This window comes from Paralichthys olivaceus, chromosome 5, assembly GCF_024713975.1.
Source record: "Paralichthys olivaceus isolate ysfri-2021 chromosome 5, ASM2471397v2, whole genome shotgun sequence".
Taxonomy (NCBI): Eukaryota; Metazoa; Chordata; class Actinopteri; order Pleuronectiformes; family Paralichthyidae; genus Paralichthys; species Paralichthys olivaceus.
Genome location: NC_091097.1, coordinates 16,920,878 through 17,034,405, shown reverse-complemented (window position 1 = coordinate 17,034,405; position 113,528 = coordinate 16,920,878). Strand labels below are relative to the sequence as shown.

At 41.1% G+C, this 113,528-nt stretch overlaps 5 protein-coding genes and 1 long non-coding RNA gene across 8 annotated transcripts; 3 read left to right on the top strand and 3 right to left on the bottom strand.

Annotated features, from left to right (window-relative positions):
* Window positions 1-1,275: 1,275 nt before the first annotated feature.
* rasd4 (rasd family member 4) lies at window positions 1,276-2,741 on the bottom strand. Its single transcript, XM_020102998.2, has one exon. It carries the CDS (start codon window positions 2,688-2,690, stop codon window positions 1,938-1,940), a length of 753 nt encoding a protein of 250 aa, XP_019958557.2. The 5' UTR covers window positions 2,691-2,741; the 3' UTR covers window positions 1,276-1,937.
* An 8,266-nt stretch (window positions 2,742-11,007) lies between these two features.
* LOC138407809 (uncharacterized) lies at window positions 11,008-13,012 on the bottom strand. Its single transcript, XR_011241131.1, has 3 exons — window positions 12,875-13,012; window positions 12,401-12,543; window positions 11,008-11,967 (listed from the first exon to the last, which is right to left on the bottom strand). It is a non-coding gene; the product is annotated as an uncharacterized lncRNA (long non-coding RNA).
* A 218-nt stretch (window positions 13,013-13,230) lies between these two features.
* Window positions 13,231-16,228, top strand: LOC138407808 (homeodomain-interacting protein kinase 3-like). Of its 3 annotated transcripts, none has more exons than XM_069525390.1 (10): window positions 13,231-13,373; window positions 13,784-13,974; window positions 14,097-14,288; window positions 14,426-14,607; window positions 14,709-14,832; window positions 14,929-15,048; window positions 15,147-15,230; window positions 15,339-15,508; window positions 15,625-15,841; window positions 15,914-16,228. In XM_069525390.1, exons 1-10 carry the CDS (start codon window positions 13,331-13,333, stop codon window positions 16,187-16,189), a joined length of 1,599 nt encoding a protein of 532 aa, XP_069381491.1. In that variant the 5' UTR covers window positions 13,231-13,330; the 3' UTR covers window positions 16,190-16,228. The 3 variants fall into 3 exon arrangements, with proteins under 3 accessions (XP_069381491.1, XP_069381490.1, XP_069381489.1); XM_069525389.1 differs by having other exon boundaries at window positions 15,896-16,228; XM_069525388.1 differs by having other exon boundaries at window positions 15,625-16,228.
* Window positions 16,229-20,395: 4,167 nt separating this feature from the next.
* LOC138407796 (uncharacterized) lies at window positions 20,396-22,980 on the bottom strand. Its single transcript, XM_069525345.1, has 4 exons — window positions 22,795-22,980; window positions 22,625-22,700; window positions 21,696-22,013; window positions 20,396-21,623 (listed from the first exon to the last, which is right to left on the bottom strand). Exons 2-4 carry the CDS (start codon window positions 22,689-22,691, stop codon window positions 21,265-21,267), a joined length of 744 nt encoding a protein of 247 aa, XP_069381446.1. The 5' UTR covers window positions 22,692-22,700; window positions 22,795-22,980; the 3' UTR covers window positions 20,396-21,264.
* Window positions 22,981-24,091: 1,111 nt separating this feature from the next.
* On the top strand, window positions 24,092-74,670 carry LOC109639533 (alpha-1,6-mannosylglycoprotein 6-beta-N-acetylglucosaminyltransferase B-like). Its single transcript, XM_020103044.2, has 18 exons — window positions 24,092-24,177; window positions 27,040-27,313; window positions 28,855-28,967; window positions 38,853-38,997; window positions 44,003-44,112; window positions 46,240-46,313; window positions 47,332-47,499; window positions 48,947-49,111; window positions 52,176-52,345; window positions 61,439-61,570; window positions 63,052-63,185; window positions 64,548-64,678; window positions 66,840-66,995; window positions 67,179-67,325; window positions 67,792-67,908; window positions 69,949-70,023; window positions 72,305-72,576; window positions 73,357-74,670. Exons 1-18 carry the CDS (start codon window positions 24,168-24,170, stop codon window positions 73,553-73,555), a joined length of 2,592 nt encoding a protein of 863 aa, XP_019958603.2. The 5' UTR covers window positions 24,092-24,167; the 3' UTR covers window positions 73,556-74,670.
* Window positions 74,671-86,072: 11,402 nt separating this feature from the next.
* Window positions 86,073-97,327, top strand: LOC109639532 (SEC14-like protein 1). Its single transcript, XM_069525114.1, has 16 exons — window positions 86,073-86,256; window positions 87,448-87,542; window positions 89,982-90,131; window positions 90,232-90,363; window positions 91,016-91,144; window positions 91,248-91,467; window positions 92,046-92,155; window positions 92,381-92,570; window positions 92,937-93,025; window positions 93,357-93,427; window positions 93,545-93,716; window positions 95,125-95,259; window positions 95,526-95,660; window positions 95,926-96,177; window positions 96,288-96,466; window positions 96,698-97,327. Exons 2-16 carry the CDS (start codon window positions 87,480-87,482, stop codon window positions 96,798-96,800), a joined length of 2,130 nt encoding a protein of 709 aa, XP_069381215.1. The 5' UTR covers window positions 86,073-86,256; window positions 87,448-87,479; the 3' UTR covers window positions 96,801-97,327.
* Window positions 97,328-113,528: the final 16,201 nt, after the last annotated feature.

The window sequence follows — 113,528 nt, the reverse complement described above, 5'->3', positions numbered from 1 at the left end:
CATGGAGCATTTAGAGAACATGAAAAATGTCAGAAACTGATTGAAGTGATGAGTAAAAGTTTACACAGAAGTTTACGTCTCGACTTTATTGTACTCCTTCAATATCAGAATGAAGGAGCGCGCCAACCTTCCTCCTGCTGATGTGTCTGTACTGAACAGACACTGTTAACTCCTGAGTGATGAAGAACCTATTAACCACTGTTTATTTTTTTCACTTTCTTAAACATTGCAAGCTTCTTTTTTCTTTTTTTCTTTTTTGAAATTTTTGTGAATTTCTCAAGAAATAACGAAAAGATCTTTATGCCGAAAAATCTGGCACACGTCGAGCCCCATCTTATATAGAGCATGACCTGTTTTGTGTTTGTTCACTTGAACGCTCATTGGAGCCAGAAGTTTTGTTTTTTCCTATTTTGGGTCTTTTTTCATTTTATTTTGTTGATACTTTGGATATTGTGTTTGACCTATAGAGCCTACATTGCTGCATAATCACCACCAGAGGGCAATACAATACAGAATGGAGAGCATGTGGAATTCAATCTATGTGCAACAAGTCCATGGGGTGCTTTATTTCTCCTTGATAATTCATTCAGTATCAATACTGCTCTCCAGGGAGGTTCTGCTTCATGCCAAAGATTCATTACTTCTACTACTACTACCACTTATAATTATATAATAAAAATGAGTAAGGAGTGAGAGCAACACTGTTGAGAGATGGAAGGACTCAACTCAATAAAATGACATTAATTGAACTTAATATTAAAGACTCAGACGCAGAATAACAGGGGAAAGAGTCAAGCTTCAAGAAAAAGTGAAATCTGTCCAGATGTTTATTCAGAGGAGATTTACACACGGTGTCTTTAGATCTGACATAAAGAGAATTTTGTCTGACAGGTGATTTTGTCATTTCTGTCTGTTCACGTTTTTTCTCTCTGTTTTCTCTTTAATAACTTCTTATACCAAATATTTGTATACATCACAGAAATATATATATATATATATACAGTATATATATACGTGTATATATATATATATACACGTATATATAATATTTATGCCCTCGCCTACCTCCTTTTAGTTCTGTCAAATAAAGGAACAAAGAATATGAATATGTATATATTAAAATTAATGAGGAAATAACTAGTTGGTATATTTAGAGCGTGGTTTTATTAATCCTAAAATGTAATGAAACAAATGTCCCTATGGTTTATTGGTGAATTAGAGAACCATAAACATTTTTGTTTTCAAGAAAGGTCAGTCATTAATGAAGGAAAACTCAATTGTTCAAAAAAAGAATTTATAATTCAAACATACACAGTGTGAAACATCAGTAAATAAACAGTATACACGTGCGTAGTGAGGCTACGCTAAGCAGCATTTCAATACAGCTGAACAATCTACACATTTCACAGCATAATGTTTGATATATTAAAAACTATAAACAGCTTCTGTTGTTCACTTGTTTCATAAAACGTCATCGTACGAGGACACAAACTCACTTCTGCTTATATACCCAAGACTTCACAGTTATTGTGCTTTTTAAAAAACAAGAACAGAACACCAGCAACACAAAACCCGCAGACGAAACATCATATTTACAAAGATTTGTGTGGAGAAAAAAAAGTATGATACATAACGCTGCTTCTACACCGTCACCATTTATCACTGCCTCATTCACACTCAGTCATGTCTGTGCACTTTCATTTTTTGTCACTGCTCCAGCAGTTCAGCCACGTTCCGGCAGGTCTTTGCGTTGAAATCTGTTTTCATCATCTCGTGTTCGTCCTCTTCAGAAGATCTGTGGGCCCAATGCTGATGAGGGAGCATAGTTCTTTAACTCAGAGTCTTTAAAACATTTAACTAACACTGTGTCTGTGCAGTCAGCTCCCCGTCGACAAAGCTCTTTCCTCCCAGTCTCTTTCTGTGCGGTTGCTCCATCACTACGAAATGATGCAGCTGTTGGTCTTGTTTATAGGAGGTCGCTTGTTGCTCTCCTTGGGGAAGGTTTCCCGTCTCCGGCACAGCGCCGGGCTGAGCCAGCTGGGCAGGTTGGCCTGCAGCAGCAGCTCCTTGAACGCCTCCAGCACGTTGATGTTGTCTTTGGCTGAGGACTCCAGAAAGCTGTGGTTCCAGTCCAGCTCCACGGTGGACAGCACGTCCTTGCTGGACACCTGTCGGTCACCTTGGCGGTCGATCTTGTTGCCTATTACCACAATAGGCGTGTACTTGTCCTCTTTGACCTCCAAGATCTCCTCTCGCAGACTCTTCACGGCCACCAGGGACTCTGGGTCGTCCACGGCGTAGACCAGGGCGAAGGCGTCGCTGTTCTGGATGGACAGCTTCCTCATGGCCGGGAAGGAGTAGCTGCCACTGGTGTCCATGATGTTGATGGTGACCTTCATGCCCTGAACCTCATACTCCTTCCTGTGGAGCTCCTCCACCGTGCGCCGGTGCTTGGGTTCAAAGGTGTCTTTGAGGAAGCGCTGGATGATGGATGTCTTCCCCACACCAGCTGCTCCCAGAAACACCAGACGCACCTCTGTCTTCTCCTTCACTTCCAGCGACATGGTGGTTGTCTGCTGCGTTTTTCCTCCAGATGTGAGAGAATCTGTTCTTGTGTTTATGTTGTTTTCTCCTCCAGTGGATCCTCGTCTGTGAAGGAGCTGGATGTTGGGTGATGACAGCAGATGCATGTGCCTGTCAGGCTGCACTCTGTATTTATGTTCACTGACAGCTCCTCCCCCCCTTCTGCTCTCAGCCAATCAGGAGAGGGATTTATCTCTCTCTGTAAACATAAAGCAGCGAATCAGAGACACGGATGCAAATCAAGTAGAGTAAGAGGGTAAAAAGTAGGTGAGGAAGGCGGAGAGCATTTCCAGCAGTGGCAGGTTCACTGGATTACAGCTGTGACAGCAAACACAGAACAGAAGAAAATGACTCGCAGGAGATTGAAGCCACAAATCTTTGAATTATAATAATGGAAATAAAAATGAAATGATAATAACGATGATTATTATTTAGTAACAATCTAACCACTATAATCATGCTGGTAATATTATTATTAAATCAATAATTTAATCATAAACAATAAACTTACACACTAATAATCATGATAATATGTTTCTTGTAGTAACATTAAATTATCATAACATCATCATGGAAGGATGTCAACACTTAATTCTGTTGAAAATATTCTTTATAAAATAAGAAATTTGCTTTTTTTTGCCATAATCCCATGAAAGATGGACAATATGACTTGACATGACAAAAACTAATTTAATATTAAATGAACCTTGTGGTGAGATTGTTTTTGGATAAGGGAAATCTTCTCAGCAGATTTTGAAGTCACTGATTCTTAAGTTTGCCGACTCAATGGAGAATCAAAAGTTGTATTCAATTAAAGTATTTGATTAAACAAAGAGCAAAACATTTCTGCTGAGAGCGTTCACAGGCGAGGTCAGTCGGTTTAGCGTCATGAATGCTCTGGCTGTCATTTTGGTTGCCGTCATTAAAAGGTCATAGATGTAGAGCAGCCCTCTGTGGACCACCAAGACATGAACAGTATGACCACTAATTGTCATATTGAATATAGAACATTTCACTGTCCATCAGGGGGAAACCTCAATCCATCATTGTTCATATAACATTTCCAAAATGCATACAATCCTATTCATATTAAAACAAATTTTATTTTTCGACACATCCTCTGTTTTATTTCATGCTAGATTTAGTCTTCAGAGACACTTCTCCTGCACTTGCTGGTTTAATTTGCACTCATGACGCGATGACAAGGGGGAATTTGTCTCTGTGGTCGTCTGAAGCTCGGCACACGTGTCGGATGCTGAAGTGCAGTCTCAGCAAGTGTGCCCCTTGTTTTGCATGGATTTAATGTGATGATTTTAAGCACAGTGTGTCATCTGCTGCACTGAAGTGCACGTATTGACCTACATTTCATTGACTGTATGTACGTGTACGTTCATATCTCTGTAAGTGCGGCTGAGATTTACATGCAAACCGTGACTGAAGCTGAATGGTCAGACAAAGTAGAAAAATGATGTTACAGATATAATTATACTTGAAACTCGCACTTGCTCCCACAGCCTTGGCTTTGTCACTTGTTGCTATGATACCACAGAATCATTTGCTTAGAGCTGAAATGGGTTTCCAAGTAGAAACATGCTCATAATAAGTGAACCTCAGTCACGTTATTAGAAAATTAAATTGTCAAATGTGTAGAATCCTGCACCTGCGTTCCTCTTGGTTTGTTTCAGATTAGATTCGACCACATCTGTGCTAAGACCGCACGTTTTAATTGATTCCTTGTGTGTTATATTTTCTTGCATAGAAAGCCTCACAAAAGTGCAGCTCCTGATATTACTGTTGTGTGCTGAAGGGGCTGGGAGAGCACCTTCACCTGCACCACAGCTGTCTTTTTTTAAGCTGTCTCCTCCAGGCCTGCGTCCTCCCTTATAGGAACCAAACTGTCCTGAATCTAAAGCCCAAGGCCCCCGAGCAATTTAAGTCCCTCTCTCGGGTTCTACACTTCATTAAACACAGGAGTTAGACAGCAGCAGCAAGAGAGCTGATATATTTCATGTTCTTCAACCATCCATTCTGATGACGGATGCTTCCTCACAGGTCAGCGCACTCTTTGAGGTTAAAGTGAAAAACGACCTTAAAGGGCAAAGAATCTAAACTTCGAGGGATGAAAATACAAGAAGGGTTTGGCTTGATACAATGATGGGATCAATTTTAGAAGAGACTGTATTTACACTGTCGTCTTTTCTCCTTATTAAATAGTTGTGCAAACAGATTAGAGAAGGATTGTCAACAGTCAGCAGACATGGAGCAATATTAGCATTCATTTCAAGCTGTGTTTCTGTCTGCATGATGAAGTTTATTTTTATTTAATTTAGGAGAGTATCTGACTATTTAGCTGACAAATGCTAAAGTATGTTTACTGTGACTAATCACTAACTATGTATGTTGCTTAGTGCACAGTGGGTTAGTCAGAACAAAACAAAAGAGATAATGCATAGTAATAATGCATAGTTGTGCCTGATTTACTATATATACTTTATTTTATATATAATATATATGTCTCTATAGCTTTATTATTTGTGGTTGTTCAGAACATTGATTTGTTTATCCTGACCTTGAACTTTAATCTATCGGCTCTAAAATTCAGTCGTCTGGACCCTCTCGTGTAGTATTACCACCAAGTTTGGTGAGAACGCACCTGTGCAAGTTATGTTGTGCATACACACACACACACAGGCGGAAACCATGCCAGGTTCAGGCCACGCTGGAACACAGTGTATTTGCACAAAGACAGTAAATCTCTGAGGGAACCTGCAGAGTAGGAGACAATCTCTCCATTCTTCTGTATGGGCGACCACTGTCATTTTACAGATAACAAAACTGTTAATATAGAAATATTGATGAGTGCAGTTTTAAATTCAATGCTACAAACTCACCACTTTTGCTGTAAATGTTTTAAAGCCACTGATTTTAATTCATTTTCATCTGAGAGACATAAGCCCATTGATTAAGCATTCATCTGTGGTTCACATTTGTATGCATGCTCGCAGTGTGACTCCAGAGATTGTTGGTCAGAATAAATTACAAATTAAATTGAACCTGTCGGGAGCTTTTCCAGCTGCTGGGCTGTTCCTGGGCTTTGGTGCAGCACTGAGCTGCTCCCACGGGCTCAGAGGTGTTAGTCTGTATTTGATTCTGGTAAGAACGGCCTGTGCTCTGTCTTTTGTCCGCTCACAGAGAAAGGACACCCTCTCAGGACTCTGTGTGCTCTATCGATAAATTATGATTTCTGTGCACGGCTCAGCAGCGTCTCATCAAAGTCCTGAAAGAAGAGAGGGGTGTGTGTGTTCTGTTTACACATCACTTCAGTGTCCTGAGAAAACTCCACATCTAGATCTGGTTTCAGGAGGTGGCACCTGATGACATTTACACAACAGTGTTTGATAAGCTGGTACAGGTACAGCAGCATTAGTCGGTGTAGTTTGCAGATATAGGCACACAGTACCTGGCTGAGAGAGTCACGTTTCTTTAAGGCTGGAAGTGTGGTTTGGTTTTTGTGTGTTCATCTAGGTGTGTGTTGATTTGAGTGGCAGCCTGGCCTGTGTGTCAGTCATGGTTTGTTTCATTGTCACATGAGGCAGATTAGCCAAGTCACACTGTTGTTTTAATAGCACCAGTAACACCAATATTTCTAAAACTAATAGTTCAAGTTTGCACTGTGCAAAACAAACAGTACCTTATAATTATCACTGAGTCGCACATGAGTCACACATCGTCTTGTCCGGCATAAATTTGGTGAACTGTACCCTTGTGGAGCTTGACCCAGAATGACATTGATGTACCACCGAGGGTCTGATGCCGCTCCATCATCCGTCTCGCATGAGAAACAGCATGACGTGTGCATTACGGCCCGGAACAGGGAGCGATGGATTCTTTCCCGTGGAGACTGAAGCTGTGCGAATATTTTTAACAAGAACAGCCAGAAGTTCCACAAGCAGCTGCTGCTTCACAGCTGGATCCTCGTGGTTTCAACTGAGATATGTCCCCTATAGCACACATTATGAAAATGGTGATGATAACAACTTTTTATTTATTTCTCACGTTGTTTTAAATATATTGTAATCAAACCCATCTTATCCTGTAGATGCCAACAACAAGTACAGAGCAGAGAAGTCACAGAAACCCTCAAACACCAGCTCACTAATTTCTCATTGTTTGTCTTAATCCGTCCTTTTCAGTTGTCGGCTTTGGGACTTTGGGCCTCCTCCCTTGTTGATGGATACAGGTCAACACTGCCATTGTCCCTCGCCTCTGGAACATCATGTCCTGGATTACGAGAGGTGTGGTGGTGGAAGCTGCGGTTAGCCGGCGATGGCTGGTGTTGTTATGCCACGCTGCACTGTGCAGAGCTCTCTGTGTTTGAAGAAGCATTATTATGAGTTTAAACCCGACCTGTGTGTTTCCACGACTTATTCTAAATGAACATAAGAAATGCTTGTTTTCTATAATTTCAGTGACAGAACTCTGGGTCTGCAGGGCTGACTGGGTCGTGATGAAGCCCTGTGAGGTGGGAGACGGTCGTACAATCACACATGCGGCTGCTTATACGTGTTTGTGTTCAACACATTCAGGACATCCTGTGATGAAACTCAGATTTTGTACTATGTGTCCAACGGCTTCGTTATGCAACCTGTGGTACTGAAGCAGGGAGGGGGAGGCAGCTGGGTGGAGGAAACCAGAAGCAGCAGGTTTTTATTCTAGGTATGAGGTATTCTCCTCCAGTGTAACACACTGTTGAATCATGGAGACCCTCCAGTGGATCATTCATCCACTTATTTAACACAGTTGCAAAGCATCTGGACAAAAATCTATTTATTAACAACTAGCAGACATTTTCAGTTAAGTGGATCAATATTGTGGCTCATTGATATTTAGAATTACAGATGAGTTTTGCTTAAGGATTGACACTAGATGTTTTTTCACATGTGATGTGTGTTTTGTTAAAGAATGAGAGTTCTCTCAGTCCATACAGGAACACGTACTGGATCATTTTATTTAAAAACTAAAAGTTCAGATTTGAGAGGTATGTGGTTCTCACTGTATTGCTGCTGTTGGTTTTATAGTTAAATGTACTGTGCTAAAATCCATTAATACACATAATCAGTGTGTGCACCAAACCATAACCTCACAATGACTCATGCAGGTCGTCTAAAAGCCCCTTATGAATATATCTAACTGTCTATATATATATATATATATATATATATATATATATATATATATATTTACACAGTATATGTGGTAGAGATGATAGTTTCATCTGATCACTGTAAAACTGAACTGTCCTCAAAGAGCGCTGCAGACACCATGTTCTTCTTAGTGCTCATTACTGTGAGTCTGCTCTCGATCGTTCAAAGCATCAGGAAGCCGACTGCAGCAAGAACCTTTTAATTTGAGCTGTGCTTTACCAATTACTATCCGCTGAATCAACAACTTTTGATTTTCTTGTATTATCCTTTGTGAGAGTTGCTGTGAATGGAGGAGTCTTCATATTAAACTTAACAAGACAAGGGTCTGTGCACCTCACTGCCATCTCCACTGTCATTATTTTTCAAAATAGATGTTACTATTGTTTGGCAGAGCGCTGCTGTCTCTGCCTGACCGAACATGATTATGCTCTTATTGATTGTTGGAGACGGAGACTCAGCGGGCAGAGGATTCGACTGGATTTCTCCAAATTGCGGTGACTCTAGGATGAAAATGTGCAATTAAATTCATTGACTGCATAGATTTTCTTTTTCCCTGAGAGTACGAATTCAAAACTGTTGCTGCTCCATGCTCACTTTTTGTTTGTTTACTTTTTTAAATCAATTTTACATTTTAAACCTTTCCACATTTTCCACACTGAAGCAGATGCAGAAACATTTTGCCCTCTGATGAACCGACCTCCTGCCTCCTCTAATTCACTGTTTATTACAGAGAAAATGAAAGGTTAAAATGTAGGACGGGGCTTAGCAAATTAAATTGATTGATTCCTTATTCAAATCTGGAATAACTACTAATAACAAACATAGTTTTTTATTTTGATTTATTCTTAAATGTAATTGTATGATGAGGAACGGCATAACAAGTAGTTCATTTCCTTATCACCACCTGTTGAACAAATTGTATAATTATTATGATAACATTTAATTGAAAATACATTTTCAGTTTGCACCAGACATTAAATAAAATCATGTCCACAGCTCCAGAAGCTTGTTAAAGGAAATTTACCTTTGGCCTTGCAAATATGCCATAATGAATATAAACCTGTGGAATTCACACACGTCCTGAACCTTTCTTATCGGTTCCATCTGGAGCATGAAACAGTGTGAACGGTGCATGCACGATGAAATCAGCAGAGAATTAACATAAAATAAGTTGCTGCTGCAGGGGGAGATCGAACGTGACACATGACCTTCCCCAGCGGTTCAGCGGTGTGTGGAGCTTATCCGGCTCTTCTAAATGTTTCTCGTTCACCCGAGAGTGAGAGACAGGGAGTGTGACAAGTTTGTATTTATTGAATGAAGGATTTTCAAGTTAAAAAACTGCAGTTTTATACAGATTTTTCAACCCAAATGTTAAATTATACTTGAAGAAACCTGCAGAGCACAGTTAACAGAGAGAAACCTTATATTCAGAGCAAAATAATAAACCTTACAACCAATGTACAAAAACACAAATCTGAACGTACAGGTATATATCACATTTTCAAATGTGTAAAACCCAACATTACGGATCCAGAACTCTGCTCAAACTAATCGCTCACACTCATAGATATCAGTTGATGTGCCTGATTAGTTTTTTACATCAAGATCTTTTATTTCTGAATCATTTCCAATAATGTTGAAAAAGGTTGAAAAATGTTAAGTGCCCACTGAGTCAAATCGGTTAAATAGAATCAAATCAGTATGTTTTGCATAATCCTGCTAAAAGACAGATGAAACCTCCCTGGTGGAGGTAATTATCGGCTGTGTCACAGATATACAGGCTAACGGAAGGTGAGCTCTTCCCCACACATGATGATGATGTTTAGAGTTAATCATACTAATGCATTTGGTCTGAACCAAGTGTCATATGTAATCTCATGGGTTTGCTTTGTGCTCCGTCATTAGGAAAAGACCCTTCTGAGCTCGTCTAACACGTCTGTTGTTCGTGTCAGTCTGTTCCTAACAGAAGCTTTGAGATTCAACCATGTGAATATCTGAGGATGTTTCAAACACCCACCTGACCTTCACATCTGGAAAAATACGTGAAGGGAAATTAATTTCCTGGGTCAGTAGATCCCAGTGACACCGTGTGACATGAATGCATGAGCGACGCGTTGTGCTTTCAAAGTGATGCAATGTTATTCTCATCGTACGTGTCATTTTCTCGTATATTGAACAAACAACCACATGAGAGTTCAACAGTTAGCCGTCAGCGATTCTTATTAACAACAAAATCAAACTAACACTGAATGAATGAATACGATAGAGTTGCATGACCTGGATGTTTGTTTTTGTTCTAAACCATTGACCAGTGGTTCTCGTTACTGCAGCTCCAACATCCCGACAGGTTTGTGTGGTTTATTTGCTGTTTCACCGCACACTGTTCTCACAGATTTGAAGTGACATCATTGACCCTCTCAGCACAGTCATCCAATAACAACTTACACAACAAGCTACCCTGGGGTAATGTTAAATAATGACCTCTCACGGGAAAGGTTTACTGCGATTCGTTTCCATCTCTCAGCATCGTCTACCCAGTGCAAGATAAATTCATCCTCCCATGTATTGTTCTGAAGGCCCCGGGTTTAAATTGTGCCTCTCAAGACCTTCATCAAGGTGAATGCATTCTTCAAGCACCGTAGATAACTACAGGCAATCAGCGACCTCCGTGAAATTTGCATCAGTCTGACTGAAACGGAGGAAGCGTCGGCCAATACTCACATTTTTACACATCACGTAAGATTTCTTTAAATAAAATATCTACAAAAATAATTTTTGTTTATTCTTTTCAAGTAGAGCAGCTGGTAAACATCTTCTGCACTTTCCTTTAATATTCCTGTTTTCACATTTGATGTATTGTTCTGTGTCAAAGTCTCTTGGATTATCTTAATGTTTCAACTGTATTTATTCTTGTGTTTGTTGTATTGTTCTGTGTCTTTGGTTTAATGAAATAAAAATGTATATGATTCCTGCGTCTTAATGAATTAAGCTAAAAAAAATTGCTTGTAGATTTAATCAGAAAAGATCACCTTAAAATCTTCTTTTTTTTTAAGTCCATGGCAAAATTAAGAATGAATTATAATAAATTCAATTCAGTTCAATTTTAAGGGTCAAATCATCACATAATAAGATCAGTTCCCACTTTTGGGATCAATTCATTGTTTATTTTATTACAGTGCAGGTTCTCCTATTAGTGGGCTGCCATCTTTAGACTACACACACACACACACATACACACACACACACACACACACACACACACACACACACACACACACACACACACACACACACACACACACACACACACACACACACACACACACACACAGTAGAAACACAGAAGCATTAAATTAACCTAAACTCCCTTTTAGAAACTACAATCTATACCAGGCTAACTAACTTACAAAGAACTGCAACTAACAATTCGTTTCACTATTACCTCTGCCAGGGTGGAGATGTTTCCCCTCCTGTCAATTGTGTGTTTTATTCTTTCTTTGTTTCTTTGTCTGTCATCAGGGTTACACAAAAACTCTTTGTTTTATTTGGACATATTTCATGATATCACATCATGTACACTGTAGAAGCAACTGAGGAAAGGTAACAGTAAAGGTGACAGGTAATAAACAATTGAGAAACCAAGGATTGACTTCTGTAGTTGTAACAAAAAAACTAATTAATATTAATAGAAAATCTAAACTTTCATCAGTGTTATTTCATTTTTCTTTTACAAACGGAGGGAAAAATATACCTATAGGGGTTAAAATCCTGAGTTCCACACAGTAATATAAGCACATTTTACTTCTCATCTTTTCATATTCCCTACCATGCAGTACATGTGTGCGCGTGCACCATGATGCTGGGAGTAGGCTAGCACTATGGGGACACGCAGCCAATCACCTACAGCAGCTGACAGGGGGGATGTGTGTGTTCGGTACAGTAGATTCCATTGGTTTTGCCCTTTAGTCCCCCTCTATAATTATTTAAAGGAATATGTCTTCAAAAGATGGAAGCACATATCTTGACATATAAAGGAAAACATAAAACGTGGAACATTGTGTGGGCATGTGAGTGTAGGAGACGCTGAGTTCAGTGAGTGGAGTCAAGCTTGAATATACTGCGTTCAGTTGGGTTTGGGTTAATCTGATTTACAGTCACAATCTTCTTAATGGTGATGAGCCTGAAAAGCAGAGATGTGGACAAGGGCGATTTCAGAAATTCCAGAGATTGGGATCAACATCACCATTTACTCTCAGCCGTGAACTATTCCCCACTGAACTACACATGCTCTGTGTCGTTCTGATACACTGTGTCCAGTAACATTTATCACGTGAAGTGTCCCATGCCCACATAAACTCGAGATGAGATTTATTACACCACATATACACAATCACATATAATCTGATCAACCCATACAAGTAAACTGAACCTCAGCCCCACTAACCCAGAGGGTGGTGTAATGTACCTTTTCTAATCGTCTTTAAAATGTCAGGCCCTACTTCTGCCCTGACAGACTGTGAGGTTCCTCACAGATGGATTTGTTAAGCTCATATATAGCAATGGGAACAATGGGAGCAAACATCAAACTGCACTTATCTCACACTTAAACAAACCTGTCTTTCATTCTGCTTTAGTCAGGTCGAGTCTTATGTGAGTATGTGTGTGTGTGTTCTGACTGTGCTGTCCTAGTTTCTGCCTGGCAGTCTTCGAGGTCAGATAAGGAGCAAACTTTCCATATTGTGTAAGAGAGAATCCACTGGCACACACACACACACACACACACACACACACACACACACACACACACACACACACACACACACACACACACACACACACACACACACACAGTCACGATGTAACTGTTTGATATAATTTGATAAATTTTAATACAATTCAAACACGTTGCTGTTTTACGTTTTTAAAGGTCCAGTGTGTAAGATTCAAAGGAAAGGGAACTATTGGCAGAAGTCGAGTGTAGAATAATCCTCATGATGTTTTCACTAGTTTGTTTCATCTAAATTGTATGAATTGTAGTTTTCTTTACCCCAGAAAAGGCCCTTTATATTTAAATACTTTATATTTACATGAAGGGGGGTCCTCTCTGTGGAGGCGGCCATGTTTTTTACTGTCATCCCAACTGGACAAACTTAACCTTTTAAGTTTTTACGACAACTGAAGGCTTCCACAGGTTCTTCTTCATGTTTGGGAGGGGAGGGTGAAGTGAGGGGTGTTCAGCTGCAACATACAATTTCAACACTAGAGATATCAAAAAATCATACACACTGTACCTTTAGTTGAGGAAGTATATTTTTTAGAACACTTCAATCTAGACTAAAAAGTAACAAAGTAACAAAGTAACAAAGCATCAAAGCATCAAAGTATCAAAGTACAACTCATTTGATGGCTTTGATGGAAAGGGTTCAGTCCACTGCAGTTGGAGAGAGAAGTTCAAGTGTGATCGGATCAGAAGACTCTAGATTTCAGTTAATTTCTCAGGTTCTCTGTCCCAGTATTGAGCTTGAAATAGTTGAACTGACATCATGTCATCGTGGGAGAGCACAGGAGATTCTTCTGCTACCTCAGGTTAGACTCTGAAAACTAAAGCTGCTATGCTAGCACGAGTAGCAATGCTAGTAAAAGTAGAAGAAATGATTTTAACGTGCAACCTGTGTCCTTGGGTAAGAGCTTATTTGTGCGCGAAGAAGAAGATTTCAGAGGCTAGCTACTTCTGCTAGCATGACTACTTTTGCTGTTTTATCACAGCATCAACATTATCTTGTCTGCTCCGTTCACTGAAAACATAAATAACTTCACAACACAATGTTGGTCATTATTTTAGTCTTCACATGGTTTTAAAATGACAACTGCAGAAACACAAAGACATGTGACTCCTGGTTCAGTTGTTCGTTTGTTCATATTGGGTTGACTGAATGAATCTCTCACACTGAAGACACCCACGTCTCATATTTTGTCTCCACCATCTCTCTCCACAGTCGCACTGACAGCACATGAAGTTCAGGCCGGCGACGTGCTTCACAGCAGCTTTTCCTCCTATTCAGTCCTGGAGTTCATAGGGGAAGGCGCCTTTGGAAAAACCGCTGCAGCGATGAATCTCAGGACTAAAGAGAATGTAGCTATTAAAATCCTGAAGAGCAAAGAGTCCACCCAGGACACTGAGCATGAGGTATGAGACTGAATTCTTTGTTTATATTCCTGTGCTCCGGTGTTGTCTGCTCCATCAGAACATGTAGCTGATCACAAGCTGTTGACAGTCTTGTCTCATTAAGCCTCCTCTTTTCTCTCCAGGTTTCCATGTTGAGGCTCATCGGTGACCTGGATTGTGATCGCAACAACATGGTCAAGTTCCACGAGCAATTTGTGCACATGGAACAGAACTGTTTGGTCTTTGAGAGGCTGCACATGAGTCTCTATGACTTGTTAAAGCAGGGAGACTGGAAGTACCTTCCTCTACACCAGATCCGCCCAGTTGCCAAGCAGGTTTGTAGCTGCGATCAATGCATCATGAAACCAACACTCTTTTGTTATAGAGAGATCCCCAAAACCTAAACCTAACACCCAACAACAGCTCATGGGGAAAATATTCTAAATGTTTTGTATTCTTTCTGTCCCTGCAGCTCTTGGTGACCCTGGACGCCCTGAAGGGTATTGGTGTCCTGCATGCGGACATCAAACCAGACAACATTATGTTTGTCAACTTGCAGGATCAGCCACTCAGGGTTAAACTGATTGATTTTGGCTGCGCCATGATGACGTCCCAAATCGAGCTGGGGATGTACATCCAGCCGCATGGGTACAGGTGAGTTCATCCTGCACAGCATCTGTTCAGCCTCATTATTTTCTCTGCTCTGAAATGTTTCAACAGATTTTTCATCTTTGGCTCATGTCTTTCCTTCTCAGGGCTCCAGAAATCTCACTCGGCCTTCCGTTCACCGAGGCCGTCGATGTGTGGGGGGTCGGGTGCGTACTGGCCTTCCTCTACATGACTGAAAACCTGTTCTCTGTTGGCTGTGAATATCAAATGGTATGTATCATCTCACCAAATGGCTTTTTATTTATTTTTCATATTCATAGAGAATGTAAGTGGATGTGATTCTCATGATGTGTATTGTGTCTGCAGATGAAGGGCATGGTTACAGTGCTGAGCCAGCCGGAGGACCGCCTGCTCCGTGACGGCAAGTACAGCCGGTTTTTCTTCATTGAAGAGCAGGGTGCAGACAGTTCATCATGGAGACTGATGGTACAGTAACCATGTTCTTCTTTGTTTGATAAATTTTATTGGAGCACTTTTAAATCAAACTGCCCTGTTCTCATCTTGTTTCCTATTTGTTCCTTTAGACCGCAGAAGAATTCACAGCCTTTAACAACAGGGAAACATTGGAGCGCCCGAGCTCTCTGAGCTCTCTGAACGACCTGATTCATGTGAGTACTCTCTCATGTGTTGTACAAGTAAAGACTGGATCTGTACCACTTATTTATCTATCAATTGGGAGCTGGATCATCTGACCTGAAACCTGTTTTCAAATCCAGTTCCATCCAAAGTTGGAGGCTGCTGAGATGAAAGACCGCATGGCCTTTGTCTCTCTGTTAGAGGGGATGCTGCATGTTGACGGGGATCAGAGGATCTCTTCTAGTCAAGCTCTGCAGCATCCCTTTATCACCATGAGCCACCTGAGAGAGGATGTCGACAGTAGAGACTAGTAAGTGACCACATGTCGTTTCACACTGGAATTAAAAAACACATCAGGTTGGATGGACTGATGGTTTTAATTAATTGACTGAGTGATTTACTAATTGATTGTCTTCCATCATCCAGTCTGACCACCTCCCAAGAGTCTATGAAGGTTTGCTCAAATGAGGACACCGTCCACTGTGCAACTTCAGACAGCAGCCACTCTGACACCATGGACAAAGACTCCTGGAATTCTTTGAAGACTCTAGACTCCACAAGTGTGTCCAAGTCGTCCACTGGAGACAAATACACCAGTGCAGAAGTCTCCTGGGATTCTGTGGAGGCTCTGGATTCTGTGGAGGCTCTGGATTCTGACGAGGCTCTGGATTCTGTGGAGGCTCTGGATTCTGTGGAGGCTCTGGATTCTGTGGAGGCTCTAGACTCCACAAGTGTCTCTAAGTCGTCCACTGGAGACAAAGACACCAGTGCAGAAGTCTCCTGGGATTCTGACCAGTCAATCTCCACAGACACCTCAGTATCGTCAGTTGAAGACAATGACAACAGTGAACTGTCCTGGTGCTCTGACGCGGCTGTAGGCGTCACCGCTGCAGCCACAGCCTCCTCGGGCGGCAAAAGGAAGCTGCTGAGAAGAATTCGAAAATTCTTCTCAAGCCTCATCAGCTGCTGCCGTCCGAAAGTGGAAGACTGATTTCTTTCTTTCTTTATTAATAAAAAAAAAGAAAATTAATTCTTTATTTATTGGTGTTTTTCTATTATAATATAACCTTTTCTAATTGTCAATACCTTAAAGGTCTTATTAATACTTTATTGCTACATTTTACTACCTTTTGAATAATTGTTGCGTGTTACAGTGTGTAATTAAATATATTGATGTATTTCAGTCAAGTGCCTCATCATTATATAAAGTCAACTACAAATTCAGGCCTGAGTGAGCGGCCATGTGAAGAGCATTTTCATTCAGATCTGTATCGCAGCATCGACCACTTGTGATTGGATCACTCGTGCAGGATGGATGTTGATACCTGGTCGGAGCGGTGACTAAGTGATGCTCAAACTTTTACCCTTCATCCCACCCACAGTTTTCATCTGGTGTCCTCTCATTCTTAGTCTCCAACAACTCACACACACACACACACACACACACACACACACTTTGCACTCCATCTCCAGCAGAAGTGTGAAAAGTCTCGAGTATCGTGAGGGCGTAGTGATCAGGTTCCGTGTTTGGGTACCGAGGCAAATGACCCTGAGGCTTTGTTTGACTGTGTAATGTAGCGAGATAATGGAGAGTAATGCAGTCCACCGATACGACGACTGTAGATCCCAGTGGACCAAGTCTACATCTGCTCTTTAATTGTTGGTGTCACTCGGGGTGAAGACTCACTTCTGCATTAAAATTGTAAATAGAAGGTGAAATTTAGATTTTTACTCATTGTTTTACAGCCGTCTTCTTTCCTTGATTTGACATTGCCTTTTTGTCACTCTCTTATTTTTCCACACTGTCACCACTCTGCTGTTTCTTCTGTGGAGGAGGTAAACGTATTAGATTGTTTGAGATTAAGTCATAACATGCTCATGAAGCTGTTTAATCAAGCTTGAAAAACATGATAATACATGTCTGAAAATGTTTGATTCGAATATGAAGTGTCCCTCAGTCGGCCCTGAGATTAAACAAAGGTGGAGATGTTGTTACTGTGCAGTTTTGAAAAGGAATGTGATCATAACAGAAAAGTTACAGTTGAACAGAATGTTTTTTTTTAAAAACACCTTGTTGGACATTGTTAGACCTGCAAAGCAATAACACATGAAGCCAAATAAATTCACAGATCCCTCTTCCATTGTTCTCTATCATCACTGTAAGAGTCGCAGACATTTCATATTTTCATGAATTAAAAAAAGGCTTTTTAGAGATTGCCTTATTCACACTGTTGCCATCGCCACCACATCTTCCACATGGCTGCGGGCATGCTAAGTGTGCATACATTAAGTGTAGACATGTACTGTATGTAATGACAGCGCTCAGTATCCACACATGGAAGAATGCTGGAAGCATCGGAGCGAAGAGGAGGATGAAGAGGAGGAGCCGGAGCGATCGCTGTTACATAAAATAATTGGAAGCTTACATAACTGTTCAATGTTTGATGTCTGACTTCTTTGATGGAGCTCGTGCAGCAGAGGTCAACTTTTTCTGTGAATTAAAAACATTTAGTGATTACAGGTTACCCGCCCACTCCAGTGCCGAAACCATCACTGTGACTCACAATTGTTAATTCTATTTTAGAAAGGCAGCTGGAGTGCGATGGTGACGTTTTTAGTTGAATAAGAGCGCATCAATGCAACAGGTGCATTAAGATCCATTAAAATGATTCAACCAGTTCATTGACATTTACATTATTGAAACTCAGGAGCCTTTTAGCTGAAATTTTAGTAAATAATGTTAAAATGTTCCTGTTCTGATAAACTGTCTCAGTAAAATGTGGAAGTGTGACCTGTATCATAACAAGACCCTGGAAATGAAACAGCTAAATGGACTTTGGCTGAAGTTAATCTGCAATTTTAAGGCTCTTAAGGCTCAATCCCAACTCTAATTTCCAAGCAAGAACTTAAGTTACTGTGTGTTTAGAGGGTAGACGTACATTCTTCTCCTGTGTCATCTTAGCTGATGTATGTTCAAGTGTATGCTCAGTGACTCTGACACTGCACAGTGTGAGGAAGTGGAGACGGGTAGTCAGTCTTTATATCATCTGAGGTTCAGACAGAATTTTAGTCAGACATAGGAGTTGAAAATGTTGCAACTTAAGTTAAAGATTTTCCTGTATCCTAAAGCTTTATGAATGTGTTTGGATGAATCTGAGGGAAATATGATCCGATGATCAAAGTTGATGTTTTGGCTTCAATTTTGAGGAGCTGTCATGTCGTCCATCTTTATATGCCGTCAGTGGTTAAAGCAAATCTACTGCAGCATAGGATAAGTGTTATGTATGAAACTAACCCCGCCTTCTTATGTTTCCAGGAACTCGATGCACCCCGACCACGATACACACGACTGCAGATAAACTGCACATTCCAACGTTTAGATTTTGATAATTGCTGGTCTTTCAGTCGGACTCATTCGGTCGTCAGCTCTAAAAGAAGAAGTGCAACGCATGAGAGAAAAGCAAATATATTGTCTTTGGAAAATGCTTCAACAGCTGCACTTCTCCATGGCAACAGTGCTTTATCTGATAAGAGAAATCAATCGTGTAGTTTCTGCAGGTTGTGCTATAGTGCATTTTCTGAAGCAAGATGAGGATCAAACGTATACGTTGGCTGCAAAACATTCAAAGACACCTCATTAAATGCATGGACCCCACTTATTTAACATTGTCCCAAATAGGTTGCTGTAGACGACCGTAATCAGTGGTTCTCTGGAGACCCCTCTCCAGAGGTAATTGCCTGCTTTACCTTCCCTGCAGCAACGCCCCTGCTCTTATGTTCATAAGGGTAAAAACATAAATTCTCATTAAAAAGGACTCGGTGTCTGTGGTGAGCAGATCTAACCGACTGCTGGCACCAGGGTCACATGTGCTGTCATTTGCGGCCAGTCATTAAAGTGGGATATCATGGATCCTCTCACCTCGTCAAGGAACTGAATCGGCGTATTTCCCAAAATGTCCAGTGTTGGATCCCACAGACATCTTTAACGACCTGTGCACCAGAATACGAGGTCACCATTAACTTGCCTGTTCTCTAACTGTCGGGCTCAAACACAGCAAATACAAACGTAGCCCGACACACAAACACACTGCCCAGGGTCTCCTCAGGTCATCTTATCCTCTTACCAGCCTCCCTCTGCTCCACGAGCTTGGTTGGTCGACTCGGAGGTGTTGAGAAAGGATGTGTCTTTAGTTTCTCTGACTCTGGGGAGCAGCTGCAGTTTACAGAGGCACATTTATGAATTCTCCTAAAATTATACAGCAGTAATATAAGCAATGGAATAAATGATTCATTATCATATTTGATGTTATATTTACACAAAATCTGTGGCCTCTATTTTTCTGAAAATCTTTACTGCCAACCCCCCAGTAAAATAAATGTACTACGAAAAATTCTAACATTGTCAATGCATAATAAATATTACGGCTGAATAAAAACACTTTGCTCTGTGCAACAGAGTTTGAATGTCATGTCCCGCCTCCTGCATGCTTTACCGCCCGACTGAGCGTTCTCGAAATTTTCCATTCTTTTACATTTTCGTATAAAAAAAGACAAACTCTGAAAGTTCATGTCTGAAACCAGCGTGAGTCTTGTTCCATATGTGAAACGCTTCCTTCTGAGAGGGTGTTTGCCCTTTTTGCTGTTGTACTCCACTGGAGAGGATAAACATAGATTCCTCCAAAGATCTTCATGGTCTGGATCTTTTCATTAAAACACAACACAAACAACACTGGACTTCTACTGAACTATGTTAATCTGAGGTTCCTCTAAATAGCTTTGAAAACATGAGAATACAACAGTGCAGCAACACAACACAGTTTGAGAATGCAAAGACTTGTGTTACTTTCCCAGGTGAATGTGCACTAATGGAGAGAAAACATACAACAAGAAGAAATGCACGACAGTTAACTTGCTGGTTTGTACAGAGAACATGAACTGTCACCATCTTCCTGAGCGGCCATTTAAAAACTTGCATCACCACCTGTCACATTTTCAGGACACCCTGTCTCATGTTGTGTGTTTTACAAGCCTGACAACACACTGAGGCAACACTTACACTGCAGTTTGGCTGAGGGGCTGCATACCTCAACATCTGTGAAGCAAAGAGGAATCTCAGTACAATCAAAACAACCTCTGCACAGACACATCACCACAGAGGAGCTGAGGAGGTGTTCACACAGCGATGAGGAACAACATGGACCAAAAATCACATTTATTATATTTCAAATCTCAATAAGATTCTTTGATTAATTCATTAATTACAAAGCACATAAAGGAATAAAATCGTCAAAGCATAATATCCTCTGCATTTTGATTAAAGTAGATCTGCATCATCAGCTCCAACATTCAGACACCAACAATTATAAACAAGAATTTAGTCTCCAGTGAACCTATGCCCCAATCTGCATGTTTGTGGACTAAGGGAGGAAGCCAGAGTTCCAGGAGAACAAAAAGCCCAGGCTGACAGGAGAACGAGCAAAGGAAAGGAAAGGCTGGGATTCAAACTGGTAACCTTCTTGCTGTGAATCAACATAGTGCACTAGCTCTTTCTGGGCAGCAGGAAGAAAAGTACATTTAAAAAGATGCTTTTTGGGTAAAAAAAAAAAAAAGCACATCTGCAAAACAGTGGTTTTCTAGAGTTTCCTTCACTTGGCCAGTTTCAGGCTTCAGTCCTCAGCAGCTGATGCTCTGCTGCCATCAAGTGGGTAGATTTGGTTTCAGTCTTTACGTTCAGTTGTGCAGATTTGATTATAACAACACAACAAATCAACTCATGTATTTTTTATATAACTCTTTTGATTTCTTTAAAAATACTTTTTTGGGAGAAAATCTACTAACTCTTGTCTCGTGTCAGGGATTTTGTGACTTAACACATCTTTTAAAACCTTTAATATTGTAAAGTGTGACGCACATCACGTCAAGTATTTTGGTTCAGCTCAGATCTGTGTAATAATAAGACTTCATCATCTTGTTGGAGAGGACAGTCGGTGCTCAAATTTAAAAAAAATGTCAAAAACAAAACTGCATTTATCGTGCATTAGGTTGAATAATCACCTCATGGTTATTTTATACTTTTCCAAATGCAGTAAGTAACCAAACCATAACACAGATCCACTGCAGTGTGACCGAGCTGCCTGACGACTTGGCCTCTCTCACACTAGGTAGCTGTTGACTTTTGAGATACTTCCCATCAGAGGGAATCCACAGTGAGCAGTTGTACGGCAGGCTCATGCTTCCTTTATCCACGTTTAAGTCACTCATGACCTTGAACAGGCCTTGTTGGTCAACCTCTGCCCACGTCCTCGCAAAGTCTGTTAAGTTGATGTCTCCCTGGAACCAGTGGACGACTCCACTGGGATAAACTCCAGTGAACCAGCACTCAGCATGAGTCTGGTTGATGAAGAAACCAATTCTGTTAATGCAACCTGTGAAAACGAAAGCGTGTTAGAAAGACAAAGGAAATAGAAATTTAAAAAACAAATTAAAATCCATCTCACCTCGTACTGTGACAGAAGTTGAGGCGTCATCTACTCCCAAGTTGGATCGCAGTTTGCAGAGGTATTTGCCCTCGTTGGCCGGCATCACGTTGAGGAGAGTCAGGTTAAGTCTGTGGTGACCAGTCTCTGTCGAGCTCTCACACAGAACCCCAGGCTCAGGCTGGTCATTTCCATATTGACACTTATTTTGTGTTCTCACCCAGGAAAATAATTTAATATCCAACTTCCGTGATGAGCTGGCTTCACATGTCAGCGTCAAGTTTGTTCCACACGTTGCCTCCACTTGGTGTTTGACCTGCAGCTTCACATCTTGACTGACTGAAATGGAGAAAAAGCTGTTAGAGTATGTTTCACCTCCATGTAGTTACTGTCATCTGAAAAATCCAAAGAAAATATTCTTTGTTTGTTTCCTTATTCTGTGATAGATGAGACTGTGGTTGGATAAAATAGATTTAGGATCATAATGAAGGAATTGTTGGACCGATCTGATCGATACCTCTCACAGTAAAAAATAATTTAAAAAAATCAAAGAACAAGTTGAATGCATTTTTCTTGAAGATGATTTCTGTCATTTTCAGGAGTTTTGTTTATGTGTATGTTCAAGTGGTCATTTTACCGATAAGTTTTAATTCGATATTTCACAAAAGAAACAAGGTGAAACATCGGTATCATACGGCTGAGACTGACTCGTGATTGGTCAGTTGTGTGTATCGTCAGTACCTTCATACACTACCACAGTTCACACTCCCATTGGCCCATGACGGCAGCTTTTGTTAGAGAGAGACAATTTCTGTTGTTCCTTAAATCATTAAAATGTGTCCTGTCGTTACGTAAAGTTTAGCCTCATATTTACAAAACATCCCAAATAAGCTGCAACCTTTTAGATCAGTTTACAAACCATGTTGTTGATGCATGAAACAGAGTCTCACCAGAGATGCTGACCACTGAAGTGAACCAGATGATTGAAATCCAGCCCAGAGCGTTCTGCGTCCTCATCGCTTTGACCTGCATCACAATCAATATGTATCATGAACCAGATAAAAGCCAAACACAGAGGGAGCTACTGTACAGGAGGTTAAACAAGTCAATCTGTACTCACCGTGATATTCTCCACAACTCTCAGTGAACAACAAAGTATTTCTGTGTTTCTAAAGTTACTTCATTTGAGGAGCTGGAGCTCAACAAGACCTATTGAATGGAAAACTTTCAGTGAGTCTGTAGTCTGTAGTCTGAGTCCTGTGGTGTCAGGTTTACACGTGAACTTGAGCAGACTTGTCCCTGGAATGAATCACTGCCGAGGTGCACAAGTATCAACACACATGGATTATTGTTGTTAAATGACCTCTGCTTACTTTGTTCATGAACAAAACTGAGTTTTTCTCAGTGTCACACTTCATTTCTGACTCAACACATTGTTTTTAGTCCTAAATAGAATAAAATAGAATAAAACAATTTTAGGAAATGTATATGTATATTGTTCTCAATCATTTAAAACCTGGATTTTAGTGAACTGGGCTCCCTTTACTCTTTTAGAACAATCTTAAACGTCTAACTTAAAATGAGCTGTTGTCTTTTCTGCTGCTACATATAAAGTCCAATTGAGTTCATGGCATTATTTAGCAGTTTCATTATGAAAGAACTGAAAGTAAGAGTTCAGTTTGGCAGTTTACCAGAGTTGTGGTATTGTGCAATCATTGTTTTTTCTGTCTTCAGATAAATGATGAAGCGTTCGAGAAGTCACATGAGCAGGTTCAGAATAATCATTCAAATCAGTCGACCCACAAGTTGATCTATAGTAGTATGTGAGTTTATCTGCTCAGAAAGTAAAATAAACACAACTGTGCAAGAAGGTTATTATCACAGCATCATACAAATGGAAATGCAAATAATATGAATAACAATAATGATCCCACAGCATTTTCATTAGTAACAGATAAAGTAAGAAATGTGGTTTCACGTGGTTTCATGTACTGTACCATCAGGCATTTTATTGTATAGATATATAGATATAACATAAAGATATGACTCCAAACAAGGATGCTATATTTTTTATACTCTTTAATGTAAGTTGCCATAGAGATGAGTCAACATCCCTGGAACATTCAATGAAACTTGGACAAAAAACTGATGTGTGTATTTTCCCACAAACACAAATCCTCTCTCCTAACTTTATGGGGGAAAGTTTATTTTCATGCCCAGGCAGAGCAAAGAGAAAGTTGGAACAGGCTCATAAACTGGCAGCAGGTTGTGACAGGCCGCGCTGCAGGTGAATCATGAAACCTTAAAACAAACTGAGGAACAACTTCTCTAAAAGATTTGCCCAGACGAGGCAGGCCCACACACCGAGGACACCTGGTGGACCGACGAGGACAATGCCAGGAAAGGAAGCACAGACAGGAAGGGCAGTAACAGGAAGAGAAAGACAGGAAGAGGAAGTGGACAGAGGAGCTGCAATGATAAAGACAAACACGTATGGAGGAAGGTATGATGAAGAACAAGAGAGTTTGTTTTACAGCTGGAAACAGATTTGTTTGTGTTCGGCTGTGGGGCTCCTGCCTCAAGCCTCTTCCTCACAAAGCAGCAGCAGAACACGACGTCTGAGTGAGAAAACTGATCAGCTCTGAAACTCCACGGAAAGTTCCCTCTGATCAAATCCGAGTGAAAGACGTGAGCTCGGTTTTAGTTCTCCCAGCAGTGGTCGACACAATGATGGACAAAAAGAAAAAGTCAGAAACTGATGTGTGTGTCTGCTGCACGGCCCAAAGACCCAAAGCTCTGGAAGTTTAACTGAGCTAAAGCAGAGGAAAGCACCTCCTCATCCTCATGTCTTTTGTCTTGTCATGAAAACCCTTCAGTTGTTTGTATTTCAGCTGCTTTGAGTGGAAGTTGATGAGAGAAAGTGAGTTGTGTGTGCTGAAGTACTGTGAAGTGTGTTGCTCAGGCTTCAGTCGCACGTTTTCTCACACATCCCTTTCAGAGTAAAAACTTCTAATGCTCCATATGATTGGATTGGATTCATTCCCTTCTCAGATCTTACAAGTGCATTTGAATTTTTACCCTTTTTGCAACACACAAGCCCGAATTTTCCACCTGTTCTTCTCCCAAGAGTGTTTTTTCTTGTGTGCAAGTTCAGTGTTTAGTATAAAAGCGTTACTTTAAGGAGTTCTTTGTCCTTGGGCCTCTGCCTGTGAGAGTTTAAACCAAACAGTAGGAGGGAGAGAGAGAAACTGCAGTGGAAGTCGATACTCAAAAGATAAATCTACAGATGGAGAGAACAACAGAGAGAGTAAGGCAGGGAAACATCAAATATCGAGGATGGTGCAGTGGTGGAGAGGTCAAGATGAAGCCTGGAGAAGCAGCAGAAGATAAAAACAAGGAGAAAAACAGAGAGAAGATATAGACGAGCAGAATCACTTAGGACCGGAGATGGGTAAGAAGAATAGAAGAGAGGAAGTAAATGGAAGAAACGTAAAGTACAAAAGAAGCTGAGAGGATGTCGTTGGTGAAGCTGGCATCCTCTAATCAAAAGCATTCTGAACGCTCATCTCACATTCTCTGAACACTCACTTATAGCTCAGAGGGTTTTTTTGCTCATTTCTGCAGCCGAAGCTTGAAATGAATTTCATATTCTGTCATTTTCTTCACATGACCAGACACACACACTCTGCTTTCTGTCACTTTTAACCCTTGGCTGTCTCTCATCCAGCTCAGTAGAGACTAACCATGTCGAGGTGTAATTTTAAAGTAAACAGACGTGATCGGACCAGTGGTGTATTTTAAATCCGAGCCCAGGCTTTGTAATGTCAGCAGAGCCAGTCTCGCTAGGCTGTGGGCCAAGAAAAATATATCCGTAACACAGACTGAACACAGTCACCATGGCAACAGAGGATGCTGCCACTTGCAGTCCGAGGCTGATACTGAACGTTTGTTTGAATTTCTTTTTTTCTAAGTCTACGTGTTTTGTTTTTTTTATGTCTTCAATATGTTCTGGGTATTCTAATGTCAAAGCACTTTCTCGTCTTATTTTAAAGACATTAAAATAATAGAATACAGAGAGACTAATGGCTGTTCCATTGAAGCTACCATTTCAAACTCATTCAGAGACTGAAACACTTATTTTCTCTCCTGTAACTGAATCATTTCTACTGTATTCTGGTTTTGTTGCTTTATTGTTTCTTAGGATAACTTGATATATTTTATTTTGCTTTTATATAACAAATACAGAGGTACCGTTGGATTTTCTCAATAATGACATACAAACAAATGCCGGAATTGAATGAGCTACTCATTAAAATGGAGATGAAACCAATCATCACCTGTTTATACATAGTGTAAAGTAATATTTCAGATTGTAATGTGAGTATAGATCAAAACAAATGAGCTCGTGTCACCTTCGACCTGTTTTTCACCTGTTTTGTGAGTCTGTTCCTCCTTCAGTCCGCTGGGTGTCGCTGTTGCGCTGCTGTGTCTGGCAGGGGGAGCTGTCCGTGGTGCTGAAATGAGTCCTGACACCTCAACAGGCTTCAACCTGAGCTCTAATAATCGAGCTGAGTGTTAAAGATAAAGACTTTTCCATCTCAGTGTTCGGATCACAGTGTAAATGAATCCGTCTCCAGGTCAGTTAATGTGGCTCCAGATAATCCAGGACGAGTAATTCGCTGCCATTAATCCGGAGGATTGTTAACATTCGTTTTATCGTCTTACCCTATTAACGATATTTTATTTATAAAGCATGTTTCATACACAGAGGTAGATTCAAGGTGTCTCACCGGTACATTTAAAACAACACAGATTCCAAATTAAGAGAGAAAAACATTTCAAGCTAAATATAAGAGTAGATAAAAGATGTAAAGTGGTAAAAGAAATAGAAAGGTTTTTAAATAATCTGAAAGAGAGAAAGAATACAAGTAGAATAGATGGAACTGTGTGAAATAATAAAATAAAAACAGAATAAAAGACCATATTGGTGTTTATAGGCATTTGTGAGTACAATTGTTGAACCTGGTTTAAAAATCTGGTTTTATCAATTTCCAATAACTCACTTACACCATATGTACGTTTTATACGTTTATCTTTTTTTTTTAATGTATGTTGTATTTTCTTGTTTCCTCATATGTGATGCTCAAAACACCTCAACTTTAACAGTAGATGGCGCTGTTACTAAACGTGCCACAGCCACAGATCTGCTCATAAAGGCACCAGTCGCTGCTCCGTCCACTCAGATGAAATCCAACAACCGAGCAGTCCTGTGCGTGGCTGCGTCTCCGGGACATTTAACCGGACTGCAGACACGATCAGAGTAAAGGACAATCACCGGATCAATATTTGTTATTTTCCTCCGCAGGATCCCACTCATCGAGCCGCAGGCTGCAGGACGCACCGGCGAGCTTCCACCTCAAGTTGCTCCCGGTGCCTCAGCAGACCGGTGTGGGAAGTTACTCGCTCCACCGCAGCCTCCTCCTCCGGTTGAAAAGTTATGTTTCTGACGCCGGATGTAACGCACACTTTCACAATGACTCGAGGAACCTGCGCTTTGTACGTGTGCGCAAAATGATCCCGAGCAGCGTCGACCTTTCCATTATGGTGAGGAGATGTCTCCTCACTTTCAAACCGTTCAGGTAAGAGCCTGCTCCATCTGAGACACACATTTCCTAGTGTTCAATTCAGAATGATGACAGTGGATGTGTTGAGTTTCTTGCCTCGTGCAACAAGATGTTTTTCTTTATTATTGCTGCAAAATCATGAGAAATGAAAATTGAATAAAAAAAGAACACAGTAAAACTGCAAAGCTCTGTTTGAAGTCACCATGTGAATATTTCATAACATGGCTGTATGTGAATATGATTATTTTCAATATTAGAGCAGCTCTCCCACAGTCACAGTATTGACGTTAATTGGAACAACTGGAAACACAATTAATGTTTCACCGTGCAGCCAGAAGTTTCACCAGCTGGAGGAGCAGCTTCAACCTCATTAAGACTTTGACCAGACAGGTTGCACATCACAATTAGTCATCACAAGGGCAGCCATGGTGTCCTGTGCCAGTGCAGGCAGGGAGGGAGGCAGGCAGGGGGGCAGACAGGGAGGCAGGCAGGCAGGCAGGCAGGCAGGCAGGGAGGGAGGCTGGTAGGGAGGCAGGGAGGCAGGCAGGCAGGCAGGCAGGGGGGCAGAGAGGCAGGTAGAGAGGCAGGAAGGCTGGTAGGGAGGCAAGTAGGGAGGAAGGCAGGGAGGCAGGCAGGGAGGCAAGCAGGGAGGCAAGCAGAGAGGCAGGCAGGGAGGCAGGCAGGGAGGCAGGCAGGGAGGCAAGCAGGGAGGCAGGCAGGGAGGGAGGCAGGCAGGGGGGCAGAGAGGCAGGTAGAGAGGCAGGGAGGCAGGCAGGGAGGCAGGCAGGGAGGAAGACAATCTTTCAGGCGTGAGGTTCCCAGATGTTTTGCAGCTTTCTGGGTGAATAAAGGCTCCAGACCTGATTCAAAATGTCACTGAGGAAACCTGCACAGAGAGGCCTCACCTTTGACCTCAGTTTTCCATCATTCCTGCACATGTTGTTTTATATATATATAGTAATTTTCCTCTCTGCTGTCAATTCTGTGCCTTTGTGAAAACTCAAGAAAGCGAGATGTGGTCTGTGACAACCTGTCCTCCAGTTCCACACGGTCCTCTCCAAACATTTCCTCAGTGAGTCCTGGAGCAGCCAGACAAGCTTGATTTAAACTATTTGGCCCAAAGACTTTCTGTGAGGGCTCTCACCACTGGAGTGATGCTGTGCCGGGTGTTTACCGCTCTCCCCAATGTGCAGCCATTCGCCTGTAATTCAATGCTTTTGTTTTGGATATTTGCTCACTGAGCACAGTGTGATGTAGACACACCATCCATGTAATGGTTCATTTGAGATGACAGTCTCGAAGCTACACAATGCTTCATGGGTTGATTGGAGCAATATAAAGTTAATATGTCAACATATTTCCTCGCTCCCTGGAGCTTCACAAAGGCCTCAGAGTGATGTTATCTCAAATAGCTTGACGTGACGCCAGTTCTCATGTGCTCCTCTGTGAAATGTCCTCTACTTTCTAGTCCTTGTCTGTCTTTTTTTATTTTCCATCTCACAAGCTTTAACCTCTCTCTTGTTCTTTTGTTCCTCTTCTTGTTTGTGCTCCCGCAGGATCTTCGTGGTGGGGATTGGCTTCTTCAGCCTGTGCTTTCTAATGACCTCTCTCGGGGGCCAGTTCTCGGCCAAGCGACTCGGAGATTCCCCATTCACAGTACGAGCCGAAGGTAGGCCCGCTGCCTGCAACTACACCAGCTGAGCCCTGCGCTGCTAATGAAACAGGCTGGGAACATGCTGGGAGCTTCGTGGGGCTCCCTTGATTGCCACCAGCTTCTCTCCTCTCTCACCCGCCCCTCTAGTTTTTTTTTTCTTTACGCCTCCTCTCATCTCGGCTCAGTGTCCACATGACCTCATTGTGACCCACACAAACTCATTTTTAGTGTAGAGGCTGGAAATGGTGGAGGCTGAGTTGAATTTTATACGTTGATCATGTTGAGCCTGTAGGTGAATGTGCACATACATGAAATCATACTGGTAAACATGTTTACAACCAAATTTCCATAGTGTTTAAGAAATCATGGAGTCTTCTCGTCTACTCTTCCTCACTACCAATTCAACAGCCAAACACAATTAAAACAAAATGAATCAAATATTGGTTGTTCCAGCCTTTGCAGAAGAAAATTTAATTTGTTATTCTTTCGCTTTGCTTTCACCTTCTACCCAATTAATCCCAAACCAGCTCTGTGGGGTTGGAGTTCGGAGCCTGTGCTGCTCCTCCATCCCGTGAAGCCTCCGTCTGGTTCTTTTCTCCTCATATTCTGGCTCATTATGTAGCTGTTGGATGAACCTCTGAACACCCAGGCTGTCTGTCCTCTGTTACTCTGCAGGACACACACATCAGACAGAGAAGTGAAACTGTTTGTATCGACGCTGACAGATGGTTTGTAAGTCATGAACAAAAGCCGGGACACTTTTGACTTTTAAATTTAAATCACTTCAATTAAATTGACATACTTTGTAAGTTTTCTTCTTTTAAAAAAAATAATACTATTGTAATCTTGGGCATTATACCCATTTACCTTTGTACCATTTTGTTATTTATATTTCAGTGATTTATTTTAATAATAAACTGCTGGAGATGTTGTTGTTGAGGGAAGCTACTGCATTAGCTTCTCAGTGAAAGCTGTATGTGTTAAGGTGACAGTTAACACAAAGCACAAGTGGTCATGGTTTGTTTTCCCTTAAAAACCAGCTGACTGACAAATTTAGACAAATCTTATTTTGAAATTAAATTCCAATGGTAATTCACTTATAGCAGCATTTACGCTGCTCTCCCTCGTAGAGCTCAACAAATCAAAAATCTAATGTTCCTCTCCCGGAGAGAAACTTATCTTTCTCAACATGTTGTCTGTGTTTGCACTTTGGGTCTGTGCATCTGAACCACGAGCCATGTGGGCGTCAGTGTCGGCCTCGTGTCGCTCACCTTTTTATCGTTGCCTGACACAATGTTGACACTGAGTTTTCATCCTTTCTGACCAACACCAGCCGACACCGGGAGCAGCGGCGCGTCTTTCAGTCACGAGGACGCCAGTTGTTTGTATAAGTAAAATATTTCACTGGTCTGAATTTATCTCCATTCAAATGAGGCAACATCATTTCCTCCCTGTTGAGTCATGCAGTCTGGCTCAATCAGCAAACAGTATGTCGCCCTGTGGTTGTTTGTTTGTGTGAGGATGTAAAGATAACATTGTGATTGTGCTTCGGAGATTTAATATTGACTCATCCTTGGAGCAGCTCCTGAGTGCAGCTCTGAAAGAGCAGTAATGCAGGGAGTGTGTGTAGCATCAGGTGGCATCATGGGAGAAGATTTCAAGGATCTCACCCATTTTTGGAATAGCGCATGCAAAGCTGGTTCGGGAGGGAGGAGGAGGGGAGGAGGAGGGAGGAGGTATAAGACCAGAGAGCTGTCTGATTAATTAACCACTCACAGGCTGCAGTCGAGGGAAGGCATCCAGCCTCCAGCTCATTAAACTCTGCCTTACCGCCAACCAGGGGGGAGTCAGGCTATGTAAATTCTCATCCACAGTGTGTTTCCGTAAGTGCGCATGTTTGGGAATCAGGATTAGTGGCGCGGGGAGTTGGCGTAATGAATGAGCTGGGATGAGTTGTTCAGTGGAGCAGCACCTTCACAGTGCTCAGCGTGCACATCCGTCCATCCAGCCGCCGCCGCTGCAGCTGCTGCTGCTGGACACTGTGGAGTCACTGCAGATAACTTGTGCACCTGTACCATTATTGTCACTCACGCTGATGTGTGTGTGTGTGCGACGTGCGTTCAAGCAGAAAATGTGAAAATCGCATAAAAGCAGTGGCAGCACCTGAAAACTCCATGTTTTTCAAAGGGTAAAAGGCCGAGTTGAGAGGAACCACTACCTTCTGTTACTCACCTGGTGAAGGGCAACAACTGCCTGTAGAGCAAAAAGTGTGACGGAAAAAATGAAATTAGCGACTCACCTTCTGTTTGTCTCTCCTCTTTCTGCCTTCCTGTCTCCGTTTACCTCTCCTCATTCGTTTTCTCTTCATCTCTCTCTTTCTGTCCGTCTCGCTCACTGGTTTTATTTTTGTCATCTCACGTGCAAAGATGCTCTGAAACATGCTTTTCATTGCATTTTCTGCACACTTATAGATTTGTGTACTGTGTAGTGTCGCACTCCAGAAGCCACCACACTGAGCTGTATCCAGATTTTTCAAATCTACGCCGTTCCTTCATAACTTCCTTTTGAAGGTACAGGAAACTAATGATGTGGAAAAGAAGTGAGGAGGGACAGAGGGAGACTGTTTCTACCGGAGAGGGGAGCATGAAAGGCAGGGGTGTTTGATCCCATATATCTTAAAGGCTCCAGGGGTGCACTGTATCTTTCTAATAAGCTGTTTGAAGACCACCTTCACTGTGTGTGTCCCTTTTTTACCACACTGATCTTAATGCAGCTTTGCCACGAAGAGAGAAATGTGCTGAGGAAGCTCTCAGGCTTTATTTCCTGGTCAGAGCAAGACTGAATTGTCCCGATGTTAATGTGCCTCCATTCAATCTTTTTGAACTATCGACCTCTGAGTGATGGGAAATGTGTTTTATAGGCAGACGTTAGCTGCATCCAATTTCAGGGGGCCTTCACCTTCAGAGGATGATTTTCGAGGTTTGCGTCCCCAGCTCGTCCAGCTCTTACCGCTGCCACTGAGTAACAGAGCTGTAGACGCTACAGAACCTTTTTAAGGCCCCTTGGTTTTTTAACATCTTTACCGTAAGTATTTTGGTTGAGTTGTAGCCTGTTGCTTACATTTAAAATTGGCATAAACATCGGATGTTTTGGTCTCGTCGCTCACTGTCGCTATTATCTCTTTGAAAAGCAGTTTATCACTGAAGCACAATGGATCCTGGGATAGTTTTGACCCGGGGAGGATCGGAAGAAAGAACGCATTTGTCAGCTGCATTTGAAGGAGCCTTTGAAATGGGACGGCCTCGTCGCACCGCTGTGAAGCAATCAGTCTTCAAACCCCGCGTCCTGATATGGTCTTAAACCTTTCGCACCACCTACAGTTACAATTATACTCGCTGCTCTGAGCGCATCTTGACAAAACACATGCTCGAGAAAGAATATCGACAGTTTTTCGAGGTTTGATCTAAAAGAAAAACTGCCTCACAGTTTTAATCCATCACAGGGTCCGAGCATCAGGTTTGCAAAGAGCATCATGTTTAGCATCCTGTCCACCGCGTCTCCCTGCCATCCAGTCACTCACAGAACGTTTTTGTATTTCATGGCTCAGCAGTCTTCACTCTGTGATGCATGAAAATGAGTCTTCCCTGACATCACTGTCAGAGAGGGCGTGGCATTTGCAGGTTTCTTAAAGCTGTGAACCGGAGAGCTTTGTTTGAATGAAGAATGGGATCAGTAATCTGCTGGGAGTAGAAGTGCTCTCTCTCCGGTGTGTGCAGAGTCAACGTCACCGGCAGTTAAGAATGTGTGGTAACTGTCTCTGCCTCTGGACAGCTCTGCGCCTGATAAAGGAGAGATGGAACCATGTGGTTCACACCCCAAACATGAATATGATGATTGGCTGCTCGGTCTTTGGGAGGATATGTTGTGTTGTTTTGTCTGAGTGCAAACTGAGACACTAATCAAATCTCCGACTTGTTTGTTATCGGCCAAAACTTTCTGTGTGAAAACAGGGAATGCTTTTTTATCGTCTTATGGTTTGGCTCAATCTGAGTGGTGAGAACATAAAAGAGAATCAAACTACTAAAGACTCATCCTGCAGAAAGTTGCAGGCTGTGACACTCTGCAGAATCACACTCAGGTGTTTCTGGGTAAAGTATGTGATGATGGTTTTTAATAAGCCTACACTGGTACACTTTGTGCTCTGTGTCTCACTGAGAAGAGAACATGTTAATGAAAATATGTTTTACCTATTGGTCAGCATCTGCATAGCGTGAAGAAGAGGTGAGATAGATTCAGGTTTTAATGAAGCTACAGGAAGCCAAGTCCTTTTTCATTAGTGCAGGTAGTTTCTTCTTTTCCAAGCTGCCAGACACGTTGAGAGGCCGGAGCTTCAGAATAAGCCACAGAGGTTTTCTGCTCTAATAGCTTCAGGATCTGGCAGCAAACCCAAAGGTGCCAGAACGAAAAGAGAAACTCGATCTCAATCAACCTTTCCTGTAATGAATATTTGAAATTAGGGTGGTAGAAGAAAGGCAGAGGGCGAGCTGTGCATATGTGAGTGTGAGAATTCAGAGCAGTAAGGAAAGTAGGAATTTATCCTGGTGACAGGTGAGATGGAAAGGTGTGACCCCGAGCTCCCTCAGAAAGAAAACTCACCAGCCGGCGTGCATATCATGGACGACAGGATTAATTGATTTTGCTCTCAGTGGGGAGGAGCCGGGATTGTTGCATATAAATCAAACATGGCAAACTGCTACAATCAATAGTTTTGTTGACGTCTAAAGATGCATGGAAATGTTGTATTTCCATTTTAGAAAGCTTAAATGCAACATTACATTTTATAGAAGAGGTTGTAGGGCTGTATTTCAACTCATAAAATGTACGTCCACTGAAAAGAAACTGAATGGGGGCTGGATCAACAAAATATCAGAAATCTGCAAGCCTAAAAGACTCATCATTTTAAATTGACGAAATCCATGTAAACCGACACGTATGAATTATTAAAACAGTCATCAGAAAAAAAAATACAACTCTTAAAGTGAATATTTTTATATTCTGGGGAAGATCTTGAAAAACGTCATCACAGACTTGGATGGTTACAATGCGTCAAGATATGATGTCAACGTTCATTCTTTAATTGAATCATCAGTAAATCATCAACAAAATGACTCCAATAGTATTTAATCTAATATAGCCCGAACACAATGAGACCATACTCCCCAACATCTGTATTAAACCCAACAACAGCAGCAGATTTTTTTGTTGGGTTCCTCCACCAGCTACATCTCCTCAGAATATGTAAATGCACTGTGCTGGCACCCTGCGATATATTGTGAAGGTTTTGTATTTTAATAATGAAACCTTGACACTGTCACATGAGATTTTGCCGTGGGATCTTTTTGTTCCGGCTGAGTCGGTCCTTTGCTTTATTCAAGGTGATATTGTGTTGTTGTGTGGTTTTGGCAGTTTTGCACAGTGAAGTACAAAAACTAAAGCGCTGCTACTTCATACTTTAAAATCATTACCTTCACCCAGGAACAGACATTTATTCTTTAGAGTTAAAAGAAATAATGATGTGACATTTACAATGATAATTATCAATATTGACCGGTATAATCATCACCTGCAGTGCTTTTCTTGTTTACCTCCTTTTCTATCTCAAATCCTCTTAAATTCATTGTTGAACTTTTTATCTTGATATAATTTTTGGCCGCATTAATGCTTTAGATTAAATGATGTGTGCAAAGAAGTCAGAATTATTTTCTCTACCATGCAACAATAGTGTTATTTACATGTTACTGCAGTAGTGAGTATTTTTACTGTGAACATTACAGTAGTTTCAGTAATAATACTGATCTCCAATGCAACTTTTACTTGCTAGTAAATAATTTGAATACTTCCACTGGTAGTGTATACATGTATACATGGACAAGCTGTCCATGTTTGGAAACTGCTTCCATTTAAAGAAAAAAAGCCTGTTTAAGCAACATAGTTGATTGTGTTCAGGAGGTTTTTCATTTCAAATGGACATGAATTCTGTTATGCACCTTCTAACTAAGTGATGAGCTCACACTTTGTTTATGTATCATCCAGTGTTGAAGTAGCTGCTGGTAGAATTAGCCCAGTGTAGTGAGATGTCATGCTCAGAGCCTCCCTCTGAGATAATATGGTGCTTCAGTCCACACACTGCACTGAGATGCACTGCCATGTTTTTGAAAGCCTCTCCGAGGGTTGCATGTTTAACGAAAACAAGAATAAGGCATCACGCAAAGTGTGGATTGCATGATTTGTCAGTCCCAATTTTTGGGAAGCATGAAGATGCTTAAATTCGATCATTGTCCAGATTTGAGGGACAGTTTTTGTTCACACATCATACTTGCTACAGAATTATAAAAGACTCGTCCATGAAGCTTTATTGTCGCTATGTTCACTGTCATTTATCCATCTATTTTGCAAAAGGCTGTCCTTGTAAAAGTTACATATTTTAATTTGTCTCAACTCTGGCTCTCTATAAATCAAGTCCCACTATTGAAATGTCAAAATAAAAGCCTCCGACTGAAGGACTCTCTTCTTTTTGACTTTTTCAGGGGATTTAATCTGCGATCTGTGAATTCAGCGGTGAGCGACCATATTCAAGTGATCCATAAACAGACGGATCAATAAAAGCAGCAACACCTCTCACTGTTAGACACTTATAGCCACTACATTCTGGACGTACATACAGATAATTGACTCAGATGAAGAGTCTCAGGAAACGACTGAAGGATGAGCTTTATATACCAGCTGGGCTCCACTAGCGAACTTTTGAAGCTTAGCAAAATACTAATCTATCAGACATGAAGGAGGCTTTGGCTGCAGTGGCTCAGTGAGGCAGGGTGAGGATATAAAAGCGGGACAGAATAGAACAGGTTACGTAAAAGGTAAAGGTCACTAATAAGAGCAGCTGCTCGCCAGCGAAAGGACGAAGGCCCGGAAGCTGAAGATGGAATTGGATAATAGACAATCTGGTTCAGGTCTAAACAGTATTATGGAGCAGATGAGAGAGGCCGGCAGAAGTGTGGGGATCTGTTGAAAGAGGAAAGGTTGGGAATATGAAAGGTGGTGTCTGAAATACTTTCAATATTACTGGGTTTCAGTTAAAGAACAGAGATAAGAAGCTCTGGCTGTGACCATTGACTGTAGACATTTCTCCACTTCCTCCCAAGTATAAAAATCTGTGAAGATTCTCTGTCATCGAGGTCATATAGCTTCAGAGGTTGCACAAATCCAACTGGACTTGGACGTCTTCACAAAACACAAGAGCAACGTCTAAACAGATATGAGTGTTGCCATCTTGCACATCTGGAGCCAGAGTCTGCACAGTTGCAATTTCAGGATTCATCTGTGGTAGCCAGGCCCCCCCAACACGCAGGCTCAACCAATCACAAGCCGCTCCTAGCTGTCAATCACGACGTTTCACCCTGTTCTTATAGGATCAAATTACTAATTAAAACCAAACTGAATGAAAAATCAACACCTGGCCATACAGCAGTGAGAACTACCTAAAATGATAAATATCGTTTTTATAGTTTGTTCCATGTCCCATTCACTAACATGGAGGAGGTGGCGTAGTAGTGTCATGGAAGTCTGAAAAAAAACGAATGTTTAGAGCCTGAGCAGCAGTAAAAAAAAAAAGAAGTGTGAGGACCATTATTTGTGTTCAAGATTATTTCAGTCTTCATTCCAACCATCCGTCTCGAGGACTGAAATTGCAGCTGCCTCTGTTTTCTGCATGGCAGTGCATGAAGCCAATGACTCTCTGTGGGCAGCTGTTTGCAGCTGGCTGGTCAGTGTTGCACCGTGGACTCAGCGGGCTACAATACAAATGGTGATTTAATTGGAATTTGTTCATAATATCGATTGCGCTGTGACATGTCCGAAAGTGAGTCATTTAATGAGATTAGCTGCAGCTAAATTGGTCCTTTATTAACAAGCAGATGAGGAACGACACAGACAAGCACATGGATGCTGTCAACATGCTGCTGCACCGCTGTCGACATGCCTGACCGTCCATTAGCCGAGGTTTCCCATGAGAGGCAGGAGCGAGGCGAGAGCCGGCCTGAGGAACAGTCGATTGTAAACAAATAAGGTTGTAAAAATGTGGTGTGTGTAGGAAGGGTGCTCGGTGGCAGTAATAGTGATTTAGCAGCACAATGTGTACGAGGAGCGTTACTGTGGAGATGCTCTCCCCACACCAGAGCCCAGAGGCTTTTTATTCGATTTACTACAGAGAATACACTGCGGCTGATTGACGATCCTCTGGACGAAGTAAATATCCTATGATTAAAGTATTATTTTTTTCACAAAAATCCTAAAAACTAATTAAATGTTGGGTGGAATAGGTTAGTCCTAAGTGCAACAGGTTTTAGACAGTTTGGACAGCACAGTAATGTGTTGCCCTGCAGTGCTGCACTTGTTTACCTCCTTTTCTATCTCAAATCTTTTCAAATTTACTGTTAACTTGGGCTATAAAACTGCAAATGTGAACTGAAATCCAGTTAGTCTCGTTTTTTTTCTGTCTAGAGGAAAAATGTCGTCTCAGTGCTGAATTATTCATTTTCTGGACAGTTTGACTGAAGATATTCTGGAAAAGACGGAACTGTTCAAAGAGGGAGAAGAAAATATGTGCAGGCAATAAAAGGGAAAAGATCTGGGGGAATATCTGGGCTTTCCCTAATATAATTCACTTTTTAGCTGATATATAACACAGAATTTCTTACTTTGTTTGTAATTCTTCTTCCGGAGTGCTTCTCTTCCATTTTTAAACCTCAACAAATATACACACATGGACCCAGAGAAATGGGAGGTTTTCTCCCTCTCCTTATTTTATTTGCTGGTGATGTAATACAATTTTCTTCAGTGAATGGTGGCTTTAGCCTGGGCAGTGACAAATGAACCCTGACAGGGGAAGTGAGCCTGCACACATTGCAGTTTCTAAAGCGAAATGCAATTGATGAGGGACCACTGAGAGGTGAGGCTTTATTTTCACCTGCACAACGTGAGGCCGCTGTGGTTTCCTCACACTTTTCTCAGGGGTGCGGACCCCAAATCCACTCCCAGGTCCTGAGAGTGGCGTTGTTTATCTCGATTCTTCTTCATCAAAAATGCACGAGCACATTCTGTCTGAGGCAACAAGCTTACTGTGTTTGCTCCGCAGCAAAGACGCATGGGAGGCTTTTGGTGATTTATAATTCTGGTGCAGTTACGTGTTGTTACGCTCTGCATTTAGTGTAGCTCAAATAAGACGGTGCTGGATCAGGACCTCAACATGGTGGTTGTGCCGTCTATAACCTGCGTTGACCTTATTGTCTGTAGCTGCAGGCTCGTTAATTGACTGGGTGTTCTCCAACAGCATCATTCCGGTTTACCGCCAGTCAGGTCGTTAATAATTTGAGCGAAGCAGGAAGACAAAACCAATACTGTCGGACTAATTTGCCTGTTCCTGTGTTTTGCGAGAGCACGGTTTGTCGGCGAGCTGCTGGGTTACTAATGAAGGAGAAAATAAAATAGAAACCCGGCTGAAATGATGTTTTAAAGTGAACCAGCAGTAAATGGGGACATAAAATAAATGTGATTTAAAATGTGGCCTTGGTTTTCTACATCAGTGCTTTTAAACTGTGAGCACAGTAAATCATTTCAGAGAAAATGATTTATTGCTGTGTTTGTTGTGTGCCTGTGGCTCTGTGGTCTACATTATATAAAGCCAATGTCATTATATATAAAAATTGACCATTTCATAAAAATGTCAAATTCATTAACTCACTCCTCATTCTTTCTTCTCTTCGTCATCCTCATGCTCTGTTTACCATCTGCATTAATAATAGTGGTTGTGTATAGAAGTAACTGTCGGTGTCTTTTTAGTGCTTGGTGGCCAAGAGTCTCGTGGGGTGCTGAGGAAAATCAGCGACATGCTGGAGATCATTATGAAGAGGATGGACACGCTGTCTAAACTGGGAAACACCACCGACACCCACAGACTGGATGAGCTCAGCTCGGCACTGGACAGGTACAGTTTGTCATTTCAATATCTCCTTTGTTGCTTAGGCCCATTAACAGCATTAGTTTATCGGTTGGACACAATGTGACAGACAACCTGCCGTCACTTCCGATTTGTCCCTGAGAGTTTGCGGGGGAGGCGACTCATCACCTGCACAATCGTCAGAAAATTGCATTGCGGCGGGTTTGTGGAGAAATGACCGGGCTCTTGGAAAGTAATGGCTCCCGCTGTTTCATCTCGTCTCTGCCTCGTATACAGTTTTGAAAAACACAGATAGAGAGGTAGAGTAAAGTGGGTAATTTGAATTTAGATACACTTTCCATGCAGGTAATGTAGCTCAAGCTCAGGAGCCACAAGCTGTAATTCTATGTTCTGTTTCATCCTCAGTCTATGTTGTAAAATCAGGAAAATGTGACTGAAATGCATCCAACCAAATATCATCTGCACTGTTTATCCTTTGAGGCTCGAAGGGAGTCTGGAAGATTCACTCTCACGTACCCATGTATATAGAGTTGCCAGTTAACATAACCCCAGTCTGCATGTCTTTGGACTGTGGGAGGAAGCTGGAGTCCTCGGAGAAAACCCTCAGAGACCAAGAGAGACCAAATTGCTAAACTGCAATTAATTTAATAGAAGGAGCAAATAGCTGCGAGCGGATTTGGATAATTTATTTTTAATCTTAAAAATAATTAGGGAATTCCAAACTATACATATTGTTATAGCTTATTGAGTAATTAACTTTTCTTATCAGTGGGTTAATATTTTTTTATGTGGCTGTGCATTGTGCAAAGAATCTGAATAATCTGTTAGCTATAGCCAGATTGTAGTATTACTTAGAAGATTTTCATAATGCAGTTACACTGATTGGTATGTACTGTTTGTTGGAGGTAAATTACCAGGTGCTTGTACAGATGTGATCCAGCTGTCATGGCAGACCTCCCTCTGGTGATGCCTGTCAGCAGCAACGCTGTTCGTTAACAGACCTATGCTCCAGGATAAAGTCGCACAGTTTAGTTTTGCTTGTGTTAGAAAGTAAAATGTGCAGCATTTTATTTGAGGGATAGAAAGGCGCTGAAACAGGTGGGGAAGGAACCGTAGCTCAAGGCTGTCAGGGATGAACACGAGGCGCAGGTCTGCAGGATACTCCAAAAATATGGAGGCTGAGGTAGACCTGAGAGATTCAGTGGGAGGAAAGAAAGAAGGCCAAGTACAGAGCCTGGGGGCATCCCAGTAGAGGAGACACTGTGAAGAGAGCTGTGAGCCAGGGAGGCCTGGTGTTGGAGGAGATATGTGTTAGAACAAACTCCGTCCCTGCATCTGAAACTCCCTGGGCAGATGGAGAAATGAAAGCGACTGTCACATAAAAAAAAAAAGAAGAAGTGCAGGGGTCTTGCTGGACAAGTTGATGGTGCCAGAGTTGTGTTGTGTGCTCCACGGTTTCCATGGCAACATACCTTTCCTCATACACACACCTTCCCCGGGTTTGAGGAGAGGAAGCCCCCCCCCCACCAGTTTCTGCCTTTGCTGCCTGTTTCCCTCCCTCGTCCTCACAGCCAGGAAACCTCTGAGTTCCACTGCAAACAATAACATAATCACCTCTCATGATGCATCGAGAGGTTTTGCAATAAAAAATAATTTTACAGTGTGGCTGCATGTGTCTGTGTCTGTGACAGAGGCGATGCAGCGTCGCACTTGGCCTGACTACTGCTCCTCGCAGGAGGGAAAATATCTATTGTAGTGTGGCCAAAGCTCCTCATATAATTATTTCTATCTGCTATTTGATATTACACTCCCAGAATTTAATTTTCTCTGGAAAAAGCCCTGTGGATATGCTTTCAGTCATATAGTTCTAACAATCATTTAATTGGCCTCTCAGGGACTGAACTGGAAATGTTAACAGAGAGAAAAGGCCAAATAGTTTTTAAACCAACACGGTGGTGAAAGTTTATCTTCTCGGCTTCGTTTAAGGTGATTAAAAAGCGCTGCATGGCTCAGGGTCAGGGGTCGACCCCAAGGATTAGTGTGTGATCTTCAGACAGGAGAGAAACTTTGTCCATGTGCTGTAATGTTAAAGAAGTAATTAACTTGTCCTCTCGCTGTTTAGCATGTAGCATTTAGCATATGGGATGAATGTGTGCGTGACCACGGCCATCTGTCTGCACGAGCGAAAGCGTTTGTGTCACTGTCTAATAATCTGTGTTTGTACTTGTATTCCAGTGTAATTGGCAATTAATTTACCCTGACCTGCTGGTCTACGGGGGAGAATAAAATGTTTTGGCTACTTCCTACCTCACCTTCTGAGTACTGCACTGAAACAAAATGAAATTGCAGTTTAGGAATATGTTTAGTTACGCAACATATAACAGTGAGATTGCTTTTCCCCTGAGAAACACACAGAAATACATTCAGACTTTTACTGCTCGATCTGCATCTGGCCTTGAACCACCGTTCCATTAGTTTTCGTGAGTTTCCGCCGGTTTACATATTCAGAGCAGTTTAACGAGCAATATAAATTCCTATAACGCTGCTACATGAAAAGAGAGCTCATTAAAATAAGTCATTACACTGTTTGTTTTCATGTAAAACAGGCCAAGGCAGAACTTCCATTGATTCTTAATGGCTGATTATAACATAATAGGCAGCACACGACTTTAAAGTCAAATAGTGATGTGGAAAAACTTTAGGGTTAAATTTGACATTTTTAACTTTTGTTGTTGAATGTCAGCTGTGACTCAAAAACTGATTTCAGAACAATTTTTACTGTGGCAGAAAAACATCCGATTTTTTTTTTTTGCCTCAGTCCGTCCTTGATAATTGAATTTCTTTTTCATAAAAGGCAACAAAAGACATTTTCAATGATATTAAAAATAATTGAACTTAAAATAAATGACTCTGCCAAGCTCCAGTTTCTTAATGTGCTTCCACAAAAAACATTAGATGTTTATGCATGTAGTTTTTACAGTGTGCATGTTGTAAACCATCATAGGAACGTGTGTAGAACATGAAATTCGAGTGTGTCCACAATGAAAATCATCTATAAATCTGGACAGCACTTTTAATTTGACGCAACACAAAATGCTTCATAGAATAAAAGCGATAAAAAGTCTACACTTACGTAAAACCCAGCCCTCCCCCTCATCCACACACGGAGCAAAACAATAACCGCGGAAGCGCTATCGTACATCTCATACATTCACAACGAGGAAACACCAAGAGCAGGTAAACAAAGATGAAATAATAAAATACTAACAGAGATTAGATCAGTGTTGCACAACCTCACAGGTTATCATGAAAACACCAATTCACTCTCCTGTAGCTCAACTTACTGTATATGGTTAAATATGTTTTTATACACTGCACATCATTTACTCATGAGGTTGTTTCATTGATTGTTTTTAAAGATGTGGACTAGGAAATTCAACTGCTCATTAAAGTAATATTTTCTTCTGTAATGAGGCCTTGATAGTGAAGAATATCATTTTCATTAATGACCCAAGCCAAAAGGAATAGAAAACATGTATTCCTTTATCTCCATCAATATTTCAGAGGTTGCAACACGCTTGCTGTAGAGATGAGGGAAGACCCTGCTTCTTCATTAGGGCAAACTTTAATTTTGTGTATTCATCTATCAAGGACAAGGTCAAATGCGCATTTCTATGCTCCTATTTACACCACACAGCAATTTAGTCCATCATGTCCTGTTTTATTCATGATATTTTCATGTCCAATGGTGGTCGAGGTATCAAAGAACGGCTCTAAATGGATAAAAGATTGCATTTCAATTCTTGATCACAATTTGTACTTAATAAGCGGTGATATAAATAGTAACATATCAATGGACAATCACCACAAATGTTTAATGTTAAGTTTAGTTTAGCTTTATCTCTGAGTCATAGTTTCATATCAATAAAAAATTAAATGACAAAATAGGAACAACAAGAATTACAGCGACTGATATTTGATCAGTAAAGAAAATAGTCACTATAGTTCAGTTTTTGTGTCACTTAAAAGTTTCACAAAGAGTTGCACTAACTTTACTCCACTGTGGATATTTGTCAATTCAGGTCAATCTGACTTTCTCTACAGAGTTTTTATCTTTGGGATGCCAGCAGGGAGACGGTTTTTTTTACGGCAGTATTGTATAATTTATTGCATAAATCCATTTAGCATTAATGTAGGCAGTCACGGTACATTCCTAAGGTGCTGCAGCTAGAAAAACGTCTCTGTCTTTACTTTGACGGATCACTGTTACCCAGAAAGATCACAGTTGTTGAGATGGCTTTTTTCTGCTTTAGCGTTTTCACCTTGCAGAGCGATTTCTGTGTCACGGGTTTGTTTCTGGTGACACTGCACAGCTGCACATCTTGGAAAGTGTTTTGATAAACAGGCTCCCGAGTGAAATGAAACTTTTACCAGCACTGGGATCCTGGAATGAACAAAGCTTCTGATAATTTGCTGTTTTTCTGTTTGTCGTGCCGGAGCGTTCCACAATCTCTCGGAACTGTCACACTGCATTATCACGTATGCTGCAAACCTCCTCTTTCCTTTGTACCTCTCTGAGTTTCATCCCTCCTTCTCTCCAGTGTAAATATTGTTTCTTTTCTTCCATTGTTTTGCCAAAAGCTTACAGAGGTCAAGTGCAGCGAAACCATTTGCTAACATTTTAATTGACTTCAGTTTTTATTTTCCCCCAAGGACCAGCTTTTAATATGCTGACTCACTTTTCTATCTCCACAAATAAATTATCTGTCACTGTTTAAAAGCTTTTTCCATTTCACGCTTCAAGTTCTGGACAATTAGCATTTCTCCCACCACTTTGTAAATGGAGGGAAAACAAAGCAAAAGGCTGTTGGTTGATGGAAGAAAGAAGAAAGAAATATACTGTCTCTTTCTTTTGAAGACGCCTGATTGCAGTTTATAGAGAATTCAGGTCAACTACAAGATGGTTGCTGCAGGAATATTTTTAGATTTTCACTTCCTGTGTGTGTGTGTGTGTGTGTGTGTGTGAGATCAGGATTCAGCCTATAGGGCTTGTGGAGCGCATCCAAGCCATAGCCCAGAACATGTCTGACATGGCAGTGAGGGTGGAGCAGATCCTGCAACGCAGTATGGCCAGCAACAGAGGTACGACACACACACACACATACCGTCTTCCCACAGCCCCGTCACACACCTGGAGAATACTAGAGTACTAACTACAACTGCAGCCCCTCAGACAAATCCTATATGTCCATTTCAAATCCCTCCAATCTGAAAACATTTTGCCACCATTCCCATGTAAGCATCACTGTCGAGCCTGGATCCAGTCTAATGCTTGAATGCACAATCTGTGTGTAACATGCAACCTGCTGGTTGATCATATAGAACATGACAGACATTATTCACGGCACATTACCCGTCCAAATACCAAGTCACTGTTGTGTCTCAGCTTTTGTGCACCGCACACACTCCATCGTCACCACACATCATAACCATGTGACAGCAGGATGTTTAAATCACTGTGATGAATTACTGCCTAGTTAATGGGATCCAAAGTCTATCGGCTTTCTTTATTAGCCTTCATTCTCAATTTCTTTATCGGGCGCAGAACAGAATTCGGACAGCACAATTTAATTTACAATTCAATTCCTCTCTTGTATCCACTACACTGCACTTTATGAGTGAAAACCGTTCAGCTCACGGGCTCATTAAAGTGTGTGAGATAATTTGTCTGTTGTCATAATGTCTGATATCGTTTAAACGAGGCCGCTCCGAACCTCTGCTAAGTTTTAACAGTGGCAGGCGGTGGCACTTCTCCCTGCAAGAGGTCCGCCGTTATCATGCTAATCAGACAGAATGGATGGCAATTATTTGTCTGCGAGTGTGCGCCTCGATGCCTGGCAGGACGCAGGCGGAGACGCTGCAACTGCTCCTTTAATTAGGCCCGGCCATGCTGAGCTTCAAGGGGGATAAATGAAGGGAGAGAGGAGAGGAAGGAGAGAGGGAGGGGAGAGTCAGCTGTGCTGCAGAGAGACATGGGAAGAGGGGAGAAGATTATGATTTTTATGAATCACACTTATGCAATCTATCTATAGTAAATCCAGCCTGTGGGTTGTATCAGATACTTGGCCATTCAGCAGGGGAGCCCAAGATTTTATAAGAGCCTCTTACTCTTACTCTCCATATCGTCCCTGTTCACCCCAAAGGTAGGTAGGAACATATATTAATATAGGCGTATAGAGATTTATAGATTTTCACCAGGGGGACGTCAAACCATCTGAATATAAACACAACAGATTTCCACCAAACGTGATGTGAATGTTACGCGGGACGGTGATGATGATTAACTTAAAGTCGACCCCCCCTTCAGCAGAGAGCTGGATGCTTGTTTAGGTGAATATTGCACAGCGAAAGCAATATTTAGTGTGTTTATGCTGAATCCTGCTTACCTGCCAAATACGGTAAAATCTTTATGGATGTTTTAACGGCCACTTACGGTCAGTCTGACTGTGATAGACGGTCAGTGCGTTTGAGTGGAAGAGGGAGGGAGAGCGCCGTCCTCCTGTTCTTTTCAATGGACGTCGTGTCTCCACTTCCTCCAACTATCCAGAAATGAAGCCAAAATATCCCAGATATGAACGCTGCCATCTTGGGCATTTGGAGCCATAGACTGCACAGTTTGGCAATCTGGGGGAACCAATCGTTACTTAGTCTAAACTGTTAATCATGGCGATTTACGGTAAGATCTTTATGGATGTTTTAACGGCCACTTACGGTCAGTCTGACTGTGACGGACGGTGTGTTTGAGTGGAAGAGGGAGGGAGAGCGCCGTCCTCATGATCTTTTCGATGCCATTAGGTTTCAACTATGGATTCAGCAGCGTTAACGACAGGAGGTTCACCCGCACACATAAATGATCTTTGAGCACGTTCAGCTCTTGCTCGTGGGGGATGGCAGATTCGACTGATTCCTTTTTAGTCATTTTGGTTAAAAGGGCATCAGTCAATTTTCACCATTTAGTCTTATGATTAATCACGATGCCGATACAGTTTATCTATAATTTGTATCTATCAATTTCATGGGGTTGGCTTTGTGTTGAATTAGATCTCACATAAAATCTATAGAGTAAATACGGCACAGGATGTTTTTTCCCCTTCCTCCTTGTGTTTGACTTTTGTGTCTCTGTTGTGCATTTTGCTGATTTGTGCCAGAGGCTGATATATGTGTGTTTTTATGATTTTGATAAGTACTCTGCATTCTTATTTTCTCCAGTTAGGGACGGGACATTAGGACAATGTGAGATTCCTAAAGATCCCCATCATCCAGACTGTGTCAGCAAGATGGATGTAAGTCTTCATATCTCACTTCGGTCTCAACACTCTCACACACAACAAACATCCCCATGTCCTCTGTTGGTGACTCACCTTGGTGCGACATACAGTTTGTATAATAAGATAAGCGGATGTTTAAAAGCTCCTTTGCAGAACGGGTTTAGTGGAGTAAAGATTTATGTATATGATGGGTGACAGCAAAGAAAAACAGGACATAAAAACTGAGAATGAGGAATGAACTAAGATGAAATAAAGATTTTAAATCAGAAAATATAGAAATAGCATCAGTAGCAAGAAAATGAGTGGGTGTGCAATATAAGTATAAGGTGACGTGTGTTTCTTTCGATAATTGTCTGGAAATGAGGGAACTCAAGATATCAGGACGAAAGGCGAGAAAAACATCCACCTTCTGTAATATTCAATAGCTGTAACTAAGAGGTCTGTATGTATAGAATCAATGTCTTTTGAAAATACACACATGCAGCATAGTCTATTATTATCACAGCCATGTTTATGGATGACGCAGGCCTCCGTAAATATTCCCATCGGTCCCATTAACACTACAGATGTATTATGTTCCACCTTATGTGTTGTTGATGGAGAATTTCTCTCTGCTAATTCACATTTTTCACAACTCACATACGTATGTGAAAAATGGGCACATTTAAAAATCTCAAAAACAAAATAATGCAAATAATAAATATGTTGTTCATGTTTTTGCTTTTATCTTATCTTTTCATCCATACATGTTATGCAGGTGTTTTAAATTTATAACACAAATTTCCGTACTTTTATCATTTATTATGGTTTATTGACTTAGAAAGCCTTTCAGCGTAGGTTGTGCAAATTTGAGAGATCTGACGCATCGGAGGAAGTTTCATTACAGTGAGCGTTAATACCGATAAAAAGCACTTTGTAAGACTTCACATGATTAACAGTGGTTTATTCTGATATCAACACAGGGGAGCGATATGAGAACCACCATAAAAATATACTTCAAATCTTTTAGAGGTAACAGTTTGGGTCTTTCCAGTGGATGCGCGCTCGTTGGACCTCGGATCCCTGTTACGCCTTTTACGGTGTGGACGGCTCCGACTGCTCCTTCCTCATCTATCTGAGTGAAGTCGAGTGGTTCTGCCCCCCGCTGGCCTGGAGGAACCAGACCGCTACGCCGACCCTGAAGCCTCCGCCCAAGACAAAGGTAACGCAACCCTTCAATTTAGATTCCACAGCAACGAAGTTCAGTAAGACCCTGCAGAGGCATTACCCAGCTGCACTGCCGACTTGATAAGATTAGATAAGATTAGATTATACTATGATATGTTTAAGTCAAAATCTTCGCAGGCAGATTAAGCAAATCATCTGATGACTCATGTCCAGCTCTGAGCATTGACAGCGTTACAATGAAAATACGGTGTGACCACATTTTGGATGGAAATGTGTTTTGCCTCACACTGCTGCTTCAGAGTGTTTTGAGTCTATTATCTAAGCACACAGGATTCTTTGTCGTGTTTTCTTCATCGCTTGCTTCTGGCAGGATCTGAACACCCCACTCAACCCTATCTCTCATTGGGTGTTTGCCGTCACTGCTCAAGGCCCAACCTGCCATTTGCCTCCTCCTCCCCTGCTCTTCTCCTCAGTGTAATGTACAGCCGGCACAACAGGCCCTGATGGGAATTTGTTCTTCAGCTCTCCCCTCAGCTCTAATTGCCAGCTTGTATTCAATGATACTAATCTGGAGGCTTCCCCTCTGCACGCTGCATTTTGTGCTGTGCCATACAAGTTGCTTTGGAGAGCAATAATTCACCCACATTGTGCGACTACAGTTCAGCGCTGCATATTGATTGGCTTTGAGAGAATCTTTTTATCGCAGATGTGTGTCCGGGAGGAACAGTTGTGTTTTCCTATATCTCTTCTGTATATGTTTAAGTCTTCTGTTCTTTCCCGGGCACTCGCTCCATTAAATGACACTCACGTGCTGGTATTGGAGTGTGAAGCTGTGATCATAGTGGGCAGAGGAGGAAATGTAAAGTGAGCAGAGTATTTATGAGGATGATCCAGGAATCCCTCAGGCAGCCTGTTAGAGAGCCCTCGCCCAAGGCACCAGCAGATAACGAGACAGGACAGCAGACGCTTTACCGTCTCAAATGAAAATAGCAGAAACTGGCAGAAAACAGCCGAACAACGTATATATTTTGTTGTGGTTTTCTTCGTGTCCTGCCCCTTCTGCTTTAGGTCAAGGTAATATAGTTTTATAGTTTCTGGTGCAAAAGTTCTGCAGAACACTAAATAGAGCACAAGCCCAAACAGTCCCCTCATGAAACATTTAAATCCACTAGATCTGGATTTTTATTTGGATCTGGACCAAATTGCTCACACTCATAATTATCAGTCTCATAAACGGGATTCTTTTCATCAATATCCATGAATTATTCTCTGAGAAATCAACAGATCCAACCAAAAGTTTATCGGTTCATCCTTTGGTTGTGTCCCACCCCTCCAAAACATTTCATGAAAATAAGTTGAGTAGTTTTTACGTCATCCAGCTAACTACCAGAAAAAACAGACAGAAATATAATGTCCTCGGCTGCAGATCTTTTCTGCACTTTTGATACTTTCCAGTAATTTGTCTTGCTCCTGTCATCCAGGCTGTTTTCCAGTCCGACACTGGGCCTCTGCTGGAGCAGCTGGGCACCGGGAAGGAATCGCTGAACTTCATGAAGAGACGCATCCGCATGCTGGCAGCGCAGTGGGCTTCAGCTGCACGCCGCTTGGACGACAAGCTTCGCAATCACTGGAGAGAGAAAAAAAGGGTGAATATGAGGCATCTTCACACCCAGAGTTTTATCTGCTCGCAGCGGAGGATGAAAGTGTAGGATGACAATCTGTTTGGTTTCATCTTTTCAAAGTGTGGTGGTTAACAGACAAGCAGAGGCACTAACCAGTAAAAAGCCTCCTCTCTGTTTCAAGAGATTTTGTTTTGTTGTTTTTTTCCACATAAATCTGGAAACATATTCTTCAGCTTTTCATTTGATGAAAATCCATCTGTGTAGTCTGTAAAATCTTGGCGCAGGATGTTGTGGATCAAACGGTTCCACCACAGACACTGAATCCCAACATTTAAGACTGAAACAACTGATCCAGGCCGGACCCACATTTTCTTATTGATTCTTAGCCTCCTGTTTGTCAGTCACTGCAGTATCACAGTTTTTCCAGTTACTGAAATAAGTAGATAATGGTGGAGAGTAATTGCAGTCCTTGGTTGGCTTCGGTGCACTCGCTCTCCTGACATTTACAGGGATATCTAAGAACTCCCTGAAATGGCAACAACACTGGATTTCTCCTCATGAAAGATACTTAGACTTTAAATTACACGTGTTGTAAAAATTTTCCAACAAAATCATGTTTCTATCCTTGAGATTGGGACTGTGTACTCAGAAAATGCTCACCAAAACACCATTTTTCTTTCATGCTGTAAAACTAAACTGTGCAGAACACCCACATCACTGCGCCAGCTCAGTGTTCCAAGCCGCTTCTCTTTCATCCTTGGATTGCTGAGAGTTATTTTTGTGGCTGTTTTCATGTGTTAATGAAACAGTGAATTGTATGGCGTTGGAATCGGCTTCTGTCGATGCCTGTGAGATGCCAGCAGGCCTCTTTGCTTTAAGCTTGGGTCCACAACACAGAGGCAATAACTCAGTCAGTGTCAGTCAGTTATTAAATTCACTTTCAAATCCACAGACATTTGAAACTGGTTGAAAATAGGTGACTGCAAAACCACTTTTATCACCTGGATCATATTTCACGGAGCATGACTGAAAATAACCAGGTCAAGTGTATGTGTAGCTGTCATGTTATTCAAAGGGACTCATACAGTAGAATGCATGTGTAGTTTTAAGTGAATGTAGGATTTAGTATTTGAGATCCATGCATGTATGAGGAGACATAGTAATTTCATTATGCTGTTTGCCATACACAGACAATGGCCGAGCACTGCACTGAATTCCTTTGGATTATCATTGGTCCTGAACACATGTTTATAAAAATGGATGGTGTCTGAAATGAAGCCAAAATATTCCAGATACGAACGCTGCCATCTTGTTAATTCGGAGCCAGAGTCTGCACAGTAGCGATCGGGGGGATGGTGACATGGTATCGAAGTCCCGTCAACACACAAGCTCAACCAATCAGTCTGAACTGTTAATCATGACGTTTTAATTCATTAGTCCAAATGTAACCATATGTCTGATTGTCTTCACAAGTGCTTCAGATTTAAATTGTTTTACAGAAATCCTGTAGCACAAACTTTATGAGATGCTGCTATCGTGACGCTTAATAAGAAACAGAAGGAACATAGTGTAGTGTGTGTTTGACACGTGTTGAAGACCAGGACTGCACAGAAGGAGATATGGATAATTATAAAAACAAGAAATATGCCAATCTGGCACATTTCACAGGTTTGTGTTGATGATTTTTTTACACATTTACATGCTGTACGCAGATGTATGTGCATGTATGGAGCATTGTATGAATATAGCACAGTGTCATTATGCATATGTTCTTCTTCTCACAGTTGAAGGGTGTCAGAATGAATAGCTGTGTACTGTATGGCTCGATGCTCTGAAAGCAAAACTGAAACATGAGAAATTAAAGAAATCAATTTATTGTGTTTTGCTTTTTGCAAATAAGGCGACAGTACCCTGCTTTTCCACCTCATGTGATATATTTTATTTATCATTTTCTTTCATCGGCCGGTTTTCACTTGGATAAATTTGTTAATAACATTACACTCTTCCCAAATGCCTGCTCCCTCCCCACGGTGGAGCAGGCAGTGTTTATTGTTATTGTGTGTTTGACAGTAATGTTTTTTGTCCATTAACCAGACCCTGCAGCCTTGGCCTCCATCACTGACACTCAGAGTCCTGTTGAGAGACAGAGGGAGACTGATTTGTAGAGAAGACAGATGTCTTATGGAACATCTCTGGCCAACCTTTTCTTTCTGCTCCTGTCTTTCTCCTCTCAGAGCTCTGCACTTGTAGCAAATCCATTTTCAGCTTCAGAAAATTTCCCTCAAGCATTAGCCTCAGCGATCTGTCGCTGACAAGAGCCACAGATGTTTCCTGCTAAATTCTCTTTCCTCTCTAACTTCCTGCCTAGATAAAATTACTTTATAGTGACTATCATTATGTTAACTGACCCTGTCACTGAGTGATGTCTAAATACAAAACACTGAATTAAGCCACCACCTTCTATCATTTTCCCTAATAAAAGTGATTTTGAATAGTTTTTTTGACTTACAAACATTTGGTATCATTTTTAAAAGAAAAGAAGCATCCATTTGAAAATGACCTGACATCTTTTAAATCTCCATTAACATTTTTAAACCAGGCTGTAGCTTTGTTGGTCTCCTCAAGGACTTTCAGAAATTGATTTTGGAAGGCAGTGTAGAAGAAATTGGAAAACAAGGTTTGTTGTTTATGTGGTTAATAGCTGAGAACTTCTATCTCCCCCCATCAGCAATTAAAGTGCCTGCATATTGTTCTGCATATCAATTAGACCTCAACAGGTCACTTTTAATTTCAACTCCACACACAGCTGATTGTGTTTCTGCATTGGTACGATCACTTGATTCCTCACATATATTAGAAAGTCAATTATTTTCAAATATCTGACATCAGTGATCCGTCACAAATATCAGAATCTATGCATATTGAGAAAATTGCTCTCATGAAATCTACATTTTTCACCACGCAAGCTGGAGATAAACTTCAGATTGATGAAGACCTGTTCTCTTCCAAACTTCTCACACAACATGGTGCTGCGTCGTGCTCCAATCTTCTCTTGCCTTGACTTTTGTTTTATTCTCCTTGAATTCAGATTCTCGTCCATGTGGGCTTCCTGACAGAGGAGTCAGGGGACGTCTTCAGTCCCAAGGTGCTGAAGGGGGGTCCGTTGGGCGAGATGGTGCAATGGGCCGACATCCTCACAGTCCTGCACGTGCTGGGGCACAACCTCAAGATCTCGGTTTCTCTCAAGGAACTGCACGGGTAAGTCCCGGTTTGACCCATTCCTCTCAGATAACTCTGAAGCTGGCTGATGTTCGGGAATGTGCAGGAATCATCTTTTGTTTCATGAAAATGAAAAAAAAATCAATTGTTCTTTTTGGCTTTTTTCTTCGAACGAAAATGTTGTTGTTCGTTTCTGGATGTTCTGCAAATGATCAACAGCCCAATCGGAGTGCTTTTGCCCACACGCTGTTTTCCATCACCTTTCGCCACACACAGTTAAGCTATCTCGCTCTCCTGCCGAGTGCCGTATCAACCTGAGGGCTTGACAGCATCTCTACAACCTGTGCATGTCTTTCTGTTTGAGATAACGTGCTTTTCGCTCCTCACCACAAACCTAAGTCCATATACCAGCAGACACACACACACATACATTCACAATGTGTCTTCCAGTCAGACAGAGGAAATGGTTCCATATAAAAATATAAGACTGTCACCCCAGATTGGTGCAGTTTTGGCGAGGACATTTTCTTGGTCAGGAAAAATGACTGTGTAAAAGACTTGATTTGCCATCGATTCCTTTCTGCCGGTGGGGTTGTGTGCAGCTGCAGCGGATGATAATGTGTGCTTGTTATTGAGCACTGTAACCATTGCTGTAGGGAAGAAGTAAGGGGCATTGATGAGTTAGAGCTGCACTTTGATCTGAGATTCCAGACTGTGGAGAAAAGCTGCTTTGATAAGAACAAGCTGTGGAGACCAGTGAGGTGGGAAGGATGGCGCAGGAGGAATTCTTCTGTTGGCCCTGCTGTTATTTACCCCACTAATTGGAGTCATGGTGTATTGAATCAGCGCGGTCTGGCTACCTGGGGAGCATGTTTGAAAATGGTAGAAGTTCCGACTCACAGAGAAACATCAGCCAAGGTTAGGGGTTGTACTTTCCAGCAGATTAATGTCTATTGTGTGTGTGTGTGTGTGTGTTGTGTGTGTGTGTGTGTGTGTGTGTGTGTGTGTGTTTGAGTTTATAGACAGCTGCGATTTATGTAATAGTCCATTAAGGTTGATATTTTCATCTATTCTTAAGGAAATTGAATGTTTGGCCTTAAAGAAAACAAGCTGCATATGTAAAATATTCATATGTCTGATTGTATTCCGTCTTTGCTTTTAGCCCCTTAAAGACACAGTGTTTATCTCCCCCCTATTTTTAACGGCCTTCCTAAATATTGTCCAGTTAATGGCAGATGCCAAACATCCATAAACCCCTTCTCTGTGACTGCTAATGAAAAGAGAAGAGGGAACACTTCTCTACATCCCTTACTCTTCCTCTCCCACGTGCTATTAAATTGACAGATCGTTATATGGGCTGTGCTCCCACAGATTCCCTCAGGCTTGGATCTATTTACATTTTCTGCTCTTCCCTTTCCCACCCAGGCTTTGTAAAAGAAGCAGCTGTGGTTCTCATGTGGACACGATTGTTGACTTGTTTAAAGCTTTCTCCGAAATTAGCCGCACTGGGAGCTCAGTTACAGCGGGAATCATAAGCCGTTTTCAGACATGACCTACGGGTGAAATCCGGAGAATTGGATACGGAGTTTACCCAGAGTTTGCACAACAGACGTGTTCACAACAGCAACAAATCCTTTGCATTATTCAGGCAGAGGCAGGAAGTGACGTATCAGGCTGTCCTTAGAGAATGTGGAGTGTCTCGCTCGTAAATCTGTGTTCACACATGCACTTCCTCTGGAGAAAAAACAGGAGGACTGCGGAATCAGTGCATGTCTGAAAGCAGCTAGGCTGTTAGTTTGCATCACATAATTGGCTGTAATTGGGAGCACTCACACTCTCTGGTGGCTTCACAAAGTACACACCCTGGCTGGCGTGTTCCCTTTGCTGTCCTGCTTAGACAAATCAGCTACTCTCGCACATTGCATCCTCACAGTAAGATCCTAGCTCACTTTCCCTGCAGCTTCTCCTTTCTGTAAGTCTTTTCTGTCTCCACACACTGCTGCAAGATATCCTCGAGGGATGCACCAATATAGCAACATGGACGTATAGTTATGTAATTGCAGTGATTGTAATTAGGGAACATTTGCAGTTATTTTTTATACATCCACCCACCAACCCATCAACCAACTGATCATCCCACTTACCCACCGACCCACCCACCCACCAACCAACTAACCAACCCACCAACCAGACTTTCATATACCACTTTTCGTACAAACAATTTAACAAAAAGTGAAAAAAGTGTTTAATACAGCTACATTTTCTAATGTGCAGCTAGAAAACACACATAAGAACAATTGGCTGGAAAAGCACCTAGCTATAAACTTCTCATATATATATTATTATTATGTCAAACTAAGAAGACGTAACCACTGTTTTAGAGAAAGGACACAGGGGAATTTAAATATAGCACGATGTAAAACAGATGGCACAGCTGTTCATGTAAAAAAATTTTTTTATCAGAACATACTTTACCACTCACCTTTGCATATCACATTTAGGGAAATGATTATGACCTAGAAAAACAGTAGAGCCTGATAAAGATACATCAGGCACATGTGAACTACTGGGAGCACAGCTGGTCGTACAGTCTCATGGCACAACCCCTCTGGTAGTGCAAGAGAACTTTATTTGTAAGGTTGGAGTTTAGCATTGAGCTAGAAGCACTACGCTGGTCGCAAGAGTATCCTCCACATAGCTGCTGATCCAATTCTAAGCTGTAAAATTCAAAATGCTGCTGAGTCAAAATCCTGGTGGTCCCAAGAATGCTGGAAACATTCAAAACAAATCCATATTTAATCACTGAAGCTATTTTCAAAAAAATTGTATTACCTTACACACGTTTTATTTGATGGTAATAATTCAAGAATCACAGATGAGATAGATTCATAGTGAGAAATGATTGATTTCCATAGTCTGCATTATTCACTCTGTGTGTACAATCTTAGACTACAAGCATTATTCATTCACGACTTCTCCAAACCTTCTATTGCTGCAGTGAGATTTGGGTTTGAGACGTGAACCTGTTTGACAGGAAGCGAATCATGAAGTGAAAAGTAAAAGACCGATCCACTCAGACGCCGAGTGTTGGTAATAAAAGAACAAGAGAAGTGGTGAAGTCTCTGTCTCTCATCTTTTCTTGGATTTACTGTAATCGAGGTGGAGTCTCAGGAGGCTTAGACATCATTTCTGTCAGTAACACTGGCACTCGTCGCGCTCCGAGGAGAGGGAGCACTCCTCCCACGGCAGTTTGCCGAGCGGCGAAGACAGCTGTTACTTCCGCTTTGGGATCTCCCCTCATCTCCTCCCAGTGTGACATGGGTAATTAGCCAGCGACGGAGCATGACACCTCAACACCTGAGGAGCGAGGAAACGGAGGCGGGGGAGATATAAGAGGGAGTCAAGGGGCTGTCAGGTACAGGGGGCTCTGTCAGCAGAGCGGACAAGTATTGTATGCACACACCGCCACTTAGTCCTGTTGTCAGCCACAAAAAAATTAACAATATTTTTGATACACCACCGATACCAACTCTGCTCCGAGTGTCTGTCTGTCCCACGCTGATGTAATTCCATGTTTTTTTTCACGCTCTCAGGCTCTCCCGCTGTTCTCTCCTCCGGTTTGAAACACAAGATCCGAGCGCTGCCTTGCGTAGATGCTTTGCCGACGGCGTCTCTGTATGAATACGTGTAGTGGTGCACTTCACAGAGCACATTAACACAGCCACCAGGCAATTTCTCTGTGTTTCTTTGCTGCACACATACAGACGAGCTCTTCGAATTGTGTGATCGGTAACTTAAAGAAACTACTTAAGAAAAGTCTGATTGAGGGTCAAATGCGTCTGAGACTCACAAAGCGAACCTGATGACAGGTGTGCATGTGCAGACATTGTGTAGTTTAAAAAAGAAACTTCATATCAAAGCTTTTTTTTTTTGCCCAGATGCACAAAGAGCTCCATTATACTGCCGGTGTCAGGTCGAGGTTCATTTTCAGAGTATGAATACTTTTAAATATATCATCTACTGTGCTCAGTAACAGCTCAATCCCTCCATGTCTCAACCCAAGCATGAAGGCGAACTTACATTTTATTTTCAGGTGTAAAACCTTTTGTTATACAGCGCGAAAAGTTATGTAGATTATAAAAACATTCAAATATCTTGTTGTAACATGACTTACACACTCTCCCGCTTTATTACATGATACTATCAATTTTTCTTTTTCTGTTGTGGCAGCAATAACCTTTTAATGGAAACGTTGTGGAGAACAGAAACATTACAGAATGTGGCTCATTTACACAATTTGATTATACGCTCCACTTCATGCTTCACACAGCAATACGCTGCCACACCAGAAAGATTTGAATCAGGCTTCACTCAGATTTTATGTCCCTACACACACAAATTGTTTTTGCTGCAGCATAAGGACACGATTTACCACAGCTTAAGAAAATAAGGTCCTCTTGTGATGTAGACAGCTCAGAAAGTGCCTCCAGAAAGAGAAGGAAGAGAAAAATGGAGCTGCTGATTTTTGCTCCACCGTCTTTCTTAGTGTAAAAGCAAACTGTAAATTCAGATTTTTTCCCCAGATGGTTATGTTATTGATGTGTTTCCCCCATAAACAAAGTTATCTTTCCATTTTTTTAAATGAAACCAGAGAATAATGATTTACTCTTCATGCATGTACAAAGCTGGATGACACAGAGGGAGAGAGCGTTCCCTATGTGCTCTGTTTTAAAATGAGATGGGAGTGTGCACATCAAAGTGGCACATCAGCTCTATGTGATCATGGCAGTGGCAACATATGAGTTTTTGTCTCCTACCACTATCCCACTGTCCCATGTGATGGATTAGCATGCCAGACCCCACTCCCTCTGCAAGGCCGGCTACACACACACACACACACACACACACACACACACACGTACATCCCTCCTCATGCCCATGACATTCTCCTCACGCTGCGATTCCTGCACCAGCCTCAGCCCCTAATATGTGCCTGGAAATCTTCCACAGCTAATTCCACTCCCTGTTGGATATTTACGTTCTTCCTTTAGAAGGGAATGTGGAGCGAGGCTCTCCCTGTTTCCCCAAAACTGGTGAGTTGCCATGGTGCCTGTGGCCAGCCATGACAGAAAGGAAAGTGTGCCCGGTGGAAATGTGGGCACGTCTTGCAGCTTTTGTTTTCATCTCTTTTTTATTTCTTCTCGTCTGTGATCTGAGCAGGTCATTAAACCAGAACTATTGTGTTTTCAGGTTTTGTCCTTTTATTGATTAGTTAATAATAAAATAAAAGTTGAATTTATTTTACGTACAAATACTGAATGTGTAGCCAAGCTCTGATATAATTAATGCTTTTCTGCTAAATTCAGTTTCATCCAAAACGCATTAGAAACCCATTTTGACGTCAAAAGTTGCATTGGACGACATATTCCTTCATTTTAATGGACACAGCCAGTGGGATTTAGACTTGAGAATTTGTTTTCACATGTCGATGTCACAGGTAGGACACTGCAACACATGAAATATAAAACCTTCTTGTACATACAAGTTCCAATCACGGAGGCAGTTTGTTAAGTGCTGTAATGGCAGAGGGGACAAAGCTCCTGTTGAAACGGGCCCTCCTCCATTTAAGCCCTCTGTACCTCCGTCCGGATGATAGCGATGTGAAGTGATGATTGAGGAGGTGGTCGGTGTCAGGTGTCATTTGCAGTCGTGAGTATTGATGTGCGTGTGATGGCTCTGTCGTTCATGTCCGAGATTTTGGGTTTGGAAAGGCTGATGGTTTCAGAGGCGTTGTGTGTGTGTGTGTGTGTGTGTGTGAGCATGTTATGAAAACAGGTGGAACAATACAGCAGAATGGGTTGAACTTTTATAATTTACACTGTGTTGTTGCATTTTCATCATTTCAGACTAAACTTATTTGCTTCATATCATAATACATCATAATTAACAAAATGTCACATATCTAAAGATGTGAGATGTTTTTTAATTACTTTTTAATAGTTTCCGATTATGATTGAGATGTATATCATGGAGCTGTAAGCTGATTGAACTTGTTAGCAGAATAAATTCATCGTTAGTTTTGGCTTTTCATTGGATTCGTTGGTAATGACAGAAAGATAAAATAATTCCTGCCTTATCCTTTTTAATCTTCCGTGTGCTCCTGAGAAGGAGATTGAGTAAAATTTATAGATTTGTTTGTGTCTATGCTTGTGTGTGTGTGTTTCCTCCTGTTTCCCCACTTTAATGCGCTTTAATCCTTTTACTCTCCCCTTAAAGTTTCTGTGGATTTGCATATATCCAATTAAACTTGGGAACAGCAGCACCTTCAGTGGATGTGCGAGGAGCAGAGTCACATTCAGTCACTGTAATACATCTGCTCGCACATTAGTGCACGTCAGCATTAAACTATGAAAGGCTGTAATTCTTAACTTAAACCCACACAGTTAAATCTCACAGAACCATTTATGAAACACACACACACTTATGACGGCACATGCTCTTTTCTACCACACACATGCTATTGAAAGTGCAGACACACACACACACATATGCACAACAGAGGAAATGTTTAGTGTGGATGAGTTCATTTGAACGTTGGTCTTTAAATTTTAAAATGTGGAATTTCCATAAACTGTGTTGTGTTTGATCATATAACTTTATTTCATTACGCCTCTATCTCCCATTTTGTGAAGCACTTTGCAATCTATATAAATAAAGTTTATTTTTCCCGTAAACCTACTGACCTGCGTTAGGGATTATATGTGGTTGACTGGACTTCACATGAGTCCACCTGGCTGCATTCTGCACACACACTAGAGCGAACACGAATACCTGAAGCCCTATTGTTTGTGTAATCAGTAAATTGCCTGGGTGTGTACTTTTGAGGGATGAAACCGAAGCCTAAAGCACCGCCGGCTGACACACTCTCCCTCATTAGCCCTTATATTGTAGGAGAACTGGCCACTATGCCTGTTTCCACAAGGCTGCAGTGCTGACTAAATATGTTCACTGTCCAAAGGAAGATCGATAGTCTCTTGTTTTGCAGGTGTGTGTATGTGTGTGTCTGTGTGTGTGTGAAAGGCCTCCCCCTCTGGGGAATAAGGTTTGGATCTGCAGTGTGAGCACCTGCTGAGATTCAGTAAGTTGTAAGAATGAGAGGACACCAGATGATAACTGTGGGTGGGATGAAGGGTAAAGGTTTGAGCATCACTAAGTCACCGCTCAGACCAGATATCACGATCCATCCTGCACGAGTTATCCAATCACAAGGGCTCGATGCTGCGACACAGATCTGAATGTGCCTGAATGCATCCTGAGATCTGCTCACTCTGTATCAGTTTTAATCCTGAACACCTGAAAATGCTTTTCACATGACCGCTCACTCAGGCCTGAATTTGTAGTTGACTTTGTATAATGATGAGGCGCTGGACTGGCTCCTCCAGCCGGCCCAGCACTGTAACCATGCCCTTCATCTGCAGACACAATACACATCATGAGAATCACATCCACTTACATTCTCTATGAATATGAAAAATATATAAAAACCCATTTGGTGAGATGATACATACCATTTGTGTTTTCTTTCTCATTCATATTTAATGTTTTATATGTTATGTATGTTTATAATATTTTCTTTTTCTAGAATCTCCTTCACAGACACAAATCTTTCTTTGATTTCTAAGGACCAGTCCTTTTATTTTGCAATAAATCCGGTCATTTGGTCATTTTGTTGCCCCAGGAATCCTTATCTTGATGCACAGCAAAGTACATTTAGCGCACATATTATCTTACACGGCTGCACATCCACTTACACTTTCTTTGCTTTTAATAACTGCTTAAGTTTGACAAAGCCCGTTTTTCTCTTGGAATGAGAACAGACACGCTTGATTTTGTTTTTCACAAACAAAGTGCTACCTTGATCCTGGCTGAAAGTGGAGCACGCTGAAGCTGCACTGTACTTTGTCATAGCCAACAACACATTTGCATTTCCTGTTATCCCTTCTCTGTTTTTTTCGGGGGGGGGGGGGTTTGGACAAAAGGCTCCTTTATAACTGCTCTTGTGAGATTATTTCTTTCAGGCAGCAGTCGATATCGAGACTGATCAAGCCAGACTGGTTCACTGCACGGAATAATACAAAGCAAACAGGGAACTAAATTCAGGCTCTGGCTCAGAAATTGAATCTGTGCTATAAATGCACAAAGAATAAAACTGTCGCATGTGCCCTGTGAGCATGATGCCGGGCACAACATGCAAAGCAATATATAGTACTGTTTGAATCAGAGCTTCCCTTATTCAGTTAGTTGTTTATTACCTTTTTTTAAAAAAGACCCAACAACACTCTAGAGGAAAAAGATAGCACGTTTGTGTTTTTCTCTCGAAGCGGTGTTATGTGGTGTGAGTGCTTGGACGGTGTGATGACAAGGGCAGATTCTGCAGAAATAAATCCTGAAAACAGCCACAGCTCGCTCTGCATCTGAGAGAAGTGTGGTTAGAAGAACGTGCAGTGAGTCTTAAGGTAACAAACCGGTTCTCTTGTGTGAGTCATGTGCAGACAAAGTGGGCGACTTCTCAGTGTGCGGCATCGCGATGCAATTGGGTGCTTTCATTCTCCCTGTCTTCTACTCTCTTGCTCTCCCTGCTCACACTTCAGAGGAATCACGCAGCAGCCGTCCCTTTAAAATCAAGTCCTCTCCTGATCCGCTGTTTGCATCGTGATGGAGGGAAAGTATTTTACAGTGGTTTTAGTCTTTGTGTAAGATTTCATTGCAAACATTCATTCTCCTGCACAGGTACAAAATTGTAGGAGCAACAATATGATTATATTATTTTTATTATGAAACTTCAGCAGTGATATTACTTCCATTGGTTGAACACATAGTATCAGTGCAAGTGATGACCAGATTCTGTTCAAGCTCTCATCACATTAGTTATGACTCACACATTTTCTCATTCCACTGCTGAGACGATTCCACAAACTCCTCCACATTTTCTTTATCTTCTTGTTTTCTTCCTGTGTTCTTCCTCTCTTCTCTCTCACACTGGTGCTGTCCTTCTTCCTGATTTTGGTGTTTTCATGTGTCATGTCTGACCTGTGTGTGTGTGTGTGTGTGTGTGTGTGTCTCTGTGTGCAGGTTTTTGGGTGTCCCTCCAGGACGAGGAAGCTGCCCCCTGACAGGACCTCTGCCCTTTGACCTCATCTACACCGACTATCATGGATTGCAGCAAATGAAGCAACACATGGGTCTGTCACTGAGGAAACACAAGTCAGTCCTTTTCGCTCTTTTCTCACAGTCTTGTTGTAAATTGTACCTTCTGTTTGTTTACCAACTCTGTTTCTTTGTTGTGTCCATTCTGGTTTATCAATAATTGCTTTTCTGATGAGATGCATCAGCATTGGCTTATTGACCTGCAGGCGTTTCAGGCCAGTGGTCACCGGGCCACCAACTCCACCATGCATCAACAAAAGTCTCCCTTTAATTTGGCTTCTTTACACACTGATCAATGAACAAGGAGCAGATGTTTGACCTTATGTCACTTCCTGTTTATTTGGATCACATAGAGAAAGTTAATGTGGATTCATAGGAATTAAAGCTTGTTGAAAAACCAACATATTGCAGCTGGAGGCAAAGCAAAAACCATGCAAACATCTTTTAATGTACTCAGGCATCCCTGCAAAGGAAAATATATTTCTGAAAAGGAGAAGAATAACAGTAATGTGGAGATAATGATAATCATCATGGGTGCATTACAGTTTTTAGATTATATGGTGCAGCAGTATCGCAGCTTGCATCCTTCATTTTAATTTGAAAACATAAGAAGAGGAGGAGGATGCTACATTGGGTAAATAACTGAGCAGCAGGAACTTTCACAATAATTCCTCCTGATTCTTTAATTCTCTAAAACACTCCCACAGCAGGGTAGCGGGGAAATCCTCTGCCGATTCCAGTCAGTGTGAGTCGACTGTCAACTGATCGAGCGACACTCCTCAGCTGTCAAAGAGTGACAGACTTTCATTTCCAGCCCTGCCCTGATACTGATTAAAGATGCAGGGCGTTGATAAATCTTCTCAGATTGGATTACATCAATGGATTTTGTGACTTTGCTTGTGTTAATGTTCACTGCAGAGGATTTGATTTTATGAATTTTCTCAATCTGGTCAAGTAAAGTAGTTTCTTTTTAAGATGTTCTAATGTTGATGCAGTGGACACAGTGCTATCTAATCCCTGTTGAAAAGTTGCTATCAGAAGAACTTTCAAGCATTTTCCAGTTTATCCACGAAAGAGTTCGACATTGATTCATGTGTTTGACTCACATTCAGCTCAGGTGGTGTCATGCTCTGTTCCAGCTGCGCTCCCTGTGACGGCTGTGAAACAAGGCTGTGATTTAAAACCTTGCTCGTCTCACCTTGAGGCCCGAGTGAGAGCTGCTCAGTGAGGGGAGGATGGCAGAGCACATGGATCTATCACCACTGACAGTTTTACAAACCACTGTGACAACAAGATACTGTTATAGCTCTGAGATCCTCCCCCATAACTCAAAATGAGGATATATATTTTTCACACGGTTGTCGTTCATGATCTAACTGTTGTGCGTGGATGTGCTGCCTTTGGTGACATACAGCAAACTAATGGGATTATTTTTGTTTTTTATTTTGCTCTTCTAATTCAGGGGAGACTTTTTGATTTGAAAGCAAGAGACAACTTTGTTCTAATTTTAGCTCAGCCTCTTTCTTATTTCGTCCCAGGTGCCACGTGCGAGTGATCGACACCTTCGGCACTGAGCCCGCTTACAACCACGAGGAGTACGCCACACTGCACGGCTACAGGACGAACTGGGGCTACTGGAACCTTCATGGCCAGCAGTACATGACCATGTTCCGTATGTCGACTTTGATTTTACTTAGATTTCCATTTTGCTCTTTCCGGGAGTGAGGCTGCACATTTTTTATTTTCACCTATGATTGCACGAGGTGTTTTGAGCTCTGATGTGTGTGTGCGGGTGTGTGTGTAGGAACGTGTGCATCTGTGCTTATGTGACTGAGAGTGAACAGATTGTACCAAGTCCTCAGGCCACCACAGACGAGACTTTGGGGCACAAACGCAACACAGAACTCATTCAGAAACAGCTGTGCCTGCACAGATGCCTAAACCCGCCGACTGTGGCCAAGCACCGGCTGACTTACGCACACAAACACAAACACGAGCACATTCACTGCACAATTGATGAAATTGATGAAACTTCAGCTGTTTGTACTCGTCTTAATGAAGCGACTGCCTCTGCACTTTCCAAAATGCTTCCTGTCATCACAAAGCACAACACAGAGAGAGAGATGTCAGCTGTCATCTCGGGTTAGAAAATTGACTGGAAGAAAAACCCTGTTACTTTGGCCGTCTCATTTGACAGCTCCCTGGCGTGGTGGACATCCGCTGTGAGCTACCAGTGTTGTTTTGTATCCTCGAAGCTGTGGCACATTTAAGCTGCGATCCATAATTCTGTGTCCTTTTAAACTACAACAAAGAAGAGAGAGCAGAGGGGGCTTCACTTGTAAAGATGTTTCACCTCATTGCTGGAACGCATTGGAAAGACATTGTGTATTATTATGATATATATATGTGTTTATTAATATTCAACATATTTATGTTGATCCGATATTTAGCTTGTTTGTTGGATGTGTTTTTTGTTCTTTTTGTTACGTATGTGGTTGTGTAGATTATTGGTAATGTTAGACAGATTAAACTAAAAATTTCTCAACATCACAATTGTGGAAAGCAGCAAATGCAGTGTTTCGGGTTCCACCTACAGATCGTATATAAAGATGGACAACAAAGCATCTCCCCAAAAGTGAAGCCAAAGTCTCTCAATTGCCCCCTGGTGGCTGGCTGCAGTATAGATAACAAACCCTGCCTCCACCATGATAATGAATGGGACGTGAGCCAAGGTAAAAAGTCAAAGAAAACGTCAAATACATTTTTGGGAGGAAGTGGAGACGCGTCGTCCATCTTTATTTACGGTGTATTGCTTCTCCACCAAACAGATGAATGGAATTACAAATTCTTTAAAAAACATTATGAAATTCAGCATCATAGGATTTTCATTGTCCTCTTAGTTCAGTATTCTCTCCATGCACGGCGCTCTGTATCTCCAACAACAGCCACCTCAGTTCAATCAGGTTTTTTTCCTTGTTTTTCCCCGACATGAAATTGGACTTGTAACGCTGCGTGCTCTGTTTGTCCTTGGCAGCCCACACTCCAGACAACTCTTTTATGGGTTTTGTGGCAGAGGAGCTGAATGAGACGGAGCGACCGAACATTCAGAGGAACAAGGTTAACAATATGGCTGTCGTGTATGGTAAAGAACCCAGCATGTGGAAGGTCCGTATCAGAAAATACCCCCTGCACCATCTGTTAATGTAGCATGTTTCTGATGAGAGGAGCAAATTGTTTGACCATGGGTGAGGTCTCAACTTGTTTTTATTTTTCAGTAGCTCTACCTCTATAGATTTATATCGATGCTGTAGAAAGGGCTTTGAAATGTGATAAAAGCAGCGTTTGCAGAACCTTTGGATATCACATTTCACAGCCTTGAAACACCCACTGGATATTACACTTTCCAAAAACTCCCCCAGGAATCCATCCTGTGTGATGGTGGAGGAACGATTGGTTTTGTTTGGAGTAAATCTTCCCTCCAAGCTATGAGAACAAGTTTTCTCTCTCTTAAACTTTGAAGTGTGCTGCAGCTTCCCAAGGTTTGCCTCCGACTACAGCTTTGTTCCCACACTGCTTAAGCTGCCCTGTTTCTTGGGACAACCTGAGCTGCGATGTAATATTTGCATGTCTGAAACTTTGCCATATGAAATCCAGTCTTGACAACCTGACAACGTACGTCCCCTCGTCGAGAGCAGCTTCTTCCTCCACCCCAATTTTTTTTCGGAATCACATGTCAGAGGAAAAAAATCACTAATACTTCATGTTACTTTCTCTTTTCCCCTACCTCTGCCCCCCCTATAATCCACACAGCTTCAAGTAAGTACAACTGCTTTTCACCGATGTTCCATGCCCAAAAATATATGTTTCTGTGACCAAACGAATTACCCATTGAAGTCGTGTAGAATTGTTTATTTAAATAAGTTTTAAATTAACAATGGAATGAAGTTAAGAAGTTTTGTTAACTCTCTTTTTTCTTTGATAGTAATTAAATTAAAATACAATTTACATTAAAGCAAGACTGGTTCCCAAAACAGATTGTACAATTACTTTGAGTAAGAGAAAGTGTGATTTAATCTACACGTTGCATTAAAATGGCCCAAGATGAAAAATGAGGAGTAACAGTCAGATGACATTTATTAATGCTTTATGCCTTAAAGACATCAGCTTAGTAAATAATTCATAAAATCCCCCAGAAAGACTTTAGAGATGAACCACCTCAGTACAATGATTCAAGCTAATTGTCTCCACATGACAACACAGGAGATGAAGGCTAAATTGATTTATTCTTTTATTATAACTTCACATGCAGGTGCTGGACGGTGACCAGTTAGTAAGATGAGGATGTTAGCGCCAACAAGAGCAGCCTCAGCTCATTAGATCTTCTCGCCTCATTTCCATTGACAACCTCAGCTCAGGCCAAAGTGATTCTCTTGCCCTCCCTCCTCCTCTGGGCTTCTGGTCGAAGTTGTGTTGGTGGTTTAGGAGGATTGAGGGACATAGTGTCAAAAAACAAAGGATTGTAGATTTTTCTCATTACATTGCTATACGATGAATAATTGATAAGCAACCATCACTACTACATGTTCTTGGCAAGACAACCTGTTTGGTGGGAGAGAAACTTACCTAAAGCACCTTTAATCAAAGTTTGGTATAAATCAAAATGCAATAATTTCAAAGAAGCAGACTTTAGTTGAGTTTAAAGATAAAAAATCAAATTTAAGTGTGCAGTATCTGTTTAACGCCCTGTTACTAACAGTGGATTATAAAACTTTATACGTTTTCTATCATTATTTTACCGGCTCTATATAAACCAGGTTTGAATTGCGGCATATGAAATTTATTCTGCTGTGTGTATTCTCACCACTTAATGATGAGTTGACCGCTTTAATCTCACTTTCGGAGGTTGTTCTTTAAAACTTGCACATAGTTTGTCATTTTACTAAAAGCTCTGTGACAGAAGTGGCCATGAATCTACAGCTAGATAGGGTCACCAGACAATGGTGTTATAACAACGAGCGAGATTATTAACCAGCGTACATTAGGCAAGTAGCCAAGATGGTTTTCAGACTCAGGCCGGCAGCGGCGATATGGTAATTTAACACTCTCTGAATCTTTCACAGCTGTATGGAGAAATGTACTTAGTTATCATAGATGTCTGTACATCGATATGTGACTTTTCAAATATAAGCTGCCTAAAAGTGTTACAAAGAAAGTTAAAAACTCTATTGAGAGGAACAGTCTTGAAAACCGTGGCAATACATGGCAAACACAAAATGAGTTACTGTACAGTGCCTGTTTAACTCGTTTCCCCCGTGTGTCTCTTAAGGGAAAGGAGAAGTTCTTGGCTGTCCTGCATCGCTACATGGAGATCCATGGGACGGTTTACTATGAGACACAACGACCACCAGAGGTGCCGGCTTTTGTCAAGAACCACGGTCTGCTGCCTCAGCAGGAGCTGCAGCAGCTCCTCAGAAAGGCCAAGGTGGGATCATTACTGAGGCTTTAATGGGCTCAGAAATATAACATTTCTGCATCATCATGAAATGCTTTGTAAAAGTTTTAATGCTTTTGAAGAGTTGGAATAAGCCTCATGCAAGTGTTGACCTGGATATGAGCAGCTCAGTGTGTATGCTGATGATCTCCTCCTCCTTTTTTTCCTCTCAAGCTTTTCATTGGATTTGGCTTTCCATACGAAGGTCCCGCCCCTCTGGAAGCCATCGCCAATGGCTGCATCTTCCTGCAGCCCAAGTTCAATCCCCCTCACAGCTCTCTCAATCATGACTTCTTCAGAGGGAAGCCCACCTCCAGGAAGGTACATGCACTCATCCTATAATCGTAACCATAGGAATAGTGAGCACTTTAAATGTGTAATGGGGCAAGGCTTTTTATCACCAGGCCATCAGGCTTCCAAGCTCAGTTAGTCAAGTCCCACAGTCCTCTGAATATCTGTTGCCTGTTTGCACTGTTTTGCTTTATACATTCTTATTCCTATATACTTTTGGCTTGTACTTTGCATCCTCGAATGTGGATAGTTTCATAGTGTTTTGTTTGACTTGTATTTATACATATTTTTACTTTTAAAAATAATGATTGCTCTAATTGCACTGCTGAGCTGACCTGTCCGTCTCATTTTCATTGTACATTTGAACCGGTGTTAACTTACATATGACAAATAAACTTGAAACCTACTGTGGCAGTTAACAACATTATTACACAATGACTCAGGTTCCTGTCAAGTTGCTGTGATCGTGAATTTTTCCCATTTCTGCCTCCCTCAGGTGTCCTCTCAACATCCCTACGCAGAGCAGTATATCGGCCGGCCGCACGTCATCACTGTCGACTTCAATAACACTGAAGAGTTTGATGCAATCATTCGTGAGATCATGAACATCAATGTACGTCAACTTTTTTTATGTTTATCCTCCAAACTCAGCAACACCCATTCTGCAAAATAATTTCTAATACACCACAGTTCACTTCACTCTGCTGCACAACAGGATGGGCGAGAGCAGCATTCACACTTCACGTGGTCCGACCTACTTTTGAAGCCCTCATCCTTTAAAAGAAACCTTAATCATGGCATCCAGAGCAAAATGCTAAGCTGGCGCCCTCTCTGCTCTCTGCACTGCTAATTGCTTGAGATATCGAGCAGCTCAGTAGGTAAACTATGCCCACACCTGGGTTTACGTGGCAGAGTTCCAGAGGCCAGTCAGTGTGCATTGTCTGCAGATGATCGTATTAATCGATCACGCTGCGTTCAATCTGTCACCAGAACAACGCCGAGCCGCAGCCAAGGCTCTCGCCCTGCCGAGATGCATGTGTGCCTCTATCTGCCAGGTGTTAAATAGACCTTGTGTTTCCCGCTGATAGAAATAAAATGAAGTACCAGTGTGGCACTGCTGAATGCTTAGTGCGTGGAGGAAATACAATACGGATCACGAAGGCTGAGCAAGTGCATTTAAATCAAATAGAAGTGGGTAGCTTTAATTCTCCATGATCTGGACGAGGGTACAAACCTGCTGAGTACATGGGCCTCTGACTCATGTAATGATTTAAATAGGAAAAGTGACATTTTCTGAGATATTTCCCTTTTCAACTGGAGTTGGGTGATATGTCTGTGCAGTGGGTTTTTTATCTTAGCTTAGCATAAAGAACTGAAACAGAAGGACATGCTGACCGGGTTCTGTCCATCAGCAACCAACACCTTGAAGGATATGTATGATCAACATTAAATCACAGTTGATGGATTAATCGCTTATTTTCTATATTTTTTTACATATTTTTAAACAAAGGTGTATTCCCCCTTTTCTCCCTGTGTTCTTGTTGCTTAAACTCAACATTATTATTCTTTATTATCCTGCATTCTTATTTTTAACTCCTTACTACTCACCCACTGGGTTTTTTTGTGTCTTTTCCTGGACATGGCTGCTCCCGACATCACTAATGACATGAAATTATGTATGTCACTCAATAGATTCAGTTTGGCTGTATGAATTGCACAGTCACTTCAAAAATGTTTTCCACCACTGCATTCAAATCACCGCCTATGAGGCTTTTTTCTCTCTCCCACTCTCGGATTCTATTATATAAAGATGCCCGAAAGGCAAATTGCATTGCAGAATAGCTGATGAAGTGCCAGATACATTTCATTAAACTCAGATGAAATAAAGTAATAAGGGAATGCTAAAAGGAACACAACACTAAAAGGGACCATTTATCAGTTTAAAAGCCTGAATGCTTTAGTGGCCTGATGGTAAACAATGAGATCTCACTTCAGCTACCATGGGAGACATTCAGAGAGGATTCTGCTGCAGGGATCCTCACAGAATGTTTCCTCTCCTGATATGTTTCATAGTTACTGATGTCATCAAAACACAAGAGCTTTAAAAATTCAATTAATATTAATATTAATTAGTCTCATGAGACGTCAACCTGTACCACCAGAGAGAGTCTGGTTTCCTCCTGCCTGTGCCGTGTTCGCATATTTCTCACAAGGCTGTTGGTATAAAACACGGGAAAGAACAGAGCGAGCTATCGATCTTTCTCAGGGTTTGAATCCACTGTGTGATATCAAAAATCAGACGGTGAGTGACAGGTCTTAACGGCGACACCATGAGCCAGAACGAAAACACCAGCCCCCTTAGCGCAGGACGACCTGTGGTCCACTGTCACTTTTCTCCATTGTTGACATATTGATGTAGTCCTCACTAAAAATAATTAAATCAATTTTCAAAGCTGTCCTGTGTGATGTATTGGGTCATTGATTTTAATGTGAGGCTTGTGGCATGATATAAGCCTTTCACAATTACACTAATGAATATGTCAACTTTGATTAACTATCAGCTGCTCGGTTCGTGTAATTACAATGGCTTGGTTCTGTGGACTCTCCCTCCCTCCTGCTGTGTCTTCATCTGTGTGGACATCTGTGTCTGCAGGTGGAGCCGTTCCTGCCGTATGAATACACCTGTGAGGGGATGCTTGAAAGAGTCCATGCCTACATTCAGAACCAGGTGGGTGTTGAAAGCAAAATTTGTCAAAAATTCAAATCAGTGGCAATAACAGCATCATCATGGCGTCATTTGTCCAATATGATGACGAACGATTGTTTAATCTGCAGATTCTGTTTCTATTCTTGTGTCTCTGGTTGCAAATGGTGGTGATCTACTGATCTCTGATAGTTTGCATTCAATATATTATCACTGCTTCTGATAATACTTCTAGCTGTGTGAGTTCCTCCTGAGTTCAAATCATTTCCCATCATGTTGTTTATATGCTTCTTTTGACTCTTCCTGGTGCGGACCAGACATTCTCAGGTGCAGGTGGTAGATTCCTGGGTCACTCCTGGCTTCTCTAACCTGTTTATACCAAACATTATCTATTGCAACATCCTAGTTTCAAGAATGTGTCTGTTACTGTAGTAAAACGATGCTGAGGCAGAGTTTGAGTGGGTGAGGAAGCATAAACTCTGAGGGATTGAATGGAAGATGGAGAATGACTGTTTGCTAAATTTTGACCCCGTGTTGATTTCAGGAAGCTCAGAATAAATAAAACCTCTGCAACAAATTCTTCTTCTTTCTATTCAAGATGGTTGTTGGGCACAAATTCTGATTAAGAAATAGTACAGGTCAGAAAAAATCATTTTCAGCACGATATTGCATTGCAGCCCATAGACTGTATATAAAGAAACCGAACATTTCCGACAGAGACTGAAAAGTGATGTTTCGTGTCAACCTTTTCAAGTAACAACCCAAGTTAAAATTTGAGCATCGAACTTTTCATTTAAAGGATTCACATTCAGCGGGATGAATACATTCAACTTCTATTGAGAGAGTTTTCTTGTGGAGATTTTATGGCTGCTTTGCCTCAACGTTCACACCTCTGCAACAGTGCATGGGTCAGCTGTTCAAAACCTTTAGGTGCCAGCTGCAACTGTAATAGATGATCACATAGACTAACATTTCCACATGATGCTCTAAGCAGACAGAGAAAAAAATAATGCTATCGCTGAAAAATGTACTTCTTTTAACCTTTTACCCTCATGGAACTGGGAATGAATCAATAGTAGAGATATACTGTTGACACCATACATACACTTATATATATATATATATATACGGATGTTGTCATCCTTTTGCACATCCACCATGTTGTGATGGTTGCTATAGTGTCTGGCAGTGGAAATGTGTTAAATGTGCTTTGCTCTGACACAATCTCTCCCCTGCTGTCAAAAACACACACACACTCACACACTCACACACACACACACTCAGCTTGCCATGTCTGACTGTGACTGACTACCCAGCGTGTACAAGGTCAGACTCCCAATCAGACTCTTCTGCCTTTATTTTCTTCCACTATTCCGTAACCTTCTCTATCCCCATCTCAGACTTTTCCAATTTTGTCTCCAAATTCGCAAGTCGCTCACATGTCACATCCTCGTTTTTCTACTTTCTGACTGCTTCTCTCATCCTCGCTGTCTCGCACTGTGACGTCCTCTCACTTCCATCCACTGGAGGATTTCCATTTTCATTGTGATTATCTTATTATACTTAGCCTTTTTTATTTCCCCTCTGTTTCGAAATTTCCTTTTTCTGAAAGATTATGATATGGTTCAATGGTCAAAAGGTATAACCTGTCAACAATGACAATGATATGAACTTTTAAAAGTCAAACCTCACAGTCAAATCCAATAGAAATGCAAAGATAAAGAAAATTGATGGAATAAAAAATTATTAAAATAGGACACCTCCATGCTGTTCATGTCTTGTTGATGAGCTTTGTGTGTGTGTGTGTGTGTGTGTGTGTGTGTGTGTGTGTGTGTGTGTGTGTGTGAGAGATCTCTGTTTAGAAGCAGAGGTGCAGCAGCCATGGAGAGATTGGATGCCTGGTTATTGCCTGCGGCCACTAGGAACCTGTTTAATAAACGGGTCTGGAGGCCAGAGGGACATGTCAGAGAAATGTTATTACCTGGCTCTTATGAATAGCTGCAGCTGGAGGGGGAATGTAATCTGGGCTTTCACCGGAGCCTAATTTTGCCTCCAAACATCATTTATTATTGGGCGGCCTAACTGCATTCATAGAATTTTTTTCCTGGAAGATTGTCGAGAGGACTTGTCACTTCTGATAAGCACCTCTGTGCTGCAACAATTCCTTCATTATTTCCTGTATCAGCTGTCCAGAGACTTTGTGTTGCAGTATTTATTTGACCTCAGCCCACACTTAGTAATAATAATAACACTTAACTTATGACTGATATGGGTCATTTTATCTTTTTATCTTTATCACCTGCAGGACTTTTGTTCTCCGGAAGCTCCATTCCCTCCAGAGAACTCATCGAGGACGTGGCTAGGCAGCCCCCCCAGCCCCTTCACCCTCATGCCCAACTCCAGCTTCTTAACCTGGGCCTCCAACTCCAGCTCCCACGCATCCTGGCCCCCCCTCAGCGCGCTGCGACTTTTGGCTTCGCTGGAGGGCCAATCATGTGTGAAGGCGTGCCAGAGCGCAGGACTAATCTGTGAACCCGCCTTGTATCGTTTCATCAACATTAAGGAGGCCTTCAGCGCGTAAGATGTTTCTCCATTTGGATAATTTGCTAAATGACTGTGCACATTAGTTTGGCCGATACAATTTTTATGTCTTCCTTTACTCCTACGTACATAACAGCTACAGAAAAATATCATCAACACAAAATATCCATGTCTAGTTTTTATTTCTTAATGTGACAGAATTAGAATTTATCAGCAAGTATCAGGAGGGTCGTAAAAACCATCATTTAGAATTATCAATTAGAATTCTTACATGGCAAACACAGCTTTGTACATTTGGAAGAGGCAGATATTGTTTATCTTAATACATGTCTCATATCCAGTGTTTGAATGTGAGGATTCATTCTGAAATATCAACTTTATACCTGTGACTCTGACTATAAACGTTGGCCTTTTTTAAATACTTTAAAAATGCATCGTTCACACCACTGATTATTTTCTTGTCAGTCTTAGAAATTAGATGTTGCATCTGGAGGTGCTTGCCCTGTTAATCCTAAATTAACTTACTTTCCCTCCTCACAGCGTCATGTTTCATTTGCACCTCCAAATACAGGAGAAAACACCAGCTCAATCTTTTCCCTGTAATATTTCCCTTCTCCCTCGGGGTCCTAGAGGCAACACTGTACCATTAATATTAAATATATTAGTAGAATAATCACTGCTGCCCTCTGGGACTCATGCTAACATGAATATTAAACATAGCATTGTGTTGTGTTGATGGAATAACAATTAATACCTTTTAAACATGGAAACAATAAATGTGACATTGTGTCCTTTGTCGTCTGTCTTTGTGTCCAGGCTGGATTTCCAGTGTGAGGGACTGGACTCAGAGATGAACCACCTCTTCCCGGCCTTCTCTGCAGAGCACGCTGAATGTGGGCTGCAGCAGGACCCGCTGCTGTTCAGCTGTGCCGGCTCCAATGCCAAATACCAGCGCCTGTGCCCCTGTAGGGACTATCGTATCGGCCAGGTGGCGCTATGCAGGGACTGCCTATGACCAGAGGAGGAGCTGGTGGACAGAGACACCTTTCTAACTCCTGGCGAGATCCAGCAGGCTGTCCCAGGATGATGTATCTGACCATGAGAGTGTGTGGTTAAAAAGCTGTAATGAATCTACTTCCTTACCTCTGACCTATGGGACCGGCTGCCAAAGTAGGTGAAGTGGTATTAACCTCTCAGGGAACTGCATGATTGTACTTTGAGTCTGGTGGGTTTGAAGCAGTCACTGCAATAGTCATGATGAAGTGTCATTCGATGGATCAGTCAGATTAGTAAAGAAATCACGAGCAATCAAAAGGAAAGCTTTGATTACGACATAAAAAAAGTTGCCAATGCTTGAATTTCACAAGTGTGTCTGCTCAGTGTTGTGTGAAAACCTGCAGTGTCATAGTAGAGTTTGGATATTTGTACAAGATGCACCCAAAGCCATTTACACCGTGCTGAGATGTACTATTTTACATGTCCTGTAATGAATAGATTTGTACATCACAACAAGTGTTGTTTAATAAAACAGAGGAGGTAAAACGTGTTGTCGTGGCTGGAAATTATTATAATTCATTCAAAGTACGACTCAAAGTGTCAGACATCATTAATCTTTTATGGTCAATTTCACAAGTGCAGGAAAATATTCAAGTCTCTTGGAATGATTTATATTAACACAATGCTGGCTCAGACTCATTACTGCGTAAAGCAATTTATGGATATGACAATAGTGTTTGGGTTGATTACTGCATATTGCTAGAGTGGAAGATATTTTCTTTGATTGCAACCATCTCTTTAACTTACAGAAACAGGCATTGACCTTCTCCACAGAGATGAGCTGCAGAATGAATGTTCAGTGATGTATGTTAACAGCAGATAACAGAGCTTCCTCTACTTGTAAATTATTTTTGCTGTGTTCCTGTTGGCAGGAAGTTTCACAAGTTCACATTCTCCGCATGTAAAATATCCCAGCAAACATTGGTCCAATGTTAATGTTTGGATTCTTGCCAAAAACGGTCCTGGTCGAACGCCAAAAACTGCAACGTGATTATGAGGCAGTCAGATTGTTTCCACATTTAATAATGGTCCACTCTCTCTCTTAACCGCTATGATGTATTGATCCCATTATTTCTATGAAAATAAACACATGTATGTGATTTTTTAATTGACTATTAATTTGCCTGTTAAATGGTTGTGACCACACCACAACAATGTTCCACACTGAGCTAACAATATGTTAATATAATATATTGCATGTCCGGCCAACTTGCTGCATTTTACATTTTTACAGTTTCACATAACTTTGGGTATTTATGCTGTAGGTTGCTTGAGGTAACATAACAATCCCCAAATTATTTGGAGATAGAATTGACATGAAGTCTGGTCATTTTGCACTGCTAGCAACACTTAATCAGCTTCAGTCGATTAAATTTAATCCAAACAAAACCCAAATTTGTAATTGATATCAGGTGTATTCCCCAGTGCAATGAATGAGATTATAATAAACATGATACCACCCATGCATAACTGTGGCATTTGACAAAACAAAAATTAACCAGACTATTATAAAGTGACTACATATTCAATTTACTAATTCTATTAAGTAAAACCCTAATGATTCTGTGACTTTATTGATTTATTTTAAATTACCTGTACAGATGGATATTTTTATATTCACATAAATGCTGCAATGTCACTAAAGTCATTATCATGGGAGCTGCTGCTCCACTGAAGCTGAAACCGGCCGCTAAGATAAGAAGATTTTAATGAGACGTCCTCCATAGACAGAGTTGGAATTTTCTGGTTTTCATTAAATGATGGCGCGAGCGTCTCTTCGACTGATTGTAAAGTCCATTTCACAATATGCAAGTTTCTCTCTTCAACTTTATAATCTCTGAAGTAATATTAAACTTTCTCTTCGTTGTGAGAAACCTAAGAAAAATTACTATGCGTTCTGTAGCACAAGTCGCAAAGGCTTTGTATCTGTCTGAGCTTTTATGTTGAGGATTCAGGTCTTGAGCAAAGACAAAATAATAATGCATATACAGTTTTCTCCAGTGATCAGAGATATATATTAACTCACCAGTCTTTAGCTGAACCTAATAACCAACTGTCAGTCATCGGGCCTATGAAACATCATCTTAACCAAATCATGTCATACTAAATGTTGACTGTACTTCTCCTTGTGCACACAAATGCAAAGGAACAAAGTGAATACCTTTTTAAGCACTAAAACGATTAATTATAAAGTTAACAAATGCCAGAAGCCATTTTGTCTTGATGTCGATGGAGTGGACAATAGACTGTATTTAAAGATGGATGACGTGTGTCCACTTCCTTCCCACTATTCTCAAATGAAGCCAAAGTATCCCAGATACAAACGCTGCCATCTTCGCATGTGGAACCAGAGTCGGGGCAGTATCGACGTCCTGCCGATACGAGTGCTCAACCAATCGTGAGTCTTCTCAGTTGTCAAGCATGACGTACCCATTAACATGGAGGAGGCAGCCACCAGGTTTGCGACTAAGACACTTGGCTTCACTTTTTGTCCCTTATCTTGATAGAAAGTTTATAGAGGGGACCCATATTAAATATCAGAATAACACTGAGCTCTATACGAAATCCAGCTTGAAAAATTACCCACAGTTTGTCATTAGTTGTTTTTGTTTGTTTTGTTGACTTCCGATTGCAGAACTTTGAATTGCGGTTACCTTAGGATTTTAATTTTCTAATTGTCTGCTCGTCTGAACTCATACATGTTTCATCCCCAGTCAGACTTTATTGTACTAATGTTGCACAATGGTCAAACACACAGTACACATACTTCTGTGATGGTTCAGAGGTAACGCTCACAGCAGTGTGAAAGTGAGTTTTCTTCCCTGGTGAATTAGACAGTGAACGTGACACACTATGATTCATGGTGTGTCAGGCCAACTTTTCCAAAGGGAGAGGTCACACAGACCAGGATTAATGGCTTTTCCTCCACACACACACGGAGACACCTTCATTCTTCTCACCAATAACCTTTTCCTCTTGCTCACTTTTTTTCCAGTTTATCCATATTATTACTTCTGTTCTGACTGTTTTAAATCTCAGTCCTCAACCTTATCTCTTCCATGGGGAGGCAGTGGGGGTTGATCTGCTGCCTCAACTTTGATTAAAACAGGGAGGTTCAAGCCACTCACTCACTCACCCTTTGCATTACTGCTGTACAATGATAGTCCTTCCTCATCACTCCTCTTTTTTCCTTTGCTTATGTCTCTTTATTGTTGGCGACGCAGTGGAGTCTAGCTTCCTTCACTTCGCCTCCCACAGTGATAAATGCGTCACACATAATGACTCTGTGTCCTGCTCCTTGTGTCTGCATACTGTATAGATACCTCTCTCCATAATAATAGGATGTAATCTAAAAAACACCCTCTGCTTAACAGAGTCATGGAGAGTGGAAGAAATATGAGTCAGTCTGAGTGACCTTTTCCTATTAATATATATATAGCTTTAAAATGCGTCATGACAGTTATTGCAGCTATGTGGTTATATAAAAATGTTTGATAGCTTATAGCTCGATCATGTGGATAGAATGTCTTCTGACTTTTCAATGCAATTAAAATTCCAGTGAGCTTTATTGCCATGATATTCATATGTGTTGCAAATGCCGTACTATCAACAAGATTGGGTAAAAGTTTATTCAAAATCCCAACTGGTTCCATCCTGTCACACTTTGTTGCTCTGATTATGTCTAATGCATCCAGAGGCCTTTTATTCTATGAACATCGAAAAACATCGAAAAAACACCAGGCAGTCACCAGACACATTCGTACATGTGAATTGATCAGGTAACATGAAGCTAACCAAATTTAACATAGTGAATACGCGGAATGGAAACTTGGCTTGAGGTGTGTGTGCCTATTTTTGCAGGATCTGATGTGCGTGTAGCACCTGAGGTAACGGATTGCTCACCTCTTAAAGAGAGCTCTGCTGGTGAATGATAAGGCTCTGCTGTCTTCTGCCACAGTGAAGTCAGCTGAACCGGAGGCGTTGCAGGTAGGAGTGAGGAGGCAGAGCAAGAAGAGTGAATATCGAATCTCCGTTTGATTTTTCCGCCTAATGCCTCCAGAAAAGAACTATTACACACACACTCATACACTCTTACACATTGAGGGGAAACAACACACTCAAGGGTTGGGGCGAAAAAGCTAGAAAGTAAAAAGGGCCAGACCCAGGTCCCCTTGTTGCTGGTCATTATACTATAATTAAGCTAAGCTATCCAGCTGCTGACAGATGTGGCAGTGGCATCTATCATCTCATCTAACTCTTATATTTATATATATATATTTTAAATGTTTTTGTTAAATTAGTTATTTGATGCAATAAAAAAGGAAGATTCGTAAAGTGATTGTTTCAGTGGGACCTCACGACTGTGGCTTCATCCCCTGATAGCTGCTGCACAGACTCCAAACATGCAAAATGGGAACGTTCGTCTTCAGGATATTTTGGATTCATTTCTGGACAGTGGGAGGAAATGAAAACATGTCATCCATCTTCTTTATATACAGTCTCAAGGGTAGTGTATGTATTTTGTATCAGTATTCTGAGATGCTTCCACTGGATTTCAACGTTTTCCTTCAGCCTTCAGCCAAGTTATACGAATCCTGGTAAACTGTTGTTGATATGTGTCCATGTTCATAATGGCCCTATTTCCAGCCCCTTGCTCACAGTGTTGAGTCCTCCAGGCAACAGTTTTAAATTAAATGTATGTATGTACTGTATTTCTTCAGTAATGCATGACCTGGGTGGCAGTGTAGAGCATAATGAGAAGTCAAGATGGTAGTACACAGTTACTGAGTCATCCTCGTCTGTGGCTCACAGTGCCAGCTGGCAAACACAGTATAGACATCCATGCTGCATTCGTCTCCCCTGTCTCACTCTCCATTACAGAGTCTATAGAGCTGAGGGTGAAGCGCACTGGATGCACAGCGACCGATCCCCCACACTCTTGTGTTTAAGAAAAGGCAGTTCTTGTCTGAAGAGAGGGGCTGACTGTCGGCGGAAGCAGAAGGTTTGGGGAGTGTCAGTCCTGACAATATAGAAGCCTGCGAGAGGTGGGGCAGCACAGGGTGATCCTCATCCCCAATAAACAGACCATCTGCCTCGCTGATCTGAGTGAACTGTCAAGCTGAAATGGATGTGAAGAAGGTTTGAGAGGTATTGGATTTAGGGGAGAAAAGTGGGAAAAGACCGACCGTCCTGCAGAGAAAATGAATCAGAGGGAAAGAGGAGAAGACAAATGATTTGAAAGTAGGGGTAGAAAAGGGATCAAGGGTGAAGGGATAGAAGCTGGGGGGGATGAGAAGGAGGCAGAGAGATGATGGAAATGCAAAAAGCAGCATGTGAATGATTTTTATCAAGGCGTCTCAAGGCGACTTCAAAGTGATCTTCTACAAACCTCATACCAGGGATGTGCGGTAAAAGGGCAGCACTCTCAAGTGGAATCATAGAAAAACATGTTTTCTCGGATCAGTGTTGTTAGGACCTTGATGTAAAAGTTTTTCAGAGGGATCAAAAGTGTGGTGCAGCTTTACAGCCAGCATGCTGCATTTTCTCATGAGTTATTCAGGGAACGATGGATTGATAGGGGATGTAAGGGAGCTGCGGAGAAGTGGAGGATACTGAAGGTGTCAGGTCTGTATGTTCCAAGTAATCAACTGCGGAGGATGGTCGAGTTAATAAACTTCTTTACAAGCATTAAAAGTTGTCCTTGAAGCTGGAAAAGTGAGAGGAGAGACTGTGAATGCTTGTACTACAGATATATACATAAAGATGGAGAACATGACAGCTCTGCAAAAGTGAAGCCAAAGTATTTTGATTGGTTGGCTGCAGTATAGGTCATAATCCTCTCCTCCCCCATGTTAGTGGATGAGACATGGACTTAAATAAATAGTCCACACATCTTCTCAATGATGGTTTCTCTCATTTTAGGTAGTTGTTATCACACATGAAATTTTGATTCTTCTGCTAAGTTTGGTTTTAAATAGTTATTTGATGCTAAAAAATGGGGTGAAGCATCATGATTGACAGTTGAGACAATCAAGTGTGTGTATCATCAGTACCTGGCACAGATACTGTACTTTCACATCGATTGAAAATCCCCAACTGCGAACAAATAAACTGTGCGACCTGGTACACGAGACAATGTTGAGACAGAAGAGTAATGAAAGCCTGATAATGGATTCCTCCACAAGAAGGATTTTTATTGATTTCTATATGTGAACCATGTGTGTGGCCCAATAAGAGCGAAAGTTAATGAAGAGTTTGGTCTTTAGAGTCTTTTTATTTTTAGATTTTAAAAAGAAAACAAGACACATCGTTATCACATCATTTTTGCCTCTTTTGCGCAGCCTGTGTCACAGATGACGTTCCCTGAGTGAGAAATGGGCGAGTCCCAACACTCTCACCCTGAGTGGTGCATCATCAATATGTTTACCTCTGATTAACGATGCTCTTGCTCCCTGAAACACTTCAGACAAGCCCCTCAGCTCACACCAAGCAGGTAAAAGATGATGTTTGATAAATGATTCAACACAGCTGATCAAACCAGGTGGTTTAAATCCCCGACTCAGTCAATGGTTGTGTAAAGGAAAGCGTTGAGTTTGTTGTGTCCTCATCACTTGACCTGGAAATGATGTTCTACGATTTCTCCGAACCGCTTTATTCTATCAGTACGGATTATTTCTTTAAGAGAGAAATAATCGTCTTTCCGGTTTTCTCAGAATTGATCAGTACGCTCTTTTAACTATTTTGAGAAATCCAATTAAAGTCGCTGCAGGAGTTTCTTCTTCCAATCACTTAAGCCACAAGCAAGTCATCTCATACAGGTTGACAATGTAATTACAGAGAATTGTTCCCTGAGCTGTTAGATCTTCATAATGGCCTGATAATTATTGTTCACGGAATACAAAGTGACACTAAAATGTAGGGTGTGTGTGTGTCTGTGTTTGTGTGTGTGTGTGTGTGTGTGTGTGTTTGTGTGTGTGTGTGTGTGTGTGTGTGTTTTATAACAGGTCGTGCTACCAGCTTGGGGTTCAGTGTTTGAATGACATCAGGGTGAGCAAATATCTTTTGGTGTGTGTGTTACTGTCACGTCTCACCATTGTAATCTCTGATCGAGCTGGTTAAGGCCTCTGCCTGCACTGACGCACACAGCTGCTGCCTGGCTTGTCAGACCACGCTAATTATATGTCACCACTGTTATCTGACAGCATGTTACCTCTGGCAACAGGGTGAGTCCTGACAGACGACCTCAGAGTTGAAGAAAAACCTCTGAACTGCTGCTAATTCTCTCTTTTTTGTTATGTCACCTCTAAACAAGAAGGCTGTAAAACTGAACTGATAGTCAGTGCCAAACTGAACCTGCTCTTACACACTATACAGAAGAATAAATCATATATATGTAAGGTTAAAAGGTACGTTCATATGTTTGACTTAATTTACAAAACAAAATGTACAGTTAAAGGTTCAGTGTGTAGAATTTTTGAAGTCGCATGTTGCAGCTGAATACCTCTCACCTCCCCTTCCAAACATCCAAGAGAACCTGTAGTAGCCTTCATTGGTCATACAAACTCAAAAGGTTTAGTTTGTCCAGTCTGGATGACTGTAAAAAACATGGCAGCCTCCGTAGAGCTCCTGATGTAAATATAAAGTAAATATATAGGGTCAAAATGGATGCTGTGTCAGGATTCCATGCAGCTAATCTTCCAATGATTACCGAGGAAACTACAAACACCATATTTTCTTAAAGTTCAGTTTCGTTGTCTGGACTTTGTGCTTCACTACTTCTTGACAGGGGGTTCTGAGTCTGCTCTGGCCTCCCGTCAACCTCACAACATGAGTGAGCACAGCAAGTAACAGTCTGCCACATAATCCCCTGTAAGACTACAAGTTGCTTTCAACTTTTTGTAAAGATTAAACAAACAGGAACAACAAAATGCAGCATGGGAACTTTAGCTGGAGCCATGGCTAGCTATCGCCTGTCTTTATGCTAGGCTAAGCTAACCAGCTGCTATAGGCTACAGATGAATTTGTTATGTGTGGTACTTCTGTAAATTCTCCATAAAACTCAGATACTGAAGAATACAGAGTCTCCTCCGTGATGTAATAACAGAACCAAGACAAGATGACGGATACAATGATGATAATCTTCAAATCTTCTGAATGGCTTCTTCTTTCCACACACAGCTTTCCCGCAGCTGCTCGAGCCTCCGTTTTCTCCACCGTCCTCCTCAGTTGAATATGAAATGGCACGGACAGCATACATCATGATGACTGATTCTGAGCAGATCATAGGATGAGTCGTTTGTCACGTTGTGCCTCAGATGTAGAGCGTTGCAATCCATCTTCATTTCAGACGACCACCACATTATAGATTTATTAATCAACCATTCTGAGATCATCATTACACTTGAGGCAAAACTGACTGCAGCTGCCCACTCTGTAGATCGGTCTGCACGCCACATCTATAATTAAAATACCTGTACAACACCTATCAGCATTGCTCCATTATTCATTGGCTTATTGTCGCATTCTATCGTTATGTGGAAAAACTGGAATGTTTGTTTTCAACCTTGAGGGTTTTGCCATATTCTCTATATTGTAGTATATGTATATTGTAGAGATGTATGTGTGGCATGCGCAAAAATGTGTAACCAGCTTTGAGTAAATCAAACCTCCCACTCCATCTGTTTGTTTGTTGGTTGGTTTACACAAGAATTACAACAGGACTTACCACAAAACCTACTGGAAGGATGCAGTATGGGTCAGGAAAGAATCCATTACATTTTGGATTGGGTTAGGATCCGGAATGTTTTTTATCTTTCTTTAATGAGAGTTTTTCAACATTTTCATTGATTTCTCAAAGAATAATTAATGAATATTCATGAAGAACCTCAAGCTTGTTTTAATGATATTCATGAATGTGTACAAATTAAAAATCTGGATCTCTTGGCATTGGAGCGGTTGTACCAGGCTAACTAACTTATCCTGTATTTTGCAGGGACCTTGTTTTGGCTCATGATCCTGGCATCCATAACATAGGTCTATGCATCCTGAGCTAATACATCAGTTTAGCAGGAGGAAGCATCAGTTGGGATCTCTCTTGTTCTCCATACCCTGTTTAATCATTGTTGGAATGTACTGCTCTCAGATTATTTTAGCTCCTATAGGCCATAACATGATTTTCTGTCTTATAGTCATCTTTAATTTCCCTGCGCTGCTTGATGTTTCTTTGAAGAAGTATTCAGTACTCAGTAAAAAAAATCTATTTTTCTTTTCTCAGATGAGAGGCATGGGATTTCATAAATCACACCTCATGTCACTCTGTTTCAAATTCTATCCTTAGGCGCGTACTGGAAGCTGTCACTGTTTGATGTGCGGTTTTACAGTGGGGGATGGATGGGATGTATTTCATTAGCCTCTGTATGTGTGCTGTGCTGTGGTGCCACGGTTCTTCCAGACTGTGACCAGGCTGATGGTGTGGACAGCTGGATGTCTGACACTCTGCTCAAAGAAGCTTCAAGGTGACAACAAGGGGCAGCAGTCACGCTGCATTCTGCAAGACGGGTTTATTGCCCCTGACAGAATACATCACCACGGTACCTTTGATATTTCTGATGGGTGTCAGTACTAAAAATAAACCCGACTCCGTACAAATTTGTTGCCTCAATTAAGACGATATGAACTTCTTTCCTCTGCTCATCTCAGTCGTCCTCTTTGTACTGTACATCCAGAGCTGACATGGATCTGCAGCAAATACAGTCTTAATTAGGACAAAACAACACCCAAGCCCAAAAACTCCCCTTATGGTCATATGTTTTTCTCTGCTCGCTTGAGTTTTTCCTCAAAATTGGATTCATGAGACTACTGAGCAAAATGAAAAGGTGCTTATACACAGGGTTAGTGTGTGGGGGTGGAGGAAATCATTTCCCTGTAAAAAAAAAAAAATTAAAAAAATCTCAAGCAGAATAATATCTCAGACATTACATTTATATTGCACCAGATGAATTAAATAGTTACACAATTTCTTTCCACTTCAATAAAATATCAAATCAAAAGAAAATGCCTTGATGATCAGACAGTTTATGCATGTAGAACTAATACAGGCAGATTCTATTCATGTACTCTGTAGATCCTTGTGTTATCTGCTGCAGTACTTTTTTTCTGTATTATTTCTACATTGATGAAACACTGCTTACAATGTTGGTGATAAAGAATATTTCATTCCTGAGCCTTCATGCAAAAGGGCGTCAGGGTTGTGCAAACGTACAGGTATAAAGAAATCGCTCTCTAAAATCATGTTGGCCAAATATGTACAAATGCTCAGAAAAGTTTTTGTTTTATTTATTTTGACCTTCAGTCTCTTGACAGGCTTTACCTTACCACTGCTGCAGCAGCCCAGAAGTCTGCACCTTAACTTAAAACCATAGTGTCTAAACTACATGGTGCTTCAGAGACACACTGGAGATGCTCTGAATTTTAAATCCGAGCCGTCTGCAGGCTGTTCTCATGCACATGAAGCCCAAGAGAAGATGCTTCAGTCTGGAGTTTCAGCTTGATCCCAGCCTCACAGCACTGACTTCCCACTGCAGGGAGGGAGTTGTCCTCAGGCTGCTAAAGAGATGGTAATATTTCAGTTATTTAACTGTGGAATCACCTAGATTACCTGATTTAACCCCTAATTTTCAACTATAGAACAATTATACTGGTGAGGTGGCTCATCTTTGTATTATTGGTAAATGACTGAGGACCTCAAGTGGACAGTTAATGAACAACACCTCCCATTGGGCCAAAAGAAGAAAAAGCTGTGAATGTTAGAGGTCAGTCATTATGGGGCATCTCTAACCTCCATTTAAATAAAATGATTCCTTCTGAGGAGCTTGCAGGAGTTGCATCACTGATAAACGACCCTCACTTGCTCCTTGTTCTTTGACATTTGTGTGATGCGTGCAGTGTCTCATCTGACCAGCTGGCAAATCTGCACATCAACAATTCATTAGCAAAGATTAAAGACTGTATTTTATAATTATATATATAATCACAGTGCAGAAATAATTCAGGCACTGTCACTTCTTTCATATTTTGTTGCAGCTTTTTGCTGAAATAAAAAGAAATCAACCAACAATCTTTAATAACCTACATGACTCTCTATTTGATATTTCAGTTTTTCATTTTGAAATACACATAGGAAGTTTCTAAATTCCTGTTTACGATTTGCCACAAAGGGTCATTTAGTGCAAATTGATGAGGCATAAAGTTATTAATTGTAGTATACAGTGGTAACATAACAAAAAGTGAAGGGATGTGAATACTTTCTGATTGCACTTAATTTTTCACTGTTTATTTATTACCATTAATTGTATTTACCAGTTATTTAGGTGAAATAAAAGTTGCACGAAAACTTTTTCTTCTTCCCTTTGTAATATCCTCAAGATAAAATGACTGAGCGGTGAGAAATGGCAGGATAAGAATTTCAAAGTAAATCAAAGTAAATCCCCTTTGTCATGACGGAGTCAAAGATGTTTTTTATGGCCCTTGATCATAATTAGAGTATCAAATCCACTTGCCACCCTGAATTAAATAACCTCTGTGAAAACAACCAAAAACACCCACTCAGGAGAAGGAGGACATGTTGCAGGAAGGCCTGCAGAGAAGGATCTGTGGTTTCAGTCACTTTTCAATGTGTTTGCCAAATCACTTCTGTCTACTTATGATTGAATTTGAATTTGTTTGACTAATATCGCAGCTCCAGGCAGAGAGCCAGAACTTTAATTTAAATCAACACAAAGGTGGCTACAACTCACAAAGCAAAGCCTTACTGGGAAAACCTTCATCTTTTGTGCTATCTATTGAGAATGACTGTATGGAACAATTTCATCCGAAAGCCTGTGCATGTTGAGAGGAGCTTCATGATAACATTATTCTTTATGCCTGAGGCTGATTAGGAAAGAGAAGCTTGTGTGAACTTCACACCCCTCTCTCAGGATGTTCCCTGCTGGACTTCTCTACCTTTTGTCAGCTGCCAGATGCAAAATCTTTGAACCCCCCCCCCCCAACTCCAGATGCTGCTTCCGAGCATGAACATCCGTGGACCTGCTACTGTGGAGTTTGTCAGAGAAGGTGAATATATCTGCAAAGTAAGTAACTATGTAGAGGACAGAGCTGAAAAATCATTTGTGATCAGTTTGCAAGAAAATAACAGGGACAGAGCCCCCCCCCCCACACACATATAATATATATATAGACTGTGAAACACATGTATGTGATTGAACGACAGCACTGTCACTTCAGTCACAGCGCCCCCTTCAGTCCTGACATCAGATTGTATAACTTTGCTGTGCTTTAAGCTTTGGTAAATATTAGTTTTATTTATAATGTCAAATGAAAACACGCACATTTTTAATCCAGCCCAAAGATCATGTTTACATTTTTTTTCATTCAAACTTTTTTTTTTTTTTTTTTTGAAGTGCGTGAACACTGACTTCCTGTTTGCGTGAGGGGGGGCGGAGCTGACAGTGCGTGACAGTGGAGGACGGACCGTCTCAGGATGGACTTTTTCTATTTTGTTGTTTACGATGAGAGAATAGAAAGTTTGTCCTCTCACGCAACATGGAGGAGACGCTGAGCTGCAGGGACGAGTAGATCCACGCACCGGGATTTAACTCTCATGTAAGAAGCTCTGGGTTTTCTCCGCTCGGGCCTTTTGGTCGCTTACGTCGCCTGCGATTTGACTCTGGAACAAAGTGATCTAGTTATTGATGTTGATTTATGACACCGACTGTTGATGTGTTAAAACATCTCTCCATCTCTTCTTCTTCTCCATCTCTTCTTCTTCTCCATCTCTTCTTCTTCTTCTTCTCTTTCTACGATGCGCACTTTTTAAGTTAAAAGGTTACTGTGGAGACGATGTACGTTCACGCGCTGGCGGAATAATCGGAAAAAATAACTCCCAACCGGACAGCTTGGGTACACGAGTTGTTCAGAGTACTTATAAACTACTTAACGCATTTTTAAAATTAGCCCCTAAATATCAGCTTTTAATCTGAGTTTGTCAAATGTGATACTTTTGTCACTTGAAAACTCAACAACTGTTATAACTATTAGCCAGATGTTTTTTATACGAGCAAACGTTTTAATTACTTGATTTGCACCTATTACTTTTTCATCGTGTCAGAACAGTGAGCAGGTATGATTCATAATTCATTTGTAAAATGTTTTGCAGGACAACATTCACTCAGGAGTATAAAAATCACTTTTTTAACTTACAATGAATAATATTGTGACATTTATCATCATAATTATTGTTTTCAACTAATATTTCATTTTTATTTTGATACTAGTTTGGTCACATTATCCAGCCTTAATGCAGAAAGTAGCGTGAGGGTGTTTTATTAAAGTCAAAATCAACTTTATTGTCAAATAGAACATAGACAGGATTAAAATGCTGTTTCTCTCTGGTGTAAACATGTTAATCATCATATAAGTACTCATCTTATAAGTAAACATATTAAGAAATCAAATGACATCTAAGAACACAACATGCACAGTCAAATACTTTATGGAGAGTAATGTTCATCTACAGGATGAATCAAATAGCAGCAGATGTAGTAGAATAAAATGCTCTAAAGTTTTTTTCCACATTCTCACTTCAGAGCACATGAACACACCGAAGTCAGAATAACAACTTTTCAAGGACCTTGTGAAAAGCCGCTGAATGCAGAGTCGGCCCAAATGAGGGTCACATGAACGTCAGTCCTCTCAGCTGATGGCCTGCAAACTTACAATCACTCATGTAAATTGCTGTCATGCTTCTGTGATGTTTTTAGTTTATTTAGCTGTGTCATGTTTTTCTGTCGGTAGTCTTCCAGCTGCAGGTTGACAGAACTTCCACCATGGTGCAGGAATACCAGTCCCCGGTCCGGGTCTACAAACACCCGTTTGAGTTAATCATGGCGGTGAGTATTGCTGTTTATGCTGCAGCTGCAATCCAGATAATTATATGTTATCTCTTACCTAATAAGACAATAGACAGTAGACATGAGTGTTATTACTTCGTGGGATCTTACATAAGTGAAGTGGAGACAAGGTGCATCTTCAGTACAAAGCCACTGTGGCTTTGACTCCTGCTCACCTCTGGAATATTTGTGGATTCTTACTGGATTCCAGACAGAAATCTAGACACTGTCAGAAAACAAAATATAAAATGTGTGGCCTCCCAGGGTGCTCTGTCTCCTACTTGATATACTCTCACCTGCCACAGCTGCTGTGATGAGGGACTGGACAGAACATTCAGAAAAGAAACTTCTCTCTCCTGGTGTGGTGGTAGGAAGAGGAATCTGCAGGGTGCACATGTTGAGAAAACTACTTACAAAACTTTTCTAGGAAGTTTCCACTGATTCATTGCCTGGCTGACCACTCTGTATGCTTTAACTGGCTTATTGTTGGATATGTTTATGTCTTTGTAACTCATTAAGCCGTGTGAGTTGTTTCTCTGCCGTCATGTGATGCTCAGTGGTAAAACCAAACAAATGCTGTGAGTTTATTTAAGAACAGGAAGAAAAGTAGGACAACATGTGGGTTTTCATAAGAGGCCGGCAGGTTTCACCCACTTGTACAATCTGCTCCTGCTCTTGTTTCCTGCTTTTTGCAGTTACACATTAAGCTAAAGACTTATGCAACATTGTCCAGATAGGGTAATGCTGCTGCAGTGACCCCTTTCTCTCCACGGACATTATCTCCTCCACCACATAGTCCACAGCCAAACAAGCTTCATCCCCCATGAATCATCTCATGATTAATATGCTGACTGCGTCGTTGTCATATTGAAAAGGACCTTGAAAAATAAATCTTTTGTGAAAAGTAAATAACAGCTCCCATGAAAAGATTCAGACCTCAGCAGCATAAAGGAGAGACTCCAGACTTCACCTCCTCCGCTCATTAGTTCCTCTGCTGATCCAGTTATTACTCAGGCCAACGGCTCTAATCACTGTCCAGGATGTTAGTGAACCATGGACATCACTGCCGTCTGCTTCTTGACACGATGTTCCTGGGTGTGACAGTTTCCCAACACATTTGATTTGTGTTTGTGCAGACATACGATCCCATTTTTCACATGACTGACACAAGTGGAATTGTATTTACTCAGCGTTTGTGCTTCACAGCCACAGTCAATAAACTCTTACTGGTTTGCTAATGTAAAATATAATAGAGTGAAACAGTGGAACTGTGGAGTCTGACTTGTTCTGCTCTTCTTTATGCTTAAATAATGCTTTTTATGCTTATAGCGCTAAGAAATACACAGATTTCCATTTGTCTGCCGTAACAGAAATGTAATTGTTGTGTGTCTGTTCCACAACACCAGACAATGCTGCTTATTGTCTTGGCCATGGAGGTTGTGTTTTCACCCCCTGTCCATTTCTTTGTGGGTTGGTTTGTTTGTAAGCGAGATAACAAAAAAAACCATTTAACCGATTTCCACGAAACTTGGTTGAAGAATGTGGTATGGGTCTGAGAAGAAGACGAGGATCGGGGGAGGGGTCCAGGAATTTTTTGCACTTACATCTTTAACACACACGTCTGTTGGAAGGTGTGCACTGTGCCGGTCATCTTTAGTGTGAATTTCTGGAGGAAATCTCCTGTAAATAATTTTGTCTTGTCTTTAGTCAGTTGTTTTAGCCACGAGGATCAGTTGAGCTCTTTGCAATTTTAAAACAGTTTGAGTCTCAGGCTGATTTATTCCACACACACACACACCAGTGGAGGGTTGTCATTGTTTGCTACATCTAGGGCTCAGAGTTCCTGCAGAGTATTAGCAGTAGTTTTTACCGTGTGGTGAAGTTATATGTTGCTAAAACATTAAACAGGCAGCTGTACTATTGTAATGGTCTGGTTCCTTCCCTGCCCTAAGATACTCGTCAATAGTTTATCAGTAAAATGTTCCCTTCTGCAAGATGCACACTCTGATGACTATTTTTTATTCACATCCTGAAACGTCTGCTCAGCCGCTCAGTCAATATTGACAAGTGAAGCTGCGGTGACTCTTCCCTGAACAGACAGTGTGCTGTGGGCAATAAAACATGAAGTAACTGTCGCCTGTAAAAACTGTCACAGATGCGCAAACGTTGATATGCTTTTACATAAACTGTTAAATTCTCTCTGCTCTATTCAGATATTTACTCTCATTTCAAATACAAACAACCTTGTCGTAATGCGATCATGAAAAACACATTTTCCTCCGATCAGAGAGCTGCTTCAATGTTGGCGGAACAAAAGCAAAACCCAGAGTGGAGGAGAATGAACAGAGCCAGGAAAAGCACAATGAAACCAGCATGAAAGAAGCTGCTTTTTTAAATTTTATTTATGTATTTAACGTGTGACGCATTTCTCATTCTCAGGCCTATGTAAGGAGATTCCCAAAGTGCCCCTTGATCCCAGTGTTTGTGGACAGTAAGGTCGTCAGTGAAACCCAAAGTGAGGATGGATCTATGCTGGTCACAGAGAGGCGCTGTACCATCGACATTGATGCTCCACGACTTCTTAAAAGGGTAACTGTCCTGTGACCTTTCACTGTGCAAAACCATGAAATAACCATAATGTTTGACTAACCTGGTACAAACCATGAATATATTTCTCTTTTTTGTGTAGATTGCCGGTGTAGACTACCTGTACTTTATCCAAAAGAACACCCTGAACCGCAGGGACAGGACGCTCCATATTGAGGTCACCAACGAGACCTTTTCCAGCAGAGTCCTCGTTCACGAGAGCTGCAAATACACGGTGAGTCTCTGAGTCAAACAATAAAAGAAGGTGGTCAGGATGAGAGAGATTTTATTGTTTTTGTGCGACACTGTTGCTGTGCCTCGTGCTCTGTTGGAGGCACGGAGCCCTTCACAAAGCCAGTGCAGTATGTGATGAAAACAATAGGCAGCAGAAAATAGAAGACACAGCCAGCATTAGCTGTTACAGCTGCATGTGCAAATCATTATGTCATGTCAGGTCACGTTAATGTCATGTCACGTTAAAATTAATTAAAGTATGAATTTGTACAAAGAGACCAAAGGAAAACCGGAGTAAAATCCCTCGTGTGTGTTCACATACCTGGCAATAAAACCGATTGGTGTCAGTTCATTTGCATCTGTGTTTTCTTTTTATTTGTAATTATTTATAATAAAGTTAATGGTTAAACTATAAAATAGGTAAAAAAGGGTTTGGTAAAGACTTCTCAGGAATCATTACCAATGTGTGTATGTATGTACACAAACACCTATGAATAATATATCAATAATATACATTCATCAACTTCATAGTATCGATTATCACCCCCCAAAAATCCATATTAGTCAGGCTGCACATACATTATACCATCTGAACTATTTAAATTATTACTAAGAATCAGCATCGATAACAGATTATTGTTTGTCTTCCACAGGTTCATCCAGAAAATGAGGACTGGACCTGCTTTGAACAGACGGCTAGTCTGGATATCAAGTCTTTTTTTGGCTTCGAGAGCTCAGCAGAGAAAATAGCGATGAAACAGTATGCTGCTAGCATTAAAAAGGTTTGTGTCCTTGAATTGAAGCATACAGAGAAAATGTATACACCTGGTAAAGTGTTTGTCTATCTCCTGATTATTGATCTAGGTTCATCTCTTTTTGTTTTAGGGTAAAGAAATAGTTGAGTACTACCTTAGAGAGCTGGAGGAAGAAGGAGTAACTCACATACCTCGGTGGACACCCCCTGTTGTCTCTGGGACTGCAGGTGCCAGGCTCCTGGTGCCACCCCCCTCTACTCCCAGAGCCATCCCAGTGATCAGTGCCAAGGATGGGCTGCCCAGCAAAGACCCAGCCTGTCCCGCAGAGCTGGTGTCTGGCTCTCCTGATGGTCAGTGGTTTCTCACTAGTCCCAATTAAAAATAGAGACAGCAGCCAACACAAAAGAGCAGAGTAAGCAAGGAAGGTGTGAAAGCACCCGAAGAATCTTCATCTTTCCTTTCTGAGTGCCTGTCTATTCTTCCCTCTTTTTTTCAGTCAGAAAGTCTGTAAATGGTTTTAATGGACTTAATGTAATATTTTAAAAAACAGAATTCATGTTTGTCCATATGAATTAACAAGCCTGTGGCTGGGCGTCAAATCTCACACCTCTTGTTACACACTAGTGATTTGCAAAGACACCACTTCTCGCCTTGGCTTAACAAACACGTTGTATGTTGCAAAGATAATAAGTAAGTGTGAAGAGCAGCAAACACGACCAAGCTTGCAGAGACATTTCAAGCCGTAGCTGTAGCTTTTAAAATGTGCTTGTTGCTAAGTGCCCGCAGCAACATTTTATTTTGTGGTTCACTGAAATCTCTGGTTATTTCGAGTCGGGTTGAAAATGCGGTGAACAGCTCCTGATGCCTCCATCTGAAACATTCAATATGTGCTATCTTTACACTGTTCTTGTGGTTTTTTTGCCTGTAGACAAGTTAGATGCTGACTACATCAGACGTTACCTAGGTGATTTAACGCCTCTGCAGGAGAGCTGTCTTATTCGACTGCGCCAGTGGCTCCAGGAAACCCACAAGGGCAAGGTCAGACACACACAAACACACACACAAAGTTGTGCACTCATTTATTTCTAGACTTTCACCCGGGCTAGATTTCTGTCTTTCTCCTGCTACCACAGTAAAGCCAGTTTTGCTTTTTGCAGATATATTGCTGATTGAATATAGAAAATAAGCATTCATTGGCTGAAAAGAGCATTTTCCACTAAAAACTTTGCTTTTAACTTTTGACCCCTGCTTTTTTGTGTACAGATTCCAAAGGATCAGCATGTTCTGCGCTTCCTGAGAGCCAGAGATTTCAACCTAGACAAAGCCAGGGAGCTTTTGTGTCAGTCTCTTACCTGGAGGAAACAACATCAGGTGGATTTCTTGTTGGACACGTGGGAGCAGCCACAGCTGCTTCAGGAATATTACACTGGAGGCTGGCACCACCATGACAGAGGTACTGAATGAACCGGCCTATTTGATCCTTAACATCTCCTCTACTTCCTCTACTTAATGCTAGAGTGAAATTGTGAATGTCTTCACGGGTTGAAATGGGCTGTTAATAATTGACGGTGAAGTGGAAGCACCATCTGTTAGAGCTCCCATGTTTGTAAATGAGCTGTTGCTTTTAACAGGTCAGCTCACCTGGTTAGACTCAGGATGTGAACTCAGGAAGTGCCCTGTGAATGTGTGAACCTATTAAAATGATAAACATGAGCTTGGCAACAGAAAGTTGAAGTCAGATTTATTTTAGTCTTTTGTACAGTCAGTAAATTTCTGTGTGTACGTGATGATCCATGTCTCTGTGTGGTGTGTGTTTTAGACGGCCGTCCTCTGTACATCCTGCGTCTGGGTCAAATGGACACTAAGGGTCTGGTTCGAGCCCTGGGAGAGGAGGTGCTTCTCAGACAGGTGATATGAACACATGCACAAGATTTAATGCTGCAACATTAGGGCTGTAACATTTCTGAAACTGGCCCCGAAACCCGGATGCAAACAACCACAACCCCGAATTTGACATGTGGGAAATTCCCCAAACCACCATCACCATCACTGCAGGTGTAGTTTTCATTTCTTTTAAATTGAGGTGCAAACCAAACTGTGGCCCAGAAATCGAGGTCAGAACTGAACTGGAGATCTGGAGAATTATTACAGCCCTATTCAATACAGACATTAACACGGTCATTTTATTTTCAGATGTTATAAGTTGTATTAATGCTGTTACATTACAACTGTGACTCAGGTCCTTTCCATCAATGAAGAGGGACTGAGGCGTTGTGAAGAAAACACCAGAGTCTTCGGCCGACCTATCAGGTGCCTAAACACTGATCTGCCCTTTGTCTGTGGTTGGGTAGTCACCTGCTTGTCAGATACACAGGGGCTTTTATCTTATTCATAGTAATGCAATATGTGTGTTAACATGTTGCTCAGCTGCTGGACTTGCCTGGTGGATCTGGAGGGTCTCAACATGCGTCACCTGTGGCGACCGGGCGTCAAGGCTCTGCTTAGAATCATCGAGGTGGTGGAGGCCAACTATCCTGAGACTCTGGGTCGCCTCCTCATACTGAGGGCGCCTCGAGTTTTTCCATTGCTCTGGACCCTGGTGAGAATAACTGCAGTTATATTTCATATGAATAAATCAACATGATTGCTATAGATAAAGGAGAAACAGAAACCAAATGAAGATAGTTATTGCTATGTAGAGATTTTACTGATCCCCATGGGGCATATTGAGATGGCAACATGCTGTAGTGTAGTTTGTAGGACAGTAATAGCATTCAGCAAAGAAATACAGACAAGTATAAACAGTAAAAACAGTTGAAGCGATATGTAAGTGCTCGACGAACGTCAACTGGGGGGTATTTCTTCTCTTTGTCTCCTTCTGTCTTGCTGAGCCTCTTTTCTTCGTTTGCACAGTCCACATCATAGCACAGATGAGGATGCATTGATCTGCAGAGGTTTATGTTTGTGGGAGAAGATCAAAACCCTCAGTTTCTTAACTGAGACCTGTCATTGCTAACATTACTGCTATGATCAGTCGTCAGCTCAGACTAAAGCATCTCTCCTTTCCATCTCTGGAAAACCTTGGGTCTATGGACAGTTAGAAGTGACCCTGCTGCAAAACGTTCAGCTTACATTATCAATTTCTATAAAGCTTTATAAACATAAGAAACTGATACTGACCGGCCAAACTGAGTGTAGTAGGGCTGAAAAATTAAGATTGTTCCACAGGTGAGATGTAGTTTCTCATTATACATAAGTTGCATATAGCCTTCACCTGTTTTACCAGTATTTAATTTATTATATTTTAATTTACCACATATTAATGAATACAGTTATTGAATGCTGTAGAGACAGATTTATATTTAGATTAGATATAAAGTTACATTTAAGTTGAAAGAAGATATGTTTACGCTCACAGTTTTAACCTGGAGTGACTATAAGGTTTAGAATCATGGATCTATAAATAAACTTCACGTCTTATCTGTTTGAGTTCATCTCCTGCAGCCAGCAGCACTTTGTCTTCATCAGGTTACAGCTGAATAATTACATTTCAAAATTAAATCCAACAAACAGTAGGGTTCCAGCACTTTAGCATCCATTAAGGAAATTCAAGTCTGCTGAATAATGAATGGGCGAGCCACGCTGAATAAAACGTAACAGTGTTAACTTAAAGACTCTCTTGTCCTGACGGAGGCTCCAGAGCTTCACTGATGAGGATTCTTTTATTCACCAGGCACATTTATGAATATACTCAGAACTCTGATCAACTGATCTGAAACCAAATCATTTCCCAACTCAGGGTTCCTCTCAGAGTTCAGGGTTGAGTTTGTTAAACCTTCCTGCTGGAATGGATGCCGTAGTTTAGCAGCAGATGGAAAACAAACTTAGAAATACAGTAAAAGTTATTTTCATGATAAAATCAATGTGTAATATTATATAAATTCATGAACCAGCCAATAACTTTAACAACCTCCAAACAACCTGCTTCTCCTGGGTCTTTTTTCTAGGTCAGCCCCTTGATTGACGAGAACACTCGTAAGAAGTTTCTTGTTTATGCTGGAAATGACTACCAGGGTCCAGGAGGTTTGGTGGATTACATCGACAGAGAGATCATCCCTGACTTCTTGGGAGGAGACTGCATGGTGAGGTTTATTTTCTCAGCATATCAACTTCTATATTCTATTCTATTCTATATTCGAAACAAATGTGTACTAACCATTAATTCATCACCAGCATGTGTATCAAGTTACTGCCTTTGTTACAATAGGTGTCTTTGGTTCTCATATTGTTTTTTAATATTAAAACATAGAAGTAGAACCTGAATCTTCTTTGCAAACAGTTTATCATTTACAGATGTAAATACAGATTAATGGGAGATGTGTGTCCTGTTTTTGTTTTCATTCTCTAGTGTGAGATCCCTGAAGGAAGCATGGTCCCCAAATGTCTGTACAGGACCGCGGAGGAGCTGGAGAGTGAGGAGAACCGCCTGTTGACCGACTCCATCTATAAGAGCGCCAGCATCTTCAAGGGAGCTCCATATGAGGTACAGTCTCCGCTTTCAAATCAGCTTCCTGATCCATATGTATCAAAGACGCCATGTTGGAGACATGTGTGTGATATCTATCATGTTACGACAAAAGTATTTCTACACAATTCCACTTTCTCTGTGTGCTGGATTTTTATGATGTGGAATCTGGCACCACCATCTGGAGCAAATCGACATTGCAGGCTTTTAGCGAAAGAGAAATGTGATTAATGGCCTGCTGTCCACAGCTCCTTGTTTCTAATCTCCTTACACCTCCCTGCAGATGCTGATTGAGATCACGGAGGCGTCCTCCGTCATTACCTGGGACTTTGACGTGTGTAAAGGAGATGTGATTTTCAACATCTACCACTCCAAGAGGGCCCCTCAGCCGCCGAAGAAAGACACGCTCGGAGCCCACGCCATCGCGTCGCTCGGGGCCGTGAATGCTCAGCTGATAGACAGGAGCTGGGTGCTGGGCCAGGACTACAGCATGGTGGAGAAAGCACTCACTTGCAGGGAGGGAGAGAGTGTACAGGTGCGACGGAGGACGGAGGACGGTGGACTCTGGACTCGTCTTTTCTTCATCTAAGTCGTTAAACCTCTATCATTGCAAATTAATCCTGCAGCTTCCCTTTGTTCAAACAGGGCTCCCACGTAACGCGCTGGCCGGGTTTCTACATCCTCCAGTGGCGTTTCCACAGCTCGCCAGCGTGCACCGCCTCCAGTCTGCCTCGTGTAGATGATGTTCTGGCCTCCCTGCAGGTCTCCTCCCACAAGTGTAAGATTATGTACTACACTGAGGTGCTGGCGTCCCATGACTTCAGGTCAGTTTAATAAACCACAGAGCTTCTTCCTCTGGTTATGTTTTCTTTGTACATAATCTGCACTGCTCTTGTTTGAGTTTATCTAAAATCAATGTGATGATGTTTCGGGAAAATGTAGACAACTTTGCTAGACATCTATTTTTTATACTTAATATACTGTACACATTTTCATAGTTATTCATTGGGTAGAATCCTGTCTAAGAATTATTATGTCTTTTCTATCATTTGTAGGGGATCCATGACCAGTCTGGAGTCGTGTCATAGTGGTTTCTCACAGCTCAGTGGTGCCACTACTTCCTCTAACCAATCACACACCAGCTCCATCTCAAGGTAGCATCTGCCCAACATCTGCCCCAAAGCAACAGTTACCCAAAACTGAATGACATGTGACCTATGTTTTCTGATGTTGTTTGTAATTTAGATCAGAGCTGAGTAAAGTTTCTGTGACCCTTTTCGTTTCTGTAAAATCATGTAGCAGTTTTTTCCTGTCCTTTGTTAGTTGTTGTTTTATGTTCGTGTACAGTATAAAAACTAATAAATATACCATTTGTAGTTAGATAAATGTTCATAAATGCTGATTAAATGAATTACAATGCCTCATGAATAGCAGATAGTTAGATAGATGAAATTAGATGAGATGGGGATTGAAAGTGAAACCTGTATAATGCTTTTATCTTCTATCCCTGAAGTTCCTTTCATTGTCCACAAGATGTCAGGGCACTCTGCGACTGGAGCTGCTCTCAGCTCTGCAGTGTTCTCAACACATGCAGTTTTACATTTACATGTCGTCTGGTCTTTTAAGAAATCTTTTTTTAAATAAAGAAATTATCACATAAATTAAAATTCATGTATCCTCCAGAACGTGTCTCTTGTTTATGATTTTTTTGTAGAAAACGTCGACTGCAGTCGAGGTGCTGTATCGAAGCAGTAATTTTGAAGACTGGTTGTTAGACATCTTTTTTAGCAATAGGTGAGATGTTAAGAGAGAGGAGATAATATACAATCTCAATTAAATATGCACTGCACTCTCTAGATTCCATGTAATGTTGTTTTTGGGCTTGTTAGGCGGAGCTGAGTTTTCCGAGGCAGCTAATTTGAATGCAATATTGTGCAGCCCCCTTGTGATCTGCCACAGGGCCAGGCAGACAACTGATTTACATAAAACTTTAATTTTCATAAACCTATCTGATGCTTCCAGCTAAAGCGTAATTGAATTTCCTGTGTTATGTTTTGTTTTGTTTTTTTGGCTTGCAAACTTGTGTCATGTTGCTGTTTATCCCGACACAAAGCCAGGTGGATTGTGTTTTGTGAATGGGAGTCTGACTTCCTGCCGCTGCGTCAGGGTTGTTAGAAAGAGGAAGTTTATTTTTGTCCAGGAGCTTATTTACAGAATTACTCGGCTTGGTCTAATGACCTCCCAAGACATATAAATAGCAGCACATCTTTCAAATGATATGCCTGACATGCTTTCTTAGCAGTTGTATGGTTTGAGGCTGATATTAGCGGCCTTCATCGGCTTTAAAAACAAGGTCATTATCGAGGTCTGTCGGTGAATACTCCTTAATATTGTATCACATTACATTTATCACGTTTACTTATCATAGTTCAGTACGGTAGCATGCTGATATTTTCAGCACTAATCACAAAGTGAAGCTAAGGTTGATGGGGAATGTCTTTTTTAAGTTATAGGCTATGTAGCATGAATCAAAGAGTTGACTAAACTTTTAGGCTTTTTGCTTAAATAAAACTGAAGATGGCACTAAAAGATAGAGGATCACCAAAGTCATCTTCTGGGACCATGAATGTGAACGCAATCTCATTGCAAACCATAATCTTTGTATATGTGATGTTTTATATCACCAGTCTGTCAGAAATTTTCCTTCAAACCAAAAATAAAAATTTGTGGAGAAAACCAAATGGCTGCTTATCAGTCATCAAATAATATTTGAATAAATGGGAGAAAGTTTTTGTGGCAGATGTGTTAGACTTGAGAGACACTTCTACGTTAGGATTCTATGGCGTTTATCATGTGACTTTAATATTTCAAGCTATCTTTTGAAAAACAACTTTGTTATGAAAGATTAATAACTTCAGTGGAAGAGATGCCAACATTTTCAACATTTCAATATCGTATTATTCCTTGGTTCCACTGATCATCACAGATATTATAACAAGGAGATCATGTGGAATTTGTCTCTAAAGAAACAGACCCGAAGATTAAATCCCGACCACGTCTCTGTGAGAAACTCTAACCTGCCTCGTAAGCTGCAGGCTGACCAGATTTGTACAACCACACTGGTGATATGCAAGTCTGGAGAAGCAGTCAAATTGAAATCACATTTTGAATAATACTGCAACCAGGAACACTAGATCTCTTAATTCTTTGGCGAGCTCAGCGGGTGGAGAGACGGGCTGCAGTGATAATATGCTGCTGAAATAAGTCTCAGACTTCTTGTTACAGATATAAACATCCCAGGCTTCACTGGGAATAGTTCATGATAATGAAGAATCTTCAGCTCAGAAATACCAGACTCAGACAGGGGGATTGTCAACATGGGCCTGATTTCGGTTGAATTTCTTTTTTTTGTTTTTACATCTCATGCATGGTGAAAAAGAGAGAGAGGTTGCACTTTTAAAAATTAACTATTCATGCATCACTCCTTTGAATCAGCTTGAAAGAGCCAACGCCTTTTCTCAGATGCCAAGGTTGAATGATAAAAGCAGTAAAAACTCACAAAACTATATCTTCCCATTTATTCCCTCAACTTATCAAGTACTGCATGGAAGTGGCTTTTTTTCTAACTTGATTTGATCACAGTAAGAAAATTCTCGTTAGACATAAGGTTGTAGAGTCTTACTGTATGTGGACACTCATTAAAACCTAAGGACCGTGTTTCATTTTCTTCCATCTGACAATCCTGACCTTCCCTCTAATTGAAAAGGAGCTCTGTAATAGAGTGCACTAAATTATTTTTAGGACACTTGACACGCTGGAAGAGAAACTTTGTGCTGGATTGTTCGGCTGCACAAATGTGAAGCTTAAATCAAGGTCTCGTTCTAACCGTGTTGTGTGGAACCTGAAAAACAGTAAACGTTTAATGCCCCCTCCATCTGAGTTGTGGACCTGTCTATTTAACTAATCTCATATCGGCTCGGTTGAAATTCATTTTCTGACTTGATGTACCGCTGGGCCTGATTAATATGTCCACAGACAAATAGATACAGTCACGTCTATTTATCTCTGATGCCTCATACTATCCTTCACATCTTCAAACATTGATTTTTTTCTCTGCAACAAGAAAAACCATCAATCTGGCTTCAATTTAGGCCAATTTCTGAGCACTGCCCTCATTTGCAATGAACTGTCAAGGCTCTGCTTAAGTCAAATGTTGTTTTCATCAAGTTCCTAACATCCAGCCCGCTTTTATTTCTACAGTATTTCCTTGGCTCACTGACCTCTATTGTTGACATTTCCATCCCTCCCTCTTTCTAAATGGGCACTGAACTGTGCAGGTCTGCCCCCCCTTAAATGTTACAGTGGGAAACTATTTATCCATTTCCTTGTTTGGACAGAATACCAAGCTTTTCAAACTTGTCCTGCACAAAACCTCTTCACAAACAGCAGTCAGTCGTCACATCACACAGTCATGCTTCCCAGTCAACTGTGATTTCAAATTATAGTCTCAGGTAAGATGTTTATGAAATAATACACATTTAGAATATTTATATTTGATGTAACATGGCAGCCATTCAAGGTTTTTTGGAATACAATATTTGAATAACTAGAAAATGTAGTTGTTCAAAAATTGTCAAAATGATGCAAAACACAATTAAGATGTTATTTCTCTGAAAAGGTTGAAAGGTTTACTTCTGAAGCAGAGCGCACTTTCATATACAAACATTACATCTGTTAACATTTCTGTTGAATAAATGAATACACAAGTTTCCTCGTGGCTTTGTTCAGGTATACCAACTTTACCTTTGGGGCTTTTTAAGGAGGTTGAAATATTTGCTTGATTAAATTTTGTTTTGAAACAATACATTTCCATCGGATATGATTATTTTTTTATCTTCTATTCTGAGACAGCACAGGAAAGTAGGTTTACTAGTTATAATATTGTATTTCTGCATGAAAATCAGAACATTATGAAGACCAGCAGAAACAAGAAGTGACATTTCATGATCAGGAGGCAACATTTCAAACATTTATAGCCCAGTGGAATATATGGTATTGTCTTATGGGTGTTCATCGGTCATAGATGAATTCATTAATGATAATAGTAATAATAATAATAACAATAAGTTACAAAAGAAGATGCTTCTCTGGCTTAGGAAGTCAAATTAGAAAAACCACAGTTAAATTAAAACAGAGGGACAGAGATAGAAACTGGATATTTTTATTTTATCTAGAAAAAAATCCCCAAATTTAGTTTAGTGACAATTCATCAGTGACGTCAGCACCAAAAAAAAAACAACACGCGCTTGCGTCGAGAGAACGCGCGGTTCTGGGGGCGGGGCCGAAGGGAAGGCGCTGTTCTGACTGGTCGCTTCCACGGCACTTACAACTTCTGTGCGCTTACTTTGCGTATCCCCGTTTCCGGTGAGGGCCCGGATGGAGGTGAGCGTGACGGAGAGGCCTCAGTCTGCAGGAGGCGCCATGGTGCAGCTGAAGCACTACAGATTCAGGAAGGAGGAAAGTGTCCCTCCTGTCATTAAATGCTCAGTGACATGGCTGTCAGTGAACAGGAGGAGTAAAGTTCCAACTGGACAAAGAGCTGAAGCTGAGGAGAAGCCGAGCCGTGAGCTGCAGGTGATTATTGTCCTTCATGTCTTTTAATGTCGAGGTTTTAAATAACACATACATGTATTTTGGGTGTTTTAATTGGGGCCCATTTAGGTTCACCGGTGTCAGGGCCCCTGACTCGGCTCAGTGACAGACTCATTAATGGAACAGAGCCCACATCAGTACATTTATTTACACCTGTGATTTAAAATGTCTGCCTTGAAAAAAGGCCCATTATTGTATATTTCATGTTGATGTGTAAAGAAAGATGAACAACATGTGAGTAAAAAGGTAAATGGATTGTATTTATTCAGAGATTTTCTTTTTTTCCAATCTTATCGAGCTCTAAAAACTCTTAATAGCACAAGTCCCATTCACACACTCATTCGTACGGGGCTTCAACACACAGGGCTTTTCCTAATACACATCATTCAGCAGTCGGCACAGCCGGCGGGGGCAATTTGTGGTTAATTATCTTGCCCAAGGACACATAAAAATGCAGACCGTAGGTGCTGGGGATTAAACCACAGACCTTCTAGTTGGTGGATGTCCATCTCCACCTCCCTCTCCACAGTTACCCCACATTGAATAACTCATAGACCGTATATGAAGATGGATGACGCGTCTCTACTTCATCCAGAAATGAAAAATAAATATGCACAATATAAACGCTGCCATCCTGCACATTTGAAGCCTCAGTCTGTACAGAACTGATCTGGGGATTGAGCTGTGGTCGTGAGGTCCCGCCAATACAAGTGCTTGACCAATCCCTCTCAGCTGTCAATCATGACGTTTCACCCTGTTTTTAATTATAGCATCAAATAAAGATCAGAGCCACTTGAACAACTATCAGTGTGGTAAGAACTACTGTTTAGTTTGTCCCATCTACTAACATGGAAGAGAGAGGATTTATGATGATTGACACACTTTTGATGAGCTGTCATGTTGTCCATCTTGACATACAATCTAATACAGAAGCCTATAGGTGGAAGTCTGTACTGATTACCTGGTGTTTTTGCTCGCAGAGAGTAAAAGTCACATTTAAGGCTTCTGTCTTAGCTCTTCAAGCCTTTCCACTCCTCACACCACACAGGTTCGTCTCATTGGCAGGCAGAGGGTCTGGCAGGAATCCCCCGTGCACTTGAGTGATGTGGGTGTTTGCTGAATAAATAATAGAGAGAACGTGAGAGAGCAAACACAGAGGTAGATGGATGGAGAGAGTGAGCTAAAGGTAGAAAAGGTAGGATTGGGGACGAGAGGAGTGGGACAATCAAATGTATATTTTCATGGGAGTGTTTGTCATCTCGCCTCCATCCAGTCCAACTCTGTAGAGAGGGGCGCTGTTTGGTGGGACCGTGACTTGTAAGGGTGGCTACCAACACTTGTGCTTTTATAACCAAATCACATTGTTTATATTATTTATTTAACCAATTTATCAATTGGGCCATTAAGTCAGTTAACATCAAATTAAGTAGGTAAAATAACTTATTTAACAAATATGCCGAACATCCTCTGGTTCCAGGTTCTCAAATGTGAAAATATTGTGAATATTTATGTTAGGGGCCATTTGTGTGATTTTATTTACCAATGGTTCTTGATTAATCAATAAAATGTCATATTTAAATGGAAATTTTTGCACAATATATTGACCATAGACCATCCAACATTTTCTATCTACTCATCAATTCATTGTCTTGGTTAATACATACTCTGGGTTTTGGAAAATGTAAGAGCATGTTTTTATAGTTTCTGACATTTTTGTAGCTTGCACCTTACTTACATGGCGTCATGTGGATTTACTTAAATTTAAGACATTTTTATGTGAAGATTAAAGTTGTACAAAGACGATGTTGTGTTTTAAAATTCATAAGCTTCCTCCACTTGATGCAAACTACCCACAAAAGTCTTGTGTGTGCTTGTTGTTGTCAGCAGCCCTATACAGATGCAGTGAGGCAGAGCACAAGATGAAACTCGGCCAAACTGTTGTGTGTGTGTGTGAGTGGAAAATGTTTCCTGGCACTGGCATCCGCTGCTCTCTCTTTCTGTCTCTCTAACATTATGAGGTAGTTACTGTAGGCCAGGCCCATAAGCGATCCCTAGATGCATGCTGGCACTGCACCACTCAGTCTGCTCTGTAGCCCCTGAGTCATCCTGTCTGGTTTAAACTACCTTTTTCATCTAGCTGTGTAAATTAACATTAACTATTCTCTACATGATGTGATACCTCTATTCTCAGGTGCTACTAAGTTCATTAAGATTTTTAGTCTGTCCGCAGAACATTAGAGCAGTTAGTGGATTTAGCCATACTGGCTGTAACTCCCTGTGACTCTGGGTTATTAAAAAATTGGGAAACTGCAGCAGCGATAAGCTCTCTGTGTATCTTGCCAATTAAGGTCCGCCCCATATTGTTTGACGCTGCATCATCAGTTGAAACAACAGCTCAACTTTTTGGGAAGTATACTTTCTTGCAGATGGTTAGACAGCATGTTGACAGTAATGCCTTTTCTTCTGTCCATTTTATATAAAGCTGCAGCATGTACAAGGACTGGAAAAATAAAATGGCCATCCCTAGTCTGATTCTGTCCAAAGCTTCTTTACAATAAACAAAAGCTGTTTTCAGACTGTCCCTTTAGGCCAGACATTTACCTGAAATTTTCTGAAGGTACTGTATGTGAGAAATCTCCAGGTTCTGGGCTTTTTCCAAAACCTGAGCTGCATGCCAGCCCTATATATGTGTCAGGGCGCCCATGTGAGGTGTAGATGACGTGTCTAACTTGGGACAAACAATAAAATGGAAGAATACAGATTTCAAAGGATGAAAAAGAGATGCCATACACATAAAAGACGCAGACAAAGATGTCAACTTGGAAAGACAACAAGATTTGTTTAAAGGGTTGGTGTTTTTCCTCTTATTGTGAAGGCGGCAGACCAAGACAATCTCCTGTTTCATTTTTCATATCTGAAAAACAGTCATAGGATAAAGTCGACAATTTGCTTTATGATGCAGGGTCACGTTCTCTGTTTTTGACGAATCTGTCAAGCAACTGCCCAGAGCCAATTAAATTGACTTTATGCTAAGCTAACTGATTGCTGGGTCCAACTACATATTTAATCTACTGATGTGACAGTGGTATCAATACTCTTAAGCAAGACATTGATAACGCCTATATCTAAAATGTTGAACTACTTCTTTAAGGGCTCATTAACCTCCCAACTTCATATTGCTCTACCTTGTACTCAGAGCTGCTGCAAGTTTAAGTTTGTCGTCTTGAATACAGAGTTTTGTTTGTGTGAGATCCAAATGTAGTTTTGCCTGTACTGCTCATGGTTGGTTGGGTTCAAGATGAAATGTGGACCTTGACAGGTTTGTTTGTTGTGCCTGAGGGAAAGTCATCACGTGGTCAAAAATGACTTTAGGCCGGTGCGTTACCTTTAACCGTGTTTGATGCCTTTCACTTTGTTGTTCGGATATTGAAATGAACAATCTCTCCTCACTGCAGTCACACGAGGATGACAGTCACAGGGAAGGTGTGATGCGAGGAAGGCTCTAACCATCACTGCCTCTCGTGTCTCTGTCCAGCCCCCTGCTGTGTTTTTGTAAAGGCATTGTGGTTGTAATTGCCTTCGAGACTGGCTTAGGCTCTGGACCAAGGATCTCTCAGCTGTGATCTGTTAATCCTATTACATACTTGTTGCGTGGAGACACACAAGCCTGTGTGGATGAAAGCCAGAGTGCGAGAGCCGATTTGTGCCACTTGCTTTGTTGTCACTACATCCCGTTTGTGCTCAAATGAAATGCATGGCAACTCTTTTTTTCTGCACGACATTAGCAGCTCAAAACAAAGACAGGCCATGCAATGAATTTAGAGGGATTTGATCGTGTAAACCTCCAGGATGTTGTTGTACCGTTGTATTGTTGAACCAGGTGGATGTAAATTTGCTGTCTCAGAGGTTGCGTCATGAATTTACCATCAGCATTCATTCCGATATCCCATGTACAGATTTCCTTGAATGTCTTCACGTGAAATCAGGATTCAACTACAACCTATTTTCAGAATCAGAAGTACATCATATGAATCAGGGAGCACATCTTGTCGATAACAAAGCTTGTGCCTGATGACTGATCCACTGTGATGCAATCTGGTGGTAAATGTGCTTGGACAGTTTCAAATAGTAGCCTGCTGGCACAAATCTTCTCTGATGACAGGCGAGCTTGTCAGCTTAGATGAGGGAACAATGTCTTTCTTTAGCTGAAGGGACCCTGACACTCCACACAAATATCCTGAAGTATTTATTATTAAAATAATGAAGACATAAAGGCCTGATGTTCATTAAAGGAACACCTTATCACCTTGTACCCCACAAGATTTATGGCCTCTTTAATCGAAGGCAATTTACAGTAAAAATATGCAGACAACACCAAGAACCTGGTTTTAAAAAAATGATAGTGTATATGAATTTAACTCCTTTTCCCCAATACAGTGATGTTGGAGAACACTAGCGAGGTGACACGTGCATTAAAGCCAGTGCGAGTTGTGATCAATGACCAAATAGCGGCTCTGACATGGTACAATTTGTCCCTTTGTGATTTTGAGTGTTTTTTATACTTTACAGAAAACAGACCGAATTAACACTTGATAAACTAGATAGAGGATATAGCCTTAAATAGTCAGTTGAATATAGTTGTTGCATTTTGCTGTTTTAATGAAAGGTCCCTGCTATAGATTACTGCTGTTTATAGACTAATTTTATAGTCTAATTGGACATCTCTGCAGTAGAGGTCTGTATGCTTGTTGAGTGAAACTCATTCTGAATCCTACCTGCTTGCCCAGGACAGTAAAATCTTTCTTTTGACGGCCACAGACACAAGTAGGATTTCCCTGTTAGCTGCTGATGGTCAGTCTAACTTTGACTGAGAGTGACAGCGAGGTAAAGAGTGCTGTCCTGTGCTTGTTGCTACCATTGTGGCTGGTATTTATTGTGATCTTCTGACAGCATCTTTGCTGTTTTACTTTGGGAAGCAAATCTCGTAGAGGCAGCCATTTTCGACTTTTCAAGTTAAAACTGCAGATCCAGTAATTTTGTTAACTACATGATGCTCAACTTCACAAGAAAATTATCTGCACACGCTGAACTCTCTCTCATAGGGAATGGGGCCATGACTGAGGGAGGCAGGTTATCAAGGGGGATGGATTTTGGGTAATTTCAGTCTCAATTTTGTTGTTACTTGATCAAGAAACAGCTCGGTGCAGTTGCTCTTCTAAACTCGCCTCTTCTCCGCGTGGTCGTCCTGTCTTTCTGAAAGCTGTGGATGTTGTTTGACTGACATCATGCCTCTCAGACGTCATGCCTCTCAAACGTCACAGGCATATCTTGGATCAGCAGACGGGAGAGATGCTCCTTGCTGCTTTTTCACACCCAGGTGAGGCAGTTTAAAGATTTAGTAGTGACATCTCATGGCCATTTCCACAATTTGTAATTTGTCCACAAAAAAACATATTAAAACTGCTTGTTCCTCTGTTTCCACGACAACGCAGACATGAACGAGCAGCAAGAAAATAGATTTCTAGATTATTTTTGTATCTGCATTTTTTTATTGGCATTGTCAACCAAGAAAGATCTGTAATTCAATATTTCTTAATGGCAGTTTAAAGAGTTCGTCCCCACAAAACGATGCACATTTTATGATTCAGACAATTTACAAATGTTGCAGCGTGTGCATAGTGTATTAGATACTTAACAGGGCAGAAAATATGTTGCATGCTTAAAATGTGTCTTTGATTTAGAGTAATGTGAGTAGATAACCTTGATTTGAACCATTAAAATATGCCGTTCTGCATAAAAACACATTGAAAAGGGAGAAGGCAGAGTGAGCATGATGAGAAGATGACCTTAACACTGTCCGTTCACTTTGTAGAGCTGATTGAGTAGTTCACAACCCCTGTAAACCGCAGTACTAATAAAATGGTAATTGTATTTTAGATCAGGCTCTGAGGTCTTTGTAACACTCCTGGGGTACATAGCTTGTATGATATCTTGTAAAGTGACTGCTATCATACAGTGTCATAAGCTGTTAGTACTTTGTTCAACCCTTTGCTTGTATGCGATCAGAAAGATTGGCGTGTCACCTGCAATCAAGAAGTCACTATGTCCGGATCAAGCAATTTATTACGTCTGACTTTGGATTACCTCTCTGCCTTTGGATCAAAGGTTCCAGGCTGAGACAGGATTATTCAGCAGGGATGTTGTAACTAAAGTGTATGAGGCCTTGAACTTATGCAGAGACAAGGATTTTCTGTCTCAGTTTGATTGCAGTCACAGAGGAAGACTTTATAGTGTTTAACAGCAATTTCGTATGAGGTGAATATCTGTCATTGCATAATGGAAATCTTGTTCTGATCATTTAATTGTTTGTCGAGTTGCCTCACATGGCCGACAGCTCTGTTTCCCCAGTGACCTGGTGACTGTGATCATTTCATCCAGGGATCGTTTAAACTCAACTACCCCTCTTTCACCTTTTCCACATCTATGACACATTTAAAAATTATCAATTAGGTTTTTAACTGCTCGCATCTCCTCTCAATTCAGTATTTTATTGCCAGGGTATAGCAATAAAAATTCATTACAGTCCTCTGCCGGAGGTGAGTGCTGGATATGTGCAGGATTTCATTCTCATGCTCTCGGGGCTGCACCACTAACACATAATTTCAGTTTGAACAGTTTTCCAGAGACCTGTGAGGTCTTGGTTTACGCTGAGAGATTTCAACTCTATCGAAACATGAGCGTCAGACAGTTGTTTCTTAATTATCTCCTGGTTGTGTTCCTCATTGTTTTATTTACCCTGCCTTGTTCAGATCACTGCAGTCAGGTGTAAAAATATCACTTTCATAACTGTTGTTTGTTGTTAATGGGAACAGAGGATTTCTGTCGTACACGTATCTGCTCCTCACTGAACCAATCACACTCTATGCTGCCAGCGTCATGTTATATTGACGCACTTTCCCATTATGTCACAAACTGCTTCTTCCAATCAATGTCTCAGTTACATGTGGCATCTATTGCACTTCTGTCTGTCCTGGGAGGTGGCTCTCTGAGGTTTCTACGTCCCCCCCCCTGCTAATAGTCTTGTTGAGGGTTAAGAACAGAGGAAGGCACACCTTGTTAAGCCCTATGAGATAAATTGTGATTGTGAATATGGGCTATACAAATACAATTTGATCGTTTGATGATTGATTATTGTAAAGAAGACATCAGCAAGAGACTCTCAGGCTGCATGATTCAAACACATCCGGGCACACTGCAGGAAAAACACAATGCAAGCGTTTATTATATAACTTCTTTCTGATTGACATATACTTCAACAAATTTCACAAAATTGAGTCATGATTTGCAACCAGCTCGACCCATTTCTAATTCAAACTAAGAGTGAATCTCCATTATGTTTGAATCCTACAATTTGTTTATCCAAAAACAGTTGTTCTGACACCAGCATCAGTCTGACATCACAGAATACATAAATCTAGTATGTAAAAAGCCAACATGTGCAAGACTTTTTCATTTAGCCTTTTTTTAACTGTCAAAATACTTCATGTAAGATGTGATGTTTTTAAATGCACTGAGATCTGATTGGTACTTGGTTTTCAGCTGATAACCAGAGTCCCAGTATTGGCAATGCAGAGGGAGAAAGGGTATTTGGTGCCTTCCAGAAAGTTCTTTTCACCATCCCAAGTATGCTACGTATCCTATATCGTATATCTTAAGTTAAATACCATAGTTACTGTACAGATTCCATATAACATTGCTGTTGTTTTCTCAAAATACTTTTTGCTCTAAAGTGCTCAATTGTTCCAGCCTTGCTCCCACTGGTCCTGTTTTCTTCCACTGAACCTTCTTTTAAGCATCAGTAGGAACTGCAAAGTATTTTGTTGGAGCATAATTTATGCGGTAAAATCACCCTGTAAATCTTGGCAGTACATCAAAGTGTTACCCTCTTTTTTTTTCTTCACTCTCAATCGTCTTTGTCAGATACAAAGAACATAACAAAAAACATTAATGGATTTTTCAACACTGCAACACCAAGGAGCAGGACTGCGGTTCAGTTCCACACAGTGGTGGTCTCGGGCTCTGTGATGACGGTCAGTGGCACGAGGCTGTGACAAGACACAGAGGGAAGCTCAGCTCTCTGTACTGAATATGAGAGCTGCCCCAGAGGAAAGAAAAGGTTGCTGTAACATTGATTGACCATCCAGACCTGTGTCCATTAAATTGGATTTGCCATAATACAGCTGTCAGTCATGTCCTGTCTTATACTCTTATATACCCTTGATGTTGTTTTTCATTTCCATGTCATTATGTACAGTTCAGTTCAGTCTAGCTCACTTATTTGTTTGGTCAACTAATTCCTCATCTCATTTTCATCACTCTACTGATTTCCTGTCCACTTATTCATCACAATGAGCTGCTATCGGCTCAAATAACAGTCTACCGCTGTCCTTGTGCCTAAAATCTCCACACACACCATTGAGCAGTAAGCATTGTGTGAGAGATGTGGTTTAAATGACTCACTGGTCCTCTTTATGTTTTCACACTCTGCCTGGCCTCGCTATCAGTTTGCTATTCCACCATTCAATAGCATCGCTAACTATGCGAGGAAATGGCTCCGGCCCCACCTCTCACCATAGAAACCCATTGTCCTCCATCTACCATCTCGTATAATTGGTGCAGATACAATGCGCTGGTATGTTTCTACACATCGCAGGTATCCTTAGAGGGGAGTCGTGTGCAGCATGGAGGCATTAGGGAGAAACACGAGATGGAGATAAAGAGGTTGGTTATTCGAGGATGCTGTGGTGCAGGAATGCAGCAGAGGATGACAGGTTTTGAGGAATGGATGAAGATTTAAAGCAGAGGAAAGAGAGTGTCTGTTGAATCCCAGATTCTGTCCGAACCACTGATGCTAATCCTTTGTGGCATCTGCTTTGTCTGCTCGATCTCAGATGAGGGCTAATGGCATTAAAGCCTGATGTTGTGATTGCCAGTATAATTAACAGTGCTGATGTTTGTGTTGATAGATTGACAATGGGGACAGATGGTGACTAAGAGGGAAAAGTAAAACGAAGCTTTGTTGATGAAGGTCTTTTGACTAAAATGTCAAGTAATAAACTTTAGTACAAGTGATTAGACAGAAACATTTTTCTTTTCATGGCACCTGCGCCAAGGTTATGATTTTGCGAAATTACTGTTCAATGCCGGTGCCAGGTTTAATGAGTGAAAAAACTGTAATGTAGTGAGGAGGGAAAGTTTTCGACCTGCTAGACACAGGTTTTGAAGTTAGAATTTCCATAAATGCATGTTTTTGACACTTGCATAGACATTTAGTCCTGTGGAAAAGACGACCACACAAACACCAGATTCCTTATTTGTTCCGCTTTTATTCAAACATTGTTTCTGTATGCATGCCGCCCGCAGAGTCATTATGCTTTTGAGACCAAGCTCAAAAGGTAAACAACCAATAAAACAACAAGAAATTCCTGAAATCACATTTTCAGCTTTTACCTTGTCCCACAAAGTATCTGAGATGTCGGCAACATGAAATATTAATCTTGCACTGGTCCAAGTTTTTGGCTTCAAACCAAAATTCTGCGTTCATTTTCGTCAGTTTTCTGTGACTAATTACACATCCAGTTGACCTTAATGGGAAATAATTTAATCTTTTCATTCATGTAATAGATTCTCCACTGGATGAAAAGTGAAATGATTTCTCCACATAATATATATAATTAGCTAGAAGAGAGTTTAAGGAGTTGGTGGATGTATCCGGCGCACACTTCATTTCCGGACTGAATTTACTTGTTTGTGCTACAGTGTTTGGAGGAGATTGAAGCGAAGCCGCTGTTTGCTCCTGATCAAAGCGTAAATGAGATGGGTGTTGTCAGTAATGCATATTTGATGTTTCCCACCACAAACCGGGGCGTGAGCCACTGATGTCTTCAGCTCTTGTATGAAAGAAGAACTGTGAGTGAGCCTGTGAGTGATTTAAAGATGAAAGCTGTCAGCGCCACCCTCTCCATTCAGGGGCCTTGAGAGAATAATATTGCATCAGAGCCTTTTGTGACAGAAGAACAATGGTCTGAATAGACTTTAGATAAAGTGACAGCTGGAAATAAGGAAAGGAGGTCAATTTCACCTCTTCCTAGACAACACTCTTAAAGTTTATGTAAGGCTATGAATCATCTTGATGTTCATTTACCATAAAACTGGATGATCAGGGTGGGTGCATGTGTAGGTGAACCACGGTTATATATTCAGTGCATCTGAATCAAGCATCCATCATGTTGACTTTGCTTTTGTGACTGTAATTTTCGGAGGTTAAAATGTCAGCGCTGCTACATGTTTATATTGTGTAAGTGTCACATAGCGATGAAATGATTAGTTGATCGCCAGATATTCAATCAGAACAGAGCAGTGCCCGTTCTAAACCTGCTTGTTTGGCTTGTGGAGATGCAGATGGCAGTTTTCTTTCTAAAACTGTAAAAGTGACCTGCTGTAATTGAGCCACAGCAAGTAAAGACCGGCCGCAGGACTCAATCCACAGAAGCCTGAAGCTGCTGAGCTACCGCTGCAGCACAAAGAGCTGTTTATTCAAAGTTCAGTGAATCATGCACTTTGTCATGATCAACAACATCACAAATGTTGCCTTGTCCCAGTCGTGGCTTCTACACAGCACAATGAGATTTCTGGAATTATTTGATAGATAATACAAATGATAGTCATTTTTCACACACACATATAATTGGTTCCAGGTTTTGTTGAGAATTTGGATGTAAGTAAAAAAAAAAAAAGGGTATCTCAATTTGTTATGTTGGCCTTTGGGATATATTCATTAGTTCTAGCTCTAGTATGTTCTGTGTATATAAAACAATCTGTCTAACTGTATATTCAGAGGAGAACCTTCTGGTGAAAATCTGGCTCTGCTCCACACAGTCAGGCTCAAACAGATTGTAGGCATATGCAGACAAATATGAAAAATATGAACACAATATTGGAAACCTCTTGAGAATGGCATACAGAATGGAGATGCAGTGTTGGTGTTGGAAACAACTAACTGTGGCTTATATAGTTCTTTAATGAAAGAAACAAATAGAGAGAAATTATGAAATTCATTCTTACAAGTTTATTGAAGGAACCAGGGGTTACAGTGGCAACAGGAACAATAACTTTAGTTTAACTTCAGCTCAGCCTGTCATCCACATGCACACGGCGAAATTGTTCTCAAAAAGTAGATTCAAAACCCAGGTCAGACCTCAGATGGTTCATCCCACCTCATCTACACTCAAGGCATTAGAACGACGCTGATGAACCGCGTCATTCAAAGGTAAAATAAATAAATCAGTTTAGCTGTTTGGAATGTATTCACGAGCACTGAGTCATCCATTGAGCTAGAGCCACAACAGCCGCGCTGGCCCTCTCCCCAAGGACACCCCATTGCTCTTTTTGTGTGTGTGTGTGTTTCTAAAATCTCCTGTGTGTGTGCCCACATTAGTGTGAGTGTGTGCCTTAGTGGGTGGCAGCGTGATTCATGATGTACCAACTGCCTCTCATCTGCAGACTAGATTAATTTGTTAAACCTCGGCAGCTATTTGTTACGTGGAGAGAGGTTGCAGCATGAAGCGGACACAACTTTTTGAATTGATAAAGGGCCCAATGAAGTGTTTATTAGCACAGTTGTTTTATACGTGTTCTACCTGGAGCTGCGCTGCCATTTGTCTGAATGTGAAGTGTTTGGCCCTCTCCTGCTTTATAGAAATATGAGGCTTGCATTACGAGAGCCTGATGTCGGGATGGGATCCGACCTGACCGCTTTGTCTATAGCCGGCACATTTGTAAAGGCCTGTTTTTGAAAATATAATATCATTCATTGAGGAAAAATAAAAGCCTTCTTCAATCATCCCCGTGTGAAAAATATATTCTTTTGTGGCTGAATATCAGAACTTTAGTGACAGGGAATAAAGCACAGTGAGGGGCACATGTAGGTGTAAATATAGAAATTCAGAGTGTTGATGTGGTAATCCAGGTCCTCTGAGGGGACACAGGATGATTATTAAGTGAGTCACAGCAACAGACCACTGTGGTACAGTCATCCTTGCCCATATGGCCAGTTTAACTGGAACACAACAGTACTGTTCTACAGTTGAATCATATGAGCTTTTTTCAAGAGTTAAAATACCTGTCCATACAAAACTCAGATATTAGCTATTTTTTCCCACTCAGGTCCATTAG

What these genes read in the sequence shown, in the direction of transcription:
- rasd4 (XM_020102998.2), bottom strand. Translation starts at nt 2,690, where the DNA reads ATGCATCTGCTGTCATCACCCAACATCCAGCTCCTTCACAGACGAGGA.
- LOC138407808 (XM_069525388.1), top strand. Translation starts at nt 13,331, where the DNA reads ATGTCATCGTGGGAGAGCACAGGAGATTCTTCTGCTACCTCAG. An exon ending in TCCGCCCAGTTGCCAAGCAG is followed by an intron (nt 14,289 to 14,425) that starts GTTTGTAGCTGC and finishes CTGTCCCTGCAG; the next exon opens with CTCTTGGTGACCCTGGACGC. An exon ending in CTCTGAACGACCTGATTCAT is followed by an intron (nt 15,231 to 15,338) that starts GTGAGTACTCTC and finishes TTTCAAATCCAG; the next exon opens with TTCCATCCAAAGTTGGAGGC.
- LOC138407796 (XM_069525345.1), bottom strand. Translation starts at nt 22,691, where the DNA reads ATGAGGACGCAGAACGCTCTGGGCTGGATTTCAATCATCTGGTTCACT. An exon ending in TTCAGTGGTCAGCATCTCTG is followed by an intron (nt 22,014 to 22,624) that starts GTGAGACTCTGT and finishes TCTCCATTTCAG; the next exon opens with TCAGTCAAGATGTGAAGCTG. An exon ending in AACTTCTGTCACAGTACGAG is followed by an intron (nt 21,624 to 21,695) that starts GTGAGATGGATT and finishes TCGTTTTCACAG; the next exon opens with GTTGCATTAACAGAATTGGT.
- LOC109639533 (XM_020103044.2), top strand. An exon ending in AGCCTCCGCCCAAGACAAAG is followed by an intron (nt 47,500 to 48,946) that starts GTAACGCAACCC and finishes CCTGTCATCCAG; the next exon opens with GCTGTTTTCCAGTCCGACAC. An exon ending in AAGAACCCAGCATGTGGAAG is followed by an intron (nt 64,679 to 66,839) that starts GTCCGTATCAGA and finishes GTGTCTCTTAAG; the next exon opens with GGAAAGGAGAAGTTCTTGGC.
- LOC109639532 (XM_069525114.1), top strand. Translation starts at nt 87,480, where the DNA reads ATGGTGCAGGAATACCAGTCCCCGGTCCGGGTCTACAAACACCCGTTT. An exon ending in AGGAAACCCACAAGGGCAAG is followed by an intron (nt 92,156 to 92,380) that starts GTCAGACACACA and finishes TTTTGTGTACAG; the next exon opens with ATTCCAAAGGATCAGCATGT. An exon ending in TCAAGGGAGCTCCATATGAG is followed by an intron (nt 95,661 to 95,925) that starts GTACAGTCTCCG and finishes ACCTCCCTGCAG; the next exon opens with ATGCTGATTGAGATCACGGA.